The sequence below is a fragment of the Oncorhynchus masou genome, chromosome 14 (genome assembly GCF_036934945.1).
Source record: "Oncorhynchus masou masou isolate Uvic2021 chromosome 14, UVic_Omas_1.1, whole genome shotgun sequence".
NCBI classification, from domain to species: Eukaryota; Metazoa; Chordata; class Actinopteri; order Salmoniformes; family Salmonidae; genus Oncorhynchus; species Oncorhynchus masou.
The window spans coordinates 5,221,557-5,334,431 of NC_088225.1; the positions used below are offsets into that span (position 1 = coordinate 5,221,557).

At 44.6% G+C, this 112,875-nt stretch overlaps 3 protein-coding genes, 1 long non-coding RNA gene, 1 other non-coding gene and 1 pseudogene across 8 annotated transcripts in view; 4 read left to right on the forward strand and 2 right to left on the reverse strand.

Annotated features, from left to right (window-relative positions):
- Positions 1 to 12,285: 12,285 nt before the first annotated feature.
- LOC135553682 (neurogenic differentiation factor 2-like) lies at positions 12,286 to 17,309 on the forward strand (annotated as a pseudogene).
- A 38,669-nt stretch (positions 17,310 to 55,978) lies between these two features.
- On the forward strand, positions 55,979 to 57,479 carry LOC135553683 (uncharacterized). 3 transcript variants are annotated; one of them, XR_010457616.1, is made up of 3 exons: positions 55,981 to 56,359; positions 56,479 to 56,769; positions 56,954 to 57,479. It is a non-coding gene; the product is annotated as an uncharacterized LOC135553683 (long non-coding RNA). The 3 variants fall into 3 exon arrangements; XR_010457615.1 differs by having other exon boundaries at positions 55,979 to 56,793; XR_010457614.1 differs by having other exon boundaries at positions 55,979 to 56,769.
- Positions 57,480 to 60,499: 3,020 nt separating this feature from the next.
- LOC135554018 (cyclin-dependent kinase 12-like) lies at positions 60,500 to 80,065 on the reverse strand. Its single transcript, XM_064986011.1, is given in 15 exon segments — positions 60,500 to 62,397; positions 64,263 to 64,706; positions 64,898 to 65,121; positions 67,478 to 67,609; positions 67,725 to 67,841; positions 68,625 to 68,702; positions 69,027 to 69,128; positions 69,904 to 69,960; positions 72,632 to 72,821; positions 72,902 to 73,072; positions 73,442 to 73,581; positions 73,807 to 73,986; positions 74,512 to 74,765; positions 74,768 to 75,218; positions 78,021 to 80,065. Coding segments are annotated over 15 exon segments (4,224 nt in total). The 5' UTR covers positions 79,280 to 80,065; the 3' UTR covers positions 60,500 to 61,972.
- LOC135554900 (small nucleolar RNA SNORA5) lies at positions 74,092 to 74,228 on the reverse strand. Its single transcript, XR_010457769.1, has one exon. It is a non-coding gene; the product is annotated as a small nucleolar RNA SNORA5 (small nucleolar RNA).
- A 2,840-nt stretch (positions 80,066 to 82,905) lies between the features above and the next one.
- On the forward strand, positions 82,906 to 103,868 carry LOC135554019 (F-box/LRR-repeat protein 20). 2 transcript variants are annotated; one of them, XM_064986012.1, is made up of 15 exons: positions 82,906 to 83,200; positions 88,927 to 88,988; positions 96,536 to 96,590; positions 96,701 to 96,775; positions 97,435 to 97,529; positions 97,672 to 97,740; positions 97,858 to 97,953; positions 98,365 to 98,491; positions 98,989 to 99,063; positions 99,928 to 100,058; positions 100,361 to 100,421; positions 101,366 to 101,410; positions 101,508 to 101,564; positions 101,954 to 102,166; positions 102,329 to 103,868. In XM_064986012.1, the coding sequence occupies exons 1-15, from the start codon at positions 83,159 to 83,161 to the stop codon at positions 102,434 to 102,436; spliced, it is 1,311 nt and encodes a 436-aa protein (XP_064842084.1). In that variant the 5' UTR covers positions 82,906 to 83,158; the 3' UTR covers positions 102,437 to 103,868. The 2 variants fall into 2 exon arrangements, with proteins under 2 accessions (XP_064842084.1, XP_064842085.1); XM_064986013.1 differs by lacking the exon at positions 98,989 to 99,063.
- Positions 103,869 to 109,850: 5,982 nt separating this feature from the next.
- LOC135554020 (SH3 and cysteine-rich domain-containing protein 2-like) overlaps positions 109,851 to 112,875 on the forward strand; it is a 42,938-nt gene continuing 39,913 nt past the window's right edge. The window contains exon 1 of the mRNA XM_064986014.1: positions 109,851 to 110,527. Within this exon, the coding sequence (XP_064842086.1) occupies positions 110,444 to 110,527 (84 nt within the window). The 5' untranslated portion in view covers positions 109,851 to 110,443. The remainder of the gene's footprint in view (positions 110,528 to 112,875) is intronic.

Consider the following 112,875-nt stretch of genomic DNA (forward strand, 5'->3'; position numbering starts at 1 on the left):
CTGGTCAGGGAAGGGCTTTGGCTGTATTGGGCTGGGAGTGTGGCTGTGATGGGGGAGACAGCACAGCGGTTGGTGGAGGAGGAGTGCAACTAGGTGACAGGGGGAGGGGCAAACTTTAAACAGCAGGGAGAATGTTTATCCCACAGGCAGGCTGGTCAGAGGAGGGGGAAGGCTGCCAGCCGTGTTATTCACTCTGACTTGCTTACATGTGGGAGGACAGATCGGGAGTTCATCAGTGGGCTTTAGAGCAGCGATTCTCAACTGGTCTGTCACGGGAGGTTTTGAATAGGTCATGGGTGTCTTGGTAAAATAGAAATATATATATATACTGTACATATACTGACCAAAAATATAAAACGATATTACTGTGTTACACTTTATATAAGGAAATCAGTCAATTGCAAAAAATAAATTAGGCCCTAATCTATGGATTTCATATGACTGGAAATACAGATATGCATCTGTTGGTCACAGATACCTTGAAAGAAAGGTGGCGGCGTGGAACAGAAAACCAGACAGCATGTGGTGTGACCACCATTTGCCTCATGCATCTCCTTTGCATAGAGTTTATCAGGCTGTTGATTTTGGCCTTTGGAATGTTGTCCCACTTCTCTTCAATGGCTGAAGTTTAGTTGTTGCTGCTTCACAGGCCTTGGCCCAGGGGCTTCAGCCCCGGTGAGCCCCTGCATTACTCCGGCCCTGAGTTGATTAACATTCTTCATCAAGAATATCAGCAAACTTGTATTATTGGCAATGAAAGAGGTGGGAACGTTATTCCCATGTCATATAATTGCTACATTACTATCAATATAGCATTACAAATAATTTTCCAGGTTGTATTTTGATGATTATTTTTCGTGAAGCGAATATTGGGTCCAACTGAGAACCTGATTCAATTTGGGTCCCGAGGCGAAACAAGTTGAGAAGCATGGCTTTAGAAGATTTGGCTTCATCGCCTTCTCTGCACACATCTACCTCCTCTGTTAGTGTAAGAGTGAAAGAGCCTGGGGATCTTGGAAGAATTAGATCCAGACATCCTGGAAAGAGAATACATCAACAGAAACACGCCTCCTGGAATTGACTCTGGCAGCTGCAGGGCACACACATAAACACACACACAGAGAGAGAAGACTGCATCTCCTATGACAGACTGGAGTATGTAACTCTAACCTCTCCTAAATGGGGCATCTCTGTCCATGTGACAGTCAAAAGGGCAGGGGTTGACAGGGCTTCTCCCCAAAGTTATTACAGCCCCCCAGAGGCAAGTTCAGCCCGGGCTCAGATCTGCTCTGGCTCAATGAGCTCAGACTAAGCAGAGTGGAGGTTTGAAAGCTGGTCCCATAGAATGACATAGAGTGGCTTGCGAAAGTATTCACTCTCCTTGACATTTTTCCTATTTTGTTGCCTTACAACCTGGAATTAAAATATATATTTTTTGGGGGGGGGGGGGGTTGTATCATTTGATTTACACAACATGCCTACGACTTTGAAGATGCTAAATATTTTTTTTTATTGTGAAACTAACAAGAAATAAGAAAGAAAAACTGAAAACTTGAGCGTGCATAACTGTTCTCCCCCCCAAAAGTCAATCATTTGTAGAGCCACCTTTTGCAGCAATTACTGCTGCATGTCTCTTGGGGTATATGTCTCTATAAGCTTGGCACATCTAGCCAAATGGATTTTTGTCCATTCTTCAAGGCAAAACTGCTCCAGCTCCTTCAAGTTGGATGGATTCGGCTGGTTTACATCAATCTTTAAGTCATACCACAGATACCCAATTGGATTGAGGTCTGGGCTTTGACTAGGCCATTCCAAGACATTTGTTTCCCCTTAAACCACTCGAGTGTTGCTTTAGCAGTATGCTTAGGGTCATTGTCCTGCTGGAAGGTGAACCGCCATCCCAGTCTCAAATCTCTGGAAGACTGAAACAGGTTTCCCTCAAGCATTTCCCTGTATTTACCAACATCCATCATTCCCTTAATTCTGGCCAGCTTCCCAGTCCCTGCCGATACAAAACATCCCCACAGCATGATGCTTCCACCACCATGCTTCACTGTGGGGATGGTACTCTCGGGGTGATGAGAGGTGTTGGGTTTGCACCAGACATAGCGTTTTCCTTGATGGCCAAAAAGCTCACTTTTAGTCTCATCTGACCAGTGTACCTTCTTCCATATGTTTGGGAAGTCTCCCACATGACTTTTAGTGAACACCAAACGTGTTTGCTTATTTATTTTCTTTAAGCAATGTCTTTTTCTGGCCACTCTTCCGTAAATCCCAGCTCTGTGGAGTGTATGGCTTAAAGTAGTCCTATGGACAGATACTCCCATCTATGTAGCTCCTTCAGGGTTATCTTTGGTCTCTTTGTTGCCTCTCTGATTAATGCCCTCCTTGCCTGATCTGTGAGTTTTGGTGGGCAGCCCTCTCTTGGCAGGTCTGCTGTGGTGCTATATTCGTTCCATTTTTTAATAATGGATTTAATGGTGCTCCGTGGGATGTTCAAAGTTTTGAAAAGAAATGTATAACCCAACCCTGATCTGTACTTTTCCACAACTTTGTCCTTGACCTGTTTTAGAGCTCCTTGGTCTTCATGGTGCCGCTTGCTTGGTGGTGCCCCTTGCTTATTGTTGCAGACTCTGGGGCCTTTCAGAACAGGTGTATACATACTGAAATCATATGACAGATCATGTGACACTTCGAAGGCACACAGGTGGACTTTATTTAACTAATTATGTGACTTCTGAAGGTAATTGGTTGCAAAAGATCTTAGTAGGGGTTTCATAGCAAAGGGGGTGAATACATAAACTCAGCAAAAAAAGAAACGTCCCTTTTTCAGGACCCTGTCTTTCAAAGATAATCCGTAAAAATCCAAATAACTTCACAGAGCTTCATTTGTAAAGGGTTTTAACACTGTTTCCCATGCTTGTTCAATGACCCATAAGCAATGAATGAACATGCACCTGTGGAACGGTCCTTAAGGTCACAGTCACACTCACAGCTTACAGACGGTAGGCAATTAAGGTCACAGTTATAAAAACTTAGGACACTAAAGAGGCATTTCTACTGACTCTAAAAAACACACACAAAAAAAGATGCCCAGGGTCCCTGCTCATCTGCGTGAATGTGCCTTAGGCATGTTGCAAGGAGGCATGAGGACTGCAGATGTGGCCAGGGCAATAAATTGCAATGTCCGTACTGTGAGATGCCTAAGACAGTGCTACAGGGAGCTGATCGACCTCGCAGTGGCAGACACGTGTAACAACACCTGCACATGATTGGTACATCCGAAAATCACACCTGCGGGACAGGTACAAGATGGCAAAAACAACTGACCGACCAAGTTACACCAGGAACACACAATCCCTCCATCAGCGCTCAGACTGTCCGCAATAGGCTGAGAAAGGCTGGACTGAGGGCTTGTAGGCCTGTTGTAAGGCAGGTCCTCACCAGACATCACCTGCAACAACTTCGCCTATGGGCACAAACCCACCATCGCTGGACCAGACAGGACTGGCAAAAAGTGCTCCTCTCTGACAAATCGGGGTTTTGTCTTACCAAGGGTGATGGTCAGATTCGCATTTATCGTCGAAGGAATGAGCGTTCCCCCGAGGACTGTACTCTGGAGCGTGATCGATTTGGAGGTGGAGGGTCCGACATGGTCTGGGATGGTGTGTCACATCATCATTGGACTGAGCTTGTTGTCATTGCAGGCAATTTCAACGCTGTGAGTTACAGGGAAGACATCCTCCTCCCTCACGTGGTACCCTTCCTGCAGGCTCATCCTGACACGACCCTCCAGCATGACAATGCCACCAGCCATACTGCTCGTTCTGTGCGTGATTTCCTGAAAGACAGGAATGTCAGTGTTCTGCCATGGCCAGCGAAGAGCCCAGATCTCAATCCCATTGAGCATGTCTGGGACCTGTTGGATCGGAGGGTGAGGGCTAGGGCCATTCCCCCCAAAAATGTCCGTGCAGGTGCCTTGGTGGAAGAGAGGGATAACATCTCACAGCAAGACCTGGCAAATATGGTGCAGTCCATGAGGAGGAGATGCACTGCAGTACTTAATGCAGCTGGTGGCCACACCAGATGCTGACTGTTACTTTTGATTTTGACCCCCCTTTGTTCAGGGACACAGTATTCCATTCCTGTTAGTCACATGTCTGTGGAACTTGTTCAGTTTATGTCTCAGTTGTTGAATCTTGTTATGTTCATACAAATATTTACATATGTTAAGTTTGCTGAATAATAAATGCATTTGACTGTGAGATTATTTTTTTTATTCCTGAGTTTAAGCACGCACCACTTTTCGATATTTTTAAAAAATATATATATTTTTTAAACAAGTTATTTTTTTCATTTCACTTCACCAATTTGGACTATTTTATGAACTCCAAATAAAAATCCATTTCAATTACAGGTTGTAATGCAACAAAATAGGAAAAACACCAAAGAGGGTGAATACTTTGCAAGACACTGTAATAGTCAACTATAGAACCTCTGTGGCTGGTCCTATTAACAGAGAAGATCATACTATGTAAAGAAACGTAGGTGCCTACGTACATGGAGATGGCAAGGCTTTGAAAAGGTAATGGACCATTGAAACTATAATCCACACCCCCACTCAGTCGGGTCCAATCCTGCCCCACCCTAATTCCTCATGAGCGCCAGCCAAGTGTTCTGTTGGTAATAAGCTGAAGCATCTGGGGTTTGGACGTCAAAAGCAATGTAAAATGTGAAATCATTCATTTATAAGGATCACAGAGAGGCTTTGTCACAGGACAGCAGGTGTTCTCGTAATTCATAGCAGGTCACACAGAAAGAGAGTGTTTATCAGTCCTCACTTCACTCATCCCTCTGCTCTCCACCTGCGTTACCTCGCTGACACCACAGCTGGCAAATACTAACTATGTGTTCACATCATACAATGATTCTGGTCATGTAGTGGTTATAGGGTATGGGATGGCACTGTGGGAACCAGATGAATATGCATACGGTCATGCGTGCAAGTAGAAACACACGCACAGAAAGAGAGGTTGAGAGAGAGAGAGAGCGTGCGAGAGAGAGAGACAAGCAAAAGAGAGAGAGAGAGCGAGAGGGAGAGAGAGCGAGAGAGCGACAGAGCGACAGAGCGAGAGGGAGAGAGAGAGAGACAGAGCGAGAGAGAGAGGGAGAGAGAGAGAGACAGAGCGAGAGAGAGAGAGAGAGAGAGAGCGAGAGACAGAGGGTGAGAGAGAGAGACAGAGTGAGAGCAAGAGAGAGACAGAGCTAGAGACAGAGGGTGAGAGAGCAAGAGAGAGACAGAGCAAGAGAAAGAGGGAAAGAGAGAGAGACAGAGGGAGAGAGAGAGAGAGAGAGAGACAGAGCGAGAGAAAGAGGGAAAGAGAGAGACAGAGAGAGAGAGAGAGAGAGAGAGAGAGAGAGAGAGAGAGAGAGAGAGAGAGAGAGAGAGAGAGAGAGAGAGAGAGAGAGAGACAGAGCGAGAGAAAGAGGGAAAGAGGGAAAGAGAGAGACAGAGGGAGAGAGAGAGAGAGAGAGAGAGAGAGAGATTATTGTACCATAAGGACTATGATGATGACAATGCCAGACACTGAGCATACTGAGAAAGTGAGTACTCTGGCTCTGGCCTGGACCTACATCCATCTGGAATGTGTTAGGACAACAGGCACACTCACCAAATGATGGGATAATCCCTGGGAGATGGAGAAAAAGGGAGAGAGAGAGGAACAGAGTAGGGAAAGAGAGAGAATCACAAAGCACATGTTGACATGGACCAGGTCCACTGTGAGAGGTGGATTACAGAAGAGACAGGGGAGGAAGTGATGAAAAGATCCACGGTGGGAACTCTTTGTGTCCAAAGTCCACCATCTACTGGTAGAAAAGGAGATGCAGCAAGGAAGCAAACAGAAAGCATGCCGGGATGCAGTGACACTTAATATCCTATAGATGTCGATCTTGCCTCATATTTTATCATGTGAATAAACCCCTGACACTGACATCTAAACATGGTACTGTAGCAGATGAAGGACATTGTGACAGGAGAGGAGGTAGCTATGACTAGGGCAGTGATTTATTTAGGCCTCTCTCTCTCTCTCTTTCTCTCTACCCTTCTCTCTTTCTCTCTACCTCTCTCACTCCCTCTTTATCACCCTCTTTCTGTCCTTCTCTCTTTCCACTTCTCTCTTTCTCTCTCCTCGTTTTCTCTCTCTCTCTCTTTCTCTCTACCTACCTCTCTCTCCCTCTGTCTCTCCCCCTTCTCTCATTCTCTCTCTCTTCTTCTCTTTTTCTCTCTTTCCTTCTTTCTCTTGAAATATCCCCTCTCTCTCCCTCCCTCCCTCTACACCCCCAAGCCCCTCACTCATATCATCAATAATATATGGGCCCTTGTTTCCACTGCCACAATTAATCCTCTATCGTTACTATAATTAAAAGGCAGAAATCCCACAAGATGGTTCAGCTTGGCCGGGCATGGTCTGGCACGGGAACTGATGAAGAATCCCTGAGCCACACACACCCTGTAGCCACACACACACAGAGACACACACACACACAGAGACACACACACACAGACACCCAGTTAGTCAGGCAGTCTAACTAGACAGACAAACAGACAGACAGATAAACAGACAGATTGGGAGACACGTAAGCAAAGCACAAAGTAGTGTGAGTACCTTTCTCCACCTCCATACAGACACACACACACACATGGACCCACACACAGACCAATGTGGCTGGTATCCACGGCAGCCAGAACCAGGCAGCACAGAGAGAGAGAGAGGTGGAGCTGTCTGATGCTGCAATTAGGACCACACTGTCTTGGTGAGCGGAGAGCGCAAAGGGATGAATATTTCAGACCGGAGATCTCTATGGGCACCTATGATGTGTCCTGGCAGACCGACAAACACACAAACACAGACAGAGCTGCCAGGGCTGCTGTTTGCCTCTCAACTAGGCTACATTACCATTAGCGTCAAACCTGATACATGAGCTGAACCACAAACTGACTGTATTCATGAACTCGCTCTTTTCTCTTCACTTCTTCAATCTTGTAATGATTTTTAGGAAGCTCCAGTGCACACACACTCTTATGGCCACATAGAAACACACACACATACACACACAGATGAGCAGTAGCAGCACTCCCCCTGGTGTGTGTTCATTGTGGATGCTGGCTGCACACAGACCTCCTCCTGCCCCTTCATCCTCGGCCCCATCTCCACTTGATTTATCGCTCTCTAATACCACTGCACTAATTAGTCAAGTAATTAATTAATAGGCATTTGCATTTGTGCATATGCAATTAGGAGGCTGGAGAGAGGAGAGTGCAGATGGGGTCTTGGAGTCTGGTGGGGGAGGGGGTGTGTGTGTGTGTGTGTGTGTGTGTGTGTGTGTGTGTGTGTGTGTGTGTGTGTGTGTGTGTGTGTGTGTGTGTGTGTGTGTGTGTGTGTGTGTGTAAATACGTGTAATCTGGTCAGAATCGTGGTAGTGTGGGACACTGGGAGGTGACAGGTACAGGGGTGAGGCAAAAAGGCTTTGACACCCCTGTGGTAGACAATCTGACCAACCAATCCACTGCAGCCAATGAGAGTCACAGTGTTGATGTACATGTGAGTACCTAAAGGACTTAAAGGACACCCATTGAAGGGTCTTTAAATTATAGTTTATATTGGGTGGTTGTGGTTGTCAACAGACAACAGACAATTCACTTCTGTCATCATGAAGTGCTTTTTAGTCACAAGTCAAGGATCGTATCACCTCCACCTTACCTGTCACCCCAGACCCACTTCAATTTTCTTACCGCCCCAAAAGGTCCACAGACGATGCAATCACTATCACACAGAACACTGCCCTATCCCATCTAGACAAGAGGAATACCTATGTAAGAATGCTGTTCATTGACTACAGCTCAGCATTCAACACCATAGTACCTTCCAAACTCATTATTAAGCTTGAGGCCCTGGGTCTGAACCCCGCCCTGTGCAATTGGGTCCTGGACTTCCTGACGGGCCGCCCCCAGGTGGTGGAGGTAGGAAACAACATCTCCACTTTGCTGATCCTCAACACTGGGGCCCCACAAGGGTGCGTTCTCAGCCCCCTCCCGTACACCCTGTTCACCCACGACTGCGTGGCCATGCATGCCTCCAACTCAATCATCAAATTTGCAGATGACACAACAGTAATAGACTTGATTACCAACAACAACGAGACAGCCTACAGGGAGGAGGTGAGGGCACTCGGAGTGTGGTGTCAGGAAAACAACTTCTCACTCAACGTCAACAAAACAAAGGAGACGATCGTGGATTTCAGGAAACAGCAGAGGGAGCACCCCCCTATCCACATCGACGGGGCAGCAGTGGAGAAGGTGTTCCTCTGCGTACACATCACGTACAAACTGAAATGGTCCACCCACACCAACAGTGTGATGAATAAGGCTCAACAGCGCCTCTTCAACCTCAGGAGGCTGAAGAAATTTGGCTTGTCACCTAAAACTTTTACAGATGCACAATTGAGAGCATCCTCTCGGGCTGTATCGCCGCCTGGTACAGCAACTGCAAAGCCCACAACCGCAAGGCTCTCCAGAGGGTGGTGCGGTCTACACAACGCATCACCCGGGGCAAACTACCTGCCCTCCAGGACACCTACAGCACCCATTGTCACAGGAAGGCCAAAAAGATCATCAAGGACAACAACCACCCAAGCCACTGCCTGTTCACTCTGCTACCATCCAGAAGGCAAGGTCAGTACAGGTGCATCAAAGCTGGGACCGAGAGACTGAAAAACAGCTTCTATCTCAAGGCCATCGACTCTTAAACAGCCATCACTAACGCAGAGAGGCTGCTGCCTACATACAGACTTGAAATCATTGGCCACTTTAATAAATAGATCACGAGTCACTTTAATAATGTCACTTTAATAATGTTTACATATCTTGCATTACTCATCTCACATGTACAGTTTGGCAAAAAAGTATTTAGTCAGCCACCAATTGTGCAAGTTCTCCCACTTAAAAAGATGAGAGAGGCCAGTAATTTTGAGATCTGGAGACTGGCTAGGCCACTCCAGGACCTTGAAATGCTTCTTACGAAGCCACTCCTTCGTTGCCCGGGCGGTGTGTTTGGGATCATTGTCATGCTGAAAGACCCAGCCACGTTTTATCTTCAATGCCCTTGCTGATGGAAGGAGGTTTTCACTCCATTCATTCGCCCCATTCATTCTTTCCTTTACACGGATCAGTCGTCTTGGTCCCTTTGCAGAAAAACAGCCCCCAAAGCATGATGTTTTCACCCCCATGCTTCACAGTAGGTATGGTGTTCTTTGGGTGCAACTCAGCATTCTTTGTCCTCCAAACGCGACGAGTTGAGTTTTTACCAAAAAGTTATATTTTGGTTTCATCTGACCATATGACATTCTCCCAATCTTCTTCTGGATCATCCAAATGCTCTCTAGCTAACTTCAGACGGGCCTGGACATGTACTGGCTTAAGCAGGTGGACACGTCTGGCACTGCAGGATTTGAGTCCCTGGCGGCGTAGTGTGTTACTAATGGTAGGCTTTGTTACTTTGGTCCCAGCTCTCTGCAGGTCATTCACTAGGTCCCTCCGTGTGGTTCTGGGATTTTTGCTCACCGTTCTTGTGACCATTTTGACCCCACATGGTGAGATCTTGCGTGGAGCCTCAGATCGAGGGAGATTATCAGTGGTCTTGTATGTCTTCCATTTCCTAATAATTGCTCCCACAGTTGATTTCTTCAAACCAAGCTGCTTACCTATTGCAGATTCAGTCTTCCCAGCCTGGTGCAGGTCTACAATTTTGTTTCTGGTGTCCTTTGACAGCTCTTTGGTCTTGGCCATAGTGGAGTTTGGAGTGTGACTGTTTGAGGTTGTGTACAGGTGTCTTTTATACTGATAACAAGTTCAAACAGGTGCCATTAATACAGGTAACGAGTGGAGAAGAGAGGAGCCTCTTAAAGAAAGAAGTTACAGGTCTGTGAGAGCCAGAAATCTTGTTTGTTTGTAAGTGACCAAATACTTATTTTCCACAATAATTTGCAAATAAATTAATAAAAAATCCTACAATGTGATTTTCTGGATTTTTTTTCTCATTTTATGATGAAAATTACAGGCCTCTCTCATCTTTTTAAGTGGGAAAACTTGCACAATTGGTGGCTGACTAAATACTTTTTTGCCCCACTGTATATACTGTTTTTTATACCATGTATTGCATCTTGCCTATGCCGCTCAGTCATCATTCATCTGGGGCGGCAGGGTAGCGTAGTGGTTAGAGTGTTGGACTAGTAACCAGAAGGTTGCAAGTTCAAACCCTGAGCCAACAAGGTACAAATCTGTTGTTCTTCCCCTGAACTGGCAGTTAACCCACTGTTCCTAGACTGTCATTGAAAATAAGAATGTGTTCTTAACTGACTTGCCTAGTAAAATAAAGGTTACAAAAAATGTATGTATTCTTACTCCATTTCTTTACTTAGATTTGTGTGTATTAGGTTTTGTTGTGGAATTGTTAGATTACATGTAGCGAAATGCTTGTGCTAGATTGTTAGATTACATGTTAGATGTTGTTGCACTGTCAGAACTAGAAGCACAAGCATTTCGCTACACTTGCAATAACATCTGCTAACCATGTGTATGTGACCAATAAAATTTGATTTGATTTGATCTGGCAAAATCCATACACACACACACACAAGCGCATTATTTTGCATAAACTCTTCTCAGTATTTTAATTCCAGTTTACAGCCGCCATGTTTGTTGTCTCGTTTAGCCTGTCATTGGCTAAAACGATGCTGTTGACATTTGCCATCTATTTTGGCAAGGTGATTTGAAGGATGATTGGGACTTGTTGAAATGCACGGGTAAGGCAACCTGTGCCCAGAGTCCTCCATTCCCACCTCCCCAGTGCCCAGTACTGCTGAGGTAGGGCACCGATTTGGCTGGCAGCAGGGCCTGACATGATGCCTTCCATCCCCCACATTTGGAGGGGTGCCAGGATGCCATCCTCTCTCTCTCAGCCCGTCGGGGACTGGATGGGACACATTACTGAATGTGCAGAATCATGACCCCCATAGCCACAGCTGTTGCCACACTACTGCTGACCCCGCAGGTGACCCTCCCCTGGTGACTGTCTGACTGGGATCTCTGGGGAGTTGGAGGAGAACCTGGCCCAAGGACATGAACCCACGGTCGGTGCTATTTCCCTGCTTCAAAATGTCCCTTTGCCTGCCTCTCAATTGTCTGTCATTGCTGTGCCAAAGGACAGACACATGCATGCCAACTTGAACCTGGTGGTCACAGAGCTCGTTTTCCAGATTAACTTCACTAATGCCTGCCTAATGGTGAGATATTGGAGTTGGAACTTGGAGTAGAGATAACTCAGGGATACCGATGACACAGGAAGTGGGGAAGAGGAAAGCAGGAATTTGCAGGCTTGCAGCACTCTTCTATATAACGCCATTGATTTGGTTAGTGTGCCAACGCTCCTCCCACTCTGGGCAACCGCACAGATGCCAGCTCCAACCACCCCCGACCCTTCCCTCACGGACCCCCGCCCTTATCCCGTCCCTGGTGGGGTTGCACACCTGGGCCCCATCGTTGTTGCTGTGCAGGAGGACTGGCGCTTGCTCGCCCCGCAGGCACCCCTCGGCGTCTCACTCTGAAAACACCAGCGCTCAAGCAATCTCGTCATCCCTCCTACCTGTGCCCACGTCGAATCTCATCTCACGAGCACCTGTAAACAACAAACAATCAATAGGGTCTCAATAGCCGAAATGTATCTGTCTATCCGTGTTTATTGAGAGTGAGTGTCATTGATCGTTCTGCCCGTAGAGTCTGCGCGCAATGCTATTTGTTTTGATTGTTTTCCCCCTGAATAGATCACTATAATGCTATTCAATTAGGTACATAAATAGATAAACAATATCGCCTTCTGTTCCCAGGTCTGCAAATGCACCCCAACCCCCTCTCCTTGATCACCGTTGTTTTATGCATGCTATCGTTTAACTTAACCCTTAGGTTAAATGTAAAAAATAATAATAAAGACAAATACACCAATAATATCCGTTGTCTACAACAAACATTTTTGTTCGCCCATTTTTCTGTTCCCTCTCTTTCACTCGTATTGCCTCGTCTCGGTTTCTCTCTTTTTCTGGCTGTGTGAGCGCGAGCGCAGTGACAGATGGCGGGGCCCTCTTCCCTCGGGAAGACAATCTCTCCGAATGCGGGCGCATGTCAATCACCGGCTCTCATGTGATGGCTCTTGCCAGTGACGTGCCAACCATATGGCCTGGCATCATAGCTGGTATGTAACCCTGCCTAGTAGCGATGCCCACACTGTCTCAGAGCGCGCGCGCGGATAGCACACTGAGCACCCTGCCGCACCTATAGGAGCGTTTGCTCGCGGTCCCAGAAGATGGTCTGAACTCACGCGCTTTCCACCCCTTCAAGAGCTCTCGCGGAGGTAAGTTGGAGTGTAAACAAATCGACGAGTGACCTTCCCAATATGGAAAGTAATTAATTTAATAAATCGAGATTAATAATGCAAGGATAATTCGTTACCGTTTTTTGGTTTATGTTTGTGCCTCCTTGTAAACGTCTGTTTTCAGTTCACAGTTCACAGCTAAATGCCATTTTTGAACATTTGGATTATGGTGTAGCTATGGTTCTTCGTTTGGCACGATGTTATGCTCCATTTGTCCTTCAACTTTTAACAGCGCGGACCTCCATTCTGTGTGTTAATTATAGGCTAGGAGTGCAATATAATTTTTCTTGCTTATTTTGTTCAGAAAAAAAGCTATCCACAAAGACAAGCTCTAGTCTACAGCCTATCTCTGTGGACAATCGGAAAAAAAGACAACCTTCCTCCGGAATTTAATTAATTTCAATAGTCAGACAGTATAAGGCATTCATTTGATTAGTGAAAAATACATGGAAACATGAGAAACAGAGAGATTAATCGAAAGAGATATACAGAGGGAGAGAGAGGGGAGGCAGAATTCTTCACTGTCAGCTAATTATTTCTGCGTCTCATGGCTTAGATAGAAGATTTATCGATGATTTTATCTGAGTGTTCATCTTGGAGAAAAGGAAAGGGTGGGTGGGGCGTTATTGAAAGCGAATGTACAGTAGGCTAATGCGGACATTATTTATTTGTGTTTGTGTAGTTTTATCATCCACAATTATTCTTTCAACATGTTACATTCCAAATACATCGATGGCTTCCCTAAATCACGCAAGCACCGGCCATGCAAGAGGAGCTAATTGTTGCAATTAAATAAAATAAAAAAAATCTGTTTTCTGAAATGCATTTTTTATATATTTTTTAAGGACTGCTAAAAGGATACAAAGCAATTTCCGTCTGTAAATGCAAACCTCTCCAACTAAAAGGGGGTTGGAATCGCTCAGTCGTGCACACTGAATTATGTGTGAAATATTTTTCTTGTAAGGTAGTCTACATGGTCTGTTAATTAAACGTTTTTTTTGTTTTTTTTTAATTGAGCAAATCTCCTGAGCCTGAAATTTCCAAACGAGATTTTGCCTCTGGCACACCCTCGAGATAATTAGCACCGTATTCCTCCTGGTTGACTTTGGGTCCACACACATCACGTAGCCCAACCACAGTTCTCCAGCCTACCAGAGATACAAGACATTTACAGTGATTTAGGGTGACAATATGTTGCTGATTTGAGATGGTTTAAACTGTCCATCTATCATATCTTTGCACTGGCTATTTACATTCAAATACCATCTCGTTTCTCCTTTTCGGATAACTGATGCTATTTTCAAAAAGGCCTGGCTCAATCAACTTCGTATTTTAGGATTATAACATTTGGATGATATTCTAATTGGTGTCTGGGTAAGATATTTACAAATTAAATATTTGTTGAGTGCCATAATAACAATGTACATTCTTTTTTATTACAATCATTAATATTATTATTATTTATTTATTGGCTATCAAAACGGATATTTGTGGATAATATTAACCCATGTGATCCTATAGTACCTGATAGGCTATAAGGCTGAGCGTGATAAGACAACAGTGGCTCTGCAGGTGTGGTAGAAGTCATCTCAATGTCAAATGTGACCAACAATAGCCTATTAATTAAAATAACTTCCAATATCCACACACACTATTTTGTGATCACCTTCTGACACGATGAGCAACACCAAGGTAGAGAAACTAAAATCAGAGTATAAATGTGCATGTCCTCTTGCCGTGCTTTTTGTGGAGGTGGGTGGTATGGTGGAATAGTGCTGGAATGTAGCCAGAAGTATGTGAGCGTCTGGGGGAGTGAAAGTAGGGGCACGTTGCTTCACAGTGCGCCCCATGGGATCTGTAATGTGGCCTGTGCTGTTGAGACCCGCTGCGCGAGAGCGGGAGGGGGGGCACATGGACAACAGCAGGGAATTAAATAGGGGACCGGTTGGGCGATAGACCCGGGTGTTCACTGAAATGTTTCTGATGGCATGCTGTTTTAGTTCCTCCCAAACACGTCTAATTTCAGTCTTATTAGGCTATTCATGTCCTCTGCCTTTATCATGAAGAGATATTAATCCAAACTTGATTGAGAATTATCCCATTGTTGTTGAATGCATTTCATTACGTTCTTGTTTTTTCCTTCAGCCCTTTTCTGATTTGAAATGTCTTCACTCCTCAGACAACTTTCTTTATCTCTTTCAGTGCCGCAATGTTGACTAGGCTGTTCAGTGACCCGTCGTTGCTTCCCGACATGCATAAGTATTCGGCCTGGGCAGAGGACAGCGAGAGCGAGGACTCGAAGACCAAGGATGATGAGGATCACTGCCGCGTGGGCGATGACGAGATGGATGTCCCGGACCTGAGAAGCAGCCGGGCACATTCAGAGATCGGCGGTGAAGACGAGGACGACGACGAGGCGGATGAGGACGAAGGAGAGGACGATGCAGAGGGGGACGGGCCCAAAAAACGGGGCCCGAAGAAGCGTAAAATGACACCTGCGCGTATCGAGCGATCCAAGTTGCGTCGTCAAAAGGCAAACTCACGGGAGAGGACGCGCATGCACGACCTGAACTCTGCACTCGACAATCTGCGTAAAGTTGTGCCCTGTTACTCAAAAACGCAGAAGCTCTCCAAAATTGAGACTCTCCGTTTGGCCAAGAACTATATCTGGGCCCTCTCTGAGATCCTGCGCTCCGGGAAGAAGCCTGATCTTGTGTCCTACGTGCAGACGCTGTGTAAAGGACTGTCCCAACCCACGACCAACCTGGTTGCGGGTTGTCTGCAGCTCAACTCCCGAAACTTCCTAACGGAGCAGTGTCCGGAAGGGGGACGCTATCCCGGCTCCAACTCCTTCTCCATGCATCCTTACCCCTACCAGTGCTCCCGCCTCTCCAGCCCTCAGTACCAGTCTGGTTCCAACTCGCATCCCTTACGGACACACGGGTACTGCTCAGCCTACGATTCGCTGTACGGTGGCAGTGGATCTCCAGAATACAACAGCCCAGAGTATGAGGGGCCCATCTCCCCTCCCGTGTGCATCAATGGCAACTTTTCTCTGAAGCACCAGGGAACTACGTCCCCCGAGGTAGCCGAGAAAGGCTATCATTACTCTATGCATTACTCCGGCCTGGCTGGCTCTCGCCCCACTGCTGGTCACATATACGGTTCTTCAGGGGTGCGGAGCAGCATCCACTCCGAAAACGTATCGCCTTACCACGACATGCACCTGCACCATGAAAGGGCCCCCGTCCCCGTGTACGATGAACTCAATGCGTTTTTCCACAACTGAAACAGCAGTATTAATGCCATGCGTGGGAGTCTTCTTGCAATCAACAATCAATTAGTTGCCCACCTTTGGCAAGGCGCGTGCACTGTCACACCCCCTCCCCTAAAACTTAGTCCCAAAGGACTATGACACCAGACACGGATCATTGTGGAAAACACGTTTTATTTATTGTTTTTCTATGTCCTTTTATATAATTGTATTTATTTTGTATCTATTCTGTGACGATGGGATGCTGTGAAAATGTTGCATTTGAAATGGAATGTGTACAGATTTGACGGTGATTGACGTATGGATTATTATTGAAATAGCTAGTTAATAAACAGAGTTCAAATGCAACCGCATAGTCACGTTTATAACATTGTAACAACCGATGATGCTGTAATTAATTTGGAAATAGAGGATTAAATTAAGAAGCAAGCAGTGCACCTAAAAGCAAGCATGTCGAAGAGATAGGAAGATATATATTTTCAAATGTCGACAAATGGCAACAGCTATGTCAGAAAATTAAACATATTTCACCTCTATGCAAGAAATAGCCTACGCCAAACAAGTATACAAGGACCAATTACAGGCTATATCTAAAATAGTGTACATTAAATTAAATTACATTAAATTAATTGAACACTTCTCAACAATATCATTTCATTGCTTCTCGGCCCCTATTCTGATTTACCATAACACACACGGGAGGAATTGCTTGACGTCTATTTTGTTATTTATTGAGGGACATAGATTCAAGTGGAAACGTTATGTCCTCACCATAATGACACAGAGAATACCATTTTCGATCCCTAGAATATCACCAATGGATAAGGAAAAGCAAAGGAAAAGCAAAGAATATTTGGCAGATTAGGCCTATAAGGCTAAAGCCAACATTTAAAATGAGTGATTCTGAAGAAGCAGATATGTGCTACCAGCTCCGTCTGGTCAAGTCGTTCTAATGTAAACGATTCGATAGTGTTTACGTTCATTGGATTAGGCTACCTTTCATGGATTTGCAAGTTTGCACTATGTTTTAGATGTCATTAAAATGCAATTGAAAAGGGTTTAATGTAAGCCAATAGCCTGTGGCTTTTGTACATCTACAATCATGTCAGTGACGGAACGAAGAATCGGATAGGCCGACAATAAAATAAACACAATATTTCATGTCATGCCACAGGAATAAATACGGCAAGCCAAGTAACTTTCTTATCAATCGAACACATTGACTTGTTGAATAGGCCTATTTCTAAAAGTACAAGGGCCAGGATTTAGCACTCAATTTCGAAATAGTTGAAGTTATATCAGAAGGTCGATATGTTGCACTGAAATGACAGGATCATTATTGTTATTATTATTTACAAACAGTATTATTCCATGCATAATTTTGTCTTTACTAACTAAATCAATGCAAATATTTCCACTAAGGGTCCCCCGAGTCGTCAACATGTGTTGCATTTTTCATTGAAAGCGAAAGTGAAAACTTTGTATTTAAACAATGTGTGTGTGTGGTAAAATAAAAGGATAATACATGAAATTGTGCTACATCATTTCATTTTAAACCTATATCCAAGTTGTTACTCGGTAAACGTTGTCCTTTCTCGTTGAAATCCAGAACCATTACATAATGTAAAAAATTAAAAAAAATTAAAAAAACTATCGACTGGCTCGATGCTTAAGTTATCAGTATAATCATCAACTATGTAAGGGTTATATTATATTCTTCCTATGATTATTATTATCATTGGAAATGCTCTATGACATGATGATTCAGTGTGGCTTGGAAAGGGATGGGTTTAAACATCAAACATCCCCATATCGCTCTGCTTTCGGGAAGTGCGTTTGGCTATTGGAAGAAGTAGCATCATTTGACACGTGACTCTAACAGGTTTAATATAGCAGATTTATAAGCTATGTCAATATGTTGCAGTAAATCACATTCTTCAATTGAGCCCGCAAAAAAAAAGTGTTGTAGAATGAGTTCGAAAGCCATATTCGAAAGACTTCCACTTGTGGGAGATGATAAAACATTTTTAATGATTCGGCATAGAGGCACAAACGGGAATTCTAGGATCTAATCAACAGGCCAACACCATCTTTCCGGAACACAACGAACATATTACAAAGACAAACGTGTCAACAAAGAAGCCCTGCAATGGACTCTAATGAGTTGAACAGCAGGATCTGGACAGATTGGAAAACGGCCCCCGGTTCTGCAGGCGAGCCAAAATCCCTAACAGTTACCAAAGGACCTGTCTGAAGCTTTCGGGGATTTCTAGGATGTACAAATGATATGGGAGCCGTTATAAGCCTAACGAATTCATTTGAAGAGAGGGCCTGCTATGACAACTAACTTCTAGATCAGAGGTGTGCAACTTTGATGTGGGTGGGGTCACAAAACATCGGAACTCGTCATGAGGGTCCGCAGTGGCTCGCGGGTCTGCGTACCCACATCCATACCCATATGCAGTCAGAGCCGGTCCAATTATTTTGGGGGCCCTCCCACCTTGCGAGCAATACATTTGACAAACGAAGAGAAACACTTGACGTTTTAGAGTTCATTTCCTGCAATTTTACACATTTTGCCAGGCGTGTAGAATTTTTTTTGCTGTTTTAAAGCAAGTTAGCTGCAAATATTCTTCCATGGGGTCATGACAAATGTTTGCAGTTTTGCGGTCTGATGATCAATGGTTGCCCATCCCGGATCTAGATCATGAGTTTGTGTTTTTTTTTCGGGCTACTTTTTTGGTTGTACATACACGCAACCGTGCTCCTGCTCCCTTTGAGCGCATGCCAGAATATTCATGGCATCAAAGGTAAACTTGACTCGAACGGACACAAGGATCACAATGCACGAGATTTATATGACGGGTATACATCGGGTGTTTATGAGATGATTTTTGAAATGCGGAAGAAATACAGAGACTATAGTCCTATTCGCTGACATTAAATCATCGATAATTGTAGCCCAAAAAAAGCACGAAACATAAGGGATCCCTAACTAGCAAAGATATCATTTGTAATCAAAACACGGCATTGGAAAGAGGCTAAAATATTGCGGGCAGCAGAGGACCTTAATCCAGCACCATGTCGTCCATATTGGAATGACAACATTGACTTCAGGCTCATTGGCTCAATGGACATTGACAGTGACGGTCATGTATTTTCCACAGCGCATTTCTTCAACCCCACCTGTATTTCTCCACAGGTAGCCAACCCTGATGGACTAAGCAGGACATCATAACTTATCATAACTCGTCATAACATCCATAACTCTCACACACACGCAGACACACCGAGAGAGAGAGATAGAGAGAGGGAGGGAGAGAGAGAGCGAGATAAATAAACTTTTGTGAGTGCGATGCTTACTGTTAATTTTATATTGTTTATTTCACTTTTGTTTATTATCCATTTCACTTGCTTTGACAATGTTAACATATGTTTCACATGCCACTAAAGCCAGTTGAATTGAATTGAATTCAGAGCGAGAGAGAGAATTCAGCAAAAATATCCTCCGTGTACAACGTAAAACACCAAATAATGCACGCAGAGCAGAATTAGGCCGATACCCGCTAATTATCCAAATCCAGAAAATAGATATTCAATTCTACAATTTGCTTGCCTTGCATATGCAATTCAATGTGTTTTCTCGTCAGCTATTAGGATAAAGATTTATGAGATTCACAAACCTTCCATAACAAAGCCATCACATGCAGAGCGATGAACCTGGAGAAGATTCCCCTAAGCAAGCTGGTCCTGGGGCTCTGTTCACAAACACAAACAGACCCCACAGAGCCCTAGGACAGCAACACAATTAGACCCAATCATGAGAAAACAAAAATATAATTATTTGACTCATTGGAAAGAATTAACAACAAAAAAATGAGCAAACTAGAATGACATTTGGGCCTAAACAGAGAGTACACCGTGGCAGAATACCTGACCACTGTGACTGGCCCAAATTTAAGGAAAGCTTTGACTATGTACAGACTCAGTGCGCATAGCCTTGCTATTGAAAAAGGCCGCTGTAGGCAGACCTGGCTCTCAAGAGAAGACAGGTTATGTGCACACTGCCCACAAAATAAGGTGGAAACTGAGCGGCACTTCCTAACCTCCTGCCAAATGTATGACCATATTAGAGACACATATTTCCCTCAATACAGAGATACACAAAGAATTCGAAAACAAACCCAATAATGATAAACTCACATATCTATTGGGTCACCGCAGCAAGATTTGTGACTTGTTGCCACAAGAAAAGGGCAACCAGTGAAGAGCAAACACCTTTGTAAATAGAACCCATATTTATGTTTATATATTTTCCCTTTTGTACTTGAACTATTTGCAGATAATGTGACATTTGAAATGTCTTTATTCTTTTTTAACTTTTGTGAGTGTAATGTTTACTGTTAATTTGTATTGTTTATTACACTTTTGTTTATTCTCTAGTTCACTTGCTTTGGCAAAGTTAACACATGTTTGCCATGCCAATAAATCCCTTAAATTGAATTGAGAGAGAGAGAGAGAGATTTCCATTGTGCTTGAATTTTATAATTTATCTTGCCAGGCGTTGATAATTCTCTAGGTCACAGTTACAGGTTTTTACTTCAATCAAAAGTGTATTGTGTGATTGTAATTCCCTTGATGCTAAACTTTTTTCGTCGGATTTTTGTTTGTCTGAAAATACAGTAGGATTATTGTTTCAACTGAAATTATTTGTTTTTAACGAATCTCTACACCAACCTTATTTGATTTTACACTTTAAAAATATGTATATGGTGCATTCTTATGACCAAAATTGGGGGATTTTGAGTAAAAATGCACTGAATGAACGTGTCTATGAATGTGCAAACATGCTTTTCAAAATGTACTATCAACTAGTTGAATGGCCTCCCGCACTGTCTAATGCTTTTGATATTGATGACTGCACTCAAATATTTATACATTTTAGTTTATAGCATAAACACATTAACAACAGTAAAACATTCATATTCCTAAATATATATATATTTTTAAATTCACATGTCTCCATCACTAGATAATATCTTTAGGGATTTCATGGATAATATCTCTCAAGATTTCATGGAGCATATAAGACATCGACTAATTTCACCGAGGGGATTACTTCCTGACTATCAACTATAATTAAAAACACGCTGACATGTGCTGCAATGTAAATATCGGAATGAGAAAATAAAATGTAATTTAAGAGACAACAGGCCTTAGTCCCAATATGATCGTGTCAGGCAGCTCGGGCGGTCTAATATTGTCTTCGCAACTCTTGAACTCTTCATGAAGCTTATTCAATGCCATGATAAACGTGAAGAAAAAAAAATAATTACATTAATTTGTATTATTCTTGAACACACACGTATGATTTTGAGGCAAGCTTTCTAGGCGCACAATGCAAGGGGCAGCAGTTGCCCTCCATTGTACACGAGACGATGCCACCCCGACTTGGTTTGGAGCGCTGCCCCGGGACCCATATGTTCCTCAAAATGTCCAGGGTGCGATTAGCTGAGGACACTCCGGCTCACAGAAGAAAGGGAGCTGGGCTTGGACCGTGGAGTGATGATGACCGGCAGCAATGTAGGCCAGCAAAGCCGAAAGTATAAATTGAGAACAGCCTTGTTAAAAATATAATAAATAAAACAACATATATATGGACAAAATTCATTTTGTAGCCCCAGTTTATTGTTGGCCATTTGCATTAGAGGCTAAACTAAAACTGGTGAGACATTTGGACAGCAATCTAAATTGAAAGTTTGACAAAAAAATTGAACATTTAGCTACATTTTACATCAATAGACTAAATATAAATATACAAACGAACATAACTACTTATCGGACATCAGCCTATAAAAATAAACACAATTTACTTAAATCCCAAAAGCAGGCTATTTTGCACACAAGAGATTTTCAGGTGGATTAAATAGGAATTTGTCTAGGCTCAATCCATGCATTTATCTCAGTAATACTTGAGTTTGCTTATACAGTATATGTGACTAAAAACATCTAGGCTATTTTTTAGGCTAGTATATTCCTTTCTCTCGTTTCAAACTGAACACTGAGCACCATTCACTCGAGCGTTTCATTATGCGATAGGATGTGAAATAAACTCAAGTCTTGGCTACGTGGTCATTGATGCATTCCCTTACACGTGATTGTGATGTGACTAAATTGTGCCTTCACTCACTTTGGGATAATACAACTACCGGAACGATTGAGGCTATCTTGACACATTGAATAAAAAGTTATGTGCAGAAAGTTTAGTTCTGCATGATGTATTGCATAAAACAAGGTTAAATCACGTATGATAATGCTATAGGCGTAGTCTATTCCTTAAAATGCATTTTTAGGCAAATCAGCAAAAACCCAAGTTTGCTGGTGTGTTTCTGGAGTCAGTGCAGGCGGAGGAGCAGGCTCGAGCCAGTGGGAGAGGGCATCTATCAAAATATTCCCTCGTCCGGCGAGAGGTGCGCGCTTTCCAGAGGCGGAAGTTGGCAGCCGTGCAGAGCTGTGCGTGCCAAGTTCCTTAATGTTCCCCGGCACCAGCACGAGCTCTGGAGAGGACACCCGCGCGCCTCGCCGCTGCCTCGTGCCAGTTTGCCCGGCCAAAGTGGCGCTGCTGGGAGGAGTCTGTATTTCTTTCCTAATTTCACGGCATCTGTTCATTATCCAGCACGTTTAAAACGAAAGTTCTTAGTCTGACTTCAACACACACACACACAAACACACACACACACACACACACACACACACACACACACACTGAGTAAATGCTGAACAAATCCTCTGGGGTTTGCTCGACTGGTGAAAACTGATTCATGCTGTGTTTTTATCAATTGACATAGCAGGAATTTATATGTTGGGATTGTTAACGAATGTGGTATCTGGCTAAAACTTTGCATTCCAATATTTTTTAAATGATGTATGAAAATATTAAGGCCAACGTAAACTGTGGACTTACAGTAACTCCTCTCTGCCCAGGATGGTGTTTATTGTTGACCACCAGCAGCACAATCCTCAGCTCTGAGAGATGGAGGGAGTCAGTGCAACAGAAATGCAATAGAGATCGTATTGAAGGCTACGAACTTCACATACCAAACGCACAGTACTCCCGTGCCCTCTGCAAAGTGAGAGAATACATCTCGCTGTTTAAATTATCGTGTGTGCCCACTCTTTTCTCGCTAAACTTGGTGGAAGATATCAAAGAAAAGTGTTTGTCCGACATAACAGTCAATGTAGTGCGATTATCAAAATGTCACAAGTATCCTTAACTGGTGTGAATTCCAATTAACATGTCTAAATATTAGAAATGCAAATTAAACAGGAAACATTGAAGAACATATACCTATACTTATAATACAGTGTGTATCAATAAAATACAAATGTACATATAAATCATTGTTTTATGTCATTATCATAAAAGCTACAGGAGAGGGCTTTTTTTTTTAGAAGAGACCATGATGCTGAAGGTAAGTAAAGCAAATCAACATCAGGTCATATCTAGTGCCATTACACACACACACACACACACACACACACACACACACACACACACACACACACACACACACACACACACACACACACACACACACACACACACACACACACACACACACACACACACACACACACACACACACACACACACAAAGAGAGGGAGAGAGAGTAAGCTTACTTTAAATATCTTGCCTCTCACATAGTGAATACAAGCAAGCACACAATCCGACACAGCCAGCCCCATGCATGCACTGCTCAGCCCCAGTGCCAGACTGTACGCCAGACAAGGAGGCAAGGCTGTCACTGGCAGGCGATTCCATGGAAATTCCACAACATCTGTTAGTTATCGCACAATGGGGCACGGCGGTGGGGCACGGGCGACGGGGGCAGGCGAGGCAGAAGATAAACGGAGAATCTGCTACTGTTGGATTGAATGCCAGGGCAGGAATGAGGGGGACACAGGAAGGGTGACAGACAGGGGTGGAGATTAAGAGGGGTGCCAGGTAGGTTTGGAACCTTGGGGGGGGGGGGGGGGGGGGTTGCCACTTGCCACATAGGTTTAGAAGTTTTGGTGTTGCCATGTATTGGGGTTTTGCGCTTTTGGGGACAATGCAGGCAGGGGTGGAGATTGGGAAGATACGAGGGAGGGTGAGGCCTATAGGGGACAATGGCTTGGTAACTATAGTTTATTGTTTACTCTCTGCAGATGGATGCTTCCATCTGACAACTGTCAGTCATCTCTGTCGAGGGCAGTGTAGCTATGTTCTGGCTGGTCACCAGTGAGACCCTCCCTGGGATGGGCGTGGTTGAACCATGTTTAGGAGGTTAAGTAGGAGTGTGCATGGGGACACTGCTGGATCAGAGGGGTAGCTGTGGGTTGTTGCTGGTCTGCACAGATGGCATGTGTTATAGGAGTGTGCTCTTGCTTGCTTGTGTGTTTGTGTGTGTGTGTGTGTGTTTGTGTGTGTGTGTGATAGGGTTGGATGATGCCTCGGTCACATGGGCAGCAGTAATTGGCCTCCATATTGACCAGTTTGCAGTGCTGGGGGGCGGGCAGTCTCCCAGCTGGACCTGTCAGACAGCATCCCATCCACCTCACTGATCACCCCCCTGACGACCTCTCCACTATCTTCCTCTTCTCTCGTCTCCATCCCCCCTGTCCTCCAGCACCTCTCCTTTCATCTCCTGTCTTCTCCTCCTCTCGTCTCCTCCCTTTCCTATCCTCTCCTAGCCTTCACCACCTGTCCGTTCCACTCCTCTCCTCGGCTCTACCATCTCAACTCTCCTCCTAGTCCTCTACCACCTGTCCTCTACCCCCTCTCCACTCCTTAGTGTTCAGTTACATGTAGGTCACTAACAATAATTTAAACAACGTGAAATTAATGTTCCATGTATTACTGGACTAATACCGACGTCTCAGCTCTCTGAATACAGACAGGTCGTGAAGGTTTGCTATGAGCAGTCTCAAGGCTCATCCCCAGCTAGAGGAAGCCATGCCCAGGCTTGGCAGCCGGGAGTCTACAGGTACATAGCAAGTCTCTCCATCGTCTCTCCTTCACTCTTATCAGCCAGGAAACATGGAGAGTTGGCACACACTCCCTGGGAAAAGGGTGGGAACAACAGGGGGTCGGGAAACACACACACAACCCTTCCCCTCAGCACAGACATGGGGGCCGGTGCTGTCGCTAGGGATTCTGGGTTGGCTGGCTGGCTCTAGGAGAGAGATGGGAGGACCACAGGAAAACAGTGCGGATGCAATAACTTAACAACAGGCCCACATGCTGTGTTACCTTCTGAGAGAGAGAGAGAGAGAGAGAGAGGGGAGAGAGGAGAGAGAGAGAGGAGGGAGAGAGAGAGGAGAGAGAGAGGAGAGAGAGAGAGACAGAGAGAGAGAGAGAGAGAGAGAGGAGAGAGAGAGAGAGGAGAGAGAGGAGAGAGAGAGAGACAGAGAGAGAGAGAAGAGGGGAGACATAGCTGGCAGAATCATACCAAGTCTTGTGCCAAGCAAAGTGCACATGGGAGTAGGTGTCTGTGTGCTCTACATTTGCCTGTCAGTGTACGTGTGTGCGTACGTGTGTGTTTCAGAGAGTGTTCATGTGAATATGGCTACCGAGTTGCGCTATGTGCGTAAGAGTGAGTGTGTGTGATTGCACCAGTGGATCTGTATGTATGCTGTGTGTACATGTTCATGTGCAGGAAGTGGGGAGGAAGAGGGAGAGGATGGGGTGAGTGCACATTTAAATTCTGTGACATCTGTTCATTACAAGTAGAGTGTGTTTATTTTTATACAGCGAGCCACAAGCAGAGAGCTCAATTGGCACCTCTGGTTAATGTAGCAGCCTGCCTCTACTGCACAGCAAATTAAATATTTAGAGGCAGACAGAAAGAATGAAGAAAGAGGCGAGGACGAAGGGAAAGAACGAGAGACATGATAAGATAATATGTGACAAAAATGCACACACACAAACGCGGATAAGCATTGCCACGCACACTCAAAGTCCCTGTTCTAACTGAATTAAGCAAGGAACAGAGTCTGACAAATCCAAAAGTCACCCTAACACACTCCCATATGAGCAGTATGATGTGATGAGTCAGGACATACACTACGGTTTGTGGTGAAAACAGGCCAGCGTGAACTGAAACAGAACAAAGGACGGAAAATACTAAAATACAGTCTGTGTTCTTGATTTGCTTTCACATGATCATTCATATTCACACTAATTTACATGTGACTGATGCTCAACAGAGAGACACTACAATGAACTGGGCCTCTCCTACCTACTTCTTCCAGCTACAGGCCTTTCCTCTAGGTGGATAGGAGCTGTTTCAATTGATGTTCCCTCTGCAGACTGGGGGACTGGAGAGAGGCCTGCTTGGCATGACTGAGGCTGATGCAAGCACCAACCACACCAGGCAAACACTGTGGGAGTTGGGACATCTCTCCCTAGCTTGGTCCAGAACACACTCACTGACGGTGTGTGTGTATGTGCGCGCTTGCCTATGTGTGTGTGTGTGTGCGCGTGCCTATGTATGTGTACGTGCACGTATTCATGTGTGTGTGGGTGTGTCTGTAATGATGATGGGGTACATCAATAGGGTTCTCTCTCTCCACTCAGGCCCCGTCTACTTTAAGGAGCCTCTGCCCCCCCCCCACCCCCCCCGTCCAGTCCCACTCTCCTCCTCCCATGGGATGGCCTGCTCTGGAATGCCGCTCAAGGGGAAGAATCTCGCTGCAGGCACTCAATATGTCACATGTGTCTCAGAGAAGGAGGAACGGAGAGAGTGAGAGAAAGAGAGACAACATGAGAGAGGTGATGAAGAAGATGATGAAGAAGAATCAGAGGGGTTATGATACAGGTAGTACCCTTAAAGGACAATAATTAGGGCCGGGACGATACCAGTATGGCGATGCTCGTTAGTACTGTGGCAAGGAAACAAAACAGGAAGCAGATTTAACTTCTTTAGGAAAACAGCCATAATGTTGGAAATACACATCATTATGTTGTCATCCCACATGGTAGTAAACTGCAGCAGCCGCATATGTGATGAGTCAAAAGGGTTAATGCAAAAAGGATGGATGCAGATAGTCCAGGTAACTATTTAGTATTCTTATGGCTTGGAGACAGAAGCTGTTCAGGGTCATGTTGGTTCCAGACTTGGTGCATCTTGTACCGCTTGCCGTGCGGCAGAATAGAGAACAATCTGACTTGACCAATGTTTCTTTCTTTTCTTACCCCCCTTTTCTCCCCAATTTTGTGGTATCCAATTGTTAGTAGTTACTATCTTGTCTCATCGCTACAACTCCCGTATGGGCTCAGGAGAGAAGAAGGTCGAAAGCCATGCGTCCTCTGAAACACAACCCAACTAAGCCTGCTTCTTTTTTTTCTTCTTTTTTTCTTTTCTTTTCTGTTTCATATATTTTTATTGAACTCACACACGAATGGTGTATAGGTACACAAGACAGGTATACAATTCTTATCTAAACATAAAAGAGCATTCAGGAACAACAAGACCCAGAGTTCTGGGTACAAAACAAATAATACAAATCACGACATACAAAACAAGGACATGTAGAAAGACAGAGGGAAGATGTCACCCCCCACTTATCCCACCCTTTACCCCCCCCCCCCCCCCCATATACCCCCCCCTCCCAACTGCTCGGGTGGCAGGGCCAGCACATGCTGCCCAAAGGTAGATTCAAATATTACAATTGAGAGTGCGTTAAGTACAAATTCACAGCGCTGACTCGTCCAAGTAGGAAAGGAGAAGCTGCCAGATTTGATCAAATGTTGATAATTTATTGTTCAGAATATATCTAATTCTTTCTAAGTGTACAGTGTTTGCCAATTCACTGAGCCATAATTTGGTAGAGGGTGCTTCCCTACTTTTCCAACATTGCTACAATGTCACCCAATCTCAGGGAGAAGGTGAGTGGACTGTGGTCCGAGTTGATAATATCATGATACCTCACATTACAGGTATAGGGGAGTAGTCTAGCATCCACCAAAAAGTAGTCAATTCGAGTGTAAACATTGTGAACATGAGAGTAAAAGGAGTATTCCCTACCCGTAGGTTTAGCGATCGTCCATATATCAAATAAGTTCAATTTTTTTTATGTAGGTATTCAAGAATTCGTTTGAATAGGAGGTAGGGGTTCGCCGGGTAGAGGATCTATCCAAATATTGGTCTAGCACACAGTTAAGGTCCCCTCCAATGACCAGGTTAGTATGGGAGATATCTGGAATCAGGGCAAGGACTCTTTTGGAAAAAGAGGGGTTATCAATAGATATTACTGAGTTACTGAAGTAGAGTGGATTTCTCCTATTACGATCACATACCGACCCTCTTTATCCGCAATAGTGGTTTTATGTAGAAAGGAAATTCCTTTCCGTACCAGAATCGCTGTGCCTCTCGTTTTGGCAGAGAAGTTAGAGTGATACACTTGCCCCACCTACAATTAAATCTGCTATGAGAGTTATTTTTCAGATGGGTTTCTTGCAAAAAATATAATATCAGACGAGAGTGCTTTCAATTGGGCTAGGACCTTGCCTCTGTTAATTGGTTCGTTTAAACCCTTGACATTCCAGGAAGGGAATGTAAGCCCCGCCCTCCTCTCGTTTGTAGTTCCTATGGTGGCCTGCATAACATGTAACTTGATAAACAGGTAAGAAAGCGCACCAAGCCATCATGATCAGCATATGTAGCACCTACACCCGAGTAGTATCCAACCCACCTCTCCACCCCTGCAAGCACCTTTACTTCCCACCCTGTTCCCCTAATTTCCCCAACACTTACCCCCCCCCCCCCCCCCATCAACCCACATTTAACAGGCATGCACAAACAGGAGAGAGAAAAAACACAAAATAAAAATAATAAACACATTGTGTGGCCGATGCCAAAGAAGCACGGCGCGACCTCGAACAAGAGGTAAAATAAAAATAAAATCCCAACTATACGTTCACCTCTCACTATCCTAGAACTTCTACGAACATATGAACTGAGGAGGCTCCTGCCAATAAAGTGTTCAGATAGCATCTAATAAACCTAAACAGAATAAGTTGCAACTTAAACATATTGCGCACTTAAGCGTCATCCTGGGTCAAAATTAAATGAAATGACGGTCAAAACATAAACCATCCGCAACCGACATAGACAGCCGTACATACATACATACATACATACATAAACATTTTCTTTCCTTTTTAAGATTAAATAAATAAAATATTTTATGTGTATATATATATATATATATATATATATATATATATATATATATATACAGTGCCTTGCGAAAGTATTCGGCCCCCTTGAACTTTGTGACCTTTTGCCACATTTCAGGCTTCAAACAAAAAGATATGAAACTGTATTTTTTTTGTGAAGAATCAACAACAAGTGGGACACAATCATGAAATGGAACGACATTTATTGGATATTTCAAACTTTTTTAACAAATCAAAAACTGAAAAATTGGGCGTGCAAAATTATTCAGCCCCATTACTTTCAGTGCAGCAAACTCTCTCCAGAAGTTCAGTGAGGATCTCTGAATGATCCAATGTTGACCTAAATGACTAATGATGATAAATACAATCCACCTGTGTGTAATCAAGTCTCTGTATAAATGCACCTGCACTGTGATAGTCTCAGAGGTCCGTTAAAAGCGCAGAGAGCATCATGAAGAACAAGGAACACACCAGGCAGGTCCGAGATACTGTTGTGAAGAAGTTTAAAGCCGGATTTGGATACAAAAAGATTTCCCAAGCTTTAAACATTCCAAGGAGCACTGTGCAAGCGATAATATTGAAATGGAAGGAGTATCAGACCACTGCAAATCTACCAAGACCTGGCCGTCCCTCTAAACTTTTAGCTCATACAAGGAGAAGACTGATCAGAGATGCAGCCAAGAGGCCCATGATCACTCTGGATGAACTGCAGAGATCTACAGCTGAGGTGGGAGACTCTGTCCATAGGACAACAATCAGTCGTATATTGCACATATCTGGCCTTTATGGAAGTGGCCAGAAGAAAGCCATTTCTTAAAGATATCCATAAAAAGTGTCGTTTAAAGTTTGCCACAAGCCACCTGGGAGACACACCAAACATGTGGAAGAAGGTGCTCTGGTCAGATGAAACCAAAATTGAACTTTTTGGCAACAATGCAAAACGTTATGTTTGGCGTAAAAGCAACACAGCTCATCACAATGAACACACCATCCCCACTGTCAAACATGGTGGTGGCAGCATCATGGTTTGGGCCTGCTTTTCTTCAGCAGGGACAGGGAAGATGGTTAAAATTGATGGTAAGATGGATGGAGCCAAATACAGGACCATTCTGTAAGAAAACATGATGGAGTCTGCAAAAGACCTGAGACTGGGACGGAGATTTGTCTTCTAACAAGACAATGATCCAAAACATAAAGCAAAATCTACAATGGAATGGTTCAAAAATAAACATATCCAGGTGTTAGAATGGCCAAGTCAAATTCCAGACCTGAATCCAATCGAGAATCTGTGGAAAGAACTGAAAACTGCTGTTCACAAATGCTCTCCATCCAACCTCACTGAGCTCGAGCTGTTTTGCAAGGAGGAATGGGAAAAGATTTCAGTCTCTCGATGTGCAAAACTGATAGAGACATACCCCAAGCGACTTACAGCTGTAATCGCAGCAAAAGGTGGCGCTACAAAGTATTAACTTAAGGGGGCTGAATAATTTTGCACGCCCAATTTTTCAGTTTTTGATTTGTTAAAAAAGTTTGAAATATCCAATAAATGTCGTTCCACTTCATGATTGTGTCCCACTTGTTGTTGATTCTTCATTAAAAAAATACAGTTTTATATCTTTATGTTTGAAGCCTGAAATGTGGCAAAAGGTCGCAAAGTTCAAGGGGGCCGAATACTTTCGCAAGGCACTGTATATACATACACATACATATATACACTGCTCAAAAAAATAAAGGGAACACTTAAACAACCCAATGTAACTCCAAGTCAATCACACTTCTGTGAAATCAAATTGTCCACTTAGGAAGCAACACTGATTGACAATAAATTTCACATGCTGTTGTGCAAATGGAATAGACAACAGGTGGAAATTATAGGCAATTAGCAAGACACCCCCAATAAAGGAGTGGTTCTGCAGATGATGACCACAGGACACTTCTCAGTTCCTATGCTTCCTGGCTGATGTATTGGTCACTTTTGAATGCTGGCGGTGCTTTCACTCTAGTGGTATCATGAGACGGAGTCTACAACCCACACAAGTGGCCCAGGTAGATCAGCTCATCCAGGATGGAACATCAATGCAAGCAAGCAGGTTTTCTGTGTCTGTCAGCGTAATGTCCAGAGCATGGAGGCGCTACCAGGAGACAGGCCAGTACATCAGGAGACGTGGAGGAGGCCGTAGGAGGGCAACAACCAAGCACCAGGACCGCTACCTCCGTCTTTGTGCAAGGAGGAGCAGGAGGAGCACTGCCAGAGCCTTGCAAAATGACCTCCGGCAGGCCACAAATGTGCATGTGTCTGCTCAAACGGTCAGAAACAGACTCCATGAGGGTGGTATGAGGGCCCGACGTCCACAGGTGGGGATTGTGCTTACAGCCCAACACCGTGCAGGACGTTTGGCATTTGCCAGAGAACACAAAGATTGGCAAATTCGCCACTGGCGCCCTGTGCTCTTCACAGATGAAAGCAGGTTCACACTGAGCACATGTGACAGACGTGACAGAGTCTGGAGAACGTTCTCCTGCCTGAAACATCCTCCAGCATGACCGGTTTGGAGGTGGGTCAGTCATGGTGTGGGGTGGCAATTCTTTGGGGGGCCGCACAGCCATGTGCTCGCCAGAGGTAGCCTGACTGCCATTAGGTACCGAGATGAGATCCTCAGACCCCTTGTGAGACCATATGCTGGTGCGGTTGGCCCTGCATTCCTCCTAATGCAAGACAATGCTAGACCTCATGTGGCTGGAGTGTGTCAGCAGTTCCTGCAAGAGGAAGGCATTGATGCTATGGACTGGCCCGCCCGTTCCCCAGACCTGAATCTAATTGAGCACATCTGCGACATCATGTCTCGCTCCATCCACCAACGCCACGTTGCACCACAGACTGTCCAGGAGTTGGAGGATGCTTTAGTCCAGGTCTGGGAGGAAATCCCTCAGGAGACCATCTGCCACCTCTTCAGGAGCATGCCCAGGCGTTGTATCGAGGTCATACAGGCATGTGGAGGCCACACACACTACTGAGCCTCATTTTGACTTGTTTTAAGGACATTACATCAAAGTTGGATCAGCCTGTAGTGTGGTTTTCCACTTTAATTTGGAGTGTGACTCCAAATCCAGACCTCCATGGGTTGATAAATTTGATTTCCATTGATAATTTTTGTGTGATTTTGTTGTTGGCACATTAAACTATGTAAAGAAAAAAGTATTTAATAAGAATATTTCATTCATTCAGATCTAGGATGTGGTATTTTAGTGTTCCCTTTATTTTTTTGAGCAGTGTATTTATATATATACACATTATATACATACATATACACACATACATACGCATCCACAAACACCTACACACACACACATACATACACACCCACACAAAAAAATGCATATATAAAAATATATATTTAAAAAATATGTATATACATCCATATGCACATATACATATACACACATACAAATATTCATACCCCAGAATAACAATCTACACTGATTTAAAATATACACATAAATAATACTAAAATGCTAAGAGAAAATAGTAATAAAGTACAAATAGTAATTATATGTACGCACACCTACACAGACACAAGCACGACGGAGGGCTGGTGGGACTCTAGTCGGAAGAGCGGCCCACGGCTAGACAAATGCAGAACGGCACAAAACATCAACTTGCTAACCAGGTGTCTGCGTCTGCCCCTTCCCAATCATCACCACCAGTCCCCGGCAAGCAATAAATAAATGGTATTGTAATAAGAATAATGTAAGGATTGTAAAATAAATAACGAAACAAAACAAAAATTGGGCAATATAAGTATATCCATTCGAAGGTGTCAGTGATCAGACCTGGAAGTAAAAATATGCATCGCTCTGAGCACAGCCGGGCTGAAAGTGAATTTAACGTTAAATGAGAGCTCTGACCGCCATCCATTGGCCGGCTCAGCGTCTTACATGTTCGGTAGCCCTCGTTGAGCCCGTTTAATACGGTTTCACCCATTATGGTATAGTATGGATTCGAGTCCATGAGCAGACCCTAACACACAATGACAAGGCACTCTAACCTGTACGGGGGATTGGTGTATATACCCAGATAAACTTCTCTGCGTCCAAAACCGAGGAGAGCCAAATCTTCTCACCGGAAGGCGGGGTAATTCTTTGTCTTGCAGGGAAGAGCAAGGCTGGGCGAAGATGGAGTTTGGTCATGACATCTCTGTAGTCGGCGCGATGCTTTGCCACATCGGGCACATAATCCACATAGACACGGAATGGGTGCCCTTTATGTGACAGGTTGTCCCTCATTCGAGCTTCACGCAGGAGAAGATCCTTGGTCTTGAAACTGTGACAACAGATGATTACTGGGCGAGGACATTGGCCCAGGCACTGGGACAAGGGAGCGATGTGCACGGTCCAGCTGGGGATTAGAAGCCAAAACATCCGATCCCATTGCATCCCTCAATAGCTTGGCAAAGAAGTCGGTGGGGCGAGATGCCGCCTCAACCCCCGCTGCCAGACCAACAACGCAAAGGTTATTACGTCTGGATCGGCCCTCCAGGTCCACCACTTTCACAGATTGCCTCTGCACACTATCCTGCAATGGCGTGCATAGCTTCTCTAACTCGTCGATCCTACCAGCGTTGAATTCAGAAGCTTTCTCAAGGTCCACAATACTCTGGCCATGCGAAGCGACCGTTCGAATGATGCTCTTTTTGGTGTCCAGTTCAGCAATAGTGGCCTTAAGATACTCAGCTATAGCAACAAAAAAGTTGCAGGAGCCTCTCACGCACAGCCGTTCACTCCAACATGCTAGCTCCGCCCCAGCCGCACTGCTTCTTAACACAGCGTGCATCCAACCTGGACGCCAGGCGCACCAGTGTGTCGGAGTAAACACCGTGCTCCTGACGACCTGGTTAGCGTGCACTGCGCCCGGCCCGCCACAGGAGTAGCTAGTGCGTGATGAGACAAGGATATCCCTATCGGCCAAACCCTCCCTAACATGGACGATGCTAGGCCAATTGTGCATTGCCCCATGGACCTCCCGGTCGCGGCCGGCTGCGACAGAGCCTGGGCTCGAACCCAAAGTCTCTGGTGGCACATTGCGCCACCCGGTAGGCCCTGTATTTGACCAATTTTAAGGTCCTCCTCTGACACCACCTGGTATAGATGTCCTGGATGACAGGGAGCTCTGTAGAGCCTTGCGGTCGGATGCCAAATAGTTGCCATATGAAGTGGTGATGCAACCAGTCAAGATACCGTCAATGGTGCAGCTGTAGAAAATTTTGAGGATCAGAGGGCCCATGCCAAAAGAGGCATTGTCGTGCCTTCTTCACGGCTATGTTGGTGTGTGTGGACCATGAAAATTCCTTAGTGATGTTGACTTCGAGGAACTTGAAGCTCTCGACCCGTTTCACTACAACCCGCCGATGTGAATGGGGGCCTGTTCGGCCCTCGGTTTCCTGTAGTCCACGATCAGCTCATTTGTCTTGCTGACATTGAGGGAGATGTTGTTGTCCTGGCACCACACTGCCAGGCCACTGACCTCCTCCCTATAGGCTGTCTCATCGTCGCCGGTGATCAGGCCAACCACGTGGTGTTGTCAGCAAACTTAACAATGTTGTTGGAGTCGTGTGTGGCCACAAGTGGGTTAACAGGGAGTACAGGAGGGTACTAAGCACGTACCCCTGAGGGGCCCCTGTGTTGACGGTCAGCATGGCGGATGTGTTGTTACTTACCCTCACCACCTGGGGGCGGCCCGTCAAGAAGTCCAGGATCCAGTTGCAGGCAGAGGTGTTCAACCCCAGAGCTTAGTGATGAGCTTGGAGGCCATTATGGTGTTGAATGCTGAGCTGAACAGCGTTCTCACATATAGTGTATTTGGAAAGTATTCAGACCCCTTGACATTTTCTACATTTTGTTACGTTACAGCCTTATTCCTGACATTTAATCCTAGTAAAAATTCCCTGTTTTAGGTCAGTTAGGATCACCACTTTATTTTAAGAATGTGAAATGTGAGAATAATTGTAGAGAGAATGATTTCTTTCAGCTTTTATTTATTTTATCACATTCCCAGTGGGTCAGAAGTTTACATACACTCAATAAATATTTGGTAGCATTGCCTTTAAATTGTTGAACTTGGGTCAAACATTTAAGGTAGCCATCCACAAGCTTCCCACAATAAGTTGGGTGAATTTTGGCCCCTTCTTGCTGAAAGAGCTGGTGTAACTGAGTCAGGTTTGTAGGCCTCCTTGCTCGCTCACGCTTTTTCAATTCTGCCCACACATTTTCTATAGGATTGAGGTCAGGGCTTTGTGATGGCCACTCCAATACCTTGACTTGGATGTCCCTAAGCCATTTTGCCACAACTTTGGAAGTTTGCTTGGGGTTATTGTCCATTTAGAAGACCCATTTGAGACCAAGCTTTAACTTCCTGACTGATGTCAATATAGCCACATAATTTTCCTCCCTCATGATGCCAGCTATTTTGCAGCAAAGCACCCCCACAACATGATGCTGCCACCCCCACAACATGATGCTGCCACCCCCGTGATTCACGGTTGGGATGGTGTTCTTCGGCATGCAAGCCTCCCCCTTTTTGGAGCAGTGGCTTCTTCCTTGCTGAGCAGCCTTTCAGGTTATGTCGATATAGGACTCGTTTTACTGTGGAAATAGATACTTTTGTACTAGTTTCCTCCATCTTCTTCACAAGGTCCTTTGCTGTTGTTCTGGGATTGATTTGCACTTTTCACACCAAAGTAGGTGCATCTCTAGGAGACAGAACGCGTCTCCTTCCTGAGCGGTATGACGACTGCGTGGTCCCATGGTGTTTATACTTGCGTACTATTGTTTGTACAGATGAACGTGGTACCTCCAGGCATTTGGAAATTGCTCCCAAGGATGAACCAGACTTGTGGAGATCTACAATTTTTTTCTGAGGTCTTGGCTGATTTCTTTTGTTTCCCCATGATATCAAGCAAAGAGGCACTGAGTTTGAATGTAGGCCTTGAAATACATCCACAGATACACCTCCAATTGACTGAAATTATGTCAATTAGCCTATCAGAAGCTTCTAAAGCCATCACATCATTTTCTGGAATTCTCCATGCTGTTTAATGGCACAGTCAACTTAGTGTAAACTTCTAAACCACTGGAATTGTGATACAGTGAATTATAATTTAAATAATCTCTCTGGAAACAATTGTTGGGAAATTACTTGTGTCATGCACAATGTAGATGTCCTAACCGACTTGCCAAAACTATAGTTTGTTAACTAGAAATTTGTGGAGTGGTTGAAAAACGAGTTTTATTGACTCCAACCTAAGTGTATGTAAACTTCCGACTTCAACTGTAAGTATTCAGACCCTATACTCAGTACTTTGTTGAAGCACCTTTGGCAGCAATTACAGCTGTGTCTTCTTGGATATGACGCTACAAGCTTGGCACACCTGTATTTGCGTAGTTTCTCCCATTCTTCTCTGCAGATCCTCACAAGCTCTGTGAGGTATGATGGGGAACGTTTCTGCACAGCTATTTTCAGGTCTCTTCAGAGATGTTAGATCGGGTTCAAGTCCCGGCTCTGGCTGTGCCACTCAAGGTCATTCAGATACTTGTCCCGAAGCCACTCCTGTGTTGTCTTGGTTGTGTGCTTAGGGACGTTGTCCCATTGGAAGGTGAACCTTAGCCCCAGTCTGAGGTCCAGAGCGCTCTGGAGTCAGTTTTCATCAAGGATCTCTCTGTACTTTGCTCGGTTCATCTTTCCCTCGATCCTGACTAGTCTCCCTGTCCCTGCCACTGAAAAACGTCCCCACAGCACGATGCCGCCAAACACCATACTTCACTGTAGGAATAGTGCAAGGGTTCCTCCAGATGTGACGCTCGGCATTCATGCCAAAGAGTTAAATCTTGGTTTCATCAGCCCAGAGAATCTTGTTTCTCATGGTCTGAGAGTCCTGTCGGTGCCTTTTGAAAAACTCCAAAGGGGCTGTCATGTGCCTTTTACTGAGGAGTGGCTTCCATCTGGCCAGAAATGTTTGGGTACCCTTCCCCAGATCTGTGACTCGACACAATCCTGTTTTGGAGCTCTACGGACCATTCCTTCGACCTCTTGGCTTTGTTTTTGCTCTGACATGCACTGTCAACTGTGGGGCCTTATTTGACAGGTGTGTCCTTTTCCAAATCATGTTCAATCAGTTGAATTTACTACAGTTGGACTCCAATCAAGTTTAAGAAGCATCTCATGGATGATGAAGGTAAACAGGATGCAGCTCAATTTCGAGTCTCATAGTAAAGGGTCTGATTAAGGTTTTATATTTATATATATTTAATTTATATATATATATTTTTAATACATTTGCAAAAAATTATAAAATCTGTTTTTACTATGTCATTATGGGGTATTGTGTATAGAATGATGAGGAATCTTTAAATATTTAATACATTTTTGAATAAGGCTGTAACGTAACAAAATGTGGAAAAGGGGAAGGGGTCTGAATACTTTCAAAATTTTTCTTTAAACATTTTTTTTAACTAGGCAAGTCAGTTAATAACAAATTCTTATTTTCAGTGACAGCCTGGGAACAGTGGGTTAACTTCCTTGTTCCAACAGTTTTCTACCTTGTCAGCTCGGGGATTTGATCTTGCAACCTTTCAGTTACTTGTCCAACACTCTAACCACTAGGCTACCTGCCACCTCAAATGCAGCGTAAATGTTCCTCTTGTCCAGTTGGGAGAGGGCATTGTGGAGTGCAATAGAGATTGCATCATCTTTGGATCTGTTGGGGCGGCATGCAAATTGGAGTGGGTGTAGCCATTTCATGGCTACAGATGTGAGTGCTACGGGCGATAGTCATTTAGACAGGTTACCTTGACATTGTTGGGCACAGAGACTGTGGTGGTTTGCTGGAAACATGTCGGTATTACAGAATGGGCCATGGAGGTTGAAAATGCCAGTGAAGACACTTGCCAGCTGGTCAGTGCATGCTCTGAGTACACATCCTGGTAATCTGTCTGGCCCTGCAGCCTTGTGAATGTTAACCTGTTTAAAGGTCTTACTCACATCGGCTATAAAAAGTGAGATCACACAGTCATCCGGAACAGCTGGTGTTCTTGTGCATGGTTCCGTGTTGCTTACCTTGAAGCGATTATAGAAGGCATTTAGCTTGTCTGGTAGGCTCCCATATCACTGGGCAGCTCGTGGCTGAGTTTCCCTTTGTAATCCGTGATAGTAGGCAAGCGCTGCAACAGTGTCGGAGGTCATTCGTAGTGGGATAACTTCTAAGCGTCTGGATTAGTGTCCTGCTCCTTGAAAGCGGTAGCTTTAGCCTCCAGGAGGTTTTTAAAGGACCAAAGGGTTTGGTCTGCTTGGTGTTTTTTTTTTTTTTTTTTTTTTTTTAAATCTTGCAATACTCGTATCTTCACAGCCCTAAATATAATAGGCGTATATAGTCCTTACCTGATCACATTTCTAGATTAAAGGATTAAATTGATTAGATTAAAAGGGTTAACTTCACAGTGGCAAACTTCAAGAATCCAAGGACCATCGTAACATGTTAATACACCTAATGTGTGTTGGGGTAATATTAAAGAAGACAAGCAAGGCACCAATGATTACTTGCTCCCTCTTGCTCTCTTCTCACCCCACCCACACACTCACACACCTCCCACTCTCTCTCTGTAAATAAAAACAGGGCACAACCTGGAACTTCCCTCCCCTCTCTCTCTGTAAACTTTCCTCCCTCCATTGTGTCTCTACTGCCAGCCAGGACAGGGAAGAGAAATGGATTGAGAGAATGATGTGGAGACGAGGATTGACACCCCATCTCCCTGCAGCCCTTCTCTTCTTCAGAAGGCCAGATTAAGAGATTAGAGAGCAAGGCGAAGTGGTAAAGCTGGCTAATTCTCACCCAGACACAGAGAGCTAAACTAGCTAAACTACCCCGAGCCCCATGGACCCTCTCTGCACAGCGACATCTGTGATGGGATAGAGCATGTCCCCTTTACTCTCCAGGGTAGCAGGAAACCAACAGCCTTCATCCTCAATGCATTACTATCATGTGAACTTTGGTGCTTTATTGTCAGTTTCGCTCCATTGCGTTCTCTTGTTCTCTCAGACTGGTCCTGGTTTCTTTGACCCAAGCCAGCACCATGGGCTGAAGAATTGTATTGTCCAACAGAACATTAATGTCGGTGGGATATTTGCACATAAAGTCAGGTTATGTGAGTGAGTGCATTTCAAGTTGTGATTCAATGTGATTTGGCCCTATGTCAGTTGAGTAGGCATACACACCGATGATGACCGAACAACCAAAACGTTTCTATTTTTGCTCTTGCTACCTCAATGAACAAACCAGCATAAATAACTTTGAAAATGTCCTCTTTTTATCTGTCCTAATGAATCAGTTGAGTATGTCATCTCACAATAAAGTAAATATTGGTGAAATGTTGGTATAGTATTGAATTGTCCTAATAGAGACATACATATCAATTATGTGAGGAAGTGCAGAGATTCATTTTGGTTGTTTGGGAAAGTAAAAAACTAAAGAAACAATGAGCTACTGGCATCATCGTCATGGGAACAAGATTCCCCAACAGCACATAGTAACGCACGCATATATATCTGAACTTTTTGCACTTCAGAGACCAAAAGCAAGCCACAGCCATCCATCTCAGTGAGGGAAAGGGAAACGAGAGAGAGATCGAGAGAGAAGGCGAAAGAGAGATTTGGGGAGGAAAGTAACAGTCGAATAGAGAAGACCTGATTTGGGTGCCTGCTCTCCAGTCAGCAGAGGACAATGAAAAGCTGGAAGAGTGGGAGCATGGTGCCAGGGGGGAATGGAGTGCCACATGGTGCCCCCATGAGCAGGGCCAGTCTGGAGTGGGGTGAGGGGCGTGTGTGTGTGTGTGTGTGTGCGTGCTTGTGTTTATGAGAGACGGACCATGTGCATCTGCGTGCTTTCTGTGTTATGTATGTATGATAATGTTGTGCATGTATGTATGTGTGAGACGTGGGGTGGGGAGAGATGGTGGAGAGGGAGGGAGAGTCCCAGTTGCCGTTTGCATATTAAATTCCTCAACATCTGTTCTGCTGAGCTCGGTAGTAGGAGCTGGTCATTTGTGTGTGTGTGTGTGTGTGTGTGTGTGTGTGTGTGTGTGTGTGTGTGTGTGTGTGTGTGCGTTTGTGTGTGTGTGTTCTGCGTTCTGATACCGGATCTTTAATGAGAGGTAGACAGAGACTAATTTTCAACGATAACACCAGGTAATCTGTAGTTCTTCTCAGACACACCAAGAGAATACAAACAGTACCATTCAACACCACGACACTGGGATCAGCTCTGTAACAGAGTCCACAACCACATTGACAGACATCAGACCAGAACCTGTAGTTATTTTCGATATCTTGACTGATTATCTAATTTCTGAGCCTAAATCAACTGTTCAACACATAAGTGCGGTAGTGTGTAAGTCTATTTGTGTGTGTGTGTGTGTGTGTGTGTGTGTGAGCTAGAGTGGGTGAGAGACGCAACGATAGATGTGTGTGTACGTGAGTTCACATCTGTATGTGAAATTACAGGCAAAGTTTTAACCATGAAATATTCTGAGTGACAAGTGACAGGGAGAGTTCACAAACACACACACACACACACGCGCGCACACACGCACACACACTAAGCCTGTGCCAACTCTGGGCAAATCTTATGCCACCTCAACACCAAACCTCTGCCAAACAAACCCAGTGTCAAATCCATACCCTCCACATGCCATCCCTATGCCACACACACGCCAACCTCGTGCCCCCTTAATGGCAGTCCTATATCAATCCTATGCCAGAGCACCCACCACCACCCCTCCTCTCTCCCAATCTGGTATGTGTGTATGTAAATCACTTGTTCTGTGGGGGTTTAAGACACCTGACTATCTGTACGGAGCTGAGAAGGTCAAAAGTCACTGGTGAGTTTGGATTCCAGGCAGATCAGATCTGTCGTTCTGTTCTCCTTCAGTGGAGGCAATTAGCCCTGAAATCCTCCACTGAAGCTCTAGTAAATCCCTCATTTCAGGGTTCAGCTTCCTGCTGCTGTCACCCGCTTCACGCTCAATCTCTGTCTGTCTGTCTGTTTGTCTCTTTGTCACTCTATCTCCCAACAATCCTCTCGCCTCTCTCTCTCTCTCTCTCTCTCTCTGCCTCTCTCTCTCCTGATGCCTGCTGGCACTTTGGAAGCAGTGCCCCTCCAATCCCTGTGCCCCCCTCCCCCTCCTCTGGATGCCAGCCGACGGCCCTCACAGTGTGGCATGCCATCTGCTGCAACCTCCCCCCCCCCCATCCCCCGCAGACAGCTACCCACAATCCCCCTCTGCCTTAGCCCCACGCTGCAGCAGAACAGGAGGCTTTCGCACAGATCACTTCACCCCTGATGCCCCCGCCAGAAATGAGGGGTGCTGGGGGGGGGGGGCACACACGTACAAAATTCTCAAGCTTTCACTCTCTCTTTCTTACACACAGTCTCTCACGCAAACACACACACGCACGCACACAGAACACACTAAAACAGTGAAACAGACAGCATACATGACTCCATTTTGCAAAGCTGCACGAAGCATGCACACAAATGCTGCACTTGGGTTGTCCACGAGAAGGATTTGAATGTGATTTGTGATTGAGGTTTTGATTTTGATCTGGATCTTCTTTCTGTTATTTAGATTCGGTAGGGCCGAGGTGGAGAGAGAGAGAAAGAGAGAGAGAGAGAGAGAGAGAGAAAGAGAGAGAGAGAGAGAGAGAGAGAGAGAGAGAGAGAGAGAGAGAGAGACAGAGACAGAGACAGAGACAGAGAGACAGACAGAGAGAGAGGGAGGCTGGTCTTCCATCCATCTTGTGTGGGTAAGGAGCCTCGCGGCTGGCACTCTATCCATCAGTCAGTGATCGCAACATTAACTCTCTGGATCAGAACCAACATCCCCACATTCTCTTCATCTTTACACCCCTCTCTCTCTCTTCTTTTAATCACCCCCTTTTATGAATCAATCCTCTTTTCTCTTTTTTTCTCACTCATCTTCTGCCTATATGTCCGCTCTTCTCCTCCTCCTCTCTTCTTCTCCCTCCCTGCCTCTCCTCCTCTGCTCTCATCTCCTCCCTGCTTCTCTCCTCTCTTTGTCTCTCTCCCTGTTGGTGTTAATAATTTAACTCCTGAGCTGCTGCAGACCTGGCTCCACTCCAGGCCTCTGATTGTAGATGTGTGTATGTATGAGTGAGTGGCCGGGCATGTGTGTGGGATGTGCAAAAGAGAGACATGGGGTGGGGAGGGAGAGAGGCAGAGAGAGAAGGAAAGAAAGAAAGAAGACAGATTAGGGTATGTTAGGTTATATGTGTGCATGTGTGCATGGGGCCAGGAGTTTACCTCCTTGCAGTTCCACCTGGTCACTTTGAGGCGCCTCTCTCAGTCACTGCATCTCTACGTTCTGTCATTGGAGGGAATCAGAGCAGGCATTCTTGCATGCTTCCCCTGATTGGACACGGACAGTAAGGGCTTCCACAAGAGTGAGTGGGCAGCAAGGCACGCAGAGGGATGATGCCAATATCAAATGCCCCATAGAGCAGTACAAAACCATAGCAAATTTCACATTGCATTATGTCCTGATTGGCATAGTAAACCGTCATGTGCAAGGTCGCGCTACCATGTTTAAATTGAACCAGGCCCTTTCACACATACTGTTCATGAAACAAAAACTAACCAATGGGTTCACACACACCAAACCTGCACTGTCATTAATGTAAGAGCTGGAGGGAGGTCAGTGTACCAGCAGACGGTGTATGTGGGTGTTTTCGCACGTTTGTGCATATCGGCATGGTGTGTGTACGTCCATGCACATGCGCTAGCTTCTAACTACTAATATGTGTGTGTGTGTGTGTGTGTGTGTGTGTGTGTGTGTGTGTGTGTGTGTGTGTGTGTGTGTGTGTGTGTGTGTGTGTGTAACCATACGTGCATGTGTAGAGTGTGTGTATGCAAATGGGAGTGGAACACACTCACACACACACACATACACACTCCGTTGTGTTGACAGGTGGCTCCAGTAAAGAGGTGGTCCCTGAGCTGGGCTCTGCCTGTCTCTGGCTGAGAGAGAGAGAGAGAGAGAGAGAGAGCAAGAGAGAGAGAGAGAGAGAGAGCAAGAGAGAGAGAGAGAGAGAGCAAGAGAGAGAGAGCAAGAGAGGGAGAGAACGAAGAGAGAGCAAGAGAGAGAGAGAGAGAGAGAGAGAGATGAGAGGGAGAGAGAGCGAGAGAGAGAGAGAGAGAGAGGAATAAAAAGCTCCCAGCAGCTGTCGCCCTAATTCCTCTAACACGCTGCTTGTGCTCTGATTATAAAACAGATCTGGCCCCTCATTTACTCCTGACACCAGCTAATGCTCTATATCTCAATCACTCCGGCCCTGCTAGCCACTGCCCTGCCAGGACACAACCACACTTACATGTTTATAGTATCAGCACACAGCACAAACCCAAATGACAAAATCATACACATCATGTGAAGGAAAGGCATCATCCTCAGATATCGACAGACTGACACAGATTTTAATAGGCACAAAGAACACGCACATGCCTGCACGCTCACACGTGCACACACACACCTCCATAGAGACCAGCCATGTTAGAGTGATGACTCGACATGTTGGCTGAGCCACACCTCCTGGAGTTGAGCACATCTACCCATAAGGCAACAGGGCAGGCTAGCATATGTACAGATGACCCCACTGGTGATCCACGGTCGGACTGCAATTGGTGAGACTGTGATTGGCTTAAAGGGAAATTTCACCGCTGCTCTATTTCACTATATTTACCCATTAATATGTTATTAACATATCATATGTGTCACAAACATTTATAATTTTCCTCACAACATGCAAATACGAGCGTTCCTGCATTTCACCAGTAGAAACGGGACAGCTACATTTCCAGGTTATAGGCATACCACAATATCCAGAATTCATAGCGATTTCAGGACATAGTACCGCCCCATGGCTGTGTATCCAGTTGATGTGAGAAATATCAAAATGTCTGTGTGTGTAGCCAGCACTGTCAGCCAGAGGATTTCAAAACAGATGGGGCTGTCTCAACTGATGGGGTTGCCATGTCGTCAATTGTTGAAAAGTGATGCTATTCCATAGATTTTCCCCTTCAGTTCAAAGAGGAAGGCATCAGAACAGCAGAAAATAAGTCAAGCGAAGGTAACTCTACATAGATAACTAGCTTGCAAACTACATTTGTTTAGCTGAACCAAAATCTAGCTAGCTAGCTTTCATAATATGCTGGCTAGACATTCAAAAGCATATCAATGTACCTCGTCAGCTGCTATCTGGCGATGTGAATTGTAACTAACGTTAGCTTTGTTAGGTTACGTTAGCGAACCGTTAGCAAACTAGCTAACTACCTACCGCAGAGGTCAACGTGACTATGTGTTCTATTTAGTGCCCTATCCCATCAACATCAAGCTCAGCACCAGTGACTAGTGTAAGACACTTTCTAAAATCTTACTAAAATCTACTAAATATTTCCATGATGAGCAAATCAGTATACTGCAGCTAGGCATAAACATGGTCCGTGTCTCGCTGTCATGGTTGGTGTGTTTACAAGTAGGCTACAACTTCTACTTGTAGTTTTCTCTGTTCTTGCCAGGCTTGAAGTCTAAATTGGAGAAAGGGAGGTATTAGTGAGGAGGGGATGGTGTTGGTGACTGACTGGTGTCTGTTGGGGATGGGTATTACGTGTGAAGGTGAGGGGTGTGGGTGGATATAGTACCTTGTTTGAGTGTGTATTGATGGGGACAAAGTAGTCAAATGTTGGCTAATCACCAACTACTAATCCTGCTGCTGTTGATGATGATCTTGACATCAGCGTTAGTAGTACAGACCCATTGGATGAAAGCTTTCAGCCTGGAATAAGCTCAAGAACAGCACCATCTGACTTTTAAACAAGCCAGGACAGGGAAAGGAGGATACCTAGTTTGTTGTACAACTGACCACCTCCAACTGAAATGTGTCTTCTGCATTTAACCCAACCCCTCTGAATCAGTGAGGTGCGGGGGGGGGCTGCCTTAATCGACATCCACGTCTTCGGCGCCTTTTGGTTACTGGCCCAATGCTCTAACCACTAGGCTACCTGCACAGCCAACAGTATTTATGAAAGCACAATACCCTCTTGAGAAAACAAAATCACCAACATACTAAACTGTCAACAAGACAAGAGCTCCTCAAACTTTTCCCACCTTTGCAGTCAGTTCTTTGGCATAGGGGAAAGAGGCTGTTAGTACACTATTCTAGCCTTTCACTGTATAGTTGGCAATGCTTGTCTACTCAACAGCACAACTGAAGGTGCTCTTACACAGCAATGCACGACTATACTGTCTAAAACTCAAGCCCCCCTCAAACTTTTCACATCTTTGCTAACAGCCCATCTCAATGCTCCATTGTGTAGCAAAACAAATACCAGTCTACTGTACCTTCTTTTGTTTAAAGAACATGGTTGATTGTATGGTTACAGATCCTCGTGATCAGGCTTCATGTTTTACGCATCCTCGTGATCAGTCTTCATGTTTTACACATCCTCGTGATCAGTCTTCATGTTTTACACATCCTCGTGATCAGTCTTCATGCTTCACGCATCCTCGTGATCAGTCTTCATGTTTTACACATCCTCGTGATCAGTCTTCATGTTTTACGCATCCTCGTGATCAGTCTTCATGTTTTACACATCCTCGTGATCAGTCTTCATGTTTTACGCATCCTCGTGATCAGTCTTCATGTTTTACACATCCTCGTGATCAGTCTTCATGTTTTACACATCCTCGTGATCAGTCTTCATGTTTTACGCATCCTCGTGATCAGTCTTCATGTTTTACGCATCCTCGTGATCAGCCTTCATGTTTTACGCATCCTCGTGATCAGTCTTCATGTTTTATGCATCCTCGTGATCAGTCTTCATGTTTTACGCATCCTCGTGATGAGTCTTCATGTTTTACGCATCCTCGTGATCAGTCTTCATGTTTTACGCATCCTCGTGATCAGTCTTCATGTTTTACACATCCTCGTGATCAGTCTTCATGTTGTACGCATCCTCGTGATCAGTCTTCATGTTTTACGCATCCTCGTGATGAGTCTTCATGTTTCACACATCCTCGTGATCAGTCTTCATGTTTTACACATCCTCTTGATCAGTCTTCATGTTTCACACATCCTCGTGATCAGTCTTCATGTTTCACACATCCTCGTGATCAGTCTTCATGTTTTACACATCCTCGTGATCAATCTTCATGTTTTACACATCCCCGTGATCAGTCTTCATGTTTTACACATCCTCGTGATCAGTCTTCATGTTTTACACATCCTCGTGATCAGTCTTCATGTTTTACACATCCTCGCGATCAGTCTTCATGTCTTTCCAAGAGAGTACAAACAAATCTTCTGCAAGAGGTCCAAGCAGTGGGTGGGGAAGAAAGTGTACCAGAGGCTTGTCCGCCTAGCTATGGAGTGCAGAAAGGACGCTTGTCTACGAGGATCCTGAATCACAGCTCCCCAAACTCAACATCCCTGCCAACATCGCCACAGTGCCAAAGCCTGCCATTACCCAACACAAGAAGAGGTTCACCATCTGAAGAACATTCTGGAACCTGCCTGGAACATTCAACCAACACAACATCCATATTCAATTGGACTGATGTTGTAGTATAAGTATGAATGCCCATTATGCTCAACACTGCATTGTGGTATAGATATTGCTAGATAGTGTACATATGTATATAATTGTGTTTTATATAATATTTTTTACAAGTGTACTGACAAGTGACTAAGTGATTCCAGCTGCATCAGAAACCAATAGTGTTGACTTCAACATCTGGATCAATTCATTGTGATATTCATGCAATGTACACTCTTCGAAAAAAGGGTACCAAAAGGGTTCTTCAGCTGTCCCCATAGGAGAATCAAATCAAATTTATTTATATAGCCCTTCGTACATCAGCTTATATCTCAAAGTGCTGTACAGGAACCCAGCCTAAAACCCCAAACAGCAAGCAATGCAGGTGTAGAAGCACGGTGGTTAGGAAAAACTCCCTAGAAAGGCCAAAACCTAGGAAGAAACCTAGAGAGGAACCAGGCTATGTGGGGTGGCCAGTCCTCTTCTGGCTGTGCCGGGTAGAGATTATAACAGAACATGGCCAAGATGTTCAAATGTTCATAAATGACCAGCATGGTCGAATAATAATAAGGTAGAACAGTTGAAACTGGAGCAGCAGCACGGCCAGGTGGACTGGGGACAGCAAGGAGTCATCATGTCAGGTAGTCCTGGGGCATGGTCCTAGGGCTCAGGTCCTCCTCCGAGAGAAGGAGAGAATTAGAGAACGCACACTTAGATTCACGCAGGACACCGAATTGGACAGGAGAAGTACTCCAGATATAACAAACTGACCCCAGCCCCCCGACACATAAACTACTGCAGCATAAATACTGGAGGCTGAGACAGGAGGGGTCAGGAGACACTGTGGCCCCATCCGAGGACACCCCCGGACAGGGCCAAACAAGAAGGATATAACCCCACCCACTTTGCCAAAGCACAGCCCCCACACCACTAGAGGGATATCTTCAACCACCAACTTACCATGCTGAGACAAAGCTGAGTATAGCCCGCAAAGATCTCCGCCATGGCACAAACCAAGGGGGGGGGGGGGGTGCCAACCCAGACAGGATGACCACATCAGTGAATCAACCCACTCAGGTGACGCACCCATTCCAGGGACGGCATGAGAGAGCCCCAGTAAGCCAGTGACTCAGCCCCTGTAATAGGGTTAGAGGCAGAGAATCCCAGTGGAAAGAGGGGAACCGGCCAGGCAGAGACAGCAAGGGTGGTTCGTTGCTCCAGAGCCTTTCCGTTCACCTTCCCACTCCTGGGCCAGACTACACTCAATCATATGACCCACTGAAGAGATGAGTCTTCAGTAAAGACTTAAAGGTTGAGACCGAGTTTGCGTCTCTGACATGGGTAGGCAGACCGTTCCATAAAAATGGAGCTCTATAGGAGAAAGCCCTTTTTTTTAGAACCTTTTTTTGGTTCCAGGTAGAATCATTTTTGGTTACAGGTAGAACCCTTTTGGGTTCCGTGTACAACCCTCTGTGGAATGGTTTCTACATGGAACCGAAAAGGGTTATACCTGGAACCAAAAATTGTTCTTCAAAAGGGTTTTCCTATGGGGACAGCCGAAGAACTCTTTTAGGTTCTAGATAGCACCTTTTTTTCCTAAGAGTGTATTTGGATCAACTAGCTTCAGTCTTACTGGTAAAACAAAGGACACAATAAGCAGGCTTGGCTTGTATTCAAGACAACGTGTATTTTCTCTGGAGACCGAGGTGAGCTTACACAGCAGTATGCAGTAACAGATATGGCAATGTATGACATACAGCGCCCTCCGTAAGTATTGGGACAGTGAAGCATTTTTTCTTCATTTGGTTCTATACTCCAAAAGTTTGGATTGGAAATCAAACAATGACTATGAGGTTGAAGTGCAGCTTTAATTTGAGGGTATTTTCACCCATATCGGGTGAAGCGTTTAGATATTACAACACTTTTTGTAAATTGTACCCCCATTTTAAGGGACCAAAGGTATTGGGAAAAATTTACCTATGTGTATTACAGTAATAAAAAGTGTATTTAATCCCATATTCATAGCACGCAATGACTACATTAAAGTTGTGACTCTACAAAAGCGTTGTATGCATTTGCTCTTTGTTTTGGTTGAGTTTCAGATTATTTTGTGAATGGTATGTCATTTTGGAGTCACTTTTATTGTAAATAAGAATAGAATTGTTTCTAAACACTTCTACATGAATGTGGATGCTACCATGATTACAGATAATCCTGAATGAATCGTGAATAAGGATGAGTGAGAAAGTTACAGACGCACAAATATCATAGCCCCAAGACATGCTAACCTCTCACCATACAATAACAGGAGAGGTTAGCATTTTATATCATACCCCCAAGACATGCTAACTTCTCACCATTACAATAACAGGAGAGGTTAGCATTTTATATCATACCCCCAAGACATGCTAACCTCTCACCATTACAATAACAGGAGAGGTTAGCATTTTATATCATACCCCCAAGACATGCTAACCTCTCACCATTACAATAACAGGAGAGGTTAGCATTTTATATCATACCCCCAAGACATGCTAACCTCTCACCATTACAATAACAGAAGAGGTTAGCATTTTATATCATACCCCCAAGACATGCTAACCTCTCACCATTACAATAACAGGAGAGGTTAGCATTTTATATCATACCCCCCCAAGACATGCTAACCTCTCACCATACAATAACAGGAGAGGTTAGCATTTTATATCATACCCCCAAGACATGCTAACCTCTCACCATTACAATAACAGGAGAGGTTAGCATTTTATATCATACCCCCAAGACATGCTAACCTCTCACCATTACAATAACAGGAGAGGTTAGCATTTTATATCATACCCCCAAGACATGCTAACCTCTCACCATTACAATAACAGGAGAGGTTAGCATTTTATATCATACCCCCAAGACATGCTAACCTCTCACCATTACAATAACAGGAGAGGTTAGCATTTTATATAATACCCCCAAGACATGCTAACCTCTCACCATTACAATATCAGGGGAGGTTAGCATTTTATATAATACCCCCAAGACATGCTAACCTCTCACCATTACAATAACAGGAGAGGTTAGCATTTTTTATCATACCCCCCAAGACATGCTAACCTCTCACCATTACAATAACAGGAGAGGTTAGCATTTTTTATCATACCCCCCAAGACATGCTAACCTCTCACCATTACAATAACAGGAGAGGTTAGCATTTTATATCATACCCCCAAGACATGCTAACCTCTCACCATTACAATAACAGGAGAGGTTAGCATTCTGCCATTTGTGCGTCTGTGACTTTCTCACTCATCAATATTCACGATTTATTCAGGATTAGCAGTAATAATGGTAGCATCCACATTCATATAGAAACGTAAAGAAACATATTCTATTCTTATTTACAATGAAAGAGACTCCAAAATGAAACAATACATTATTTACCATTATTTACTTTACAGTTGGCAGGCAGTGGGGAGAGGGAGGAAGGTCAGGTGCTGTGACGTGGCTAGCCCAGTAGGGGGCAGAGGTGTGAAGGCTGGGAGTAGTTGGAAGTCAAACCAGACCTCACTGTGTCACACTGCACACAATGTGTCACCACCTTCTGACAAAGAGGGGGAGAGAGGGATGGTAAAAGAAAGGATGGACTGCAAGTGCGTTTGTGTGTACTTGGTCTTCTCTGTGCTGATGTGTTGGTGTATGAGTATTCAAACATGCCTGTTTGTAAATGAGTACCATTATATGTGTTGGTGTGACTGTGTGCATTGTATGTGTGCGTTAGATTGTTTGTATGTTCGACACAGCACATCTCTGGGTCGTCTCTTTGTGTGTGTGTGTGTGTGTGTGTGTGTGTGTGTGTGTGTGTGTGTGTGTGTGTGTGTGTGTGTGTGTGTGTGTGTGTGTGTGTGTGTGTGTATGAAATCCTATTTTATGTCCTCTTTCTTCTCTCTCTATCCCCTGAATGTGTCTCCTGGGACTCACTTGGCATCACTCCTCACTTTTTATTCTCGCTCCGCAAACTGCTGCTGTCTGAGCACAAGCTGGCACACCACACACACATGTCCACACGCACATACACATACACACAGACACACACGCACACACACACACACACACACACACACACACACACACACACACTCCCTGACACACACTAAAACACAGACACTCCCTTAAGATCCCACCCATACACGTACAGATCTACCCAGACAGACACACACACACAACACACACTTTCAATTTTAAACCACACACACTCATTCTTTCAAGCTCACATCACAGATGAAGAACAAGCTGTATTTTGACATGCAGTCTCCCAATACAAACACCATCAAATACAAGTTCTATCAAAGACATTAACAGAAATACACAGACATCTATGCAAGCCCATGATGCGTGTACAGACTCTGAGGTAATACACACAAACAGTTCATCAGTGACAACAGCACATGCAGAATCAGGGCCACTCAGAATACCAATGGAGAGAGATAGAGCGTAAACACACACACACACACACACACACACACACACACACACACACACATATATCCTGTAAAAGGAGAAGGTTCCACACGTTCAGAAGCACAAAAAAAGAACTGTCACAAGTGCTCACACAGTCATCCACACAAACACTCTCCCACAAACGCAGACTGACAGGCAGACGAGAGAAACTTCAAAAAGCAACAAATAAATAAATAAAAGACAAGTATGTTAGAGATTAATTATTAACAAGGAGAGAGAGATGCAAACAGGAAACAAGAGCAAGAGAGAGGGAGTGGGGGGGAGAGAGGGAGTGGGGGGGGGAGAGAAGGAGTGGGGGAAGAGAAGGAGTGGGGGAGAGGGAGTGGGGGGAGAGAGAAGGAGTGGGGGGAGAGAGAGGGAGTGGGGGGAGAGAGCTGAAGTGGGGGGGAGGGAAAGGGAGTGGGGGGGAGAGAGCGGGAGTGGGGGGAGAGAGAGGGAGTGGGGGGGGGAGCAGGAGTGGGGGGAGAGTGGGAGTGGGGGGGGGAGAGAGTGGGAGTGGGGGGGAGAGAGAGTGAGAGTGAAGACAGAGACAGCTGGGGAGGGTAGACCCCCATCTCACTTTTCGATTGAGCCTAATACCAATACTCACAGCTGTTGAAACTTAATAGACAGCAGGAACTACATTATTCACTGCATACACAACTAGCAGAAGCTCTAGTTAAACTGTATGTTTGAATGTGGGGTTGTGAGTACTGTAGGTACTGACTACATGTACCTGTGGGTATAGTATATGAATGTGTGTAAGCTTTGGCGACAGTGTTCATGAGTGCGTCCTATTTCGTCCGTTTTTCAAATTTCCTTCCCTCTCTCTTTTTTTGGTAAGGGAGCGAGTAGTGTGATCGCAGTATGCAAATGAAATGGTTATTACCGCATTGCTCATCAAGCAGCGCGGAGCAGACATTAATAGGCTGATGAATATGCATGTGAATTTGTTAATTAAGTTAATTATTCTGCTGAAAATGCATTCGTCTTCCAAGGACTTCTTTCCCAGGATTCCAACCACCTCTCATTAGTCATGTGATATTTTACACTGGGCCTGGCTGGTGCCGGGACAAGTTGGGTCGGGGGTCGGGGGTCAGGGTGCAGCACACACTACATACAGCATGAGGCTTAAGTCTACTTAATAACAGTCATCACAGTCTCAGAGAGGAGAATAATGACCTCAGATCATTTATGTATTCAAAACTATGTTTTTCACATTCAGTCAGGAGAGAGAGTTGAACTTGACCAATATATTCTATCAAAACATACACCTGCCTTTTGTGATCAGGTTTTCCCCTCCATCTCTATTTTTCATCCTCCCTCCATCTCTCCTGTCCATCTCTCCTCTTTTCCAGTCTGGTAATTCCCTTTCTCTCCTGGTTTTCCTCTAATTGCTTATTAAAACCCTCTTAAATGAACTTTTTGTGCCAACTTTCCAACACATTAATTAATTGTTGTAGCCAATTAAGTGTCGCTGTGCAAATGAGCTTCAGCACAAATGGTCCTGCAGGGCCACCCCCACCCTTCCCAACCCCACCCCACCCCCAACCACTCCCCAACAGTCTGCCATCCCAGCAGCCCCTGCTCCCTTAAAGAGGCAGACCTGAGCGAGAAATAGAAAGAGGCAGAGCGACGTCTGGCAATGGTCACTTTCACCAACCAGAAATGTGGGATTATTCAGTGACTTTACTTGGTCGATGGAGCTTTCTATTGACTAACCCCCCCCCCTCCCCCAACACTGTGAACACTGATCTGTTTCTCTCATCTCTGTCTATACTTGGTCGATGGAGCTTTCTATTGACTAACCCCCCCCCCCAACCACTGTGAACACTGATCTGTTTCTTTCATCTCTGTCTATACTTGGTCGATGGAGCTTTCTATTGACTAACCCCCCCCCCAAACACTGTGAACACTGATCTGTTTCTCTCATCTCTGTCTATACTTGGTCGATGGAGCTTTCTATTGACTAACCCCAGTCTTACCCCCCCCCCCCTCAAACACTGTGAACACTGATCTGTTTCTCTCATCTCTGTCTAGTGGTTCGACTAGCGATTCTGTTACTGTCTTTCTGTGGCTGTTACTCATTAGTGATAAAACGGCGAACAACAAATTGTGGCACCATTTTGGCTGTGAACTATAAACTGAGGAGGATTAGTATTTGGTGTTTAAAACAGCAATAAAGCACTCTGCTGCAGCAGTAAAACATATATCACTGGAGGAATAAAGTCAATGGGTTTTTTCAAACAGCCTATCAATAAACATGTAGCCATATCTGGAACGACTGACACACAATTTGGTTGCAAAGATGGTGAGGAGAGACAGCTAATTAAACATTGTGCTTAACTTTCACCACACGGCCTGAGTTGAATTCGAAATGTAAATATTTTTCAACGTTTATAATTGTGTCTTAGCCGTGAGCGCCCTTAGCGGCGTTGGCAGGAAGCAGATGTTTCTGGTTTTCAGGGATACAGTATTTTCAACATAACTTCCGTTTCCCCCGAAAAAAAGGAAGCAAGGACTCCGCAACGTTAGGTTAAGTCATGAGGTTCGTTGTAAGTGTTCAGCCATTAAACAAAATGTTGCAATTCTGCTGTTCATGCAACTCTATATGGAATTTGAATGTGACACGTGCTCAGCAGCGATGCCTGTACCCTTCACTGTGTTCCAGTGGTGTGTGTGTGTGTGTGTGTGTGTGCCTATGTCTGTGCGCGTGTGTGCCTGTGTGTGTGTGTGTGTGTGTGTGTGTGTGTGTGTGTGTGTGTGTGTGTGTGTGTGTGTGTGTGTGTGTGTGTGTGTGTGTGTGTGTGTGTGTGTGTGTGTGAGTGTGTCTTAGCTCTGGGGCCGCGGGAGTCTCTGTCTCCGCTCCCTGAATCTACACAGCCCTGGATCAAAGAGCCTCAGTCATCAAACTGAACATCAAACTCTAGCAGGGCACAGGGAGGCAACTGTGGCTCAGACACAAGCAAACACTCAGGAAGTACAACAAGCATAAGCAAAACATACACACACACAGACATGCACAGCTGCACACACACACAAACACCATATTCCAGAAGAAAATATAAAAGTATCTTGGTCTACTGCTCTATGGGTACAAGAATGACTCGTGTTATAATTAAGCAAGGGGGTGTGGTATATGGCCAATATACCACGGCTAAGGGCTGTTCTTAAGCACGACGCAACGCGGAGTGCCTGGATACAGCCTTTAGCCGTGGTATATTGGCCATATACCACAAACTTCAGAGGTTCCTTATTGCTATTTTAAACTGGTTACTAACATAATTAGAGCAGTAAAAAATAAATGTTTCGTCATACCCATGATATACGGGCTGATATACCACGGCTGTCAGCCAATCAGCGTTCAGGGCTCGAACCACCCAGTTTATAATATTTCTTATTCCTCCAGAACCATATCAAAAAAGAAGCGTGTAGAACAAGCTGTGGGATGAAACCAATGACGACAGTCAAAATGGAGTGTCTTTGCACAGACATAGTCCATGGGTTGTCTGGATGGGCCACAGTGAGTATGATAATCAAAATGGCAGGGTGGCACTTATATGGGCATTCCCTGATTGATGATAAAACCTTGTCTACCCCCGCTCCTCAATGTATTCCTCTTGTCTCTAAGACTTGGCACTGGCATGTCCACTACTTCTCCCGTGGCAGCTCCCCGTGGGCACATTCACTATCATATAAAGCACCTATAGGACAGACACACATCACACACACACACAAGCACGTGAACACAGAAACAGACATATATATGCGCACACACACACACACACACACACACACACACAAACAACCCTCTCAGTCACACACTCTGCGTTTGGGGCAGGTGAGCCCCCCACCATCACCACTCATAAAGGATCACTCACCCAGAGGGCTCAGCTGGGCCTGTGTCTGGCTGGTGGGGCAGGGGGTAAGCGTGTCTGTACGTGTGCCAAATGTAGAACTAGTCTGTGGGCAAAATAGGGCGCGGGGAGAACTCAACACCAACACACACAGCCTTCCATTAGACTGTTCAGCCCCACCTCTACATTTGCCCCATTCTTGACTTCCTCCTGTTCATTAGGCTACATGAGCTAGATGTTATTAGTTTAGTCCTTTAAAACAAAAAATTAAACAAACACATTGTAAAGCCATAAAAACATTGAGCATGACATCCAGATATACACTCCAGGACAACATGCATTCACAGTCTAATACTACATCAGCTTCACATAAGATACAATAAAACATGGGTTCACAATCACAGTGTTAACATTCAACCTGGACTATCACCTCCCAGTCCCAGAAACAACGGGACCAAGAAAATGTGTCCGGATTCTCTCAACGTTTTCATTTCTACCAGTGATTCTAGCAAGCATTTGTTCATAAGATGCCACATCCAGCATTGATTCTATCCACTGTTTCAGAGTCGGAGTGGCATGGCCTTTCCAAAGCAGAAGGATCCATCTAGAAGCTGTAAGGATACCAACAGTGATCAGTGAAAATTCATCATTTGATACATTAGGTAATTATGTTGTCACCTAAGAGACATACTTTTGATGAAACTGGGATTGTTGATTCTGACCATTCTCCCAAATGTTTCAGAATATCCTTCCAGAAAGGTAGCTATGCATTCCTATATAGCTTGTAAGAATGTCCCTGTGTCAAATTGACATTTCCAGCACAGATTATTGTCCATAAAACCCATTTTATGAAGCCTTGTTGGAGTCCAAAAGAACCTTTCTAGTATCTTGTATTGAGTGACCTTCCCCCTGGATTCCCTTATGTTCCTCCCCGAGTTAGACAAAAATATTTAACCAGGTATCATCGTGAATTTCACATGATGTCCAGCTACTTTCGAAAAGACATGGAGTTAAGAAATGTACAGGCAATCCACCATTACAGTTTTGGCCTTAGGTCCTCCTCTCATGACTGAGAATCCGTAGCATGCTGTAAGTGTTAATTGCGTGCATGATTTCCATCTGCATTTACTTTGGGAGTCTATGGGATACCGTTTTGGCCTACCCAAATGACGCACTAGTCAATTGCTTATGTAATGTGCTCTTGAAGATTCAAGTGTTGTTTTTGTCACGGTAAACAATGAGGTTTCTCGCGCTTCCCGCCTCATCAAAAGGTGCTAACCCATAAAATGCTGGACAGGACAACGATATTTTTTAGAAGACAAAAAGCCTGTGGTTCCAACCGAATAAACCGTGTTACCGTCTGGATAAAATACAGGTAGGTCTAGGCTGGACTATGTTTACGGTTCTTGAGCACCTGTTGTTGTTTTTTTGCTACCTGAATGAGTTTGGTCTCCCAGAATTGTCCGACGACTCTTTTCATGTGGATGCCCTCAGTGCCCCGACAGAAGGAGTATGCGGAGCCGGCTTTTTCAACACAGTCCTTGCAACCTAATGTGCCAGTGCCACCCAGAAGACTAAAACCCCATCACTGTCCCTCAGGGTCCAAACCTTGCCCTCCCTAGACTACAGAGGTCCCAACGGGTTGTCAACCTAAATTCAGGGTCAGTCTCTCATTCCCCCATGACGAAGACGCGCAGCACCTCCGCTGGACTGGTGTTGGTAAACGAGACCAGACCTACTGAGAAGACACACCGGTATAAGCGAAGGAGACGGAACAGGACCAGGGTGAGTCCTTCTCCGCTCTCATATGTAAGCAAAACTATAGCATGTATCTTCTCTTTTCTCAGTAGGCTAACATATTTCATTTGGCTACTTCAATATTTGAACTATATGAGCCTAATATTCAGATAGCGATAATTTTGTTGAATGTCTCGTGGATTTGTCTAACCCCTTGCTATCTCTTCCACAGGGTAGACCTACAGCACATTCAAGGCAAGGACAGAGACAGTCCAGCTCACCTGCCGCTCCTGAGGCTCCACAGTCACAGTCAGTGGACACGAATGGACATCAACCTACTTTGAGTAACGACCCAGCTCCAGGCCAACACTGAGCTGCAGCTAGCCTGGCATATCCAACACCGTATTCTGTCAGTGGACAGCAGAACAACACCTTGAGTGTGAACTCCCAGTAATCAGGACTGAAATGGTGGTGATATCTCAATTTAAAGCAATTGAAATGTTTGCTTGTTAGCAATACTTTACTCTACACCTCATGATTAATCATATCAAGTATTCCACAAAATCCGATTTTGTGTATGAGTGCAATGGGTCGTGTGTGTGGGGTGGGGTGAAAAACATTTTCTGGGGACTGTATTTTTTCCTGATCTGGTATGAAACCAGGTAAAACTCCGGACCTAATTTGGTATGACATGATTAATCTGTTGTAAAAAAAAGAAAAGAATGTTTAATATAAGCTTACGGGAGCCGTTTTTCTAATCAGGTTACATGTTTGTTTTTTTATCCTGGAAAAACCCCTGGCATTGGGGAAGATAAAAACCCATTCATATGAATTACAATACCAGTCAAAAGTTGACACACCTACATCAAAACTGTGAAATAACCCATATGGAATCATGTAGTAACCAAAAAAGTGTTAAACAAATCAAAATATATTTGAGATTCTTCAAGCAGCCACTCTTTGCCTTGATGACAGCTTTGCATGCTCGTGGCATTCTCTCAACCAGCTTAATCTGGAATGCTTTTCCAACAGTCTTGAATGAGTTCCCACATATGCTGAGCTCTTGTAGGCTGCTTTTCCTTTCACTCTGTGGTCCAACTCATCCCAAACCATCTCAATTGGGTTGAGGTTGGGTGATTGTGGAGGCCAGGTCATCTAATGCAGCACTTCATCACTCTCCTTGGTCAAATAGCCCTTACACAGCCTAGAGGTGTGTTGGGTCATTGTCCTGTGGAAAAACAAATGATAGTCCTACTAACAGCAAACCAGATGGACCGCAGAGTGAAGGAAAAGCAGCCAACAAGAGCTCAGCATATGTGAGAACTCCTTCAAGACTGTTGGAAAAGCATTCCAGGTGAAGCTGGTTGAGAGACTGCCATGAGTGTGCAAAGCTGTCATCAAGGCAAGGGTGGCTACTTTGAAGAATCTCAAATATAAAATATATTTGGATTTGTTTAACACGTTTTTGGTTACTACATTATTCCATGCGTTATTTCATAGTTTTGATATCTTTATTGTTATACTACTATGTAGAAAATAGTAAAAATTAAGAAAAACCCTTGAATGAGTAGGTGTGTCCAAACTTTTGACTGGTACTGTATATTTTAAAGGACTATGGGGGGGTTCCTAAACACAGCCACTGGAGGCTGCTGAGGGGAGGACGGCTCATAATAATGTCTGAAACCGAGCGAACGGAATCATCAAACACATGGAACCCATGTGTTTGATAAAATTCTGCTCCAGCCATTACCACAAACCCATTCTCCCAAATTAAGGTTCCACCAACCTCCTGTGACACACAGAGAAAGCAACCTGGTTTGATTTGATTTGATTTGAAACTCACAGGGCTGAGCTTGCATCATGCAGGTTTGCATCATTTAGTCCTGCCCTATGCAACTGTAGGTCTACTAAAACAATTACTCCCAGTCTTGTCAGCTATTGCATTTATTGATTATTTCCAGTTAATAATTCGGGATTGAAAAAGTCTAGCCTAGTCTGCCCAAGATGGAATATACACTGAACAAAAATATAAACGCAACATGTAAAGTGTTGGTCCCATGTTTCATGAGCTACAATAAAAAAATCCCAGACATTTCTCATAAACACAAAAAAAGCTTATTTCTCAAAAATGTTGTGCACAAATTTGTTTACATCCCTGTTAGTGAGCATTTCACCTTTGCCAAGATAATCCATCCACCTGACATGTGTGGCATATCAAGAAGCTGATTAAACAGCATGATCATTACACAGGTGCACCTTGTGCTGGAGACAATAAAAGGCCAATTTAGAATGTGCAGTTGTCACACACAACAAAGTGCCACAGATGTCTCACGTTGAGGGAGCGTGCAATTGGCATGCTGACTGCAGGAACGTCCACCTGAGCTATTGACAGGGAATATAATGTTAATTTCTCTACAGTGAACTGCTTCCAACATTTTTTTGGGGGGGAAACTCGTTCTGATTGGCTGGGCCTGGCTGCCAAGTGGTTGGGTTTATGCCTTCCAAGACCCACCCATGGCTGCAACTCTGCCCATTCATGTGAATTTATCTTGATTCACTAATGTCCTTATATGAACTGTAACTCAGTAAAATCTTTGAAATTATTGCGTTTATATTGTTGTTCAGTATAAACCAAATTTGATCCCATTCACATTCTACCCCCCCCCCCCCCAAAACAAAAGGGCTATAAAAGCACAACGTTACTGCTTCGTTTACCCTGGCCAGAGGGACAGCTCGTGTTAGTAGCCTAAAGTTGATCAGACTGAAAAAAATGGTCTCGTTTCCAACCAATAAAACATGTCAGGTCACTAATGCTGCTACATTTATGTATGATTTTTTTGCTCATCGCCTTTTTAAATAAAAACCCGGAGGAAAGTAGAGATTTGTGGCCGGCCCGCGCGAACTGCAATTTCTGTCAGATGGGCCAAGGTAAGCAGAGGCTGCAGCAGCACTCAACGTTTAGTACTGAAATAGTGCAGGAGTTGTCAAATCGTAAAGATCAAAACATTTGCCCTCCTTTTAAAACATTTGCGTCATTTGATTTTATTAAAACTTAAATCAATAGTGCCACACCTGATTGAAAAGTCCTGTGGCAAATTCTGCCTTGCCACACGTCTTCCAGTGACCCTGTGTCTGTGTGAGAAAAGAGTGAGAAAGCGATTGAGAGAAAGATGATTCAATGTGCCACCTAGTGGCCATTCTGAATTCTATCAAGCAAAATACACCGAGTATACAAACATTAAGAACACCTGCTCTTTCCATTTTATAGACTGACCAGATTAATCCAGGTGAAAGCTATGATCCCTTACTGACATCAGTTGTTAAATCCACTTAAATCAGTGTAGATGAAGGGGAAACTGGTTAAAGAATGTTTAAGCTTTGAGTCAATTCAGACATGGATTTTGCATGTGTGCCAGAGGCTGAATGGGCAAGACAAAAGATTTAAGTGCCTTTAATAGGGTATGGTAGTAAGTGCCTGGCACACTGGTGTGAGACAAGAACTGAAATGCTGCTGGGTTTCACACTCAAGTCTCCCATATGTATCAAGAATGGTATACCACCCAAAGGACATCCACCCAACTTAACAACTGTGAGAAGCATTGGAGTCTACATGGGCCAGCATCCCTGTCAAATGCTTTCGACACCAGGTGGAGTCCATTCCCCGAAAAATTGTGGCTGTTCTGAGGGCAAAATGGCTACAATTTAATATTAGGAAAGTGTTCCTAGTGTTTGGTATACTCTGTGTACATGATAAGAGAATAAATCACATCACTTTAACTTTCTGGTCGCATGATTTCCTTTAATAAATTGAACCGAGAAAACACATATGACAAAATATCATCTTTTACAGTCACATGGTCACATGAAACCCAAAGCTAGATCTCTTCTCAATTTCTCCCTTCCCAAAACAAAACAAAGGAAACATAGCCATGGACCATCGTTTTAACATGTAACTTTGTCTTTAAAGTAGAAAATAATCACACAAAACGTATTTGATGCACAGAGTTAGGCAGGGAGGCAAGAGATAACACAAGGCTATCAGAGATCATCAGGGAAAGCTTTGGAGAGAGGTGTGTGTGTGTGTGTGTGTAGGTCTATAGGTGTCCAGTCACTATGGGGTTGGGTGACCGGCTTGCTAGCTGTGAACAGAGGGTCAATGAAAGACTAGTGAGTATAGTAGAGCAGTTAATGACACAGTGTCAGAGTTTGTGTTTTCTGCCAGTGTGCAGCAGAGGAAGTATGAGGGTTAAGAGAGGCACACGAATCTGTTATTAGAGAGCGCGAGCGATCGAGAATGAACATGTTCATTTCTACATGGGAACGCTAACTGAGGCTGACATACATAGATTGAGCGAGAGAAACAACAAGAGGAGATAGGACTGAGACCCAAATACCTTATTTTACAGTACCTTGGACACACAAGGTATGCTCATTTATTTTGAGCCATGCCTTCTCTTGTTAATGTGCCTTCCCAGAACAGAAGAAACAACTCAACTCTTCCGTGTGGGCAGAGATCATTCAGGGGTTGCTAAGGACACAAAGGAGGCACGAGGTTGAAAGTCAGGAGCCAGCTAGCATGATGAGACTGACTGAGTAGTTAACTCGCTCGCAGTCCCAGTGTTTCACATCTGTACCCCTAGTTAACCACCTCTACATTTCAGATTTGTTCTTTGTTCCACCGGTGTCATACATAGCAGACACCAACCCCCACCCATTCAACCGCAGACGAAGAGGAGTGAGGACACCCGACTCCAAAACCCACTGATAGCCTCGTCATTAGAGGGCACTGCAGTAGACATAACAATCATTTGAGTTGCAAATTAAACAAAAGAAAATCACAGCTGATCACATTCCATGTGTGGAACCAACTTCTTCAGCAAGCCAGGAGGTTCAGGAGGAGGTGCAGTGTTAGTGATTGAAGGGTGTGGAACTTTGTCCCACCCCCTGGTCTAGAACCCTCACCAAGGCCCAACCCCAGTCTGTCTGTCTAGAGTGAGGCTAAGTTTGTCCTTTAGCCAAACCAACACTATCCAGACCCAAAGACCTGCTCTTTTCTCCAGACTAACAATCTCACAGCCATCTACCTCACATCTTCCAATATACACAACCTGCTCAGGTGAGCTGCTCTTCTGTTCCCACCTAGAGAGACTGGTTTATAGTATCATTATTATCGGTAGAATAGGTGTCCCTGGCTCCTGTCCCTGTAGGTCGACCCACTCTACCCCAGGTCTCGAAACAGGCCCACCCAGGATCAGCGAGCTGTCCTGTGGGCAAAGCGAAGGTCCTGGTCCTTGGGGAACTGTGCTGGGATAGCAGAGGCAGTGGGTTCCATGCCAGTAGAAGGCTCTCTAGCAGGGGATGGTTTAGGGGAGTCAGTCATCCAGGCAGGGGGTGGCTGTCCCCGGACAGGAGTGCCCACAGCGGGGGAGTGGTCCCTGCTGCGCTGGGGGGCCCCAGCCTCTGGGTCCTGTTGGGAGATGAGCTGCAGCAGGGCGGCTGCCACTGCTGGACTGATGTCCTGGCCGGGCCCGGGCTGGGGTTCAGAGCTGGGCTGCTGCTGGCCAGGAGAGAGGAGGGCTGAGGGTGGAGGGCCAGGTGGAGAGGGGGGACGTCGCTCAGAGGATGGAGGGACCTGATTTGTTCCAATCTGCTGCTTCCGCTTGGTGACTGCACAGTCTGAGGGGGGAGTCAGAGAAAACAAGACAGTCAATCGGATATTTACAAGAAACACTAAAGCACACGCAGTTACAGTGAGATTTCACCTGGACATTTGTGCCATCTACACTACAGACACATTTTTATTCAATTCCCTTTAGTGAAATGTCCCAGGTAAGTGTTTGTGAGTGGGGTCTAGACAACGTACAGCTGTATCTCCCACCGTGGCCAGCAGAGGGAGATCATGTACCATTCCTACCTCACCATCCAGTCAACAATGTCGTTTCAGTTGGATAAATGTTTTCAATAGGCTACTGTAGAATTGTATGAGTAAAATGTGTAGCTGTCAAGGGTTGATAATGCTACTAAATACCACAATTGTGATTATGATAAATGTTCATTCTCAAAACTAGGCTGGAATTGCGCCACCTACATAATTCCTCCCCTCTCAGTTCATGGTATGTCATAAAATCCTTACATAGGTGTTTAAAGTGAACCAACATTTTTTTAAATGTTGACAGACAAGTCAGAATGTTGAGAGATGATGGAATATCAAAAGACCTCACGGTGACCTAAATAATCAACATAACATTTATTCACACACACGTATGTGAACAACAAAAGAAAGACGCAGGACATGGGGGAGGGGGGGGATTACAACAATAATAATTGATTGGACCAATATAGCGCATTTCGAGACACCCAAAGCACTTTACATAGTAGAGGGGAATGCTCACCTTAGGGTTTGTTCAACCCTGACAGACACTCAGTTATATTTCAACAACAATACGAGCATGGGTTATTATGGATAGGGAGGGGTAAAACCTGAAGTTTGGGGAGGGGGAGAGGTGCACAAAGCTGAGACAGAGAGAGATGCCTTCTCAGTCTGCTGCCATGGCTACCGGGAAACACTGCTGCTACAATTGTTTCCTAGGCAAGCAACAGGGCTATTGCTTTAAGTGACAACAGTAGGGTGACTACGGATACAGACTACAGAGAACGCTTTACTAGCGTTGGATGATTCCGAGGACTAATGTAAAAGACAACATACAAACATAAAATTTAAAATGTGTGATTTTAAATAAAAGTTAAATGAAGGACATGCAGGTGAAGTCTAAGGTTCAAAACATTTATTATTGATTGATAATTTATTAGACTTTCTTCATAAAAATGTGGACATTACAGACTGGTTTTGAATCAATATATTTTTTATGGAAGGAAGAACAATCCAAGAAACCTGCTTTAACAAATGGAGAATTGAGAGAGAAAGAGGGAATGGGAAAAGAAAACAGGCCGATAAAGAGGGGCAGGAGTGAAAGGGTTAAGGGGAGAGTGCAGTGGGAACCAGTGTCTTTCTAACGCTGTAAAACTACAAACCTTCTCTTAGTTTACATTCACACCAATGAGAAAAGTCCTTGTGCCCAAAGCCCAGTCCATGTGACCTGGGCCGTCCGAAGCCACTCTGGTCAGACATCTTGAGGACTTGCCAACATCATGTATGGTATGTTTCCACCTATGTGTGACTGAGTGGGTGAAAGTAGCCTTTGGAAGTAGGAGACGGGTGAGACAGACAAAAGGTGGGGGGGGGGGGGGGGGGTGAAACTGTTGGTGAGAGGAGGGGGGAGAGGTGGTGGGTCTAGACAACATAAAACTTCCTCAAAAAATATTTAAAGTAACCGTGGAATCTTTCTTTCGATTTGCCATTTCGTTAAGATCTTTCATCTCATCAGCTCGTTTATAAAGTAATTTACAACGGCTTTATGGTAAGCGGGAAAATAATTGGATGACAAGATCCGCACCATGACAAGATCGTCCACCAGTCTCCTGTGAGATCCCCTGACCCAGTGCTCTCTGCCCCTCCCCCTAGAGACTGAACCCAGACTTGCCCTTGCGGTCAGCAGTGGTGGCTGACGAACCGCGAGTCACCGCCTCCTCTGATTGGACGCCATTGCTCTCGTCGCTTTGCTCCGCCCCCTCGGCCTGCGGCTTGATGAGCTGGCCCAATAGGAGGGCCAGGAGGTTGGTCTGGTCATCCTGGCTGAGGGGCGGCTCGCTGTGGTGCGGAGAGGGCTCCTGAGGCTCTGGGGGAGGTTCAGGGGGCTGGGGCCTAGTCGGACCCTGGTCCTCTGAGGCCCCCCGGTGGTGGGAGGCCTCGGTCAGGGCAGACAGGGACTGGCTAAGGGTCTCTAGTTGCTGCTGGCTCTCTGGGTTGGAGGAGACGTTAAGGAGCTGGGCCATCTGAGGCAGACTGAGGTCTGTCTGTCTCTGCAGCAGGTTCAACAGTACAGCCAGCTCTGTCTGGTTCAGCTGCTCTGCCGCAGCACCCAGGCCTGATGGGAGAGAGACAATGGTCACACATACTGTAGACAGCAGCCTGCTGAGAGCGTATGGAGACAACATGCGTTCACATTATAGACTTACAACAACCTTTGTCTACCTGTGCAGCCACTAACCAAGGAGACATTTGGATAAGGGTATGTTCTTCTATAGTAGCGAACTGTGACTACTGTTTCTGCCTGACCTGCTAGCTCATTGGCAGAGATGGCTGAGGGTGGTGGTCTTCCCGGCGGAGGGGGCGGGGCTCCAGCTGGGCTGGCTTGGGTCCGGCTGTTCTCTCCACTGGAAGCCCCCGAGGGGTCCTTACGGGGCACTTTGGGCACAGGCACATCCTCGGGCAGCCCGCTCTGACGCTGGCGCCGCCGTTTCTTACTCCACAGCTCGTGGCAGTCCTGCCAGTGAGGGAGACTGGAGAGAGGATGATAGAGGCAAAAACAGGGTGATGAAAGTATGAGGGGTTGTTGGGTGTGACAGAAAGAAAGGCTAAAGGTAAGTGTATGGGATATAAAGCAGAGGGGTGTTGGGTGTGACAGAAAGAAAGGCTAAAGGTAAGTGTATGGGATATAAAGCAGAGGGTGTTGGGTGTGACAGAAAGAAAGGCTAAAGGTAAGTGTATGGGATATAAAGCAGAGGGGTGTTGGGTGTGACAGAAAGAAAGGCTAAAGGTAAGTGTATGGGATATAAAGCAGAGGGCTGTTGGGTGTGACAGAAAGAAAGGCTAAAGGTAAGTGTATGGGATATAAAGCAGAGGGGTGTTGGGTGTGACAGAAAGAAAGGCTAAAGGTAAGTGTATGGGATATAAAGCAGAGGGCCGTTGGGTGTGACAGAAAGAAAGGCTAAAGGTAAGTGTATGGGATATAAAGCAGAGGGGTGTTGGGTGTGACAGAAAGAAAGGCTAAAGGTAAGTGTATGGGATATAAAGCAGAGGGCTGTTGGGTGTGACAGAAAGAAAGGCTAAAGGTAAGTGTATGGGATATAAAGCAGAGGGCTGTTGGGTGTGACAGAAAGAAAGGCTAAAGGTAAGTGTATGGGATATAAAGCAGAGGGCTGTTGGGTGTGACAGAAAGAAAGGCTAAAGGTAAGGTAAGTGTATGGGATATAAAGCAGAGGGCTGTTGGGTGTGACAGAAAGAAAGGCTAAAGGTAAGTGTATGGGATATAAAGCAGAGGGCTGTTGGGTGTGACAGAAAGAAAGGCTAAAGGTAAGTGTATGGGATATAAAGCAGAGGGCTGTTGGGTGTGACAGAAAGAAAGGCTAAAGGTAAGTGTATGGGATATAAAGCAGAGGGCTGTTGGGTGTGACAGAAAGAAAGGCTAAAGGTAAGTGTATGGGATATAAAGCAGAGGGCTGTTGGGTGTGACAGAAAGAAAGGCTAAAGGTAAGTGTATGGGATATAAAGCAGAGGGCTGTTGGGTGTGACAGAAAGAAAGGCTAAAGGTAAGTGTATGGGATATAAAGCAGAGGGCTGTTGGGTGTGACAGAAAGAAAGGCTAAAGGTAAGTGTATGGGATATAAAGCAGAGGGGTGTTGGGTGTGACAGAAAGAAAGGCTAAAGGTAAGTGTATGGGATATAAAGCAGAGGGCTGTTGGGTGTGACAGAAAGAAAGGCTAAAGGTAAGTGTATGGGATATAAAGCAGAGGGGTGTTGGGTGTGACAGAAAGAAAGGCTAAAGGTAAGTGTATGGGATATAAAGCAGAGGGGTGTTGGGTGTGACAGAAAGAAAGGCTAAAGGTAAGTGTATGGGATATAAAGCAGAGGGCTGTTGGGTGTGACAGAAAGAAAGGCTAAAGGTAAGTGTATGGGATATAAAGCAGAGGGCTGTTGGGTGTGACAGAAAGAAAGGCTAAAGGTAAGTGTATGGGATATAAAGCAGAGGGCTGTTGGGTGTGACAGAAAGAAAGGCTAAAGGTAAGTGTATGGGATATAAAGCAGAGGGCTGTTGGGTGTGACAGAAAGAAAGGCTAAAGGTAAGTGTATGGGATATAAAGCAGAGGGCTGTTGGGTGTGACAGAAAGAAAGGCTAAAGGTAAGTGTATGGGATATAAAGCAGAGGGCTGTTGGGTGTGACAGAAAGAAAGGCTAAAGGTAAGTGTATGGAATATAAAGCAGAGGGGTGTTGGGTGTGACAGAAAGAAAGGCTAAAGGTAAGTGTATGGGATATAAAGCAGAGGGCTGTTGGGTGTGACAGAAAGAAAGGCTAAAGGTAAGTGTATGGGATATAAAGCAGAGGGCTGTTGGGTGTGACAGAAAGAAAGGCTAAAGGTAAGTGTATGGGATATAAAGCAGAGGGGTGTTGGGTGTGACAGAAAGAAAGGCTAAAGGTAAGTGTATGGGATATAAAGCAGAGGGCTGTTGGGTGTGACAGAAAGAAAGGCTAAAGGTAAGTGTATGGGATATAAAGCAGAGGGGTGTTGGGTGTGACAGAAAGAAAGGCTAAAGGTAAGTGTATGGGATATAAAGCAGAGGGCTGTTGGGTGTGACAGAAAGAAAGGCTAAAGGTAAGTGTATGGGATATAAAGCAGAGGGGTGTTGGGTGTGACAGAAAGAAAGACTAAAGGTAAGTGTATGGGATATAAAGCAGAGGGCTGTTGGGTGTGACAGAAAGAAAGGCTAAAGGTAAGTGTATGGAATATAAAGCAGAGGGCTGTTGGGTGTGACAGAAAGAAAGCAATAAGGGTTTGGGAGTATGGTGGTGGATAGTTTGAGGTTGTTCTCTAGATGTAATGGGCCCAGGAAAGGACAGGGCAAAGACGAGGTCCTCACTTGGGCGGGGACATCTTGCTGGGCTCCACGTTACACAGGAAGTCACTATTGAGGGCCTGTTCGGCCGTGCAGCGCCGCGCAGGGTCAAGGGTCAGCATGCGGTCCAGCAGGTCCAGGGCCTGAGCAGGCAGACTGACAGAGAGAGAGAGATGAGAGCGTGCGAGTCAAAACAACTGATGTACTGACACAACTATCAGATTGATGAAAGGACTAGAAAATCCCCTGGTGTGCATGTCATGTCACGTACAAGGCAAACTCCTCGCGTAGCCGTCGGCGGTACTGTTTCTTGGGCTTCATGGTGTTGAAGTAGGGCAGCTTGATGACGTCAGGCCAGGCAGCGGGACACGGGCTCCCACACAGACGACTGAGACAGAGAGGGAGAGAGTTAGAGCTGTGGTAAACATGGATCGTATCCCAGATGGCAGCCCATTCCCTATATAGTGCAATGCTGTTGACCCAGGCCCTTAGAGCTCTGGTCAAAAGTAGTCCACTATATAGCAGGGTTATTCAACTACTATTTGAGTGGGTCCAGTCCCACATATTTCCTAGGCGGCAAAGGCCCAGATGGGCAGCCATTTATCAGCGTAGTAACAAACCCCAACCTCAAAACCCATACAATCCAAAATGGTTCACACGCCTCTTGTTGGCGAAGAGAACATACTTTTAATAAGATAATGTCCTGCAATTTTACACATTTTTGCCATTTCTTATGTGTGTTCATATGATACTCACGTGACTCAATAAAATCTAAAATGGGGGACCAATGTGGGTCGAGGCCCCCGGGCACATCATTTGGTCATGATAACTACAAGATTTAGGTAGCTGGGTCAACTTACCTCTCTAGTTGACATCAACTGGACATTTATGACAAGTTAAAAACAGTTCTTTAAGATCGGTCAGTGAATGACATAAAGAGGAAACCTGCCCATGCCCTTCCAACACTCAACGGCAGTAGGCTGAAAGCCCGACTGAGTTCCAAAAAACTAAAGAAAGTCAGGACCCGCGGTCCGTATTGACCCCATTCTGGGTCTGGACTGCGGTCTGCCTGTTGAGTATGGCTGCTATATAAGAAATAGGTTGCCATGTCAGACAGGATTTTAACGTGGCAATGCAGTCTTCCAGGCAGCAGGGGGCAACAGCAGCATACCTGATCAACTCTAACTGCAGCAGCTCCTGATTGGCCTGGAAGATGGGCTTCTTGGTGAACAGTTCTCCCAGAATGCACCTGTGCACAAACATTCAATGGACAATGTTGATAACTCACATAAAAATTTAAATAAAGGATTTACCAATCTTGAGTTAGGATTTGTTAAGAGTGATAATTCTGTGACAGTTTTTAGGTTTAGAGCTCTGACTTCTTCAGTCAAAATGATATATCAGTTTTATAGTGACACCATGTGGAAAAACAAGGTAAGTGCAATCTGTTTTCCTACGTAGAGCATGTTTGATTGGAGAATGTGTGTGAATGAAATGTGTCCAGGTACATGGCAGTGTGTGGGTGAGTCGCGCTGAGCTGTGTGTGTGTGTGTGTGTGTGTGTGTGTACTAACCCGCAGCTCCAGACGTCGATGGCCGGAGAGTACCTCTCCTCTCCCAAGAGGAGCTCAGGGGGACGGTACCATAGCGTGATTACTTTATTAGTGTAGGGTCGACTGGAGAGAGCAGGGAAGGGAACATTCAGATAGAACACGCAGATACAGTATCAGTACCTCTACTCTGCCCTCCAGTGTCCAAACACCCACAATGCATCGCTCAACAATGGGCTGACAGAGGGAGAACCTCTTTATACAGGACTCAGCACCACCAAGCGGGGAATCATTGGAATAGATAGGTGTTTTCATTCAGACTGCCTTTTCTCAATTGGATTTGCTCAACTCCAGCGTCTTCTCTCGCTTTCTTTTGAAGAAGGTCAAAGGTAATCGAGGAGAGGTGAGGGAGCGTGGATGAAAATGTGCTTGTATGAAATGAGACTCCTCCACTCACAGATCATGAGGCAAATTAGGTTTACATTGGTGGATCCCAAAATTAATGTGTAAAGTGATCAACTAAACAAAGTAGCATATTGTTTGTGTGCATGCTTTTCTCCTCCAACAAAACAGAAGCGGATTCAAAGGGGGTGTGGTAGGTATCAAAACCTCCGTGAAGGACTCTGGTAGGATACACATATGACTATCCTCATGAAAGGTGACTATCAAGGAGGGAAGGACACTGTTCCGGTCGCCTACTAACAAATTGAAATTTCCCGTGTCACAGAGGTTGTCGGACAGAGGAGAGAGGGTGGAGGACGGGCTTTTTACCCAAAAGAGAAAAGGCCAGTGTGAGGGTCACAGTTTAAAAAGGTTTGAACCAGGGACAGGAAGGACCTCTGACTTTATGATGATGTCACCGTTGCGCCGAAGCAACTTGAAAAAAATCCAAGTCTCTCACCTTTCCTCCGAGTTGTAGAGGCGGGCCAAACCAAAGTCAGCCAGTTTGATCTGACCACTGCGTGAGGAGAGAGATAAAAGAAGTTAGAGACAGAGAATCAAACTCAATAACAACACAACTTCTTGCATTTCTACAGCTGTTACCTTACACAACCCTAACTACAGAAGTGAATAATTCAATCAAAAACAGCGAGGCAGAGGAAATGGCATTTGAATTCCCATGGTAGAACTTTGCAAATTGAAAGAAGCACCGATGAAAAAGGGAAAAACCCAACCCTACTATAGCTACAACAATAATTTCAAACCACTCCCTCGTGTTCACTACTAAAACCACACAAAATGCTCCCGATGCCATTACCATAACATTCTAGGTTAGTGGGTCCATTGTTTATACCAGGGACCGGCAAGGCTATGCTTTTCCCTCCTTGGGGAACTGATTACATTAAAAGGTAAGACTCAGCGAGGTGACGTAGCTGCACAAAGTAAACAGCAGTAGTGGGTCAAGCTCCACGACAACTAAGAGTGTTGAAGCGCCAGGCTGAACTCGGCCGCTGTTTTGGTCCCGTAGATACCACGTTGTAGCAGCGTGAGGCGCAGAGATACTCTGTGTGACGGGAAAGTCTTGCGTCACGCTCATCTCACGGTGCTGCCCGTCTTCTCGTTGAGTCTACCTTTAAAACTAGCACTGTGGAAGTGTATCATTTCAAATGGACAGTGAACCATCTCAGCGACTAGCCAGCAACATCTCACGGACCGGCCCATGGACCAGGGGTGAGATGTTGCTGGACCAGGGGTGGGGAAAAAACACTGTTCCTTCCCTCCTTCTGAACCTATTAGTGTTGTCACGACACCAACATTTAACTAATGATACTATACGAGGGGGGAAAATCAGTGGCCTAGCATCCTGTTTGCCCCCGTCTCCCGGACGCTTGTTCACGTTTCCTAAATGTTCTGCGCACGTGCTACGCAAAGAACCTGTCACTGAAATTCACACTTCTACTCAATACAACGCATTGCATTTAACTGCAAAGAATGGCTGATTAGCTCATATTTGCAAAGGCCCTACCTGTGATTTGGCTGGAGGAATGGAGGGACATGCATAATGATCTGCATGGCATTGTAGCAGTAAGGGGAAAGCGCTGCACGACACATTTACTCTTCAGTTAACACAGACACAGTCCCTCACACACACAGTCTCCCTCTCTCACAAACACACACACACCCACTGCTCCCAACTTTTAAAACGTTAGGCACCAAACAGAATTTAAGGAGCCCCAGAAAGAGACATTTGAAAGAGTTTAGGCTTAGAATAGGCCTACCTCTATGAATCTAGCGTTGAAGCACATCTCATGAGTAGCAGCCCCTTCTCTGTTCTTCCTGTGCCAATCAAATTAGCCTAAAGCTACTTTCAAGTTACCAGATTGTTAGCTAGCTAGGTAACATGACTGAACAAAGTTAAAGACCCCGGATTAATTTTAAAAAACTACCCGCGAAATGATTTGTGAAATCATATCAAATGCGCACGAATCCCGCTAGAAAGACAAAAAGTGATCTCCGGTAATATTGCTCAGGTGTTTTGTTGTTGTTGCAGTTTAGGCTAGAGACAAGCCGTTTTCTTTGCTGCAAAGCTTGCCTGTCGTGACGCGGTGCTCCATTTCCCCTCTCTGACACTCAGAGGCTGTATGACAGTGGACTCGCAAAGTCTACTCTGACTGGCCTGTGTTCTTGGTTAGAACAGGCGACAAAATGATACAATGTATCAACATTGCTTGAACTGAGCGCTGCTCCAATGTAACACACGTACAAATCTAACAGAAGCCATCGGGGTCTGCATCCACGCCTGCCATCACGGGCTAATTTATCTTTGAAAAAATAATGGAGGAATAGATGAGAATGAAGAGGGGATGGAGAGAGAAGCAGGTAGGGGATGCTGAGAGAAGCAGGTGAGTGAGGGCTGGTAGGGGATGCTGAGAGAAGCAGGTGAGAGAGGGCTGGTAGGGGATGCTGAGAGAAGCAGGTGAGAGAGGGCTGGTAGGGGATGCTGAGAGAAGCAGGTGAGTGAGGGCTAGTAGGGGATGCTGAGAGAAGCAGGTGAGAGAGGGCTGGTAGGGGATGCTGAGAGAAGCAGGTGAGTGAGGGCTGGTAGGGGATGCTGAGAGAAGCAGGTGAGAGAGGGCTGGTAGGGGATGCTGAGAGAAGCAGGTGAGAGAGGGCTGGTAGGGGACGCTGAGAGAAGCAGGTGAGTGAGGGCTGGTAGGAGACGCTGAGAGAAGCAGGTGAGTGAGGGCTGGTAGGGGATGCTGAGAGAAGCAGGTGTGTGAGGGCTGGTAGGGGATGCTGAGAGAAGCAGGTGAGTGAGGGCTGATAGGAGACGCTGAGAGAAGCAAGTGAGTGAGGGCTGGTAGGGGATGCTGAGAGAAGCAGGTGAGTGAGGGCTGGTAGGGGATGCAGCTGGCTGATTACAGCCGCCATACGTGATAAGCGCACGAAAGTGAAGTGGACATTATTGGACCTGCATACAAGAGACTAGTGGCTGGTGCTTCAATTCAACCGACTTTATAAACCAAACTGACTTTATAAAAAATTTCTAACAAGCAGCGGGTTCTTTAGATTGGTAGGGCTGAAAGATTCCGTAGTCTCATAGGAACGGTACAACGGTATGTTAAAATGTTGGTATCATAAGTGCCATGACGTTTTGGTACCGTGATATTACCATGCTACACTAGTACCTGTTGTTGAGCAGTATGTTGGAGCACTTGATGTCTCTGTGCAGGAAGTTCTTCTTGTGGCAGTAGTCCAGCCCCTCCATCAGCTGTCTCATGAAGCTCCTCACATGTTCCTGGGAGAACTGACACAGCCCCGACTCCAGCAGACCCATCAGGTCATGATCCATGTACTCAAACACCAGGTAGAAGGCACCTGACGGGACAGGCAGGGGTAAGGAAGATCCGCATACAGGCACAGACATACACCAAGCAAAAAAAAACACACACACACACCTTTGTCCTTCTTGAAGTCCAGTGCGTCCTGTTTGTCTGTGACGATCTCCTTCATGTTGACCACGCTGCGGTGGTTGAGCTGGCGGAGGATCTTGATCTCTCGGATGGCCGTGATGGGGAAGCCCTCCTTCTCATTGTCCAGACGCACCTTCTTCAGAGCCACCAGCTCACCTGGAGGGCAGGTAGAACAACATGAACATTACGTCACTGTCCAATGTAGGAGGGTGGATGAAAATGGCCGTTATATGGTAGCAACTCTGTCGATTGTCCTGATCAGAAGATGAATAAACGAGCTAAATAAAAAACACATTTGTCCAATGTACACGGACGCCCAACGGAAATGTGTCTTCTGCTTAATTTCAAATTCCTCTGAAAGACACACATAGAGAGGCTGGAGCAAAGGGGACAAGGGGAGGCGAGATCAGTCACAACACCCCGTGGCATACACACATACTGCAGGCGTGGGGATCCTTTGAGCCTCTCTCAAGAACAACGAAAACACAGGTATGCCAGTGAAAGGGCGACACACGGGGCTCTCACCGGTGTCTTTGTCCTTGGCCTTGTACACCTGGCCGTAGGTGCCCTCCCCGATAATGCCGATGATGTCAAACTTGTCCACGCAGCGTTTGCCCCAGTCGCTCTGTGTCTGTTTGCGTTCGCCATAGCGTGGACAGCAAAACCTAGACAGGAGAGCCGAGGAGACTTGCTATTAGGAAGCGTTTTACCTCACGGAATAAGCCCTTGATGATAACTTTGTACTATCTTATGCTTATTTTTTTCCCCTTTCTATTGAAAGGAAATAGGCTGCGGTGGGAGAGGAGGGCTGTGGAAAAGAGGAGTGTAGAGAGGTGGTTTGATTGATGAGGAGGAGAAGGGTAGGTTAGGTTGAGCAGATAGGAACTCACTTTGGTCTCTTCTTGAGAGTGGACTGGGGCGGAGGTGGAGCTCTGTAGACGGGGGACTGAGGGGGAGAGGGGTCTCCTCCGGCCAGCGTGGGGGGCAGCGGGAGGTCGATCAGAGACGGCCGATTCCGCACCTCTTTCTCCTTCCTGGAAGACCTCTGAGGAGGAGTGGACTTCTTCGGACTGATGGAGGGAGAGAGAGAAAAAGAGAGCGCGAGAGATTGAAGGTAGAGAAGGAAGGAGAGAAAAATAACATTTAATTTCATGAGTTTGGATTTTCTTTTCTTTATATGTCTGTGGCACAAATGTATCCCCAACTACCATGACAAAGGGATGTGGGGCCCATGAACTACAGTTTCACCTCAGCAGCCATTTTGGCCAGCGCAGTCCACTGTAGAGGAAGCACTAAATTTGACAAGGCTGCAAGGAGTTAGTAATGATTTTGAAGTCCCGCGTAGGCCTGTTTTGACTACTTGACATAGTCACAGCCTGATGGCAGCTAAACCATCGCCTACAGACCATTCAGGTAATCTGTTCAGAATTCCAGTACTGTACTGCAGGCAGGTGTGTGTTTCAGAGAGACTGACTATTGGGGGAAACCTGAGCCTACAGTAAAGGCCTAATGACTGTTCTGTTGTTGACTACACGTTTGCCAAGCAACAGGACTGGGGAGAGGATAGTTGTGTGTGTGTACGTTTCATGGCTTACCTGTCCTGGCAGTCTCCCACTAGCATGGGTGGTAAAGGCAGGGGGGGCAGAGTGGAGGTCTTGTGGATGGGTGTCAGGCGAGCAGGGCTGCGAGTGGGCATGGGGGCAGGAGATTTGGACTGGGGGGACGACAATGAGGAGGAGGAGGAGGAGAGGGCTGTGGAGGGTGCGAGGCTGGTCTCAGTCTGGCCCTGGGGTGTAGGTGGCTGAAGTTGGGTGACAGGGGTGGAGGGCAGAGGAGGTGGAGGTAGTGGGGTCGTCTGACCGGGGGAAGAGGGGGAGCAGGAGATGAGAAGGGTGGAGATGCAGAGCCGTGTTCTTCCCCAACAAGATTGTCCCGGGGCTGGGGTGCACTGGGTGGAGGCTGGAGGTCCGCGGCTTGGACAGTCTCTCTCTCAGGTACTCTCTCAGGCTCAGCTTTAGGGGGGCGTGAGGTGGACCCCTTGGTCTTGCGTGAGGAAGGTGGAGGGGAGGGGGGGCGAGCTGCAGCCACCGCAGCCTGGCGTTCCTTCTTCCTCCGGCTAAGCTCCGCCCCCAGGCTGGAGTTGAGTGGCAGGCGGGAGGAGGGTGGGGAGCGGCTGGTGGGCCGGCTGCTGTGAGACCCGCCTCCCCCGGCAGAGGACGAATGCTTCTTGTTGCGAGAGCGAGAGGAGGAGCGGCGGGAAGAGGAGAAAGGAGGCGAGCGACTCCGGGAGCGAACTGAACGCCTGGAGAGAGAGGGAAGATGTTAGGAAAACAATAATTCATTGTTGGCTGCAAGTTCTCTCTCTCGCTAAGTTGGGAGTGAGCACCAAGAAAGAGGAACTTGAAGGGAGGCCATTTGACATTACTGGGGCATTGTGCACTTGTGTATTAAGGTGTTAATAAAAACAACAAATGGCACGTCATTGCAGATGATAACTACCAAACATGTGTTATGTTTATATCATGAGATAAGACCATGCGGCAAGCTCACTCCACAGCTAGCTTGGCATTTCACCAATTGTGCTATGGAATTGGATCCTTTTCTATAACAACTGGTTTGTAAGTGGTCAACTGGCGGTCACGTGTGTTTGCGAGGCAGGACCCTGATTCAAGCTCAGTTAGAGGCAAGTTCAGGGAGATAACTCATTTATCTTAGAAAATAGCACTATGTGTAAATGCGGTCAGTGTGCGGTTTCTCCTTCCATATAAGCTACACTTCCCATTCCCTTAGTCAGCATACAAACATACAATTAGGTCAGTCAGGGGAACAACCTTTGCTTTAGTCTGAACTTAAAGTAGCCAATGTGTGTACAAACGTCCTCCGGAAGTCTACTGTCTTGTGATTTAACCTCAACATTCCTCTGGCATTAGGCCAAATTCAGACACCTCATCACCATACATACTTTTGATAACCATCAAAGTATCCCTTATTCAAATGTGGGAGACGCAAGTATGAAAAGTACAAAGATTCTGAACATACTTAAAGGGATACTTTGGGATTTTGGCAGAGTGAGATAAACTCATCAATACCATTTTTATCTTTGTGTCCAGTATGAAGGAAGTTCGAGGTAGTTTTGCGAGACAATGCTAACTAGTTAGCAATTCATCTAGCGCTAGTTGGCAACTTCCTTCAAACTGCATGCAGACATAAAAATGGTATCCACAAGTTTATCTGACTCTTGGGAAGTAGATTTTTATTTGAGAGTTTACTAGGCAAATCAGTTAAAGAACAAATTCTTATTTACAATGACGGCCTCATAAAGGGCACTTGGAAGAAGATGGCACTGACGAAAATAATAAAGTATCCCTTTAACTGCGGAGACAACATTCAGATTCAATCATTTGTTTGAAGGTTAGGAAAACAAATTAACTAGAAGCAAGTGAACATGTCCCTGAGCATGAAGACTTATAAAAGTCTACAAACTAAATCTAAAATGTGATTATTATAAGTTAATAACTGGGACATTGAAGTTAATTAGCTAGACTAAACAAATAGACTACAGTTAGATACAGGCTCGACTGGCACCCGAGGGACGCAGCAGTCTAAGGTACTGCATCTCAGTGCTAGAGGCGTCACTACAGACCCTGGTTCGATTCCAGGTTGTATCACAACCGGCCGTGATTGGGAGTCCCGTAGTGCGGTGCACAATTGGCCCAGTGTCGTCCGGGTTAAGATTTGGCCAGGGTAGGCAGTCATTGTAAATAAGAATTTGTTCTTAACTGACTTGCCTAGTTAAATAAAGGTTAAATAAAATGAAATAAAAAGACTACACCAACATGATTCACCAGCAGCATCTTTCAACGGAGTCTACTGACAGCAGAAAACATTTTAACGATCACTATGGAGGGCCCAGTTTTATCGTACAGCTATGCCCCCTCCCACCAACAGAAGCTCAAGGTCCACTCTCTGACGCAACACAAAATCAAAATGGCTGAATGTCAACAGCCTAACTCAAGGCTCTCCAACCCTGTCCCTAGAGAGGTACCATCACCCCGCTGTCTGGCTAGTGTAGTCTATCCCCCAATTTATGCCCTCTCCTGCTCCAAAGACCACCACAGCTCCTCATAGGGTTTCCCTAGACTGGAGCACAGGCCTTGCCTGTGTCTGTCTGAGCCCAATGTGATGCCTCACCTGACTTCCATAGGTTTCCCTTCCCCCTCTACACCACATGGCAAGAGGCAACAACTCCCTGGCAGAAACAGCCCTGCATGTCACACAGACACATCTGAACATAGAATCAATGTCTCTTCCCTGACCATAGTTTTAAATAGCCTATACAGGACACTGCAACCTGGCCTAGCCATTCCCATTCCAACACCCTGAGGCTAGGAGCACAGGAGAGGAAGCACAGGAGAGGAAGCTGCAGGTCCTTGCTGCAAAAACGAATCTTAACAGGAAGCATAGAAATAGCACACATAGAACGTATCTACTGCTTCCTAAACTTACTTTCTATGAGAATGGCAGATCTAGATCTCACATTTCTATGTGAATTTGGTCAGGTTGCCCCAAAAAAATACGTATTGCTGCTTTATCAAACACACAGTACAAGCACCTCCTTAGCACACAGAGAAAAGGGTATAGAAAAACAGTAAAAACAGTCAGAGTGGCCTGGCCCTGTTCCAATATGACCAATGAGAACATAAACAGTAACAACAACAGTTCATTACCACGTTTGGGGCCTTACTGGGTCTCTGTAAAAAGGCACATTGGGCATTTGTGAGAATCAATGTGTTAGACAGCACTGGTGAATATGCCTCTGTGTGTGGAGGTGCATGCCATGCATACAGTGAGTGAATATCCGACTAAGATTGGGTGGCTAGTAGTAGTCCATAGCTACATGTTAGTATTAGGCTGTGTCTCAAATTACACCATATTCCCTTTGTAGTCCACTACTTTTGACCAGTCTCGTGGGGCCTGGTCAAAAGTAGTGCTGTATAAAGGGAATAAAGTGCGATTTGGTACGAATTACGCAACTAGCATAAATGTGAATGTGTATATGAGGCAAACTGAATTGAAGGTGCCTGGGCCAGGCTAGAATACTCACCGGGACACAGGGCTAGCGCTGGAGGACCTGCGGTTACCATAGGGACTGATGGAGCGTCTCCTTGAGTAGGGGCTGTCGTCTCGCTCATAGCTGGAAGACCTCTGCCTGCTGGCGTAGGGGCTGTCCGACCTCTGCCTGCTCCGCCTGGACATCTCCCTGTAGGGGCTGGGGCTCTGTGGAGCCGGCCTGCGTCTCTGGTGGTGGTAGCTGTCCACCTCCTGGCTGTAACTACCGACCATGGGGCTTCCATTACCCCCTCTCCTTGGGGGGCTGGGGGACTGTGTAGGGGCTGTTACCTTCCGGCGAGGGCTCCCCCTGCTCGAGGAAGGCTGCCCCTTGCCCTTAGGGCTGGACTTGTGGCTCTTTGAGGACTTGCGTTGGCTCCTCTCTGTCCGGACCTTCTGAGAGGCAGAGGTGCTCTGGCTGGCGGTTGCATCCCCCCGACCCTCAAGTCCTTCTCTCTTCTGTGGCTTATCCTTACGAGATTTCCCGGAGCGGCCACCCTCCTTGCTGCGAGATGACGAGGAGGAGGATGTGGTGCTTCCCACACTGGCCGCAGTTTGGGCCTGGGAGGAAGGGGGCAACTCTCCACGCTTTGGCCCCAAGTCAGCCTCCAGCTGACCCTGACGGCGTGACCCGGAGGACAAGGATGCTACAGAGGACAGGGAGGCCACCTTCTCCTTAACTTTCCCAGAGCTCCCTCTCTCACGGTCTTTGCTGCTTTTTTTCTTGGTACTCTGACCCCCTTCCCCAGAGTCTCTAACTTTGTTGGGATCCTTTGACTTTTTGCGCGAGTGTCGGTGCTTGTGTTCCCGACCATCTCTACCAACAGCCCCGCCACCATCCCCTTTACTATAATCTGAGACAGGTTCTAACCGATCCCCAGACCCTCTCTCAGCAGGCGGGTCCGAAAAAGTATCCGAATCGGAACTTATGTCGTCATATTCTACCAGCGGCTTCACGGAGCTAACGGAAGGGGGCGCTGTGGAGGCGAGCGCAGAAAAACCAGGGCCCTGAGCCACCTCGGACTCACGTCCATGTTTGGCTGATTTATGCCGTTTGCGCTTGGAAGAAGATGGCACTGACGACTTTGCCTGGGGGTTGCCGTCCTTGCTCGTCATGTTGCCCGCAGAGGTATGAGGCAGGACCAGGGGCTGGTGTAGCCCACTGTTGCCGCTCGTTGTTTGGGGTGGCAGGGCAACGCTACTGTTGGATTCCGGCTTCCTCTTGGTCCCATGGTGTCTATCCGACCCAGGCATTCCTCACGTCAGCGGCGGAACCTCTCCCGAGCGTGGGCCTCTGTAGCCGAGATAATACATTAACGGGAGAGTAGTACTCCGAAATCCGGTAAAATTAGATCCAGTGTTCTAAGCAAGCCGACAAATAGAAATTAGTCTGCCCAGGTTTAGTCCTCACGCATTATCCAAGTCGTTCGGCAGCATGGTTTGTCAAATCAGAAAAATAGAGGTTGCTAGTGCCAAAAAAACGCCACTAAAATGAAGGCCTGTGCATTTAGCTAGTTAAAGAAACTGGCTGAAAGGCCCAAACAATAAATCGGAGCATTGTGCTCTCTTCTCCGTTTCTATTTGGCTAGCTAGCTCTGTGTAGCTAGCATGCTGTTTGGTAAAAAAACGAAAGAAAAAAATAAGTCCCTTTTCTTTTAGATTCCCTTGTCCGGTGCCAAGCTTAGTTTAGGTGTTATTGTTCCTTGGATTTACGGTTTTGGAGTTCAATAAACAAACAGTTAGCCGTCATTAACAGCCGATGTTGTTTCTCGAACAAAATGAAAACTTGACCCGGTTGGTACTGTTTACATGGTCCTTTTTAATATAATTTTATCTCTTGTTAATTTGATATTGATCAGAAATTATAGTATTTTCATGTGCAGTAATTGTTCCAGTTTATTTTTAATGGCTCTGGGAATCAACCAGGCCTATCTTTAGGGCGATGATAGTGGATTTAATAACATCCACAGCCCTGTCAAGAGACGACAACCGCCATTGTGGCCCCTGTTATAAATTCTGCAACTGCGCTCTTATCGTTATCGCCCTATGACTAGTACCGGAAGTCTCGACGGCTGTCATTCTTCATGGTAGCTCAGCAACAGCCTATCCCAAAGCGTTATCCAGGGAGCTGCACCGCCAACCGCCCTTGGTGAGACGTAATTTTTCACCTGTAGAGGGCCTATTAAATATAACTTTCTTTCCATGAAAGTCAACATTATTGTTTTCCAACTAAATTTGCTAGCTTGTAAATAATTTAAACAACTTCAGAAGTTTTATAACACAAAAACGATACGGGTAGAATGTGTCAAAATTTTATTAAGAAATTAAACAGAAAGTGGCTATAGCCCTGTGCAGCCGTCCAACAAGCTATGATGCGTAAATACAGATTACTGAGACCCCGTTGTCGCAAAACATAGCAAACTGACACTAACCGATTTAAAGCAAATGTATTTTTTTTTATCACTCAGTGGTGTCACCTAAAAAAAAAACACAACACTCAGTGGTGTCACCCCAACAACCACAGAAATGGTAACCAGAGACCAACTGTTGCTTCCATGAGGTATCAGCACATTCAATAATTATTTAATTTTGCTCCATAATAAATCAGTGTAGTGCTCAACATTAGACAGTTTCTAGTAGTAACGCCAATGTTAAATAAATACTAACTTATTCATTTATTTCAATACTAATGTTATCGTAGGCCGGTCTCTACCATCAGAGACTTGTGTTATGAAAAAATATCCATAATTGTATGTTGAAACATATAGAAAATTGTCTAACCGATACCTCCATTTCCAACCTGGACTCAAGGGTAGACGCAACATAGTCAATCAAGTCCGGGACACTCAACTTAGTATGATATGTTACATTTAGTATGGTATGTATTAATTTGCAGATGTCCATCATCCATTTCTATGATATGTTACAAATTTGCAATAAGTATGATATGTTACGATTTCCAATTTGTTGTGGCTAACGTTAGCTACTTGGCTAATGTTATCTAGGTGGCTACGTTAGCTAGGCTAGGGGTTAACATTAAGGTTATGATTTAGATTAAAGGTTTAGGGGAAGGGTTAGCTAACATGGTAAGTAGTTTCAGAGTAGTAAAAAAATATTTATCTGTTATTTTACTAGACAAGTCAGTTAAGAACAAATTCTTATCTACAATGACAGCCTGGGAACAGTGGGTTTGTTCAGGAGCAGAATAACATATTTTTACCTTGTCAGGTCAGGGATTTGATATAGCAACCTTTCGGTTACTGGCCCAACGCTCTAACCACTAGGCTACCTGCCATCCCAAAAGTAGTTGCAAGGTTGCTAATTAGCTAAAATGCTAAAGTTGTGCGTAATGAGATTCGAACACACAACATTTGGGTTTTAGACCTTTGCATTAGCTTACATGCTAAGTAGCTAAAGAAGTAGTAGCTAAAGTTGTCTGTGATGAGATTTGAACACACAACCTTTGGGTTGCTAGATGTTTCTTGCCATATCCACCCCGACCAACCAACCAACCAACCACTCTCCTTTCGTTTTAACCTTCTGTAACCATACCAAACGGATTTTAGTTTACTATGTTACGCCTAGTCTATGAGACCAGCCTGCCATTTCTCGACCAACTACGCTTGTCCATTGCTGTGTTCAAAACCACTTGGAACTCGAAACATATGAAGGCAAATCATGACGTTTTTTTTCTTCAGGTTGGAAAGTCAGAGCTCTAGAAAGAGGCCCGAATTCCCGAGTTGGATGATTGTTCAAATCGATTTTTCCCAGTCAGACCTAGTTTTTTTTTTGGATTTCATAGTTGTTTTGAACGCACTAGTCGGAAGTCAGAGATTTCCGAGTTCCCAGTTGGTTTGAACGCGGCACATGTCCCGGATATATGACGTTGGCAGCTGGACGTATGTGCATGCGACGTTGGAAATTTTTGCCAAAGTATATTTCCTCCGTTATAAAGACATTATGTGTATAATCATGTTTTCTTTATACTGTGTGAGTCGACAATAGGAATCCAGAAAGAACTGCAACTTGATTTAAAGTGCAATGGCTCAGCATGGATTTCTACTCCCTGTTTATATGCACCTTTTCCCGCTACAATGACATCGGATGACAAGTCACATATATGTGTCTTGATTGGTTTCTTGCAGCTGGAAGTAGTCCAAAGCGGAAGTGCTCTTTCCCCAAACAGCAACAACAAAGTTACAATGTATCAATTCGCTCATCAGATTGGCAGTTTCAGAATGTTGTCCATTGTTTTGTCAGGGGCTATTGAAGTTTGATATATATATATATATATACACACGTTTTATAATGGGAAATAATGGACACCACAGTGCATTATTTTTTAATAAAGATATGTTTACATTATTATGACCATTTATGTGTATACACACAAAGTAGGTCTATGCAAAAGGCGATGATATTATGTATGTAATCTTTATTTATGTAACATCATTATGCCCTTTATCCTGCATGAAAGACAACACACAAAAAACTGTATAAAACAAATCGCAGGTAGGTTACGCTGCTGTCCGAAACTAGGCCTCACATGGCTCCAATGACAACTGGACTGCACAATAGCATATACAGTAGGACTACCAATAAACTACTATTGCATAGTGTCCTCCTTTATATCACAGTTATTTAAGGTTAATGTTTTGATATCCCATAGCCCAATGATATAGGCAGGGCCTAGGCTAAAGGGAGAAATAGGCTAGGTCTAATTCTATAGAATTCTAAATAATGGAAGAATATTGCCCTGATGAAAAATGCATCTAGGCTATACTTCGTCCAGGGTTATTATCAAATGTCATTATTTGTGTCCATAATAAAGAAGGCTAATGCTAAAAGCAGTGTTCACAGATAAAGGGGGAACGGTGGAGGGGAGGGCGAACTAGTGAGCGGAGATATAAGAGTTCGGGTTGTTGGCTGGGGCAGTTGTCGAGAGGTAGGCTATTGCAATTGTGTTACAAACCGAAAAAACGATGAAATCCGCCGTCGCAGCTGCCGAAACAACGGTAGCATGGTAGCTTTGGACTGGGGTTTCCAAGACGAGCGCCGATATCTACACGTTACTGTAATTTTAACACCGAATTACTTATCCCCCTGATCGAGTCGGGTAAACCACCGTCCGAGATGGGGAAGGAGGTTAATGGTGTTTCGCGGAGCCGGTTTGAGGTGAGTTTATAATATATGCGATTGATAGATGACAATTATTTTTGATTGGTGTTATGGTGTTTGTTAAACTGCGTCCATGGTTGCGCACCGATGCAGCTTCCGCAGTCAATGTTTGGATTAGGGCAAACATGTTGTTTTCAAGTAACGACAACATCTTGATTTCTTCAATAGCCTACCAGAATGTACATTTATTAAATTGGATTATAGTTTAACAATTTGTTTTATAAAGCATTCATAGGTTAAGGCTGATTTTAAAATTGTGGAGCCTATCCGAGCTTTCTCTTTGTGCCGTCAAAACAAAGACAATGGCACACACACAGACTTTTAGGCTTCACACTGATACGAAGCCCTACATTTCCCATCGTTCTATAAACATAAAATGTGATATAATATTCGGGCCTACTTCATCCTACTGTGTGACTGAGTTATTTCACAGACTTGGCGAATTGGAATGTTGTCTTTGATCAGCTATGGTTCTGTTGTGTGTAGACTCATGGCCGCTGCTGGTTGATTCTAATACAGATGGGCCATTCGCTCGGCCACGACTCGGCTAGTCCACCACCACACGCTGAATATCAACAGCAAATACAACAATATATCTGTTTTTCAAATCATACAGGCTACAATTTCCCTATAGATGTTTACGTTGACAGAAGTCCCATGTTGATTTTTATGCAAGCGATCGTTATTCAACGTTGTGGCAAAGTTTGTCCCTTTATACGCAGCGATAAAGAATGCACCAAATGTGAAATATTGCTTTGGATAAATACAGTCTCACTAACAAATGCCACTCGTGTGTGTGTGTGTTCACACCGTGACATTGGCCTGTCTGCCATGAGCACTCTGTGTTGTTTAAGCCTCATCTAGGCGGTGTAGGATTTGTGGTTTTATTTATTTTTAAAGTGCAACAGCTGACGACTCAGAAGATTCAGGCCGTACCGTCTGGCCTGACAAGCTGACATCTGCGGCAGATACGTGATCTGTAGTTTATTAGCCAATAACAATGGACTTTAACGGTTTGCAGAGTATAATTGAAATTGTGTTGCATTAATAGGCAGGCCTATTCTTAGTCACGCCCCTGTTTTTTTTAATGGATCGACATATTGCATATTGTCAAGAGGCCTAGTGTTTGTACATTGAAACGCTACAGTTAGAGATAAACAATTGTGTGTTGTGCGTATTTAGTTTCCAAAGGGACGAGGTGTGTTGTCTTCAGAAATTCTTAGTGTGAATCAGTCAGTGAGCTCAGTTCATCTACCAGTACATGTACTGTAACCAAGGCAAGGCAACACATATCCCTTAAGTCTTGAGCATTTCCAACAGTTTTTCACAGACCAGAGACAAAAATGTTATAGGAGAATTTTAACCCATTGGCTTTGAATTGTGTCTTTTATTCTGAACATTCTATTTCAACGTTTTTTAGACCACACTGTCAGTTTTTGAACTAATAGAAAGCCCTTCATATCTAGATTTCATATTCAAAGGTTAGAGAACAGTGAACAATTTGTACATTTAACTTATAACTTATCATGATGGGAAAGGATCCAAGTTATTTGAAAACTTCCTAAATAGTATGAGTATGATTTAGCTTTATTTCAAACCATTTGATTTACAGTGCATTCGGAAAGTGTTCAGACCTCTTGACTTTTTCCACATTTTGTTACATTACAGCCTTATTCTAAAATGGATGAAAATATATATATATATATATATATATATATATATATATCCATCAACCAACAAACAATACCCAATAATGACAAAGTGAAAACAGGTTTTCAGAAATGTATTTATTTAATTAATGTATTAATCAGCAAAAACATAAACCTTATTTACACACGTATTCAGGTCCTTTGCTATGTACCTTGAAGTTTAGCTCAGGAGCATCCTGTTTCCATTGATCGTCCTTGATGTTTCTACAACTTGATTGGAGTTCACCTGTGGTAAATGGACATGATTTGGACAGGCACACACCTGTCTATATAAGGTCCCATAGTTGACAGTGCATGTCAGAGCAAAAACCAAGCCATGAGCTAGAAGGAATTGTTCATAGAGCGCCGAGACAGGATTGTGTCGAGGCACAGATCTGGGGAAGGGTACCAAAACTTTTCGGGAGCATTGAAGGTCTCCAAGAACACGGTGGCCTCCATTCTTAAATGAAAGAAGTTTGGAACCACCAAGACTCTTCCTAGAGCTGGCCGCCAGGACAAACTGAGCAATCTGGGGAGAAGGGCATTGGTCAGGGAGGTGACCAAGAACCCGATGGTCACTCTGACAGAGCTCCAGAGTTTGTCTGTGGAGATGGGAGAACCTTCCAGAAAGACAACCATCTCTGCAGCAATCCACCTTTATGGAAGCCACTCCTCATTAAAAGGCCCATCCCACTTGGAGTTTATCAAAAGGTATCTAAAGGACTTTCAGACCATGAGAAACAAGATTATCTGGTCTGATGAAACCAATATTGAACTCTTTAGACTGAATGCCAAGTGTCACTTCTGGAGCAAACCTGGTACCATCCCTATGGTGAAGCAAGGTGGTGCATCATACTGTGGGGATGTTTTTCAAAGGCGGGGACTGAGACTAGTCAGGATTGAGGGAAAGATGAACTGCACAAAGTACAGAGATCCTTGATGAAAACCTGCTCCAGAGCGCTCAGGACCTCAGACTGGGGTGAAGGTTTACCTTCCAACAGGACAACAACCTTAAGTACACAGCCAACACAACGCAGGAGTGGCTTCGGGACAAGTATCTGAATGTTCTTGAGTGGCCCAGTCAGAGCCCACACTTTAACCCGATTGAACATCTCTGTAGAGACCTGAAAATAGCTGTGCGTCGACGCTCCCCATCCAACTTGACAGAGCTTGAGAGGATCTGCAGAGAAGAATGGGAGAAACTCCCCAAATACAGGTGTGCCAAGCTTGTAGCGTCATACCCAAGAAGACTCCAGGCTGTAATCACTGGCAAAGGTGCTTCAACAAAGTACAGAGTAAAGGATCTGAAAACGTTTTGCTTTGTCATGGGGTATTGTGTGGAGATTTGGGGGGGGGGGGGGCAATTTAATCCATTTTTTTAGAATAAGGCTGTAATGTAACAGGATGTGGAGAAAGTCAAGGGGTCTGAATGCTTTCTGAATGCACTTAACAATAGGATATATCACATGGAAGAGTATTTACCATTCAAGAAAAGGTACTTTGTAAAAATGTGTGACATAACATACTCAAACCATAAGGGCAGTTCCACGGTAACGGAATTGCGTTGATTTTTCGCTTAAAATGTATGCCCAACAAAAGCCATATTTTTCAAAGTTTAACAAGCCTATGCACAAGGAATAGTTTTGAAAGCAATTTACACAGAACATTTTACAATAACACATTCACTGGAAGAACTGTGCAGATGCAAAGTTTGGTAACAGAATTTCAATCAAATCTCCCTGTGTTAACGTTTTCCAGAAACTCTAAACATCTGCTCCGAATTAAGATTCAACAATGTCTGCAGACAGACTGCGATGTCAGCTATGACCTGAGACATTGACTTTGAAAAATCTCTTTTGATTATTAAACTACAGCAAGTGAAGTGGATTTACACCTGGTAACGGAATTGCGGTAACAGAATTTTGTCATGGGTCCCTGATCTGTACTACACAGAAATGCATAATTATGGATATGCATATCATTCTCTTCATAGTGTTGTATCCTAAATAGGTACACAAAAGGTATAAATATGTAATATCCTCCTCTGCATATTTGGGTATTATTCTACACACGTGCTATTATTTTAATGAGCTCTGCCCCCAGACAAGACCAAATTTGGTTGGACCAGACCAAATCAAAACCAATCATAGACCTCTGTTTCACAAGCTTGGACATTCAAAGTACAGTACAGCACAATAGAGCTCAGTGAAGGACAGAACAGTAGAGTTCGGTAGAGTATAGTTTACCATTGTAGCCAATTCAATTTCAGAAAATCACTTACCAATTTGGGGGGGGGGTGTTAATCACTTAATAATGAATTAACAAAATGGATATCTGTAAAAACAGTAACTTTATTGATAGGTCTCCCTTTACTTGTTACTTAAAGATATGTGGGTTTTTGGTAAAGGAATTAAGGCACAAGGCAATGTTTCTTAAACTTACACAAGGCAAAAAAGTTATACAAAACATGTTTATTAGTTGGCAGGGGTCTTTATTTACTTAAGCATTGTTGTGTTTTTATGTATTTCTATGACCTTCTTTTTTTTAAAGACTTCTGGTAGATGTTTAAGACCCCTTTTCCATCTGTTTGGCCCAAAATCAAAGCCTTTACTCATTCTGAAATGTTTAGGATGGATTTCTTTAAATGTATGTATGTATGCCTTAATTTCTCAAAAATATAGTCTTCGCTTTCATTTGACACCAGATTTGATATGCTCATGTGGATTTCACATGTTGGTGCTCATGGGTCCTCTTTACATGGAAATGACCAATAACTACTGTGGCCCTGCAAACGATCACATAATGTTACACCACAAAGGAAAAACAACGTAGCCTATACGCCCCAGACCATGAGCATCTGGTTATTTTGGAAATGGCCGTGGATTATTTGACCCGTTGAGTAGTTCTCTGAAAGGCAAGCTTGTCAGAGTGAATTTGCCCCAAAAGCGAAACGCCTGTCCTTTCCTGCTCCCTCAGTGTGGAAGTAAACAGGGATCATAGGACAGGCTTAATGTACTATTGGCCCAGTGTGTCTCCTGAATTTGTATTATAAGTTAACAGACAAATCATAGATTCACATTCAAAATATACATATATTGGAGGTCAGGCTAACAGCAGACTCATGTTGACTTTGTCAGAAATTTGCTCAAGTCTTTACAATGGATTAAGTATATTCCTGATTCTGCTTGATATCTTTGTCATTACATGGAACACCAGTATGGTTCAGCATTACTGCATTTGACAGGTCCTATTCTGACTACAATACTCCTCCCATGAATCATTTTTAAAATAATATATGCCATTTAGCAGACCAAAGTTATCCAAAGCGTCTTAGCGACAGGCCAACTGAATATTTGTTCCGCTCATTGGTGTTTTTGACCAATCACATCAGATCTCTTCACATATCTTTTTCAGAGCTGATCTGATTGGTCGAAAGGCCAATTAAATTCAGATTTTTTTTGTCTATCAGAATTGGGCTGCTTGTGTACATGCAGCCTTAGTCATACAACCAATGTTGTATGGGTGGCCCCAGGAATCAAAGATGAATGCAATTGACTTACCCATTAAGTGCTTCATACTTGGACAAATGTAAGTTTGCTCCTAAATATGGGAACTCTGCAAACTAGAGTAGAATACTATTTTCCATTACATCATCTTTCAGTGTATCGAGGGACTGAATATCTCATGGGTCCTAATTCTCTGTCTGTGGGTGTGTTAAAAATCCTCTTCTGTCGTCACTGTTCAGACATTTACAACGTAAACATGGGTAGCAAGAAAACAGTGAGATGATCAGACAGGAAGGAAGCAAGTGACATTTCACACCGGGTTTGATTAGGAGGCAGAAAATGTCTCCTTTCCTCTCAATCTCCACCGCACTCACTGTATCACTCCCTTTCTCCCATCAAGCTTTGACGTTGAACCTATCTACTGATGGTGGGGCAGGGCCAGAGAGAATAGAGGAAGTCTAGGCCAGTCCTGCTGTGAGCGACAGAGCCAGAGGAAGTTAACACGCTCTTCTTCATCTCTTCCTCACAGATGTTCTCAAACAGCGACGAGGCCGTCATCAATAAGAAGCTGCCCAAGGAGCTGTTGCTACGGTGAGCGAGGGCTTTCCAATGACTGGGCCGTATGCGCACACAGAATATACCATGTCACATGCTCAACGCCATCAGACATCTTAACCTGCCCAAAACACAGCCATGTACACTCATCCACCTGCTCCACACAACACAGACACTGACAATTTGGGAGGTTACATCGTGACACTTAGCCATGATCCACCTTAGAAACAAAGGGTGACTATACCGGGGCTCTAGTGGTTTGGTCAACATCACCGACCAACTGCCATCTGCCGCTCTCCCTCATGCGCCCCATCCCACTTGCCCCAATTTCCCCTCCCCCAATGCTAAAACTAATTAAACACAGATGGTCTGGGCTATAAAACATTCAAATCAATTATGCAAAACAAAAAAAGTAAAAGCCCTTGAGCAAACAGAAAATGGAGGCCATAACTCAAGCCTGGGTCTCACCAGCAGAACGGTCTGGGATAGAGGTGCTGACGGTTGGGGGTGTGCTGAAGTTGCGGGGGGTGGGCACAGACTGAGCTCTGATTTACTAGGGCTTTTGGGTTAGGGGCAGGCTTGCCGAGGCCAATTGCAACATTCTACTCACCCTATATCACACTGGGCTGCAGAGTGCAATGTGTCCCATATGAATCCATCACACATACATGCCATCTATGCCCTTCAAGAATAGGTAAGGCAGTATTCACACCTTGACTTCTTCCACATTTTGTGTTACAACCTGAATTTAAAAATGGGTAACATTTCAATTTTTTGGTTCACTGGCCTACACACAATACCCAATAATGTCGAAGTGGAATTGTTTATGGAAATGTTTACAAATTTAATAAAAATTAAAAGCTGAAATGTCTTGACTCAATAAGTATTCAACCCATTTGTTATAGCAAGCCTAAATAAGTTCAGGAGTTTAAAAAAATGTCTTAATCAGTGTCATACGTTGTATGGACTGTGCAATAATAGTTTTTGAATGACTACCTCATCTCTGTACCCCACACATACAGAAAATTGTAAGGTCCCTCAGTCGAGCAGTGAATTTCAAACACAGATTCAACCATAAAGACCAGAGACGTTTTCCAATGCCTCACAAAGAAGGCTACCTATTGGTAGATGGGCAAAGAATTTAAAAGCATACCTTGAAAATCCATTTGAGCATGGTGAAGTTATTATTTACACTTTGGATGCTGTATCAATTCACCCAGTCATTACAAAGATACAGGTGACCTTCCTAACTCAGTTGCCAGAGAGGAAGGAAACTGCTCAGGAATTTCACCATGAGGCCGGTGGTGACTTTAAAACCGTTACATAGTTTAATGGCTGTGATGGGAGAACTGAGGATGGATCAACAGCGTTGTAGTTACTCCACAATACTAACCTAATTGATAGTGAAAAGGAAGCCTGAACAGAATTCAAATATTTGAAAACAAACATGCATCCTGTTTGCAACAAGGCACTAAAGTAATAATGCAAAAAATGTGGCAAAGCAATTAACTTTTTGTCCGTAATACAGTGTTATTTTAGGAGGCCAATACGTTACGGAGTACCACTCTACATATTTTCAAGCATAGTGATTGCTGCATAATGTTATGGGTATGCTTGTAATCGCTAAGGTCTGGGGAGTTTTTCAAATAATAAAATTAATGGAATGGAGCTAAGCACAGGCAAAATCCTAGATGAATTCACCTTTCTGCAGGACAATAACCTAAAACGCAATGCCAAATCTACACAGGAGTTGCTTACCAAAAACACAGTTTGACTTAAATCTACTCAAATCTATGGCAAGACCTGAAGTTTCACAGCTGCAATTGCTGTAAAAGGTGCTTCAACAAATATTGACTCAGGGGTGTGAATACTTATGTAAATGAGAATTTAATAAATGTTGAGTTCTGGCTGTAACACAATGTGTAAAAGGTCAAGGGGTATGAATACCTTCTGAAGGCACTGGTACACAACATACATACGTACGTACGTACATACATACAGTTGAAGTCGGAAGTTTACATAGGTTGGAGTCATTAAAACTCGTTTTTCAACCACTCCACAAATTTCTTGTTAACAAACTATAGTATTGGCAACTTGGTTAGGACATCTACTTTGTGCATGACACAAGTAATTTTTTCAACAATTGTTTACAGACATTATTTCACTGTTACACAATTCCAGTGGGTCAGAAGTTGACTGTGCCTTTTAAAAAGCTTGGAAAATTCCAAAAATGATGTCATGGCTTTAGAAGCTTCTGATAGGCTAATTGACATCATCTGAGTCAATTGGAGGTGTACCTGTATTTCAAGGCCTACCTTCAAACTCAGTGCCTCTTTGCTTGACATCATGGGAAAGTCAAAAGAAATCAGCCAAGACCTCCACAAGTCTGGTTCATCCTTCGGAGCAATTTCCAAACGCCCGAAGGTACCACGTTCATCTGTACAAACAATAGTACGAAGTATAAACACCATGGGACGACGCAGCCATCATACTGCTCAGGAAGGAGACACGTTCTGTCTCCTAGAGATGAATGTACTTTGGTGCGAAAATTGCAAATCAATCCCAGAACAACAGCAAAGGACCTTGTGAAGATGCTGGAGGAAACGGGTACAAAAGTATCTATATCCACTGTAAAGCGAGTCCTATATCAACATAACCAGAAAGGCCGCTCAGCAAGGAAGAAGCCACTGCTCCAAAACTGCCATAAAAAGCCAGACTACGGTTTGCAACTGCACATGGGGAAAAGGATCATACTTTTTGGATTAATGTCCTCTGGACTGATGAAACAAAAATAGAATTGTTTGGCTATAATGACCATCGTGATGTTTAGAGGAAAAAGGGGGAGGCTTGCAAGTTGAAGAACACCATCCCAACTGTGAAGCAGCATAATTTTGTGGGGGTGCTTTGCTGCAGGAGGGACGAGTGCACTTCACAAAATAGATAGCATCACGAGGAAGGGGAATAATGTGAATATATTGAAGCAACATCAAGACATCAGTCAGGAAGTTAAAGCTTGGCCACAAATGTCTTCCAAATGGACAATGACCTCAAGCATACTTCCAAAGTTGTGGCAAAATGGCTTAAGGACAACAAAGTCAAGGTATTGGAGTGGCCATCACAAAGCCCTGACCTCAATCCTATAGAAAATTTGTGGGCAGAACTGAAAAGGCGTGTGTGAGCAAGGAGGCCTATAAACCTGACTCCGTTACACCAGCTCTGTCAGTAGGAATGGGCCAAAATTCACCCAACTTACTGTGGGAAGCTACCTCAAACCCAAGTTAAACAATTTAAAGGCAATTCTACCAAATACTAGTTGAGTGTATGTTAACTTCTGACCCACTGAGAATGTGGGTCAGAAGCTGAAATAAATCATTCTCACTATTATTCTGACATTTCACATTCTTAAAATAAAGTGGTGACCCTAACTGACCTAAAACAGGGAATTTGTACTAGGATTAAATGTCAGGAATTGTGGAAAAAAACTGTATTTGACAAAGGTGTATGTTAACTGACAACTTCAACTGTACATGCAGTACCAGTCAAAAGTTGACACACCTACTCATTCCCGGGTTTTTCTTTATTTTTTACTATTTTCTACATTGTAGAATAATAGCGAAGACATCAAAACTATGAAATAACACACGTAGAAACAAACTGTTAAAGCTTGTTTTTGTTTGTGTTATTGGCTTGTTTATTCCATGTGTAACTTGTCTGTTTTGCCTTATCTTGGCCAGGTCGCAGTTGTAAATGGGAACTTGTTCTCAACTAGCCTACCTTGTTAAATAAAGGTGAAAAAAAAAAGTTTAAAAACAAAACAACATTTTTGAGATTCTTCAAAGTAGCCACCCTTTGCCTTGATGACAGCTTTGCACACTCTTGGCATTCTCTCAACCAGCTTCATGAGGTAGTCACCTGGAATGCATTTAAATTATCAGGTGTGCCTTGTTCATTTGTGGAATTTCTTTCCTTAATGCGTTTGAGCCAATCAGTTGTTGTGACAAGGTAGGGGTGCTATACAGCAGATAGCCCTATTTGGTAAAAGACCAAGTCCGCTTTATGGCAAGAACAGCTCAAATAAAAAAAGAGAAACGACAGTCCTCATTACTTTCAGTCAATGTGGAACATTTCAAGAACTTTGAAAGTTTCTTCATGTGCAGTCGCAAAAACCATCAAGCGCTATGATGAAACTGGCTCTCATTAGGACCGCCACAGGAAATGAAGACCCGGAGTTAACTCTGCTGCAGAGGATAAGTTCATTAGAGTTACCAGCATCAGAAATTGCAGCCCAAATAAATGCTTTACAGAGTTCAAGTAACAGACACATCTCATCATCAACTGTTCAGAAGAGACTGCATGAATCAGGCTTTCATGGTTGAATTGCTGCAAAGAAATCACTACTAAAGGACACCAATATTATTATTATTATTAGTAGTAGTATTATTATTATTATTATTATTATTAGTAGTAGTAGTATTATTATTATTATTATTAAGAGCCTTTCTTGGGCCAAGAAACACAAGCAAAGGACATTAGACCAGTGGAAATCTGTTCTTTGGTCTGAGTCCAAATTTGAGTTTTTTGGTACCAACCACTGTGTCTTTGTGAGACACCGAGTAGGTGAACGGATGATCTCTGCGTGTATGGTTCCCACCGTGATGCATGGAGGAGGAGTTGTGTGGGTGCTTTGCTGGTGACACTGCCAGTGACTTATTTAGAATTCAAGGAACACTTAACCAGCATGGCTACCACAGCATTCTGCAGCGATACGCCATCCCATCTGGTTTGCGCTTAGTCCCACTATCATTTGTTTTTCAACAGAACAATGACCCACTATATCTCCAGGCTGTGTAAGGGCTATTTGACCAAGAAGGAGAGTGAATGAGTGCTGCATCAAATGACCTGGTCTCCACAATCACCGACCTCATCCCAATTTGGATGGTTTGGGATGCGTTGGACTGCAGAATGAAGGAAAAGCAGCCAACAAGTGCTCAGCATATGTGGGAAGTCCTTCAAGACTGTTGGAAAAGCATTCCAGGTGAAGCTGGTTGAGAGAATGCCAATAGTGTGCTAAACTGTCAAGGCAAAGGGTGGCTACTTTGAAGAATCTAAAATAAAAGTGTTAGTTACTACATGATTCCATATGTTATCTTATCGTTTTGATGTCTTCACTATTGTTCTACAATGTAGAAAATAGTTAAAACAAAGGAGAAACCTTGAATGAGTAGGTGTGTCCAAACTTTTGACTGGTATTGTACACACACACTGAGTATACCAAACATTAGAAACACCTTAATATTTAGTTGCACCCCTGTTTTCGCCCTCAGAACAGCCTCAATTCGTCGGGACATGGACTCTACAGTTGTGGCCAAAAGCTTTGAGAATTACACAAAATATTATTTTTCACAAAGTCTGCTGCTTCAGTGTCTTTAGATATTTTTTTTCAGATGTTACTATGGAATACTGAAGTATAACTACAAGCATTTCATAAGTGTCAAAGGCTTTGACAATTACATGAAGTTGATGCAAAGAGTCCAAATTTGCAGTGTTGCCCTTCTTTTTCAAGACCTCTGCAATCCGCCCTGGAATGCTGTCAATTAACTTCTGGGCCACATCCTGACTGATGGCATTCTTGCATAATCAATGCCTGGAGTTTGTGGGTTTTTATTTGTCCACCCGCCTCTTGAGGATTGACCACAAGTTCTCAATGGGATTAAGTTCTGGGGAGTTCCCTGGCCATGGACCCAAAATATCAATGTTTTGTTCCCCGACCCACTTCGTTATCACTTTTGCCTTATGACAAGGTGCTCCATCATGCTGGAAAAGGCATTGTTTGTCACCAAACTGTTCCTGGATGGTTGAGAGAAGTTGCTTTCGGAGGAAGAGTTGGTACTATTCTTTATTCGTGGCTGTGTTCTTAGGCAAAATTGTGAGTGAGCCCAGTCCCTTGGCTGAGAAGCAACCCCACACATGAATGGTCTCAGGATGCTTTACTGTTGGCATGACACAGGACTGATGGTAGCGCTCACCTTGTCTTCTCCAGACAAGCTTGTTTCCGGATGCCCCAAACAGTCGGAAAAGGGATTCATCCGAGAAAATGACTTTAACCCAGTCCTCAGCAGTCCAATCCCTGTACCTTTTGCAGAATATCAGTCTGTCCCTGATGTTTTTTGACACCAGGCCATCCTCTTGACACCAGGCCATCCTCTTGACACCAGGCCATCCTTCAAAAGTCTTTGCCTTACTGTGCGTGCAGATGCACTCACACCTGCCTGCTGCCATTCCCGAGCAAGCTCTGTACTGGTGGTGCCCCGATCCCGCAGCTGAATCAACTTTAGGAGACGGTGCTGGCGCTTGCTGGACTTTCTTAGGCTCCCTGAAGCCTTCTTCACAACAATTGAACCGCTTTCCTTGAAGTTCTTGATGATGCGATAAATGGTTGATTTAGGTGCAATCTTACTGGTAGCAATATCCTTGCCTGTGAAGCCCTTTTTGTGCAAAGCAATGATGACTGCACATGTTTCCTTGCAGGTAACCATCATCAACAGAGGAAGAACAATGATTCCAAGCACCACCCTCCTTTTGAAGCTTCCAGTCTGTTATTCGAACTCCATCAGCATGACAGAGTGATCTCCAGCCTTGCCCTCCTCAACACTCACACCTGTGTTAACGAGAGAATAACTGACATGAGGTCAGCTGGTCCTTTTGTGGCAGGGCTGAAATGCAGTGGAAATGTTTTTGGGGGATTCAGTTAATTTGCATGGAAAAGAGGGACTTTGCAATTAATTGCAATTCATCTGATCACTCTTCATAACATTCTGTAGTATATGCAAATTGCCATCATACAAACTGAGGCAGCAGACTTTGTGAAAATTAATATTTGTGTCATTCTCAAAACTTTTGGCCACGACTGTACAAGGTGTCAAAAGCGTTCCACAGCGATGCTGGCCCATGTTGACTCCAGTCCACAGTTGTCAAGTTGGCTGGATGTCCTTTGGGTGGTGGACCATTGTTGATACACACAGGAAACTGTTGAGCGTGAAAAACCCAGCATCGTTTTCAGTTCTCGACACAAACCGGTGCTCCTGGCACCTACTGCCGTACTCTGTTCAAAGGCACCTACCTTTTTTGTCTTGCCCATACACCCTCTGAATGGCACACATTCTCAGTTGTCTCAAATCCTTCTTTAACCTGTCTCCTCCCCTTCATCTACACTGATTTGAGGTGGCTTTAACGAGTGACAAATGAGGGATCATAGCTTTCACCTGGATTCACATGGTTAGTTTGTCATGGAAATGGGTGTTTTTAACATTTTGTTTGTGTTAATGCCCCAGAACACACTCGCTCTGCAAAAGTAAACATTTATCTAGCCTTCAAGCACAATAACCATAGTAAAGTTAACATAAAGTCACCCACACAATAACACAATCATAAGTGTCATGCTCATCAAACATAAAGTGGCATACATAGCAGAGTTCTATATGTAATTATAGGGTAGAACAGGGATTCTGGACAGAGCCTTGTATACATAGAGGGCTCTGGTTCTGGGTACCAGGGGTTCTGAACCATCCCTGTCTGTGTTCCAGAATCTTCTCCTTTCTGGATGTGGTGACACTCTGTCGCTGTGCCCAGGTCTCACGGGTGAGTTTGTTTCTGAAGTGTGTATTTGGTTCAGTGTGAGTGTGTTCAATTGTGTGTTAGACAGAATAGTGAAACCAGTGAAGTTGACCTTGTGCCCCTCTCTCCCTCAGTCGTGGAATGTGCTCGCCCTGGACGGCAGTAATTGGCAGAGGATTGACCTTTTCGACTTTCAGAGAGATATTGAGGTCAGGAAGTCTTGCATAAACCTTCTTTTTCCTCACTTCTTCTCTCTCCTATCCTCTCCATCTCATCCTCACCTGCCATTGATTTTTTTTTTTTGCCTGTCTGTCTTGCCATCTTCTATGGAAACAAAGTGGATATTCATGGCTTTGACCTTATAAACACAAACAACGTTGACATTAAACCCACATACCATGATTATCTAAGAATGAATTCAGGACCTTAGCAGTTGGTTGTCTACCAAAGGAAAGTTTTAATTGACTACTATTGATGTTGTGCGTTCACCACAATCAATGCCATGTACTGCATGTCAGTCTATTGACCATGTCACTGTATGGATGACAACAGATGGCCATTTAAAGGCATTTGAAATGTATGACTGATGTATTCACACGTGACAAGTTTAGTACATTGCCATAATCAACGATGAATGACCTGAATGCCAGGTCAAGTATAATCATGTTTGCCAGACTTGAGTGCCATATGAAGACAGACACTCAAGTCAATCAGTCAGTGTTTACAAAGATGGTTGAGTTTAGCCTAAACAGGCAGACTCCCACCCTATGCTCCTGCCACATGTATTTTTGCATGTATGTGAAAGTCAAGGTGATCTGGGGATGAATCTGGTTTGTGAGAGGTGTTTGTTTGTGTCCGTGTGTTGCAGGGGCGAGTGGTGGAGAACATTTCGAAACGATGTGGGGGATTCCTGAGGAAGTTGAGTCTGCGGGGCTGTCTGGGGGTGGGGGACAGCGCTCTGAGGTGAGGACTGACTGGGAATCTGGCCTAGACTGGGAACTCTTGGCACTGAGGAGGGTGAGGGGAGGAGATTGATTGTGGGAGCTGGAGGGCAAGTACACACACTCCGGTGCAAATATGTCTGTTCCTGTTTGTTTTTCAACAGAACCTTCTCCCAGAACTGCAGGAATATTGAGCTGCTTAGTTTGAATGGCTGCACCAAGATTACTGACAGGTATTTGCAGACATTTATGCCTTATTATGTTTGTCTAGTATAATTATGTTTTGCTGATGTACTAAAGTGTTACATTATTATACATGTAAGCCTCTTGTCTCTTTCTCTCCCATGCAGCACATGTAATAGCCTCAGTAAGTTCTGTCCCAAGCTCAAGCACTTGGACCTCGCGTCCTGTACCTCAATCACCAACCTGTCACTCAAAGCACTTAGGTGAGGGGTCTCTCTTTCTCCCTCTCTCGTGCACACACACTCATACTGTCAGCATTCCTGGAAAAACCTTGTCACTCACCTTTTGGTGATTGGATTGTAGTCATCCCTATTCATGCTCCGTGACAGTTTGTTGACTCTAGGACTAATATAAGCCAATCAAAATATCCTGGGACTTTTTTGAGATACAAGGTTTTTCCAGGACTCCGACAATACTCACTCTCTCACACACACACACACCGGGGAGTCTCCTCAGCAGGAGCAGATGGTTGCATCTGTTGTGCAGGCGTAGGGTGAACAGGCAATTCCGTTATTCAGGGGATGTGCATAAATATGGGGGCACATTGGTTGTTGTTTTGCCGTCTTTTTATCTAATATCTGTGCCGGGGTCTGACCCATTTTCTTCCCCTGCAGCGAGGGCTGTCCTCTGTTAGAGCAGCTCAACATCTCGTGGTGTGACCAGGTGACTAAGGATGGCATCCAGGCCTTGGTACGATGCTGTCCCGGACTCAAAGGCCTTTTCCTCAAGGGCTGCACACAGGTAGGGCCAGGGCAAAGCAACAAACGGTCCACTAGAGATGGAACCATTAAAAAGCACAAGGTCTCGACCTCGGTCTAAGAAAGGTGCATTAACAGAAGAAGAGACTGGATGTGTGAGAGGTATTCAGACACCCTTGGGAGGTGACAAGAACAAACGGATCGCGTATGATTAGTATTGTAGCCAGGAGGATGAAGCGTTAAGATAGATATAGGTAAACTGAATGGCTGACTGAGGGGAGAGGGGCTTAGCTAGTCTAGATATGAGACCAGGGCTTAATGTTTGTATTGCACGCAGTGTGATGGGGATGGTAGATCCAAACAGCAGGTAGGGCATTTAGTTGCAGGAGGGGGTTAGCTAGCTACCTCATTGGTGGGGTTACCTTGGTGCACTGCTAATGGGATTTCAAATGACTCTCTCTGTCTCTGTCTCTCTGCCTCTCTCTGCCTCTCTCTCTGCCTCTTTCTCTCTGCTTCTTTCCGTCTCCACATATTAACTAGTTGGAGGATGAAGCAATGAAGCACATTGGTGCACACTGTCCAGAGCTGGTCACTCTCAACTTACAGACGTGTTCGGTAAGCAAGCACCTCTTTCAGTGTTTAGGTCACATAACAGCAAAACCTGCTGGTCACAACTCCAAAATAAAGTGAGTGTTTGCTTGATATTTCAGCACCCATCATGTTTGGGGCTGAATGCTTAGTTGTGGTGGGTTGGGGGCTAGTAACTCCTGAATAGGTTTGTCATTGAGAAAGGAGGAATCTCTAATAGCTGTTGTGGCCATCCAAATGGAAGGCAAATGAGTAATGTTTTTTTGTGGACTTTTTTTGTGTACAAGACTGCTCAGTCAGTCTGCATCCTGCCCTGCAGTAGAGGGACTGGTGTGGACTGAGGCCTGCCCTGCCATCTAACCTACATAAAGAATAGCGTGTGAAATCCACCCAGACAACACATTTGTTTCTCTGGCATCCTCTTTATCGGTGTCTCCAAATTCCCTTCCTGTTATGTCTACACCCCAAATGCCTCTCGCCCTCTCGCCCTCTCTCTCTCTCTCTCTCTCCCTCCCTCCCTCTTTCATTCCTTGTCTCCTTCTCAATGTCTCCCATCTTTCAACAGCTCCCTCTTCTTTTGCCAGACTCACCTCGTTTTCGTCCTCTCTCTCTCTCTCTCTCTCTCTCTCTCTCTTTTTACACCTGTCCTTTCTCTGTGTGGTTCCCCCTCGCGACTTTCTGCAATCTTGTAAGATCAGAACTATAGAGGGAAAAGAGATGAAAATATATCACAAAACAAGATATGATTCTCATTCACCGTTCTGAGGTGGATATTCATAGCCTACGGCATCAGTTATGGTAATATTATGTTAATTTTGATAATGGTGTTATATCTGTTTGATGCCGTGGAAGTTCTGCTAGTGACCCGTGCGCCTGTTTCCCTCTGAGCAGCAGATCACAGACGAAGGTCTCATTACTATATGCCGGGGCTGTCACCATCTGCAGTCGCTGTGTGTCTCCGGTTGTGCCAACATCACAGACGCCATCCTCCACGCCTTGGGACTGAACTGCCCGCGCCTCAGGTTGGTACTCCCTCTGCTCCTATTCTACCTCCTCACCCCGAACCTTGCTCCAACCCCCCCCCCCCCACCAAGCCTGCCTCATCCAACCCACATCCACGCTACCCCCACCCATCCCTGCTTCTATCCCCTGTTCACTCCAAATACCACCAGAAACCCCATACAACCCTTCATACATTAATGACTCAAATACACCCCGTTCTCCTTTCTGGTTAGTGCCCAAGTTAACCCATCTTGTATTTCCTCAGACATGTCAATACATAGTAGTTCCCCCGACCATAACAGTATGTCCTGTCTCCTTTCAGAATATTAGAGGTGGCTCGCTGCTCTCAGCTCACAGATGTGGGCTTCACTACACTGGCAAGGGTGAGTGTGGAAACTGACGCAGGTCACACACACCTCTGACATACACTACCGTTCAAAAGTTTGGGGTCACCTAGACATTTCCTTGTTTTTAAAAGAAAATCTTTATTTTTTTGTCCATTTAAAATAACATCAAATTGATCTGAAATACAGTGTAGACATTGTTAATGTTGTAAATGACTATTGTAGCTGGAAACGGCTGATTTCTTATGGAATATCTACAGAGGTGTACAGCGGCCCATTATCAGCAACCATCACTCCTGTGTTCCAATGACAGGTTGTGTTAGCTAATCCAAGTTTATCATTTTAAAAGGTAAATTGATCATTAGAAAACCCTTTTGCAATCATGTTAGCACAGCTGAAAACTGTTCTGATTGAAAAAGCAATATAACTGGCCTTCTTTAGACGAGTTGAGTATCTGGAGCATCAGCATTTGTGGGTTTGATTACAGGCTCAAAATGGCCAGAAACAAAGAACTTTCTTCTGAAACTCGTCAGTAAATTCTTGTTCTGAGAAATTAAGGCTATTCCATGTGAGAAATTGCCAAGAAACTGAAGATCTTGTACAACGCTGTGTACTTCTCCCTTCACAGAATAGCGCGAACTGGCTCTAAGCAGAATAGAAAGAGTGGGAGGCCCCAGTGCACAACTGAGCAAGAGGACAAGTACATTAGTGTCTAGTTTGAGAAATGGATGCCTCACAAGTCCTCAACTGGCAGCTTCATTAAATCGTACCCGCAAATCACCAGTCTCAACGTCAACAGTGAAGAGGCAACTCCGGGTTGCTGGTCTTGTGTCTGTGTTCTTTTGCCCATCTTAATCTTTTCTCTTTATAGGCCCGTCTGAGATATGGCTTTTTCTTTGTAACGCTACCTAGAAGGCCAGCAAACTTTTGAACGGTAGTGTATATGTGTTGTCATAGTGTTCATTTTAATTTTTTTGTGGCAGAATTGTCATGAGCTGGAAAAGATGGACCTGGAAGAGTGTGTGCAGGTGAGCTAGCCTGTGCAACACGCACATTCCCACACACACTAACATACACTGTAGCACCATCCACCAGAAGGATACGTTTGTTTATGTCTCTCCCCAGATCACGGACGGCACACTTATCCAGTTGTCCATCCACTGCCCTCGTCTGCAAGTTCTGGTGAGCACTAGCTAATGGCTTCTATCCAAGGAGCTTGTCTCAAACATGCTTTGTTCAATCTAAGGAACCTCTTGAAATTCTACAAAATACATTTCAGAAGAACTTGTTTCTTAGATAATCCAGTCTCATGGTGTTAATAACAAAAGACACCCAGTGTGTCGGGTGGCAGTAGTATTGCTGTTCTAAACTGTTCCCTTGTTGTTGTGATCTCTTTTTCTCTCTCTCTCTCTCTCTCTCTCTCTCTCTCTCTCTCTGTGTGTCTGTATGTCTCTCTCTCTCTCTGTGTGTGTGTGTGTGTCTGTCTCTCTGTGTGTGTGTGTGTGTGTGTGTGTCTGTATCTCTCTGTGTCGGTCTCTCTCTCTGTCTCTCTCTCTCTCTCTCTCTCTCAGAGCCTGTCTCACTGTGAGCTGATTACTGATGATGGCATCAGACATCTGGGCAGCGGGCCCTGTGCCCACGACCGGCTGGAGGTGATCGAGCTGGACAACTGCCCCCTGATCACGGACGCCTCGCTGGAGCACCTGAAGACCTGCCACAGCCTGGACCGCATCGAGCTCTACGACTGCCAGCAGATCACCCGCGCAGGCATTAAGAGACTAAGGGTAGACACTGGTGCTACAGCGTACATTGCTGCTTATGCATTGTGCACAGACACCCAGACTTGCATAGATTACAGTAGAGGAATTAACATTTCTTAGATGTGGTTATATAGACCCTTACACCAACACTTGTCTTTTTTTATCTCTTGCTCTCCTCCTCTCCAGACCCATCTACCTAACATCAAAGTGCACGCGTATTTCGCCCCAGTCACCCCACCCCCCTCGGTCGGGGGGAGTCGCCAGAGATTCTGTCGTTGCTGTATCCTGCTATGATGTGAAGACTGCGCACCCACCCCCCCCCCCCCCCCCCTCAGCCCAAAATCTGCCCTTCCACCCAACCTGGCTCGGCCTGGTCCGATCCGGCCTCCAGGTATACATGCTGGTGTGTCCCCCCCGATTGGAGCCGCAGAGAGAGGGAGAGAGCCCAACCACCACAGGGTCTGGGAAGAACCTTCCCCACGACGTTCCCAAACCCACTCACAACAGCCTTTGTCAAACACACAAATAAACACACACCCACACATACATCACCACAGATGAGCGTCAGTACATTCCCTGCTGTCCCCAGGCCCATGTGCTAAAGACCACCCAGCATTACAGGGAGGATTACATAATAGAACCACTGCTGTTTACAGATTAGGCTCCTGATACACTGTATGGACTACATGAAACTAGGGCTCACTGGATACAAGGTTCCCTATGGACTAGTATGACCTTTTACTGAAGGATCAGGAAGATAGGTTTGGATCAGAAACTCACATCCAATGTGTGTCTGGGTGTTGGGAGGATAACCAGAAACATGGCTAGGGCTATGAGGATATTGGTTTGGTAGGAATGCCCTCAGAATCTTTAAACGAATGACAAGCTACCTCTAGACATAACTGCTCTTTGTTATCCTCTGGTTCCAGACTGCCCACTCCAAACATATAGCTAGGCCAGTTTTTTATTTTATTACAAAAGACCGGTTTCCATTGGCACTTTGAAGTCAACCCAGGTTGGACTGGCCTTGGTGGGCAAGCTGAAATTGCGTTTCCGCTGCCTCCAAATAGAATAAATGATGTCATGTTGCTAGGTAGTCAATGTGTGACTGCAGCTGGCTTCGCTAATGTTGCTAACTGGCAAGATGTTGACGAAGTTAAAGCATTGTGAGGGTGAATTTAAATAACTTTAACCCATACTCCTGTCAGTGCTAGCCATACTCGGAGCCATGTATTTAGCTTGCTAACTAGCCAAACGGTTAGCGTCGCCATTCGCAATTGGCTAGCTAGCTAACCAAGCAAACCAGGCAACCGGTTTAATATGATGCAACTACGACCTGGCCAGCTACAATTCCTGCTAGCTCACTTTAGCTAGCTACAGTAGCTTGTTTTAACTCTGAAATGCTAACTGTCATAAAGGGTTGTGTAGTACAAATATATATGGATCCAGCTGTGGTGGTAATTCGTGTCATGTCTAACTACTGCATTACTGCTTGTCCATGTACACCCAGATGAGCTAGCTAAACGTTGGCAGCACCCAGCAGTGATTTTTTTTTTTTTTTTTTGTATTATTATTATTTTTTGTTTTAACTGCGTTACCAGCCCGACCAGTTGTGAAACTGGGCTGCGCTGGCTCGAATTTGGGAATTCCATTCGAAACAGCTCTAATTTGGCCCTAATTTTAAGTGCTAGTGGAAAAGGGTGTCTTTCTGGTGTCTTCTACAGCCCCCCCCCCCCCCCCCCACACACACACACACACACACACACACACACACACTCACATTCACAAACATCGTGTAGATGCAGTAGGTGGTAGTTCTTATCTAGACTCAAAGTAGCTGCAAAGTAGCTGCAGCTTAATGCAGGCCTGCTAGGGGATATGCTGAGTTTATCCAGCAAAATGATGACAGAGTCTCTGACTCACCTAATAGTTTACTGCCACATGACTACACACACTTGAACATGCGTGCGCGCACACACACACACAGCTCTATACCCTTTCCCCCTTCCCCTTTCTCTGTTACAATCAGAAGCTTCATTGTACAAAAAAAGGAGAGAGAATGGTGAATATTTTTCTAAAAAGGACACCAATTGAGACTTACACGTGGGGACTTGAGAAGATGCCAAATGTTGCATGTAACAATTCTAGTTTTTTAAATGTAATATATGTAAGTACTGTGGAAATCCAGCCCCGCAGCCAGCTAAACCACACCACAGACCATGGTGTGAAGGAGAGATTTACATCAATGGGTCTCGCACTATGAACTATGTTAAGCCAAACACGTGTGTGTGTGTGTGTGTGTGTGTGTGTGTGTGTGTTCTGGGGCTATGGGGAGTAGTTTGGACAGTGAACCATTTTGGAGACATAATAAACCAGGCCCCTGCAAGCTAGTCTTAACAACAGCAAAATATAGAATACAGACACAAACTCATAAAATAAAAAGATTGACGTCACTGCGAGTTTGTGATGCCAGACAGACCAGGAGAACGGAAAGAAAAAGCCAACCGAAAACAAACTATCTGTATTTTTATTTTGTTGCTTTTAGTCTTTTTTTTCCCCTTGTTGATGAACATTCTTGATGAATGCGAGCTGGCGAACCACACATGGGTAGGAGGAGATGCCCAGTGTTGCTCGCGGGTACCGGGATCTGGTCAGTGACAGTGATGCCCCTTCAACTCCCATGAGGCCTTGCAGGGGAGAGGGTACCATTGGAGTTGACCCTGCCACCAGTGCAACGCCCCCTCTTTCTGCCTGGAACCAGTGACATGAGAGGAGGAGGGGCTGCTGGGATTGGATAGGAACAAGGAAGTTGTTTAGAATCTTGACCTGGAGTGAGCTGAGCATACAACACTGGCCTGCTGACAGATGTTGGAGTGCAGGGGTATGTGTCCCAAAACGCCACGACTACCACCTTATGAAAAGACTTTGACCCCTGTTCATGAGTATCAAAGCCTTTCATCTGGATCCTTCCTCCTCTTCCACACTTTAACCTTCTCTGTTTTCTGTCTCTCCTCTTCGAATCTCTCTGTTCTGTTTTTCTTTTTGTAGTTGTCTTTGTTTTAGCCTTTTTCTGTTCAAGTTGGTGACTTCTACATCTTGTTCTCACCCCTCGCCACCCTTTTCTGTTTGGTGTGTTTTGGGTAGGGGCTGTTTTTTGTTGTTGTTTGCATTCAGTCATGAGTTCAGTGTTTTCCCAAGTTAAGTTTGAGTCCTCGTGCAGTCCTTGGTTTTTGGTCTTATGCGGTTTGTGTTCCATTACGAGTTCTTGTTACCTAATGTCCAGAGTGTAGCCTTTGTACAGGGGGAAGGGTTGGACACAGTGCAATTTGTAAAATAAGTTAATTATGAGTCGATGAGGATGAACCGGTGTCCATTTTATGTATAATGGATGTTATACAACGTATTGAATGTGTTTCCATGAAGGTGTTGTCTGGGAACGTGGGGGGGGGGGGGGTTAGGGCCTAGGTTGTGTGCTGATGTAGCAGAAACCGATTCCTCTCCTGATGTGCTTTCCCTTTACTTGTTATGCCTTGCTTTGGGGATCCCCTAACACCATGATGCAGCCCAGCCCACTGTAGAAACAAAACAGAGTTGGTACGCCCAGTATAAATGTTTTAATGTTCCCTAAAAAATGCATATTTCCTTTTAAGATTCAAACAAACCAACAGGCAAAACATTTAATGATGATTATTTTCTATTTTGTGATTTGTCAGCCAGGAGTAGAAGTGGGAGGGGGATAATGCAAACTGAGATGAATCTAGTCTGATCTGTTTTGTTGAATGTGGGTTTATGGGGGATTAGAGAACATCCAGGAGCCAAGATGGCAGAGATGCATAATGTACTCTCGTACTACTCACCCTCTGGCTACGTGCAACTGTGCTTCCACTGCTCTGTACGGTCTGAAGTTACTGGAAGGAAAATCATGGTGAAGCCTGGATCCATAACACCTGTTTGCCCTCTTCACACATAGTTGCTGAGTCACAGGCACCACTTCTACTTTCTTAGTCATACACGGACACACTGAGACACACACGGTACGCACTGACCATTTGCATTGCCATGGTCCTCTCTGAATCATAAATCAGTTGAGATCGAAGGTATGCAGAGTAGACATGCAAGCCTACACATACACACTATTGACAGCACAGACAACAGGCAAATTCAGACTCGAGCGGTACCTTTTAGAATGTATTCAGTATACAAACACATGAGAACATGTCCATCCCGGGTTCTCATAAACTACCCTGTAGAATGTCAAGACGAAACACATGCAAAACAATTATACTGCTTCATTCCACTTTTTTTCCCCAGCAGTTTACATGAAAGATGACAGATTACTGAATTCTGGATCGGTCCACTCAGTCCCTATGACTAGGCTGTGTGATGGAGGGGGTAGAGGAGGATGGATGGCTGCGTGAACAAGATGGTGGATCTAAAGTGTGTCCTTGGTAGTTTGACACCCGGGGATTACTTTACTTTTTTATTTTTTTAAATTTACTTTACACAATGACTGTAGTTCATATAAATTAATGTCAATCTTTTTTTCTTTTCTTTTTTTTTTTTTTTACAATTAACTGATTATAAATAAATATGTATGTATGAATAAATATATAACTATATATTATTAAGATTTGCCTGTTTGTTTATTTCTGTAATTGCAGTATGTTGAAGTGTTCATTAATTTTGCTCTGAAATTTTTCCTGGCCTGACTAGGAAAAACTCTTGGCCCCAGTTATAGGCTATATATAGGGACTAGAGTTTTTCCTGGTCAGGTAGTCTCCATTAGATTGTAATAGTCCTACATGTTTTCCTGTTACTGTATGTAATGCACGTTGACCTTAGCGCAACACTAGAGGGCAGCAATAAGCTACTTTCCACAAAAAAAGTCTGAGAAACCCAACCCTGAGGATCGTGCAGGGTTGGAAGAAGCAGACTGGAACTACGTTACGAGTAGTTAAATGCTCTTTTACTTAGTTGATCCACTTTGTAGCAAAACTTAATTCAAACATGTATGTCTTCATACTAATGGTGTGTGGGTATCTGACGTCAGTGACGAAATCGCAGAAGAAGGATCCTGTTCATTCAATCTGCCCCATTGGGAGTAAAACCACACTTCTACCCGTCCTACAGTTCCATGACGACCAGCGACTTAGCTTGTGATGTTGTTGGGCTCATAGTGCCACATGGGGGCCATTTTGGCTCCAGTTGTCCCCCTGCTGCTCGAGATATTGTGTTCCTCCTTCTCTTTCCCTCTGGCATGGAGTTGCTTGTTTTTGCCTCCTATCTTGTCATTGGGGGGGGGGGGACCTTATTTTTAGCTGGCTTACAGACACCTGGGGTATTAGTCTGCGAGTGCACAGGAGAATAGGCAGATTGAAAATCGTATGAATGTTCATTAAGGGTGTGTTGTTTTATCCACACAAAGCAATTGACTAATAAGAATGGCTACGTTTGTAGTCAAGACTCACTCGGGTAATTGGTCACACTTGTGCCATTCAGGATAATAACATTCTGCACACACTTTAGAGACTAATGTGGCATATGCTTAAATATGACGCATGTGGCAGTCGACAAACAATGCGCACACACATGCCTCCCCTAAACACACATGCAGGAGATCAAACTGCAGCCCCAGTGTTATATCAGGGAGCGTGTTCCATTGCTCTCTGCGTCTGCACAATCCGCCATGCAGCTGGCACTTGGTGCTGACGTGCTGGAGAAAACTAGTAATAATGCATTTTGAATATGATTACTGAGGCTGGGGTAACACAATAATAATGTCACTCTCCTTGGCTTCCTTTTCTCCTCTCTTGCTCTCTCTTTCCCCCTCGCTCTCTCTTCTCTCTCTCCCTCTCTCCTGCATTAAATGGCTTCTGACAGCTTAGCCCAAACTTTGATGAAGGGCTTAGGTGGAATAATGGAATGCATACATACAGACATAGAAATACTGTAATCATATGCAGAAGTGTAGCTCTCTCTCTGATGTTGTGGCAGACTGCTACCAGCTCTGTGTTTGCGCGCGTGCGCACACACACAGACACAGGCTCTCCGTCACTCTTTCACCTTTGTGAAAGTAGAAGAGTTTGTCCCTGATTGTCCCTGTCAGTGAGTCCACAGTTGAACAAATGACCAATCAATGGAAAACAACAGATGAATGTGATGGGCTCAAAGACTAAGGAAATTGTTTGTAACCACAGCCACCACCCGTAGTCCCCTTTTAACAAACACCCTGTCAGTATCACATGGCCCATGACGAATGGCCACTGCCTGCTGTTTAAGCATCAGAGGCACATCTGTATAGGAGATTAGGAGCTCACCTTTTATAATTTCAGATAGGGTCTGTGACTGTGCCCGTTGTGTTTTTATAGGACAGGGAGAAAATGAAGGAGAGATGGGCTGTGCAACACTTACTGAATCCGCTAAATGGAAGCTGCTGTAACAAAGACAGCACATAGGGGTTCGTTTTATAAGCACAGGTAACCTTGGAGAGGAGCATAGTGGTTAAAGAAAGGAGAGGACAGAAACCAGGAAGAGAACAGAGAAGATCATTACCTGAAGATGCTCTGGTGTTTCTCTTTCCCTCGCTCTCACTCTTTATTCCCTTTCTCTAACTATCCTCCCACTTCCTACCTCTCTTTTAGATACGCTCATGTAGATACTTTCACACAGACAGTGGAAAATGGGCCAACCCGTCCCACAAGGGTCGTCTTTCTGGGGGAAATCACTTAAACTATTAATAAAAATTGAAGCTCTCCTCGGATTAGATTCCCAGAATTTTCATCCCTCCTCTGGGTCATTCAGATCAGTGTTTTTCATATTTAGCCTAAGTATAAACAGACCATGTTCTCAGTAGGCTACCCGGTGAGACAGCTTCATTCTCTGTATTCATTCCAAGACAAGTGCACTAGTCAACGTGCAATGATTGAAACGGTTTTTGAATAATCTATTACACTTCAGGCAAGATGTCATCACATCAGCGTGGAAAACCTGGCCCCCTAACCAATCATTTCAGAATAGACAGGTATGACATCTACATATACCCTGTGGTGTGTGCTCTAAGGTGTAATAAGGTACAGTCTATTATTTGGAAGTAATTCATCATGCTGATTCATGAGCTGTCCAGTACACACACACACACACACACACACACACACACACACACAGAGAGAGTCTGATCTTGTTTGTCTTGTGCTCGATGACGCATACAGAAAGGAGGGCACATATAGTCTGACTACCTACATTGATGACTAACACCTAGAAACAAGACATGGTGGTGACGGTGGAAACAAGTAGATTCTTTTCTAAAGTTTTTGTTCATTTATTTATTTTATTTCATTTATTCTAAAATAACAACCTCTAATGTAATCCTTAATCCGAAATGTAAGTAAACACGTTATGATAGCCCATCAATGGAAATGTTGACAAGTGTTCTGTGACCATGGCATTAATTTACACGGAGGTGTAAATTAATGCCATACTCGAAGCCCAGTATTTTCTATCATAACCTACTGTCACACCAATATACCGCCCCCTTTATGGAATTCTGACAACCACCAATCCTGAAATTGGAGTAAATTAATATTGACATAGTTGTAAAGAGTGCTCCAATCATGCGCCACGGACGCACATGGAGGCGTGACTGGGTTTGAAGTTTAGTCGAATTTATGTAGGCAGCACACGTCCAGTAAAACGTTCGACGAAAGGAAAATGCTATTGTACGTACCCTTACCATACTACTACTACTACAGGAGTTCTGGCTTGTGCGAGGAACCTTCCTGGAACGTCTCAACTACTTGTTTTTGGAAATCTAATGGACTATAAGCCCTCAGATTCGAACACATTATTAATATTTGTTCTTCTTTAGTAGAGTCGCACCTGCTTGTTGCAACATGAGGTATTTGGATCAGAGTTTAGGTGACTACTAGTAGTACTATCAGAGAGAATAGCAGTTGGTAGGTTACTTGCCTCGCAGGGCAGGATAGGACCGTTATTTGCTGATGCGTAACTAAGGTCCAATCTTTCGAATACCGCCACAGACTGCACCCTTTCTGCAGCCCTGACCTAAAATGCCTTTAGACCTGTGATGTGTATTAATTGGATGTAACCCTGTGCATCTCGTGGCGCATAATCCTCAACAGCCTGCCTATTACCCGCGCGCGTGAATCGTTAAAACGTGGCGAGATGTCACACTTTATTTAGCCAATTTCAACGGCTAAACTGGGCAGTACTTTCGACGAACTCACATTTGAATGAATTCAGCAGTAACAGCCGACTGTCTCATTTCATCCCGTGAAGAAACTGATGATGACGGAGAACAGCGAGATGGAGACCGAGACGCAGCTCCAGCGCTCGCCAAGCAACATGTCCATCACACCGGTGTCAAAGGCAAGTAGTATACTACAATCACATGTCTCACTGGCTGACAACTGTGTCGGACCTCGGTGAAACAACTACCCTTGCAAGATAACCAGCGGGAGAAATTTGAACCTTAGTCGACAGTGGTGTGAAGGTTTTACGCAGTCCGTTCTTCTGACTAGATAGCGGAGACTTTGAAATATGAAGGTGTTTGAATGGTTGTTCCAGGTGTTTTCACATGGTGAATATGTTTGATTTGTGTTAAGACGTGTAATATTTGGGCAGAAAGCCATGACACAGCCACATACCAGTAGTCTGTATGACTTGGTATTAAGAAAGTTAAAAGTACTTGTTGCTTTCACTATCACATTGATACCTTTCTTTTGTTTTACGATGCCGAGACGGAGTTACTGTTGACTTAATATCAGGGGAAAAATAATAGTTAATCACTGCTTTATTACAGTATTGTAGTTTTTTATATTATTTATTATAACATATAGTTTTTTTTCTCATAATTTGAATCGTTATAAACCCAACTGTCTTGAACACAGTAGATTTCAGCCAGGTGCATTTCAAACCGCATCATCAGTAAATTGCGTCACTATGGGGGAACTAAAATAACTCACGTCAGGTGACGTAAAGGGGGCAAGATGATTGGAACATTCTCTTTCTCTCACTTACTGTGCGTGTGTGTGTGTCTACGCTTACACACATGCTCAAAATGAAGAAGACTTTACAAAGGGACACTCAGGTTCCAGAATGTCTTGGAATAAATGTCCTGTCCAAGTTATCTTACCATCAGGCCCATTAGGAAAGTTTGTTTAGTTTTGAATGTAAATTATTTGAACACTGCAGACACTCACAGCATTACTTCACTCACAATTATTTAGTTTAATGGAAGAGATTACAGAGTGCCAAGCAACTTCTCAATTGATGCAAACTCATTTACTGTCCAGAATTCAAGGTCCCTGGGGTCAAACGTGAAAGAAACAAGCTATTACATGTTGTCTCTTGACGTTCTGGTCATTTGACTGCCTCGCTGTGTGCGTGTATGTTTCTATCATTGTCTATCACGTGTCATTGACTGAGGTTAATGCTGGGTTTAGATGGCACGAGGTAGACGGCAAGCTGGATGTCATCGTTTTCAATGAGAGAACGACGGTAAATGCCTTGAGGCTGGCAATGAATGCAGTCAGACGCCACTGTAGACGGGTCTTGCCGCCAGAGTTCAACTATTTCAACTTTTGCCTTTCTGCCATAGCGTTGTTTTCTATGTTGAATTGCACTCTTTGTTTACTGAAATCACCATAGCAACGCATACACTCGTGCTGGCTTGCTTTTGCCGTCACTCTCTTTCTTGCTTCTCTTTCTTGCATTCTTGTTCTGCTACGCCGACTGGTATGAAGGTTATTGCATGCCGCATTAGATTAAAGCACACAACATCCATTGATGTAGCCTGCCTACGCTCAGCCTCAGTTGTTCAAATGAGGTTTGTGATGACATAGAATGCTAGCTGACTGTGAGACACTATTTCGGAAGGTACATTGAAAACATTTCTTGAAGTGCCTTTTTAAACAGACACAAACACACACACACACACAATTCTTTGGGGACTGTTTTCTTCCAGCCTGAAATCCAACACAACACCGCTGTTGTCCTCAAGCTCCTTGTGGAGAAGCTGGGTGACCGCTAGGAGGAAGATGTTAAAGAGGACCGGTGCCAGCACACACCCCTGCCTCACACCGATGCTTACTCCAAAGGGCACTGACTCCTGCCCTCCTATGGCCACCTGAGCCATCATCCCATCATGGAACTGGCAAAGGATGTTGAGTAGAATGCCCCATAGTAGTTCCCTGCTCACTGTGTCGAAGGCCTTGGAGAGGTCGACAAAGGCCACGAAGAGGTCCCGTTGTTGTTCACGGCACTTCTCCTGGAGTTGCCGTGCCGTGAATATCATGTCGACCGTACTCATGTTCTTTCTGAAGCCTCATCGTGACTCTGGCAGCAGTTCCTCTGTGATGTTGTTCGCCAGCCTGTGTAGCATCACCTTGGCCAGGACCTTGCCGGCAACAGCCAGAAGGGATTTCCCCCGGGTGTTGCAGCAGATGGACTTGTCACCCTTGTTCTTCTAGATGGTGACAATGTTTGCATCCCGCCACTGTTCGGGGACGTTCTCCCGGTCCCAAACCTCTGTGATGTGCTGGTGGAGCATTCTGGTGCAGAAGTAACCTCCCTTCTTATGTAGCTTTACCGGGATGCTGTCAGCGCCAGGAGTCTTGTTGTTCCTGAGCAAACAGATAGCTGATAACACCACTTGGAAGGTTGCGAACGGTTGAGGTCTTGAATGGGTGGACGGACAGGCAGTTCTTCCAGGATGG

Coding starts and splice junctions, on each gene's coding strand:
- LOC135554019 (XM_064986012.1), top strand. CDS start 83,159: ATGGGGAAGGAGGTTAATGGTGTTTCGCGGAGCCGGTTTGAG. Junction 97,954..98,364: donor CTGTCACTCAAAGCACTTAG/GTGAGGGGTCTC, acceptor CTTCCCCTGCAG/CGAGGGCTGTCCTCTGTTAG. Junction 100,059..100,360: donor CTGAACTGCCCGCGCCTCAG/GTTGGTACTCCC, acceptor GTCTCCTTTCAG/AATATTAGAGGTGGCTCGCT.